The sequence below is a fragment of the Trichomycterus rosablanca genome, chromosome 27, assembly GCF_030014385.1.
Source record: "Trichomycterus rosablanca isolate fTriRos1 chromosome 27, fTriRos1.hap1, whole genome shotgun sequence".
Lineage (NCBI taxonomy): Eukaryota > Metazoa > Chordata > Actinopteri > Siluriformes > Trichomycteridae > Trichomycterus > Trichomycterus rosablanca.
Window position 1 is genome coordinate 13,024,864 of NC_086014.1, and position 144,179 is coordinate 13,169,042.

At 41.7% G+C, this 144,179-nt stretch overlaps 5 protein-coding genes, 1 long non-coding RNA gene and 1 pseudogene across 6 annotated transcripts; 5 read left to right on the forward strand and 2 right to left on the reverse strand.

The window, feature by feature from the left end:
• The first annotated feature begins 5,478 nt into the window (after positions 1–5,478).
• On the forward strand, positions 5,479–74,065 carry LOC134304191 (uncharacterized). Its single transcript, XR_010007777.1, has 3 exons — positions 5,479–5,522; positions 44,004–44,104; positions 73,917–74,065. It is a non-coding gene; the product is annotated as an uncharacterized LOC134304191 (long non-coding RNA).
• Positions 58,497–60,532, reverse strand: LOC134304190 (leucine-rich repeat-containing protein 4C-like). Its single transcript, XM_062989775.1, has one exon. It carries the CDS (start codon positions 60,527–60,529, stop codon positions 58,658–58,660), a length of 1,872 nt encoding a protein of 623 aa, XP_062845845.1. The 5' UTR covers positions 60,530–60,532; the 3' UTR covers positions 58,497–58,657.
• A 4,072-nt stretch (positions 74,066–78,137) lies between the features above and the next one.
• LOC134303880 (inactive serine protease PAMR1-like) lies at positions 78,138–84,506 on the forward strand. Its single transcript, XM_062989335.1, is given in 8 exon segments — positions 78,138–78,145; positions 80,500–80,548; positions 80,550–80,571; positions 80,986–81,084; positions 81,212–81,314; positions 81,384–81,604; positions 83,302–83,493; positions 84,382–84,506. Coding segments are annotated over 8 exon segments (819 nt in total).
• Positions 84,507–84,823: 317 nt separating this feature from the next.
• On the forward strand, positions 84,824–88,078 carry LOC134304353 (inactive serine protease PAMR1-like; annotated as a pseudogene).
• Positions 88,079–90,420: 2,342 nt separating this feature from the next.
• On the forward strand, positions 90,421–101,495 carry slc1a2a (solute carrier family 1 member 2a). Its single transcript, XM_062989336.1, has 12 exons — positions 90,421–90,470; positions 90,953–91,092; positions 92,084–92,236; positions 92,329–92,579; positions 93,062–93,197; positions 93,713–93,839; positions 94,230–94,463; positions 94,584–94,778; positions 95,260–95,394; positions 95,967–96,186; positions 100,736–100,786; positions 101,396–101,495. Exons 1-11 carry the CDS (start codon positions 90,421–90,423, stop codon positions 100,769–100,771), a joined length of 1,677 nt encoding a protein of 558 aa, XP_062845406.1. The 3' UTR covers positions 100,772–100,786; positions 101,396–101,495.
• cd44a (CD44 molecule (Indian blood group) a) lies at positions 101,280–102,540 on the reverse strand. The gene is made up of 4 exons (XM_062989337.1): positions 102,534–102,540; positions 102,191–102,250; positions 102,018–102,096; positions 101,280–101,477 (listed from the first exon to the last, which is right to left on the reverse strand). The coding sequence occupies exons 1-4, from the start codon at positions 102,538–102,540 to the stop codon at positions 101,285–101,287; spliced, it is 339 nt and encodes a 112-aa protein (XP_062845407.1). The 3' UTR covers positions 101,280–101,284.
• Positions 102,541–107,050: 4,510 nt separating this feature from the next.
• On the forward strand, positions 107,051–111,325 carry apip (APAF1 interacting protein). Its single transcript, XM_062989603.1, has 7 exons — positions 107,051–107,190; positions 108,157–108,257; positions 108,343–108,391; positions 108,511–108,628; positions 108,711–108,846; positions 109,532–109,699; positions 110,967–111,325. Exons 1-7 carry the CDS (start codon positions 107,140–107,142, stop codon positions 111,073–111,075), a joined length of 732 nt encoding a protein of 243 aa, XP_062845673.1. The 5' UTR covers positions 107,051–107,139; the 3' UTR covers positions 111,076–111,325.
• The last annotated feature ends 32,854 nt before the right edge of the window (positions 111,326–144,179 follow it).

The following is a 144,179-nucleotide window of genomic DNA, read 5'->3' on the forward strand; positions in this document are numbered from 1 at the left end:
TGTAAATTTATTCTTCCCTCAAAATAACTCAATATACAGCCATTAATGTCTAAACCACCGGCAACAAAAGTGAGTACACCCCTTAGTGAAAGTTCCTGAAGTGTCAATATTTTGTGTGGCCACCATTATTTCCCAGAACTGCCTTAACTCTCCTGGGCATGGAGTTTACCAGAGCTTCACAGGTTGCCACTGGAATGCTTTTCCACTCCTCCATGACGACATCACGGAGCTGGTGGATATTCGAGACTTTGCGCTCCTCCACCTTCCGCTTGAGGATGCCCCAAAGATGTTCTATTGGGTTTAGGTCTGGAGACATGCTTGGCCAGTCCATCACCTTTACCCTCAGCCTCTTCAATAAAGCAGTGGTCGTCTTAGAGGTGTGTTTGGGGTCATTATCATGCTGGAACACTGCCCTGCGACCCAGTTTCCGGAGGGAGGGGATCATGCTCTGCTTCAGTATTTCACAGTACATATTGGAGTTCATGTGTCCCTCAATGAAATGTAACTCCCCAACACCTGCTGCACTCATGCAGCCCCAGACCATGGCATTCCCACCACCATGCTTGACTGTAGGCATGACACACTTATCTTTGTACTCCTCACCTGATTGCCGCCACACATGCTTGAGACCATCTGAACCAAACAAATGAATCTTGGTCTCATCAGACCATAGGACATGGTTCCAGTAATCCATGTCCTTTGTTGACATGTCTTCAGCAAACTGTTTGCGGGCTTTCTTGTGTAGAGACTTCAGAAGAGGCTTCCTTCTGGGGTGACAGCCATGCAGACCAATTTGATGTAGTGTGCGGCGTATGGTCTGAGCACTGACAGGCTGACCCCCCACCTTTTCAATCTCTGCAGCAATGCTGACAGCACTCCTGCGCCTATCTTTCAAAGACAGCAGTTGGATGTGACACTGAGCACGTGCACTCAGCTTCTTTGGACGACCAACTGAGTGTCTGTTCTGAGTGGACCCTGCTCTTTTAAAACGCTGGATGATCTTGGCCACTGTGCTGCAGCTCAGTTTCAGGGTGTTGGCAATCTTCTTGTAGCCTTGGCCATCTTCATGTAGCGCAACAATTCGTCTTTTAAGATCCTCAGAGAGTTCTTTGCCATGAGGTGCCATGTTGGAACTTTCAGTGACCAGTATGAGAGAGTGTGAGAGCTGTACTACTAAATTGAACACACCTGCTCCCTATGCACACCTGAGACCTAGTAACACTAACAAATCACATGACATTTTGGAGGGAAAATGACAAGCAGTGCTCAATTTGGACATTTAGGGGTGTAGTCTCTTAGGGGTGTACTCACTTTTGTTGCCGGTGGTTTAGACATTAATGGCTGTATATTGAGTTATTTTGAGGGAAGAATAAATTTACACTTTTATATAAGCTGCACACAGACTACTTTTCATTGTGTCAAAGTGTCATTTTGTCAGTGTTGTCCCATGAAAAGATATACTTAAATATCTGCAGAAATGTGAGGGGTGTACTCACTTTTGTGATACACTGTATGTCCCTTACATCTGTATGTAAACTGTAGTTGACCTCTTGAATACCCTTGTCATACATTTAACGTAAAAGCTCACTGTTTATAGCCGTTTAAAGGTCAAACAAATTGAGTCTCTCTTCCGTTACTACACGACTACTGAATACAATAAAATCTGAATGAAACCCTCTGACCTTCGATATGTGCTTAAAATCATTAAGAATCTTCGTAATCATAAAACAAATAAATGTAACATTAGATACCAAGGTTTTTAATAGGGTTGCCAGTTGACCATCATGCCTTTTTTGGCTTTGTGCTTGGTAAGCTAACGCCAGATGGACCTGCGTTAGAGCGAAGCAGATGGGATGGCGGGGCTGCCAAAATCTACTCGGCTCCTACACACTCACAGCAGCGCAGGGTTTCATGTTTTCTCCGATTCAACTCGTCAGTTAATTAACGAGCACTTGATGAGCTCAGTTCTGTTACAGGAGGGAAGAGCGCAGAGGTCACGCACGATTTGATGAGGAATCATGGTCAAACACTTTTTCGAGCTTCGGCGTCCACAGAAATGAGATCCAGCTTGGCAACACGTTGCAAAAACAGTTTGCTTTATACCAGTATTTGACGATTACCTGTAGTGGGCAGTGGGATGAGCCGGATGCTCTACTGCACTGCTGTTCATGCAACGTACACGAGCTTACGGTTGTTCAAAATTGCTTTTAGCTGTAGAGCTTTACGTGATTGTTGTGCAGTTCATTCTGCTACTTTTCGGTCGTCCAGCCATGCTTTTAAACGACTGCTGGCTTTTCTCTCAGTTTCATCATCGTCAATCTGAGAGCATGTTGAGAAATCTGAACTGTCCAGGGATGACTGGGAACTTTACACAAGATTTGGAGTGTGTCTGTGGGAACATGTGCCTATTCAGTCAGAAAGAAAATGCCTATCTCTCAAAGATATAATCCCAGAGATGTTCATTGTGGCCACTGGTGTTCCTTTACACATTTTTTATAGACCTAATCTGAATTCTTTCTGAATTTACTCTATATACACAAGTATCTGTTCTGCTTCTTTTTGAGTCTTGGCTCTGAAATAGATCTAAAGATTCAGATCAGCCAGCACACCCACACACACTGATCCTGCAGTCCCTTATGTATTCAAGCCTTAAAATGACTCTACATCTACATTTGGCAGTAATTGTTTAACAGTTCGTCTTCACAATGCTCTTCGTTTCTTTTCATTCCAAAAGTCGTATCTGTCTCTGAGACCTTCGTTTACCAAATCCAGAATCCAGAATGTTCTCCCCTCACTGCCAAGCCAGTTTTTGGTTAGTTTCCGGGGAGGGCCAGCGTAGATTCCGGAGGATCGGAATGGAAATCGGAAGTGTGAGAACGTACTGAGATAGGAGGGGCTGGAGAGAGAGAGAGCAGGCAGTGAGGCAGAAGAGAGTGGGAAGCCTTGGTCTATATAAAGCATCACTAGGGCTGCTGGTTAGAAGCACTCAAGACAGAAAGCGAACAAGAAGAAGCGAGGATTAGACGTTAGAAAATATCTGTCAAAATAAATTGCTGCTGTAAAGTATTTTTGGTGGAAGAATTGGCACAGGACTGGCTTTTTGAATCCATGGTTCTTGGAAGAAGAAGCAGCTCAGGACTGGCATTTTGTCTGAACGGCCCTTAAGCATCCAATGCTAACTGCTCTGTTTCTTAGAATCAGTCCAGGACTTGCATTTGAACCCACTGTTCTTTGAGTACTTAGTCCATGAGTGGAAATTTAAAGTACAGTACAGCATCTGTTTGAAAAAAACAAAACAGTCCAGGTTTTAAACCTCACTTTTTCCGAACTGTACATAACTGGTTTTATTCAATAAGAGTGGCTTTTGGACTTCCTGCCACACATCAAGGATCTTCATTGCTGCATCAATGGCCTTGACGGAGACGACCCAGCTCAACTCTCTCCCTACGTACCTGGCGGCTTTGGTCGTGGAAGAGTTCCCTCAACCTTTGGGAACTCCGAGGGCCTTGGAGTGTGAGCACAGTCACCTCAGCCACCAGCATGAGGCTCGTTTCACCTGCAGCAAGATCGTGGAGGATGCCAACGAGGAGGGGGTTTTGGACGAGGACAGAGCACGACGCAACTTCCAGCAGTCTCTGGAGAGTCTGCGCAGATGCACCCAGGCGCGCCGTCGGCTTACGTATCAGGACTCGACCGGCACAAACGGCAGCGTGGACTCCAGTGATTTAGAGTCAGCGTGAAAAGACTTGATACTGACACTCTGTATCATGTGTATCACTGCCGTGTGGGAAGAGTCAGGGTAGTTGCTTCACAGTGAAGCCGGACTGACCGACCCAGTTTGGATTTGTATATATTTATTGATCAGCATTTTCAGATTGGTATTGTAACTCTTCTGAATGATGTTTGTTAAATGTGTAGCATGTTGCTTAAAGCTCTAAGCATGTGCATGTTCTACACGCTCTACTCTTCATGTGAAGGAGAGTAGCCTGGTATTATGCTACTGAGTTTAGCATTAGCAACACAAACCCTGTCCTGTAATTTCTGAAAGTTTATATATTATCATTATATATATTTTGCATATTTTTGACCTTCAAATAAACGTCCTAAACTCATACTGTTTGTTGTTTCTTTAACTAAATATTTCTAATTTCTATTTCTAGTTTTTGTAATTTGTTTTTTTTTTATTTTTTATTATTATTTATTGGTGCATTTTAAACACGCATTGAATTGAGGTACCCAAATTGATTTTCTTCTACATTTTAATCCGTCCGGCCTTGTCTAATTCTCAGAAGATATGGTGTGAAGCTAGTGAAGGTTAAATAATCTTTTATTCTTTTAATGTTCAGCACAAACACACCTAAAATGTTCCCCATAATTGAAAATTCAGCTGTGCAGTTTGTTGATCCCACTTTGCTCCAGTGGGTTTCTTGGGCTCAACAGGATAAATGACCTTAATCTGGTGAGCAAGTCTGGTCGTACATAAACTCACATTGCAATGTGCAGCCAAGGTGGTGCAATCACACGGAACTGTTGTTTATAGCCATTATCCCAATAACTCACTCGTACCTAAAGGAATTTACAGTAGCCAGGCCATGTTCCATGTCTTTGGTAGGTAGGAAAACAGATCACATGCTTGTGGACATGATAAAAACAAACTCCTCAGTCAGCGACAATAGGTGATCGAACCCAGTTACATGTGTGCCACCTTAATGCCCATGATAAAAAGGAGTTAAAACTTAAATGATAAAAGAAACAAAGAGACAGAAAACATTCATTCATTTATGGCCATAGTCAGTAAAACACTGAAAATTGGAATTTCTGTCAGTTCAGTAAAGGTGGTTCTCATTGTGTGTGACTAGTGTCAGTGTCTAGTGCCTTAGGCAGCTGCACCCCTATAGCTCCCAGAAACTGGTGGCTAAGAAGTAACTTTAGATTAAATATACAATACAGGATTGTAATAAAGTCCCTAAAAATCACAACCTGTCACATAAGGATTTTATATTAAGTAAACCCCCGTTCCCAGGGTTGCTACAGGTGGCTACATGAAATAAGTTTGTTTTTACAAAGACATTGATTCAAACTAAAAACACACCACTTTCTCTAAACGTAAAACAGCTTATTAGGGTGTTGCCCAGTAACATGGGATCTGATGACTTGGGTTTGATACTTTTCACTGAAGTAAATATGTAAAAAAAAAAGCTGTGTACTGCTATAGCACCATATAGCACTAGGATGTGTTCTTGGTTTTGTCTCAGTGTTCCCCTTTGGTGGTGCCTGACCCATCGCATGATAATGACTAGTGTGAATAGTACAAATCAATACATTTGTTTTACTTTTATTAAAATGCACCAACAAGCGCCAAATTCAACAAAACTCTTTCATAGATTCGGTTGTACAGGCGAACAGTGGGAGTCGATTCAGAGTGGGAGCCGATTCTTCTGATACAGAATCGAGTCAATTGATTCAGCTGACCTAATTGGTTTGGAAGTCATGGCGCTTGGTTTGACTGAGTGAACGTCTCAGTAAGTGTTTTACTTTATTTACACAACGCAAAGCAGCGAACGATAAAAGAAAGGTAAACGTTGTGTATACAAACACAAAATAAAACAAATGTAACCGTGTTAACACGGTTAAAGTGAGCAAAGCGAGTAACGCATGCTGGTATAGCTCGCTGTATGGACGTTCCTTCAGTGTACGACACGTTAAAGACCAAAACAAGTTTGTCATCCACCAGAAGATGAAGAATAAACACCATAATTATCAAAACATCTCAATCAAACTCCAGTTTGTTCACCAGTTTATCACCAAATACACCCGGGAAGCCCAACCAGCCAAAGCACCATGACCATGAGTGTTTGTTTGCTTGTAAACACTTATAATATATATATTAATATCATAATATCATAATATAATATTATGATAATCACTTCCTAACGTGTGATTTGTTTTTATAACCCAAAAGTAATAATAGATAATAATAATAATAAACCTACACCTGCACACATTATGTAGGGGTGCTGACAGTTATAAACTAAATATGACCACATTGATTGCTGTGAGTTTAAATACAAAACCAGTTCCAGTAAAGTTGGGACACTGGATAAAACCCAAATACAAGCAGAAACCAGTGATGTGTTATATGTCTTTTACAGATATTTTAGTGTCTTTTAGTGTTATTTTTATATATAGACACACATAAATCTTAATTTGAAGCCAGGAAGACATTCCAAACTGTTGTGACAGGTGTCAGTGCTTTGGGGAACCTGCACATCTGTAAAGGCACATTTACATTTATATAGTATGGAATAACATATGCTGTTATCTATACAACTGTTTTATTTACTTCCCTGCTTGTTTCTAAAGACAATGTCAAGCCTTACATTATAACAGCAATATAAAATCCTACGTCCCAACTTTGGTGGAATTGGGTTTGTAATTATGTACATCCATGCATTTATTACACACTGTTTTAAGAATAATAGAAATTATATAAGTGTTTCATTGTGCTTTGATGAGCAGTGTTTACAAATGTGTGTGGAATGTGTATTTGATTAAACCTGCTTGAACTGTTTTGTATAAACCGTATAGCTTTTCAGTGGTGGTGTTCTCGTTTTGATCCGTTTGATGGATGATGTGAGCGTTGTGGCTGTTCTACTGGCTACTTTGCAGCTTTTGGTCAGCTGTCAGAATGTGTTGGGGTGTGTTTACTGAAAACATGACAGTGTTGACTTGTGTATTTATGAATTATAAAGTTACATCCTATTCTTAAACTGTTGATTAATTTGGAATATGTGGGACTTAGACAAATGAAAACTGATGTGTTTAACTGTATCTATGAAACTTCTTTGTGTTTGTTTGAGAGCATGATCAGAAATGGCTTTCCTGAATCATCAGTGTGTGTTTGTGTGCGTTTGGCTGTGATACAAATGGCACAACCTCACACTTTTGAAAATGCTTACTATACACAAACGTATTGGCCAACGAGCCTGTACCTTGTGATTTATTGAAAACGCATAATAATTTTATTTTGTGCTTATACTTTACCTAGTGTGAACCTCATCATCAGCAATAACAGTATAAGAAGTGATTTGGAAATATAAGGGTGTAACCGTGAGAGTAAAGTGTTGTACCTTCATTCAGAGAGCCATAATTCTAGAGAATATCATTTAGGTTTATAGGATGAAGGATTTTTGGCACACAGCAACAGTGGAACAGTGTTAGGAAATGAACATTTCTGTACCTGCTAATGTTTACTGTATTTTGCTCAGGTTGTTACGTTTAATAGCATTTTATATTCTTTATATTGTTCATTTATTTAATCAGAATATTACATAGATTGTACAGATGGGACACAACGATTCAGCACCAGTAAACACATTTTGTACCCTTGATGAATAAACACATTTTGTAGCTGTTCAACCCGACTGAAGTGAGCCGTGACACTTACTGACAGTCTCACAGCTTTAGCAAGTCATTCATTCACTTCTCAACAGGCATTACAGATTAAAAAGGCCATTACTCTTTTACACCTCTCATCCAACCCAGCAGATGGGTGATATTTACAAATCTGTAGCGCGTTCTGTTGGCGTAGATCGTTCTTCATGATTTTATCTGGTTCCAGATTTGTTTTAGCTTGTGACGCCACGCAGTGATTAACTCTCACCGCCTCTTTTGATCTGTGGAGAAAATGTCAGTTAATTACACTCTTTAGAAATTTGCCAGAAGCTGAGATGATGAGTAAATATTGAACTTCTGATGAAGCAAACAGACACGCTTACTCACGCTCGAATCACAGCCTGTGTTTTTTAAAAACCTGCGACCTGTCCAGCATGAATATAACTGCCAAAGGGTGTAGTGGCTGGGTACAGTCGGCATAGTTAGTGCACCAACAATAATGTTACAGCTTTGATACAGTATTATATGTGTTGAGATGCAGCTTCTGACCTGCACATACTCTCAGGCCTGTAACAGAGAAGAAGTGTTGTGACAGTTATTTAACAGTCATGAAAATATTGCAATTACCTAGTTAACTGTTTCGTCTTGATTTCATGCTCTTATATGTATTATAATTAAACCTGTCACAGGTATTTTTTTTTAACATTTCACATTTATTTATCTGTTTGTAGTTGTCTGAAATAACTGCAGTTTATCATCAGGTTCCACAAGCCTACATGATCATGCAGTAGTAGGGTGACCGTACGTCCTCCTTTTTGGACATAAAAAATCCGTCCGGTTAGGATTTCACCAAAAATGTCCAGGATTCGCACTTCTCTTAAAAATGCCCAAGCGCAAATGAAAATTCACAGACGATTTACAGAAAAGATCCAAGTTTTTGTCTCGGTCTGGATACTCGGGAAGCAGAATGCGTGACCTGCAAAGCTGACACGTGTCGGTGTTAAATAAAGATGCCAGTTCAGCAAAACACAAAACTGCAGCTAAAGGAGAGAGAGTTTGTCATGTATACAGAAGATGTTGTTACTGCTGCAGAGGGAGTTTTTGCATTTCACACCATGAAGCATCACAACAGCTACAGATCAATGAATCTTACTCTGAAACTGTAAACATTTCCATATCCATAGCTCTACTGATGAACTATTTTAATGTGCTGTTATTATTGTTTAGGGCCAAACGCTAAATCGAAAGTAATAAAGATGATCTGACCATAAAGGCATTTGTTAGTTGTCTTGTTAAAAAGTAGCTGTTTATTTATTAAAGTTCAGTAACATAGTTGGATGGTTATTCATGCATTTGTCAAATATTTAAAACCCTTCTTTATACACATTACATGAGATTAGTTTGTCAATCCCCCCTCAAACCAAACTTTCAACCCAGTGCTGGTGTCCGTCTGCCATCCTGCGAAGTGTTCTCTTTTTTGAAAACCAAAATATGGTCACCCTATGCAGTAATTTATATTCCCATTATTATTATTCACAAATCATTGTTCATATTTCAGTTGGTAAGTTTGTATTTCCCCCCCTAAAACTGCAGCCGTTTGCTGAATAACTTTTGTTGCGTGATCTTTGTCTATTTTAGTTTTGTGTATTTAAGTTGTTCATGTTGATTGTTGACTGCTTTATTCAATACTGTGTTTACTTAATACTCAACAGTGTAAACTAACATATATAATACAGAAAAATAAGAGTGGGCAAACATTCAAATCAGTGACTTTGTTGACCTGTGGCGTGGGTCATTTTTAAGCACAGAATCTGCACAGCGCAGCGTTAAGACACCCGGATGATGAAACGGTGTAATTATTCATGCAGGGCAGGGTGTGTTGAAAGCGTGTGTGCTATGATGATAAAAGAGAGCCTGTGCTGTTATAGAAGGGAGCTGTTATTAATGTACTTCACAACAACGTGTTAGCGCTGGCGGTATGTCAGCAGCGCTCGTCTGTTTCCTCGGTGCTGGGCTTGTAATTTTATTTTCAGTTTGATGTACTGATATGACGTTGTGTTTTAATTCCACGTCTCTCAGAGTGGAAAATTTGCATCCCTGATGGATTGCTTAATTTCTTGTCGCTCTAAGGAAGGGTGTTTGTTTTATTTGGCAACGCCGGGTGTCCTTTCTTTGCTCAGGACTTCATTTTCATAATCACACCTGTGGAGTAAAGTCTTTCGCTCCATTAGGGGTCACTGTTGTTTCGTCTGGGTTTGTGTCTGCTTCTACCCAGGCAGCGTTGCTATGACAAAGCCCTTTTCTTTGGCTTTTCACATCAGCCGTGCAGCATTATCTGTGAAGATGAGGGCTCCTCCAGACCTCATCTCTCCCCCGAGTTTGCTTTAACCCGAACCTTATGAAATGGTAACACGGCGATCCATACGCTCCCTGGCTGCACCATGTACTCATAAAAAACAGAGGCGCTCGCTGATAGACTTTGATGACGATGACATCAATCGAGCCCTCTTGACATGCTGCCAGAATATGAACAAAGCTTCAGTCAACATGGCCTTTCTCAGGCTAATCTGGGTGTAACTTTGATGAATGGCTTTGATCGCCGGCTCCAGTCCATTACCGGGCTGAGGCGAGAGGTTAATTTATTCATTATTACGGGTCAGGGTTTTTTTTTCCCTCGTCTACCTCCATCTTTGCTCCCGGCCCCAGAATTATTAGCAGAACTATTTATGCAGACGTCTGGTGATCGATATATATTATGTACGGACAAGTTTATGAGTGAGAGTTAATAAATAAACTGTAGAACAGTGGAATAGATGCACCGTTTAGGAAAAATGGTAAACAGAATACTCTAATGCAGACATGCAGGCTTTCTCAAGCCTTTTTTAGCATTTCCCCCATACTCCACCAATCTATTAATGTCCTAGTACAGTTCCTTTGCATATTGCACCAGCATCTGCACTGGTCAAGGAGAGCTGCAGACTAGCTTCCAATACATGACATCAGGCAGTGGTGGATTCTTAGTGAGCAGCATAATGCTGACATGTGGAATGTAGATCCTCCTCTTCTAGTGTAGGTCCCTCGACCAGCAATGCAGACAAACCCCATCCACCTTCCAGTTAGAATTTCTGCCCCTCCTTGCTCGATACAAGACTTCTCAACAATGCTGCTCAACATTCCGTGATCGCTGTTGTCTGAACCTCTTCCTCATGACATGCTATACATTTTTATTAGGAGACCCTCTGTGTCTATGAAAACGTTCTCTTGTAGAATGTACAAACTGAAACCTGGCTTTATCTTCCCTAAATAAACTTATTTGGGCCCAGAGAACGTGGTGCATTTCTGCATAGAAATGATTTATTGCTTCTTTATTGTGCAATAGAGTTTTAGTGCTGTTCCTGATTCAGCTGCAAACTGTGTTAGGTGCCAACGGTTTTCCGAAGTATTACAGAGTTTGTGCGGCTATATTAGTCACACTTGTTTCTCAACACATTCAACACTGGTTACCTGCTTTGCCTACACACACTGATATATTTTCACAATATTATGTACGGTAATGTTGAGCCTACCTAACCTTAATACCTTCACCTGCTTTTTGTGGACATTAGCTTCAAAACACTCTAACTTGAGTATTTCATATACATATTTGCAACCACTTTATCCTGGTCTGGGTTGTGGTGAGTCCTGTTTTACTGGAGTCGCTGGACCTCGGAGAGGATGCCAATCCGTCACGGTGCCATGAGAGTCAGTGATGTGTTTCATATTTTAATGGTGAGTATAATATAAGCTTGTTCGTTAATAATTTACTGATTGATCATGGACTAATGACGGTCATTTATCAGTTGAAACAGTTATGGAAATTTGCATGTGCAGTAGTAATTATTGACCGTCACATTACAGGTTAGCACATGAATAATTAGTCAGGAGTTTGAGGGGTCAGTCAGGGGTTTCTGGACATTCCCGTACAAATAAACTCTAAAAACTAAATGTTTTTTTATAATGATTTATTAGTGAAGTTGCCTACAAGGACGACACAAGCATTAAGGAATTGCATCTTCTTAAAAACACCCAAGCATACCTAATAGTATTAATTATGCCGCCTTCATGCTATGCATTTGTTTAATTCATTAACTCGAACACCTCCGCTGACCATGCGTACGTATCCTCGGGGTGAAACCAAAATACTGGATAATACCAAGCTCCCTTTCTTCTCCTCACTTCTTTTTCCATTACAATTCACCTCGACTAATCTGTGTCCCCAGCTCATTGGCGAGGAGGTTTCAGAATAAATTGAGTGTGAAGATTGAAAGGAATTATTGTGTACTTGACTACGAGCGCGGCGCTTTCTGATACCGAGAGAACGGCTCGGCGAGAAGGACACGGCTCGCACCATGATTTGTACATTAAAGGTTGACTTAGCAGAGTCAATAATTGCTCTCTACTCCAGAGACTTCTCTGTCTCCGAGCAATCAACTGTCTTTGTTCGATAGAAAATAGAAAAAAACACAGAAGACAATTTCCAAAACAAATAGTCTCCCCAGGGCCCTATTCTTGACCACCATCAAATTTCATAGACTGTCAGGCTTGAGCTGAAGTGTGATGCTCTGTTCTCCTATTCACGGGTCTTAGTGACGACAGAGCCGTCAGATCGACCGGAAAACAGACTTGAAGCGACTTGAGCAAGTTATAGCCGTGTGTCAGTGTAATAGATTTAGAAAACCTAGCTGAGCAATTTATTATGAATTATTATAGACTTCTGGGGGTCACGTCAGCGACTGGACAGTAATGTAACAATCAGCAGTTACATTCCTTAACGTTTACAGCAGTAATGGGCGTTTATTTAACCACACAAATATCTGAGCCTAGTCTAGGACAGTGGTAGCTCAGTGCTTAAGGTACTGGACTAGTAACCAGAAGACTCCAAGTTTAAGAAGCCCCAACACAACCTGTTGGACCCCTGAGCAAGGCCTTTAACATTCAATTGCTGGAATTGGATTCAGTTATAATGCCGCAAGCATAAATGTAAATGATCAAAACTTAGCTGCAACTTTTACATACGTGTTCATTAGTTCGTATCCCACTACAGCTGGGATCCAGGGTTCAAATCCCAGCAGTGTGACGGGCTGGTCGGGTGTTTACATACAGGGAGGGGGTACGGCGACCAGTCCTCTATGTGTTAATGGGAGGGGGAAACCAGACCCACCGTGACCCTGACCAGGATAAAGCTATGGTAAAGCATGAAAATGAAATAGAAGTAATCGCTAGTTCAGTCTTTCATTTATATTCATGAAGCGCTTGTTTCTAAATACGATGGTGCAGTAAGTCAAACTTATTTGTTAGCTGCGAGGCGCGAGTAAAGACTTTGTAAAGAATTCTGATGAGATTTTAATAGCTGCTCGCACTGAGCAACAAATTAAATCTTCATACTTCGGTCTTTTTTCTCTTGCTTATTTGTACAGTGTTTAAAAACGGTTTTCCAATTAACAAGTCCATTTCTATTTTAATACTTCACTCATGTTTTAGAGTGTTTGCATACTGGCACATAACTGGCTTGTGTTTTAAAAACAGGATGAAATTTGACTCAGACGGGATTCAAACTTTTGTAAGACTTTCCACACTGTACAGTACCTCATTTATGTCAGCACTTAAACTCACCGTGTGAAAGGTGTGAAATGAATCTCGTAATTAAATCCATTAGCCTCGAGTTTTTGTTTACTGGTAATGAAATCACGTTCACGTTGTTTTGTACCAAATAACAAAAGCGCCGCCATCGAGTTAAAAATCACAGAGATTCAGCTGCACACTTTGATTTTAAATTGCAGCTTGTATAAAAATATTTTATGTTGTGTAGCTATATTTCATGTATTTACTAATTCTAGGTTAAAACTCAGTCCTGTTACTCATCTACAATCATCTAACATTTAGAAACTCTGTAAAAGTAAAGCAAAGGTGCCTGAGATTAAACAAAACACATTCTGAGTAGTTAAGTGTGTGTGTTACTAGATTCAGTGTTGAACAAAGATGAAATGAAGTTTAATTTTAATTTAGGCAAATGACCTAAATTAAGAACAACATTCTATGACAACAGCATCATCAAGGTTTAGCCGACAGTGCAGGAAGAACGTCACAAAATCAGCACTTAGGATTGATTTATTAAACAGGATTGATTTATTAAACAGGATTGATTCATTAAACAGGATTGATTCATTAAACAGGATTGATTTATTAATAAATACATCAGCGTCACAGAGGGAAAAAAATCCCAAAACAGTGCCGTTTTCTTATCTATCTTTAATTCTTTTAGCATCTATCACATCTCTGTGTTTAATATCAAACAAAACGTGTTTCCCTGGGACGAGTCTGCTGACAAAAAAAATCGTGCCATTGTTCGCGTGAAAGATTAGACTTCACGGGGGAAAAATGATAAGAGATTTTATAATCAAACGTGTCAGAACTAAACAGGAAATTAGACAGCTGGGCTTTTCAGATCTTTATCTTTGTTTTTCCAAAAAATAATAGACCATCACTTGATGGGAGGAGGGGGCATCGAGCTCAACAGAGATCTTCAGTGACGTGCTTCATATACTCGGCTGTTTTACTGATTTTAATTGTCTGCATTTGCAATTGAGTGATTAGTAATGATGTCAATGAACTTCTCTTCATGTTCTTTCTACTAGAATTCTTTGTGGCTGTATATCATGGTGTTTAAATCATATTTAGCACACTGTTAGGGATGCAGAATCAAGACGTGTGTATTGTAGCCTGTCATATGGACTCGGTTGCATTTTTATCAGACAGAAATGTAAACACGGATGGTAGATCATGTCTCTCCGTGTCCCTGCTCATATACGGCGTCTTAATTGCCCAATATTGATCTGAGCAATACGTTATGTAAATGTGACATTCTCGGCTGAAGCCTTATTGTTCGGTTCCTCGCAGAGATCCTCCGTCCCGGCGCGGTGGTTCAACACAAGGGCGCCCGCTGCACTTTTTCATTAGCTTCCTTTATTATGCACCGGGCCGCCGCTCTCAACTCGCTTATTCTGTGCGTAATGAAATCACAAGACCTCTGGTGATTAGTTTCCTCACAGCCTTGGGGAAGAAGCAAAACAGGAAATACATTAATCTATATGCGTAAACACTGATGAAGTAGCTCTCGCTACAACTAGCAAACTGCATTTCACACCGAGGTAATCTGAGCCCTAATCACCGAGGGCTGGGAAAAAATGCTTCGAATTTAGAACCACTGCGGGGTGCCTGCCAAGCTCCATCATGCGAAAAGCATATCTAAGAAACTTTAGCATGCTTCAGTATACAGCTCTGTATCATAATGCATTATAATAACACATATAAACATACACTGATGGGTCTAAACATTAGAACCACCCGCCTAATCTGCTTTAAACAGCTCTGACCCAATGAGACATGGACTTGACTGCCTGTCCACATAACATTGGAAAAAACAGGTTCTTCAAACCAGTCCGACCTTCTTCTGTTGCTCTGATGTCCAGTTCTGATGCCTGCTTGGCCATTGTAGGTGCTTCCAACGGTGGACAGGAGCATGGGCATTTTGACTGGCCTGCGCCAATGCAGCCCCAAACACAGAAGGGTTCGAATCATCTGTAATTTAAACCACAGTAGCTCGTCTGTCAGTTCTCAGAGCTTTCTAATGTCAGTACAGTTTGGTAAAACTGTAGATGTAGTTGCAATCAAAATGATTTAACCCCCAACACAACTTCCATAGCAAGCGGCTTCTCTGAATTTAACACAAAATGCCACTTTTAATGACCGATGTGGTCTCAGAATTATTAAAACCCTTTATGACGAGCGTCTTTAGTACCTAGTAGTGACCCTAGTTGCCAGACACCGGCTTCTGCCAGCATTCCTCATGGGTAATGTCCTCCAGTTCACTAATATTATTGGGTGTGCGTGCGACACCAGCCTTCCCATCAACATTTTTCTGTGATGGCCACTCCAGAATCTTCCAGGACTTCTTCTGAAACCAAGCCTTGGTGGACTTTGAGGTGTGCTTGGGATCATTATCCTTGCTTCAGCTTCCTCACTGAAGACATTATGTTTTCTCCTGATACTTAATTGAATCCATCTTGCCTTCCGTACGCTGCAGGTTTCCACTGCCAGAGGAAGCGAAGCAGCCCCGGCATCACTGAGTCACCGCCATGCTTTACTGTAGGCGGGGTGTTCTTTTCCGAGTATGCTTCAGTCTTCCTCCTCCAGATGTACCGCTGATCCGTAGGCTCGAAAGTTCTGTTTATGGTTTATATGGTGTTTATATAGGTTCGAATGAATTGAAGCTGACTTTTCTTGTGCTTCTAGATCATGGCATGGAGGCATGGAGACCTTCAGCGTTTAGGATGTGCTTTACTGGGCGCTACGATGTTTCACCACTGGTCTGAAAGTAAAAGTACATTAAATCCCTGCGCGTAAATCCTTACCCAAGAAAATACAAGAACAGTACTAACATGTCTTGCGGCCATAAAAATGAAAATGAAATACGTCCATGTTTCTGTCACACTCCTGTTTGATTTTTTAACATAGAAATCACATTGAAATTAAAATCAATAAGTGGCCGCACAGCAAATGAAAAGCTGTCGATCATGTACAGAATCAAGATGCCTGAAGCTTCTGCCACTAAGGAAATTTTCAGTGACATTTATTATGGCGCACGCTCCAACATGTTTATGTTTCTAATATGTGTACGTGTGTTATTATTATTAGAGTGAAATGTTATAATGAAAACCACCGAGCGACGGAAAATTTTATCAAAGGCTCATACCAGGTTTTTCCATCTTCAAATTACTGGCTTTAGCTCACGTCGGGACCGATAATGTCCGTTCTCATTGTGGGGAGATAACGTCATTTCATGCCTAATCAGCTAATGGAGTCCAAATGGATTTTTACCTAAATAGGAAAAATAATCTCTCGTTCTCTCTGTCATACAAACACAGGCTGAAAAATCACTCGCATTAACGTGACGCCGGTACAGACGAGGGTGGATAATAAACAGACATGTGATTTACGGCCACCTTACATTCAACACATTTAACTTTTCTGAGAAATGAACCCGGCCGGAGAGAGATGAAGAGTTCTGAGTGTGCGCTCACCTTAAAATCTCTTTAACACGGTGTGTACACTGCGTTCTTTTCATCTGTCCGTCTTCTAAGCTGTTTTCGGGCATAATGACAAATCGACACTATGGTCAAAAGTATTTGGACACCTGACCATGAGCTTCTGGGACATCCTATTACAAAAACAAATTGTGTTGAAATAGAGTGACCTGTGTGTGATCTTTTCATCCTCTCTAGTGATACGGCTTCTCACAAGACTTTAAGGTATGTCTGTGGGAATTTGTGCCCATTCAGTTAGAAGAGAGTTTGTACGGCTGGGCACTGATGTTGGTCAATAAAGTCTCTGTGCAGGACACTGGAGTTTCTATAAGCTTGTCTTTATAGAGCTTACAGGGGCACAGTCATGCTGGAACAGGAAAGGGCCTTCCCTAAACGTTGGCTGCAGAGTTAGAGCATATGGGACAGTGGTAGCCTAGTTGGTAGCGCCGTCCCCATACTTTTGTCCTTACAGAGTATTTATCAGACGTGTTTCACAGCAGCTTGTTTGAGATGAACAGGATTAGGTAGCGTCCTGTCCCAGCCACAGCTGACCGCTCTTTTAATGTTGATTAATTACTCCTGCTTTAGAATCAGGGTTTAAGGTCCAGCACCATGTGGACGCAGGATTTCAGGCCATGACGTCCTCACAAACACATTTACTCACTCACTTATTCACATCTGGTAAGTGAAATCCAGTGTAGAGCAGCCACTCCAGCTGCTGAAAGGGAACACACGTGAACATAGTGACTGTGGTGGAAAATGATTAATGAAATAACTCAGAGAGACTGGATTATGAGTAGAAAAGAGTTTTATTCTTGTCTGTAGAGAAGGATCGCACTGATAAGTCTCACATGGAAGCTCGGAGAATGTGATAAGAAAGAAGGAAAATAATCACTCTTATATACTCCTGTCTTTGTCCTTTGTCCACCGTTAACAGAGATTTCTTAGCTAAAACATAGGAACTGGTCTAGACCAGCTAGAACTGGGTTTTGGACATCATACAATGCAATTGACGCACTTCGTACAGATCCAGCATCAGTCTATTGTAACAGTATTTTTGGAATACTGGAATATGACTGGGGCGGCACGGTGGCTCGGTGGGTAGCACTGTCGCCTCACAGCAAGAAGGTCCTGGGTTCGATCCCCAGGCGGGGCGGTCCGGGTCCTTTCTGTGTGGAGTTTGCATGTTCTCCGCGTGTCTGCGTGGGTTTCCTCCGGGACCTCCGGTTTCATCCCACAGTCCAAAAACATGCAGTCAGGTTAATTGGAGACACTGAATTGCCCCTATAGGTGTGTGTGTATGTGTGTCTGCCCTGCGATGGACTGGCACCCTGTCCAGGGTGTTACTGTGTGCCTTGTGCCCATTGAAAAGCTGGGATAGGCTCCAGCACCCCCCGCGACCCTAATTGGATAAGCGGTTAAGAAAGTGAGTGAGTAAGTGAGTGGAATATGATCACTGGCAATCATGCATGTAGTAACTGAATATGTATTAATACTTCTAGTGTAAATTAACATTCTTCTCCCTTATGACCCAATGGTGGCGTTAGAAAGGGCGCTGTGGTGGTGTGAGTCCCGCTTCAGGGTCCCTGGGATATCAGAGTTTGGCATTCTCTTCCACTGTTAGTGTGGATTTAGTGAGACACAGTAATCCCTCGGCATTCAACACACAGGCTAGTGGTTCTGTAAAAAGTTCTCCTTTAAATGTGTTGGCTGTTATATGACCGTGCAAGCCTATTACTTAGTTTAATCTCAGCACGGCTTTAAGGTTTTTTATTTTGAAATGAAAAAACGATGAACATAAACGACGTGAGCTGTTTTTTACAGACGGACTGACGGGCGGGGATCTCACGTTAGTTAATACAGTATAACACCATCAGAGCTGCACGTGCACTCACATTTTCCACGTGAGCAGGAATATGAAACGGAGTTAATGAACGAAATAAAAGTCATTTTTGGCATCCAATTGTCGGTGATGAAGCTGCACCCCTCAGATAGCACTAATCATGCCCTTTAGGTGAAGATAACTCTTCCTGAACTTTCCCGCAGTCTGCAGTTTCCCTCATTTGAATTGTAAATAGACGATCTCCGCTGCTCTGGGCGGCTCAAGTTTGAAACGCTCTGTGATATCTGCGTTTTGGACTGCCTGGTTCAAAACAGCTCAGAACAAGAGCATTTAGACTTTGTTTAATGTTGTTTTATGTATAATTTATGGCCAAAAGAATGTGGACGCCTGAGGAATCCAAAAGGTTTTCCCTTATTGCTATGAGAACCTTTACTTATGTGCAGAGCTCTTATAATTTCAACAGAAAATATGCTTTATTTCACCAAACAAATCACAGATTTAACAGGTTTTTAAAGAAAAGATGAAATGAAATAAATGAAATAAATAAATGAAACCTACAATACACAGTACAGCTACCTTAACAGTTGACTGTAAACCTAGAACATTCAGCGACCTGAGTCGTGTTTTTAGCTGCTTTACACTTCGACATCTTGGACATTTTGAGTAAGCGATTGCTAACTGAATTGCCGTAGGATTGGTAGGACGCCTACCTAACTACTAACTTGAGGCACTTGAACGGTATGTAAATGAAAAACATTAAATCACTAAACTTAAACCTTAAATGTGATTTTCATGGTCGTAAATTAGGTAGGGCCTTAGGTATGTGGTTAACCTTCACTAATCTGAGTATGTCTGCTTGTCCTTTTATCTGTCTGTTCATTAATCCATCTGCGTATCTGTCCAAATCGTTTATGAACGTTTGTTTTGTTTATAGTTTTTGCAGGAATTTTTTGGCTTTTTTTGGATAAAAGGTAAATGACTGCATTTGGTGCATTGCTTTAAACGAAGGCTGCATCCCGGACACTCACCGTAGATAAGTGAAAGATTCGCCGATTTATCTAAATGATGGTCGACTTTCATCAGACTATCACAGACAAGTGTTGCCTGCAGACGTGACTCCATGCGGTGATTTATTTTGCTCCAGGCACCATGATGGGATAAAACATACCAGTACAGAGAGAGACGATTAATTCCACACAGTCTCGTGCAGTGCTTTATTATCAATTGTGATTTCTCACAAGTTCAGTAGGAAACGGATCAAACTTGAATTTTTTTTTCCACAGGCGCAAAACAACATCTGCACGATGCCTGATCTGATGCACGTTAGCGGCAGGGTTCTCGCCGCAGGTAAACAGCAGGTTTACTGGGGCAGAGCGATTATCCTGCTGAGTATTAGCGGGTGGCCTTATGTAACTGTAAATAGACTTCTTAATTAAATGCCTATTAAAGTTTATTTTTTGGCAGGCGAGGACGCCTTTTCATGCACGTGATGTGATGCTGCTGGTGGTCTGTTACTGTAGCCCACTAGGTCTGAGAACTGGGTTCAGGTGTCAGCGGTGCCACCGGTTACAACATTAACTCCTAGTGATCTCTGTACATAGACGCATTTCACGTCATCCTACACTCCCGAGAAGAGGGCATGTCTAAATTCTTAGGTACCTTTAAATGCTCCTACTGAGGTGCCTTGATTTTAACGAGGGAGCGTCCAATGCTTCCTCAGCGGTGAAGGCAATCCCAGCATTTAGTTTTCGATACATGGAGGGAGATGGATTTGTTTGAATGTCCTGAGGCTAGCTGTTTTAGCTTAGTAAGCTAAAACTGTGGTGATGTAATCGTGTAAGTAGTGCGTCTAAATAATCTGCCTTATGAGTTCAATGTCCTATTAGAATCCTCTCTGTTTAGGCAGCTGCCCAGGTAGGCAGCAGGGAGGCTCACTAGGTTTTCGGACAGACCCCTACTCTGTGGTTGAGGTGCTGGCAGGAGCAATATGAGCAAAGCAATACATGGAGTGTAATAGATGAACACGTCTGTACATGTTAGGGCTCTCTGTAGACGTCTGCCGCTGGCTGGTAAAAAGAAGTGCCAGATTTACACATCCCGGGAGCAAGTGCTGGATTTTTGGCATGAGATAGAGGGTAACAGTCTTAATTCTAATTAAAAATATGGAGAGAACTTTCCTCAATGAGTAAATGGAAGATTCATGACACTTGACTATCTGCTCATGCACGACAGATGAGAGAGCGGGAGAGAGAGAGAGAGCATTCACCAGTTGAGTGGTATTTATAAACCCACGCCTCTTGTCAGAAATGCCCTCTAGCATCCAGCGTACAGCACTTTCGGATAGCGCGCATCAAAAAACGGCCACCGCCGAGCACGTAGGTTGCTGGTTTCAACATTTTTTCCCCCTGCAACCAGTTCACGCTTCTTTAATAGCACAGATTTGAAGCATAGCAGACAGTAAATTCTGGCAGTAACGGCACAGTAAACGGTAAATCCTTCAACGAAGGCTTTAGTGGTTTTTGGATATAAATGTAAAGCGTGCGCCAGTGCGCGGCCGCACGCGAATCTGCCTCGTCAACACTTTCCACAGGACGTCCATCGAGCCACGCTGACCTTTCAGTAGGATTTATCGAACGTGCGGATCCGTCAACTCATGACACGTGTAATACTTAGTGCAGAATTTGCAGCCGATCTAAAAAACATTAAGCAAGTCGTGTTGCAGTGCCGTGAGGTCGACATTTTCTGAAAGAGGAAGAACCCGGGTTGTAGCCGAGACGCCTCCCAGTCGGCTGGATTTTAGCCACGCATAATTTTTAATAGGCGCCTCATTCAAGCGAAGCGCGTGCCAAAGACTTTTAGCTAATCGTGAAAGCCTGGAGAGGTTGACATTGCATAAGTGGGTGTATCTGTACCCCTGTGTTTATTAAACCCGATAAATTATACATTCGACGTAAATGGATTCAGACGAAGAACGTGTACGAGTAAATTATTAAGGTGCGACTGAACTGTTTGGAATGACGTCTGATCTTTTATAGAGGGCGAGAGGAAGATTAAACCGCGCTCGTTTTAAAAGTGATTAAAATAATGCAGATCAAGACATCAAGACACGTATTAAATAACAGAGTCGAAATTATAGCGCACAGTGGTGTAGAAACGTCACCCTGCTGTTGCTATACAGGTTTTCTCATCAAACACAATGAGACCCTTGTTTTCCAAAAAACACTCATACCAACACCACACACACTACCATAATACACTCATACCAACACCACACACACTACCATAGTACACTCATACCAGCACCACACACACTACCATAATACACTCATACCAACACCACACACACTACCATAATACACTCATACCAGCACCACACACACTACCATAATACACTCATACCAGCACCACACACACTACCATAGTACACTCATACCAGCACCACACACACTACCATAATACACTCATACCAGCACCACACACACTACCATAGTACACTCATACCAGCACCACACACACTACCATAATACACTCATACCAGCACCACACACACTACCATAATACACTCATACCAGCACCACACACACTACCATAGTACACTCATACCAGCACCACACACACTACCATAATACACTCATACCAGCACCACACACACTACCATAGTACACTCATACCAGCACCACACACACTACCATAATACACTCATACCAGCACCACACACACTACCATAATACACTCATACCAGCACCACACACACTACCATAGTACACTCATACCAGCACCACACACACTACCATAATACACTCATACCAGCACCACACACACTACCATAGTACACTCATACCAGCACCACACACACTACCATAATACACTCATACCAGCACCACACACACTACCATAATACACTCATACCAACACCACACACACTACCATAGTACACTCATACCAACACCACACACACTACCATAATACACTCATACCAACACCACACACACTACCATAATACACTCATACCAACACCACACACACTATTATAATACACTCATACCAACACCACACACACTACCATAGTACACTCATACCATCACCACACACACTACCATAATACACTCATACCAACACCACACACACTATTATAATACACTCATACCAACACCACACACACTACCATAGTACACTTATACCAACACCACACACACTACCATAATACACTCATACCATCATTTACACACACTACCATAATACACTCATACCAACACCACACACACTACCATAATACACTCATACCAACACCACACACACTACCATAATACACTCATACCAACACCACACACACTACCATAATACACTTATACCAGCACCACACACACTACCATAATACACTCATACCATCACCACACACACTACCATAATACACTCATACCATCATTTACACACACTACCATAATACACTCATACCAACACCACACACACTACCATAATACACTCATACCAACACCACACACACTACCATAATACACTCATACCAACACCACACACACTACCATAATACACTCATACCAGCACCACACACACTACCATAATACACTCATACCAGCACCACACACACTACCATAATACACTCATACCATCACCACACACACTACCATAATACACTTATACCAGCACCACACACACTACCATAATACACTCATACCAACACCACACACACTACCATAATACACTCATACCAGCACCACACACACTACCATAATACACTCATACCATCACCACACACACTACCATAATACACTCATACCATCACCACACACACTACCATAATACACTCATACCAACACCACACACACTACCATAATACACTCATACCAGCACCACACACACTACCATAATACACTCATACCAGCACCACACACACTACCATAATACACTCATACCATCACCACACACACTACCATAATACACTCATACCAACACCACACACACTACCATAATACACTCATACCAACACCACATACACTCATACCAACAGCACACACACTACCATAATACACTCATACCAGCACCACACACACTACCATAGTACACTCATACCAACACCACACACACTACCATAATACACTCATACCAACACCACACACACTACCATAATACACTCATACCATCACCACACACACTACGATAATACACTCATACCATCACCACACACACTACCATAATACACTCATACCAACACCACACACACTACCATAATACACTCATACCATCACCACACACACTACCATAATACACTCATACCATCACCACACACACTACCATAATACACTCATACCAACACCACACACACTACCATAATACACTCATACCATCACCACACACACTACCATAATACACTCATACCAGCACCACACACACTACCATAATACACTCATACCAGCACCACACACACTACCATAATACACTCATACCAACACCACACACACTACCATAATACACTCATACCAGCACCACACACACTACCATAATACACTCATACCATCACCACACACACTACCATAATACACTCATACCATCACCACACACACTACCATAATACACTCATACCAACACCACACACACTACCATAATACACTCATACCAACACCACACACACTACCATAATACACTCATACCAGCACCACACACACTACCATAATACACTCATACCAACACCACACACACTACCATAATACACTCATACCAGCACCACACACACTACCATAATACACTCATACCATCATTTACACACCCTACCATAATACACTCATACCAGCACCACACACACTACCATAATACACTCATACCAGCACCACACACACTACCATAATACACTCATACCAGCACCACACACACTACCATAATACACTCATACCAACACCACACACACTACCATAATACACTCATACCAACACCACACACACTACCATAATACACTTATACCAGCACCACACACATTAGCATAATACGACCATTATATGGGTGTACCAGCACCACTGCAACCCTGAACAGAATGAATCGTTTGTTAAACCCTAATAAATGTCATAAATTATGTGGACTTGCTTTTGGTTACAGTTCCAACCCAACATTTAGTGGATGCTGTTGTTTTAGTATGCTGCGTTCAAGCGCTTGTTTTTTTTTTGGTATAAAAAGGTTGCATTTTATTCATAAACAGCATAAACGTATTCACTAAGACTATTATCTTATTCAGCACTTTTTTTTACAAGTCTTTAAAAAGGATTATAATGTAATCTTCTTATAAAAAAGGAACGGAATTGCCTCTGAAACGATACGGATCAAGACATTTTATTAGCTAAGGGCGAACCGGATTCTGTAAAATCACCGCCAACGCAGAACCACGGCAGACGCTGAACACTACATTATTTAAAAAAAAAAAAAAAAGTATTTAGTTGGATTAGCTGATATTTTTCATGCCCTCGATGCTTTTATTACCTCTTAAATTAAGCGTTAGGCCGGCCGGCTTTCCGCCACGGCGACAAGATAATCAAATGCATAGCAGGTAATTTGGCGGCCGAATGACCTTTCTCCGGCCCCGATAATTAGAGCGGCGGATAAGGAGAGCCGGAGAGCGCTTCGGAAAGCGAATGGCATTACTATGCATGAGGACGTCCGCCTCGCCGCAACCCGTTTGCTTGGGAGTGACTAATCGGGGCTGTTCTGGCTACTCTCCGTCGCGGCGTGGGCGTACGGGTTCGAGTGGTTCGGATAGTCCCTGATCCACCTGATTTCACCTCTTTCTATTTGTGTAGATTGATTGGGTCACTTTGGAGCCGACTGGCGCTCTGTCCAGGGTATTCTTGCCTTGCGCCCAGCGATTCCTGGTGAACCGGCCCTAGCATGACCCTAACCAGGATAAAACGCTTATTGCATTCTTTAATGTGACTGGGAGGACCAATGTGGCCAGCAAGAAGTCCCGGCACGTACGAAGGACCTCGCCGCTCTCCCTGTAATATCCCGCCGCTCGTGCCAGGACCTCTACCCGACACTCTAGTCACCCGCTAATGCTTTCGAAATTAGATTTTTCCTAAACCACAGATAAAGAGTTTTATTTACTGCATGTGGCGCTTTCTCCACCCCCCAAAACTCATCTAGAGTCCAATCTGAAGGTGCTTCAAGTACAACCGTTAAAAAAAAACAAAAAAAAAAAACACTGGGCCAGTTTTAGTGAGCCTGTTCAGCATCGTTCTGATAGAAGGAACTCTCTAACTTAGATAAATCGTCTTGTACCATCATGTATCTGTTCGGGGCGCATGCTAATCCTTGCAGTGCTGTGTGTGTGTGTGTGTGTGTTGGAGATAAAATCAGATGTCGTATGGGCGGATGATGTATAAGCCTCATTTAAAGAGCGCGTCTGATTTATCAGAGCTGGCATTTTTCTTCCTCGCATCTGTTCCCTTCAGCCGTGACAAAACGCTCGGTTTTTCTGCGCTGTGCCGTTCATCCCGCCTGATAAGAGTTGTAGGTCTCGCGGATACGTCGCACAAGTCCGGAGATGGCGGCGATGAGCGTGACCTGTGGTTGTTAGCGATGGACGGTACTGGTTCCACGGGTCGAGAAGCCATACCCGAGTTCCAGACCTGCGGCGATCGGAAGCTCTAAAAAGTTGCCGTCGCCGCTCAAGTGGAGTTATTCAACCAACCACGGGCTCATTACAGCCGTGCTACAGATCAAATTACTGTCAGAGTCAATTATGCAATTAGGCAGCAGCTGTGTCACCGCTTCGAACGGCGCCCCGTCAGCAATCATCTCTCGTTCCCTTCGTCAGATCGTTCGTCTGCGATCGCGATTCACCTCCGCCGAATATTCATCTCGCGCCCCTCCGTCACGCATCCTGACAGCCCCGCTATTCTCTCTTTATCAACTTAAAGTCACACCCCTAGGTGAAAATCACATCTGACTGAAATTACCCAGAGCCCGACCGCGCCGAGGCTTCAGCCGCTTATTGATGCTGATGCTGCGCCCGGGCGTGTTTGGATTGCAAATGGGCCCGGCTCTTCACGCAATCACTGTCGGAGAATGCCTCCCAGGGCTGAATCTGCAGGAATATGACTGACGCTGTGCTGATTGCACCTCTTTTTTTTTTGCCTTAAAGTGGAAGATTTTGAAACGTCGGTTTGCAGTCGACGTTCCAGGTCAGGTTTTTGTGCAGGCCAGGGACGGATCCTTTACAAAATGATCATCTAAAAAAAATGTCTAACCGTGTGTGTGTGAATTCTGCTTCGTGCCGGGAGCACACACAGTCACGCTGAAACAGGAAAAAGCTTCCTGCCATCCTTCTTTCATTTCTTTATTCCCTCCTGTAACGATTTTTCACCTCTTGTCACCCGAATCGCTCGTCGCTCATCACCCTGTGTTCACACCGGAAGAGCCACCGTCGCCTGTGGGCGTTTGGTTGCCATGGTTTTACTGATGCCAAGCAAATGGCAGTAGTTTCAGAGTGTACAGAAAGAATCTATTTAATCACAAATACAGAATTCTAGAGGGAAAAGGTCTATAAATTTCATCCCAGTTTCACGTCATGTTTCACGATATACAAATATACTGTATATTCATGCCGGTCCATATGTAAAAATGAAGCATTGTGCATTGCACTTTGCATACTTCTCCACTGGACTACCTGTATATACTGTATTATCCTACTTCCTGACCATATTATATACTATAGTGAAGTATTCTATATATAGTCCTGATGTAGAGCACTCTAAATCTTATTCTTGTACAATGATAATAAAAGTATTCGTATTCGTATTTGTATAAAACTTCTGTCTGGTGCCAGCAGTAAAAATCCAGAGAAAATGCTGAAGGTTTAAAGCTTCTAACAATCACACCACATCACAACCATGACTCAAGAGCTTTCAAGTTTTGTGAACATGCCAAGCACTGTGCAACACCCCCCAACACACACACACACACACACACACACACACCCCACGCTTGCACATCCATCCACATGCGTGCAGACCTAAACTTGTGTAGCTGGCAGCTCTTCAAGCACCCACCCACCCACCCATCTCTACCTTTTGGCCCACATCTCTGTTTTCTCTCTCTGGCAACCTGCACCGGCCCCTGCGCGATCTCTATCTGCTCCGTGTCTAATCAATCTCTCAGTATTTCTCTCTATTTCCTGTTCATCACACACAGACCCTCACTTTCTCCGCACACTCGTAATCCTTTAACGTCTGGTGCTGCAAGGGCAACGTGGCTCCCGAAGCCCTAAATCATTACGGGCGCGAGCGTGTGCGCGTGCGCGGGAGAGAGCGAGAGCGCGTCTGCTTTTCTCTCGTCGAAGTTACATCGCGCGCCCTGCGAGCGAGGTGAAAATTATGTTTCTATGGCAACAAGTGCAGATTTTTTTTTGGAGGTGAGAGACGTGGAGGATAGTCGTTCGGGTATTGAATTTGGATGACAATAAAGACAGGTTGGCTCATACATTATGCATGAGCTGCTCTCAAATCATGATCATTTTTTACACATTTTGGGCAGCTCAGTGTTACAGCGGGTAGCGCGGTGCCTCCCCACCTCCAGGGTCAGGGGGATCGGGCTTTTCTTTTCCTACGGTTACTGTATGAGTGGTAGGTTGGAGTTTTGTTGCCTCTAGGCTTTCTGTTTTTTATTTGAAATCCACAAAACAGGCAAACAGGGGAACTGGATACGTCAAACTGCCCTCGGGTGCCAGAAAACTGTGATTGTGTGATGATTCATGATGGATTGATTCTCTGTCTGAGGTGTATTTCCAACTGTCAGCACTGAATTCAGTGCAAGCTTAAAGATTAATGAATGAATGGATATAAAAATATCATTTTCCTCCCAATCTAGTTGTATTAACTGATTACATTTTCACTACCTCTGTTGCTGCTGACCTCCACTCCTGACACGCCCCCTCCAACACTTGTGCACTAGCCGACCGCTTCTTTTTCAGATGCACGTTGCGGGTTCTGGCAACAGATGTCTGGCCTGCCAGGATCTTGACTTATTACATCTTGCATGATTTTTTCAAATCCTATGCTAGCTTAGCTAGCTTTTAAAAAATACTATTATTTATGTATTGAGTTTTGTGGCTTTTTTTTGACTAAACCAGTTGCCACAATTACATGAAAGATTAAATGCTTATTAAGCGGTGGTAAGTCCTACATAGTTTGTACCCATTTGACGTGAGAAGCACCTATTTGGCAACCCGACACTGATGGTTACTATGATGGCATTTGCTTGTTGAAAATAAAAAATTCTTATTTTGCTTCTTTTTTAATGCTGTAACAGTAACGATCACACTAATGTGCACATTAGAACAATTATTCTACGAGCTAACTGTCAGAGTAGGAACATCATAGCGTGTGTGTGCTGTATCCTAAATCACATAGTACATTATTATTATTATACTGTACATACCTGCTATTCACATTCTTATGCTCATTATTACTTTGTATTTATTACTATGTATGAAGATTTAATACCTTACATGTAAAAACTTATAGTCATAAGTATTCTGTCTATCAGATTTGTTTATTATTGTGTGCAGCGTGATCGACCTGCCACCTGTGCATCTCCAGCATGCTGAACAGGCAGCTTAAAAAACTAAATTAGGTGGATTGAAGCTCTTCTGTCCATAAAAAATCTGATTATGGAGATCTCTTATATCTTAAAGAATCAAGAAAATCTAAGAACACCCCTCAACCCCCCAAAAATCTGCCCCACACGTTACAGCCGCTCATTTGGGATTCTAAAACCGTACCGTGGGTTTTCCTGTCCCTGTGCGGCTTGATTAATGCCGCTGCGTCTATAATCACACATTTCGCAGTCACACATATCTCTATCTCTGTACGAGTGTGTGTGTGTGTGTGTGCAGAACAGCAGCCATTAGCCTGCGCACCGGCGCCCCGATTCTTTGATCCAATGCGGGCCGCGCCAGCTACATCAATAACAATGCTGAGCAATGGCAATAACAAAAGCTCTTTTGACACCGGCATTAGTCTTCCAAATCACCCGTCCTGCCCCTCAGCATAAGGGTGTAATGCTTGTGATTTTGCGACAGCACAATTTAACACCCACAGTTCAGGCAAGGCCGCTGCCCACGACACCGAAACATGGCCGCACGACCTCCCCGAGCCATTAACACCCCGAGAAAAGAAGTGAAAAATGAATTTGATTAAAAAAAGGAATTAGGTAATCTAATCCACACCAGGAAAAAAACAGCGACGAGGACGAGCCAGCAGCTAATAATGAACTGATGTGATTGGAATACATTTTTAAAAGCTGCTGCACCATTTATCTTATAGAAGTGCTAAGTGCCTGGATGGCATTTATCCCAGCAAGACTTAAAGTCCAATCATTTCTGCTGTTTATTAAACATGACATTCAAAACTCTTTTTGACCTTTATTTGAAATTCGGACTCTCATTATAAAGACGGGCGTGGATTAAACGGAAACGTAGGCATGTGTTTTTTAAAAATTAATTAATACATTAGTTTTTACGGGGGGGCACAGTGGCTCGGTGGGTAGCACTGTTAGCTCACAGCACAAAAACCCTGAGTCCGATTTCCAGGTGGTGCGGTCAGGGTCCGTTCTGTGTGGAGTTTGCATGTTCTCTTCGTGTCTGTGTGGGTTTCCTCCGGGACAGTTCGACTCCTGTTACACACATGAACGGTTCAGTGAAATTTGGACGTCAGTTAGTGTTTGGCTTACACTGCTAGAATCATGCAGATTTCGAACCGTGTTAAAACCCGTCTTCTGTTGACATTTGTGCTTAAATGTAAAACAATGTGTGTACCGTGTCTCACTGCGGGTTTAAAAGTACAGGAAGCGCTGCGGGCGTGGTTCTATAGACAAGAACACGATCTCATGGTGACCAAAGTTTATTCTGTTTAAATGAAAGGACACTAGATAAATTCATACCAGCACCACTTGTTGGTCCTAAAATTTTTACTGCTTTCCTCTGTCCGTGAACTATTTTAAGTTGTACACTAGACATTTTCATATGCAACATGGCTGCTTTATACATCCTACTACTACAGATGTTCATCCGTTTTCCAGCTGTGTTTGATGAAACATTCTCACATTACAGAAGGTGTCATACTCCATGTGATGGGTTTAGGTTCAATTTTAACCCCGGCCAGTCGCGCGGTCAGGTTCTGTATGAAGTTCACTCCGTGGCTTCATCACGGCGGTAACAGGCTGGAGACAGACAGTTACTGTGATACCCCAGGGTTTGCTTTGCTCATCTCTGCCCACAATTGCTGTCTCTCCTGCCTGTCACCTCGCACCATTCTATTAAACTGTCACGACTCTCCAAATGACTTTCTTTCATCCAAGGAAAAGAGCCTCCTCTCGCCCAGAACGGAGGACGACTCGGAACCGGGGTGAATTCACCTTGCCAAGGGATTAGCGGGATGTGTTAAAAATGACCTGGAGCCCTGTTACTCTGGGTGCTAGCTTTAAAAAATGGATATGCAAATTGGCTGCATTTTGTGTTCCTTTTTTCATGCTTTTCTCGCCGTCTCGCTAACGAGCGCGTGCCAGCATTGTTTCCTCTTTTTATTAGAAGCGCAGAGGCGTCCTCGTGGCTGCAGGCCGGAGTGCAGAAGTCCTTAAACAATAGAGGTGCGCTATCAGAAAGACGCCAGGGTGACGAACGCTGCAGGAATTCCATTCTCTTCCTCGCTGCTTGTCCTTCAAGCCTAGCATAATTAGCCCCTTTCATCTTAGCTGTGGGTGACGCTCTTCACCCGCCTGAAAGCGCTTATTTTGGAACCAACGTTCACATCATGGTCAGCTGTTGAAGAAAACAGGGCACTTCCTGTAGCAGTGCGCTTTTAACATCTAGACACACACTCAGAGCTTTCTGATGGTTGGCACCTGCCAGTCCACGTGCATCCTTCATCCGGTTTCAGTACTATTGTATCCAGGTCAGGGTCACAGTGGATACAGAGCCTAAATTAGAAAACCCCTGAATGTAAGAGAAGAAGGGGCGATGAGGACGATTTGCTTACTCACCGGGGTGCTTTGGCGAGGACCGAACCCTGAACCACGAGCACGAATCAGAATCAACTAAAGAATCAATAAAAATAAACCAACAGGACCCTAGGTTCAATCCTGACCTTTTTAGGGTCTGTGTGAAATTTGGCATGTTCTTATTTACATTTACAGTAACATTTTTTGGCATTTTAGCAGGCGCCTTTATCCAAAACGACTTACAGGACTCAACAGTATACAGTCTGAGCAATTGAGGCTTAGGAACTTGCTTAGGGGCCCAACAGCAGTAACTTGGCTTCGGTGAGGCTTGATCCAGTGACTCTCTGATTCCTAGTTTACTGCCTTTAACCGCTAGGCTTCAGCTGCCTACCTTTAATCTTCCACCATGTACTAACTGCTCTAATCCGTCAGTAGGTTTAAATGATTGCAGTGGGCTTTGTGATGCCCTACAATGGACTGGGAAGGTGTATCCCTACCTAGTGCCCACTGCTTCTGGGATAAACAACTCCGGCTCCACCACAATCCTGACCAGGATGAAGCACAAACCTTCTTCACTTTAAAGTAAATACAAGCACTTTATATACTTCTTATTTTGGGTTGATATGTAAGAGTAAAGTAGAGAAGAGTGGAAACCCAGGTTGCTTCATTCACAGCTAATTCCTCCAGTGAAAATGTTTTAGTGCTCTTGTATTAAAGTCGAACCCGGATTTTACTGGCATCAGGATTCTTGTGTGTTCACGGCAGCAGTGGCTCCCCGTTTGTTATGCAGATGAGGTCCACCAGTGTAGTGTCACGATCCAGCAGGGGTCACTCTGGCACCGGCCGCTCAGGAGCAAATCCGACCCGGCGAGAACAAAGATGTGCAAATTTGAAATCAGCGTGAAATTAATTACAGACGCTCATTGCCTTAGAAGGGCACCGGATTAAAGACCTCTCGGTCTGCCACGCCAAGCCGAGTCCATTTCACCTGCAGCCGCGTCCGCGGGACGGGTGATTTATCACCGCACGCCTGGTTTGCTAACTGATAAAAGGTATAGAATGCCATTTATGGATATTATTGCTGTGCTAAATGTATGGTCTAATCTGAAATAGACCATTGGCTACTCACATAAAACACCTTATTACACAATTCGGCGGGAGAGCGGCGAGACGGTGAGCCATTCCGGCGTGATTTATCACCTTCTCTAAAGTAATAGTATTAATCTAAATGTAACGCTTTAAACAGGTAAAAAATCCTTTTCCCAGCTAAGACACACCAAATTGAACTTTCACAACGAGTTCAGTAATTGCTTTATCCTGGTCAGGCTTGGGGTGGATCCAGAGTCTTTTTTGAAACACAGGCCTCCAGGTAAGAATACATCCTGACCAGAGCTCGAGTCCAGTCCAGTCCAGGAAGTCCACAGAGCACAGGTAAAACAGCCAGGTCAGGATCGAACCTTGATTTCTGGAGCTGTACAGCACAAACGCTACATGCTGAAGTGGAACAAGGGTGTTGCACAGCAACGTGGGTCCTGAGGTCGTAGATTCAGTCCTCGTTTTCGGTCCCACGAGGTCACTTTAATCTCTAAAAAACATGCAGAAGGTAGATTTGCTAAATGACCTTTATGTTTAAGTAAATGTGAGTGAGTCAGTGACAATCTGGGGCATCAGTTCATCACAGGTTGTTACTGATATAGGCTCTTTGACTCTGACCAGGACAAAGAAGCTGCTAAACACACACACACACACACACACACACACGTATATGTACATCATCGGAGGTCCAGTTCCGATACTGCCATGAAAACTGATATATACACACACACACACACACACACACACACACACACGCACGCAGGGTCACAGTGGTGTAGCAGATATTGCTGATACATGTTATTGTGGACTTTGGCATATTGTTCTCCAGGGTTTTCTTCAGAGACTCTCTTGTGTTCTAAAAACATAGCAGCAGGTGGATTGACTGCTGTAAACAGTCCTTTTATCCTCAGCCACACTACGTTTGAGTGAATCAGGGAGTGTTTTATCTAGGGGTTTCAGTAATAGAATCCAGATCCACTGTGTGCTTTAACACTGACCAGAATGAAACACTAACTGAAAACAATGGAGGAACAATGAACACAGCCTTTTAAAACCCTGCTGTAGTGTTGGTGTCTGACAGCTTCAGGATTTGTTCCTGAGCTTTGGTTGTGGTCTGTGTGGAGTTTGGCATGTTTTCCTACATGCACATTTCGTCTCAGTACTTCCTTCATGCAGAAACATGCCTAGACTGATACTGGAGATTGTCTATGTGTGTGTGAGTGATTGAATCAGCAAGTCAGCATGTGTCCCCCTGAGATAAACCGGCTCCCTGTCCGGGGGGCAGCACCACGTTGTGTCTAGCGTTTTCAGGACAGGCCCCGACCCCTCCGCGACCCTCAGATAGGTTGTGTTTGATCTGGAGCTTGGTTCTGAGCTTTAGTTACTGTTTGTACGGACTTTGCTTGCTCTCCTCCGGGGTTCAGGGATTCTTCCTTCCTTCCAGAAGTCCCAGTGGATCAACTGGCTGATCTGTATTTTATGGAATTTAGAAATGAAGCGCAGCCGCGTGTTTGAGAGATACACGAGAAAACAGTTCAAAACTCACGGACAAAGTTTGAACCCAGGAGACTGGTGCTGTGCTGCACCCACTTAAGCAGCTGATCAGAATAAAGCAGTTAATTTAGATGAATAAATAATGAAGTCATAGTTATTTTAATCAATATTTGAATAAAAATGTAAGTACAGGCTTTGACACGAATGTATTTCTGTATTTTGTCTCTGGACGACTGTGACGTGAGTGTATAAATGTATCTTGAGTAACAGACGTGGTAACCGTATCATGACCATATTCATTTAGAAATAACTATAAATATTATTTTCTCGTGAGTGATTCCACTATCCGCTTGCCCCCTTCAGGGATTTCATCTTATTGGCTGGATCTTAATAATAACTCTTCATGTCTGCATTGCAATGATAGTCAGGATGCCCAAGCAGGCGTTTTCTCTGTGAGCTGAAATCACATATAAAAGCTATTTTGAGAGTTTATGGGTTTTTTTGTTGGAATTTTAAAAGCCCGAATTGGAATATCAAAGCGTTTTGTTGCAGTTTTAATAGCCGTGGCTGCGCCGCCTCGGCGGTTTTGTTGAAAATCATTCCGGTTTAAGGGCTGAAGGGTCGTGCGAGTTTAAACCCGAATCTGTTGCTAAAATGTGATTTTTATTGACTGCTTTCCAAGGTGACCTGGATTTTCTGCTGACTAGGATGAAGAAAAATATTTAACAATATTAAAATCCTTCCTGCTTAGAATGAATTTAATTAGAAAATGAAATCAGGTCTTTCCGCTTTCTGTTAACCTTATGATGCTGTGATCCTCTATATAAGCAGAATCTTTTTCTACAGAACTCATGTTAGTCTGCGCTCAGCTCTAGAATTATTGCCACTCTGGGAAAAAAGTGTGAAACGGTTAAACATTTTAATTGACATGAAATAATTAATATACAATATAAAAAAATCCGCTTACAAAACATAACGGATTAAGTGAAAGGATTAAGCACTCTTTAGTGTTTTGTGTTTCCTCTTATTGCCAGCACAGCGGCACTAACTCTTCTCCTGTAAAGCTTGTTGTGATTCCAGAAGATTTGAAAGACTTGTAATTCCTTCTTTCAGCTCAACCTGTCATTTTCTAAATGGGGTTCAGATTAGGAGACTGAAATGGGCGTATTGATCATCTCGGACTTATCGAACCCTTTTTGTGTTGATCCGGATGTATGATTTGGAGCGTTGTCCTGCTGGATGGATCAATCATAACCAAATTTTAGTTTTTGGCACAAACAGACTGAGGATTTCTGAGAAAAAAACAGCTCAGTATTTACAATATTTACATTTTTGGGGTGTAGTTATTCTGTTTTTGCTAAAGCTGTAATAAAGACGACACCTCACCTAATTATTTCTTTTTGGGAACACTGTCACATCATTTAGGCTCGTAGGTGCTTATAAATGATACTTTTGTTATAAGGATAGGATACATACAGGCACACTGCATGACAGCTTTCCTCTCTACCACCGTAGACCTTCCCTCCTGACCGAGGAGAGCCGTGACTAACACACGCCCCCTCCGCCACGTGTGCTGTAGCCGACTGATTCCTTTCACCTGCACGAGACGAGTTCATATGGAGATCCGTATCACGCACGGAGAGTCACACACTGATCTCCATCAGTTGTGAGTAATCCCCTCCGGCACCCTTTGCTGGAACAACAAGCCAAACGTTGTGTGTGTAGCGGCCCAGCCTGCCGATAGCAGAGCTGAGATTTAAACTCACGAGTACTGTAGTTCTTTAAAATGCAGAAAGACAGGCTCATTCCAAACTCTCTCTCTCTCTCTCTGAGTGTCCTATCCCTCTATAAACACAGACAGTAAATCACAGACGTTTGATTGATATCCTGTTTAGTCTGACAGACCTAAGGTGACACGTTCTAGCTCATTTCTCTGTGTACTTTTGTGTTGGGTGCTCTGAGATGGATTACGTGCAGATGTAATTATTTTCAGTGATGTATAGTTTGCGTGTGCTAGCGGTGGTGGCTCGTTATATTACAATCTGAAAATCCATAATCATTAGTCACATTTTCTAATTAGGATTGTGGTTAGATGTCTTATTTAAGCAGAAATATTGAACTTGATTGATTTAGTGGAGCAGAATGGTGGATGTGAATGAATTCTAGAGACCCACAGAGAGGAAGAACCTTTTTATCTGTACTGGTGTGTTAGTGGCATGTTGATACTGTTGGGGTTCAGTTTAATAAGTGGTCCTACGAGTTCTGCAATCTTTGTATGGAGATTTTTTGCATCTCTAATCATCCTCTTCATCATACATACAAAATACACGTCCTGTTTGTTTTAAACTTTTAATTCTTACTTTAATGGTAAAAACAGGCAAATGTAATATTGCTATTAGCTATTTTCTGTTTTACTACCCACTAGGCTACCACTGTCCTATTTTTTTTAAATATATTTTATATTTCATATATTTCTCTAGTTTTTTTCTGTAGTTTTTGTACTGGACTGTCCATCATGAACTTTATGTGTTATTTTAATGTTATTTACTAAAGTAAATGATTATACTGTATATTTGAAGTGGATTTTCTCGACATTTTTGAGCATCCTCTGCTCCTTTGTTCCGTCTCCGCCGCTTTTCATCATCTTTTTGAACTTAGGGATTTTCAAGAAGGCAAAGTACCGTTCCTAATCTTTTTAAAAATAGAATCCGCTCGGAGAAGAAAACACGTGGAGGATAAAAGGAGCGTTTTGAAATTTAATCGACACACTGAAATAGCTGTTGATTTGCTCCAGTCGTTGCTTATTAAAGAACTGAAAGTCGATAAATAGTCATTTATTCACACGCACTGTTTACAGCCCTCAGCGTTCTGAAAGTAATATGTACGTACACATAGAAATCATATTTATTTTACTTTTAATTAGTTTTTTTATTCTGATGAGACTTGTGACATGTCAGGTTCACTTAGTTCCCACCGTTGATGGTGCTCTTTATGACTCCCTTACCTTCACATGTGGAACACGTCGCCCCAGGAACACAGCCCGGCTTACTCGGCTATCTGTCTGGTGTGGATGTTTATACATCAATGGCAGGAGCTTCAGAGGGACACTGGAGTGACCCGCTCAGAGTCCCTGTGAAGAAAAAGCCCCGTTTATCTCCAGAGCGGAATGAGTTCTGAGAAACGGCGTAATCCCAAAAGGCTTTCTGAGGGACCCGGCCTGGACTTGCACCCGCACTTCCATTTGGCTCTTTAAGTGAAATTGAGTTTTAACAATTACAGCCGCTGTTCCAAATGTCAAATCAGAAATGTCTACAGTTCTCAATTTACACACTAAAAAGCACAACATGTAGCCGAAAGTATGTGGACGCCTGACTGTAGGCTTGTTGGACACACCATTCCTGTCGTTCCTAAAATCTTGGTCTTATTTAGTCTTGGTTTTAAAATAAATCACATAATTGTGCATTGGAATTATTTCATGACAATTTGTTTAGTATTATACTGCAGTAGATAAGAAATCAGCTTTTCTCCTCCATCTTTGTGGAGTAACACTACAGACTTCTCACTTATTATTGTGATTATAAATGATCCTGTTAGACCAGAGGTGGGCAGTTAATTTTGTAAGGGGCCACATTAGGAAACTATTATTTAATGTTAATTAAGGAACAGTGGATGCAGGATTTACGTCTGATTTATTTAGTCTGCATTATTTAGCAGGAAATTTTGTCTATATCACCTAGCCATAACAAAACCCTTCCACCCGCAGCCTCCTAAATCAGTCCGGTTGAGTTCAGGCCCCGATTCACTGAGGTGTGTGTGTGTGTGTGTGTGTGTGTAAAACACTTGCTAACAATTCCACTAAAATTTTAAACTGAAGTACTAACAGACTTTCCAACGAGCAAATGACACAATTCCTCCAGTTTCTTGTCTGCTATGATGAATCCATAATTCAGACCGAAGAGCTCAGAATGTAGGGTAGGAAGAGACCGTGAGGAAGAGACCGTGAGGAGGAGATTGTGAGGAAGAGACCGTGAGGAAGAGATTGTGAGGAAGAGATTGTGAGGAAGAGACCGTGAGGAAGAGATTGTGAGGAAGAGACCGTGAGGAAGAGATTGTGAGGAAGAGATTGTGAGGAAGAGACCGTGAGGAAGAGATTGTGAGGAAGAGACCGTGAGGAAGAGATTGTGAGGAAGAGATTGTGAGGAAGAGATTGTGAGGAAGAGATTGTGAGGAAGAGACTGTGAGGAAGAGATTGTGAGGAAGAGATTGTGAGGAAGAGATTGTGAGGAAGAGATTGTGAGGAAGAGATTGTGAGGAAGAGACCGTGAGGAAGAGATTGTGAGGAAGAGATTGTGAGGAAGAGACCGTGAGGAAGAGATTGTGAGGAAGAGATTGTGAGGAAGAGATTGTGAGGAAGAGATTGTGAGGAAGAGACCGTGAGGAAGAGACCGTGAGGAAGAGATTGTGAGGAAGAGATTGTGAGGAAGAGATTGTGAGGAAGAGATTGTGAGGAAGAGACCGTGAGGAAGAGATTGTGAGGAAGAGATTGTGAGGAAGAGACCGTGAGGAAGAGACCGTGAGGAAGAGATTGTGAGGAAGAGATTGTGAGGAAGAGACCGTGAGGAAGAGATTGTGAGGAAGAGACCGTGAGGAAGAGATTGTGAGGAAGAGATTGTGAGGAAGAGATTGTGAGGAAGAGATTGTGAGGAAGAGACCGTGAGGAAGAGATTGTGAGGAAGAGATTGTGAGGAAGAGATTGTGAGGAAGAGATTGTGAGGAAGAGACCGTGAGGAAGAGATTGTGAGGAAGAGATTGTGAGGAAGAGACCGTGAGGAAGAGACCGTGAGGAAGAGATTGTGAGGAAGAGATTGTGAGGAAGAGACCGTGAGGAAGAGATTGTGAGGAAGAGACCGTGAGGAAGAGATTGTGAGGAAGAGATTGTGAGGAAGAGATTGTGAGGAAGAGACCGTGAGGAAGAGATTGTGAGGAAGAGATTGTGAGGAAGAGATTGTGAGGAAGAGATTGTGAGGAAGAGACCGTGAGGAAGAGATTGTGAGGAAGAGATTGTGAGGAAGAGACCGTGAGGAAGAGACCGTGAGGAAGAGATTGTGAGGAAGAGATTGTGAGGAAGAGACCGTGAGGAAGAGATTGTGAGGAAGAGACCGTGAGGAAGAGATTGTGAGGAAGAGACCGTGAGGAAGAGATCGTGAGGAAGAGATTGTGAGGAAGAGATTGTGAGGAAGAGATTGTGAGGAAGAGACCGTGAGGAAGAGATTGTGAGGAAGAGATTGTGAGGAAGAGATTGTGAGGAAGAGATTGTGAGGAAGAGATTGTGAGGAAGAGATTGTGAGGAAGAGACCGTGAGGAAGAGATTGTGAGGAAGAGATTGTGAGGAAGAGATTGTGAGGAAGAGATTGTGAGGAAGAGACCGTGAGGAAGAGATTGTGAGGAAGAGATTGTGAGGAAGAGATTGTGAGGAAGAGATTGTGAGGAAGAGATTGTGAGGAAGAGACCGTGAGGAAGAGATTGTGAGGAAGAGATTGTGAGGAAGAGACCGTGAGGAAGAGACCGTGAGGAAGAGATTGTGAGGAAGAGATTGTGAGGAAGAGACCGTGAGGAAGAGATTGTGAGGAAGAGATTGTGAGGAAGAGATTGTGAGGAAGAGACCGTGAGGAAGAGATTGTGAGGAAGAGATTGTGAGGAAGAGATTGTGAGGAAGAGATTGTGAGGAAGAGACCGTGAGGAAGAGATTGTGAGGAAGAGACCGTGAGGAAGAGATTGTGAGGAAGAGATTGTGAGGAAGAGATTGTGAGGAAGAGACCGTGAGGAAGAGATTGTGAGGAAGAGATTGTGAGGAAGAGATTGTGAGGAAGAGATTGTGAGGAAGAGACCGTGAGGAAGAGATTGTGAGGAAGAGATTGTGAGGAAGAGACCGTGAGGAAGAGATTGTGAGGAAGAGATTGTGAGGAAGAGACCGTGAGGAAGAGACCGTGAGGAAGAGATTGTGAGGAAGAGATTGTGAGGAAGAGACCGTGAGGAAGAGATTGTGAGGAAGAGATTGTGAGGAAGAGATTGTGAGGAAGAGACCGTGAGGAAGAGATTGTGAGGAAGAGATTGTGAGGAAGAGATTGTGAGGAAGAGATTGTGAGGAAGAGATTGTGAGGAAGAGACCGTGAGGAAGAGATTGTGAGGAAGAGATTGTGAGGAAGAGACCGTGAGGAAGAGACCGTGAGGAAGAGACCGTGAGGAAGAGATTGTGAGGAAGAGATTGTGAGGAAGAGATTGTGAGGAAGAGACCGTGAGGAAGAGACTGTGAGGAAGAGATTGTGAGGAAGAGATTGTGAGGAAGAGACCGTGAGGAAGAGACCGTGAGGAAGAGATTGTGAGGAAGAGACTGTGAGGAATAGATTGTGAGGAAGAGACCGTGAGGAAGAGATTGTGAGGAAGAGATTGTGAGGAAGAGATTGTGAGGAAGAGACCGTGAGGAAGAGATTGTGAGGAAGAGACCGTGAGGAAGAGATTGTGAGGAAGAGATTGTGAGGAAGAGATTGTGAGGAAGAGATTGTGAGGAAGAGACCGTGAGGAAGAGATTGTGAGGAAGAGATTGTGAGGAAGAGATTGTGAGGAAGAGACCGTGAGGAAGAGATTGTGAGGAAGAGATTGTGAGGAAGAGACCGTGAGGAAGAGACCGTGAGGAAGAGATTGTGAGGAAGAGATTGTGAGGAAGAGACCGTGAGGAAGAGATTGTGAGGAAGAGACCGTGAGGAAGAGATTGTGAGGAAGAGATTGTGAGGAAGAGATTGTGAGGAAGAGATTGTGAGGAAGAGACCGTGAGGAAGAGATTGTGAGGAAGAGATTGTGAGGAAGAGACCGTGAGGAAGAGACCGTGAGGAAGAGATTGTGAGGAAGAGATTGTGAGGAAGAGACCGTGAGGAAGAGATTGTGAGGAAGAGATTGTGAGGAAGAGATTGTGAGGAAGAGATTGTGAGGAAGAGATTGTGAGGAAGAGATTGTGAGGAAGAGACCGTGAGGAAGAGATTGTGAGGAAGAGATTGTGAGGAAGAGACCGTGAGGAAGAGATTGTGAGGAAGAGATTGTGAGGAAGAGACCGTGAGGAAGAGATTGTGAGGAAGAGACCGACTGTGAGGAAGAGACCGTGAGGAAGAGACCGTGAGGAAGAGATTGTGAGGAAGAGATTGTGAGGAAGAGATTGTGAGGAAGAGACCGACTGTGATTAAGAGACCGTGAGGAAGAGATTGTGAGGAAGAGATTGTGAGGAAGAGATTGTGAGGAAGAGACCGACTGTGATTAAGAGACCGTGAGGAAGAGACCGTGAGGAAGAGATTGTGAGGAAGAGATTGTGAGGAAGAGACCGACTGTGAGGAAGAGACCGTGAGGAAGAGACCGTGAGGAAGAGATTGTGAGGAAGAGACCGACTGTGATTAAGAGACCGTGAGGAAGAGACCGTGAGGAAGAGATTGTGAGGAAGAGATTGTGAGGAAGAGACCGACTGTGAGGAAGAGACCGTGAGGAAGAGACCGTGAGGAAGAGATTGTGAGGAAGAGATTGTGAGGAAGAGACCGACTGTGATTAAGAGACCGTGAGGAAGAGACCGTGAGGAAGAGATTGTGAGGAAGAGACCGACTGTGATTAAGAGACCGTGAGGAAGAGACCGTGAGGAAGAGATTGTGAGGAAGAGATTGTGAGGAAGAGACCGACTGTGAGGAAGAGACCGTGAGGAAGAGACCGTGAGGAAGAGATTGTGAGGAAGAGATTGTGAGGAAGAGACCGACTGTGAGGAAGAGACCGTGAGGAAGAGATTGTGAGGAAGAGATTGTGAGGAAGAGACCGACTGTGAGGAAGAGACCGTGAGGAAGAGACCGTGAGGAAGACTAATGCATTCCAGTGCTAGCTTGACATCCAAAATAAATTCTTTTAAACTTTTAACGTTCAGAAAAATAAAGATATATCACAGGTCCCACCTGCGCTCTGAACGAGTTTCCTGCTCCTGCCGGCCGAGATATATTTCATAATGATGTCAGTTATGTGTTTTATGGTCTCTTTATACCTGTTAGTATTTTGGCTTTTGTGCTGATCTGGGTGTCTCACTGACGCGCAGCTAATTAGTCTTTAAAAAATGAGTGTAGTAAAGAAGCGTTCACACCTGCTCACGTACAGCAGTCATTTATTTATTTAAACACAATGTGCTATTTTAGGTCTGCTTGTTTTGTGAATGGTTTCTAGTTTACACCTTTTTCATAGGCTTAAACATTCCCACATTCCCAGTACTTTTTATTAGTTGCAGCATTATTGGGAGTTCTGAAAGCGTACTGCTGCTAATGGTCGATTGAAGGCCAGTTCACGCTGGACGTAATATTTCTGCAGGATTTTCAAAGCATTAATTACACTCCTATTTATATAACACTACCTGCATTTGACCCGGCACCCTTAAATTGCACTTTTCTCTCCCCTATAAATGCTAGAAAAACAGCATTAGAATTGAAAAACACTTAATACAGAATCCGGGTGGCTTAGTGGTAAATAACAGCCAGAATCCAGGGTCCGTATCCTCAGCTGTACTATCGGCCTGCTTACTAGAACCATGACGACCCTAACCAGGATAACCCGGTGGTAAAACATGAGGATGACATTTACTGCCCCAGACAGCATGAGCACCTGTGCTAATAAATACTAAATGTAAAAATCCCAAATGTAACACTTTATCATCATTAATAACTTATTTATACTTACATTAAAGTGTTGTTTCTTGCATCCAGGTGCTCCACAAGAACCAGAGTGAAATCTCTGCTGACTCCCAAAATGTGTCCACTTTGCTTTTCCTGACCCTCCCCTCCTCTGGAGCTCGAATTTCAGCTTGTATCTTGTTTGTATTTTGGCAGATCATGTCTGGCAGATTTCCCATCACCCATCATGGATATGAGACAGACTGAGCTAATATATATTCCACAGGATCCCTGCACACACTGAGATTGCATCAAAAATTCAAGAAACCTTACAGCAGTTCTGAGCTGATGCTGCTCGCCTGACCCGATCATGCAGAATCTTTCTGTACTCCATCAGAAGGACTTAAACATTTCGTTCAATAAAAGCAGATCAGATTCTTGTCTGGACTACTCGAACTTGACATCGCCAGGGCTTCTCATGGGCGTCCCGTGTTTACCCGGTTCACTGTGAAGCTGCCAGACTCTGCCACATCACGCTAACGTCATGCTCTCCTCACTGGGATCCATTTAAATCACTGATGTTTGCCCACAATGCCAAAAACAGACCGACACCCACCTACATAAAAGCCTGACAAATTGAGTCACAAGCTTCAAAGGTGTCCAAACCCACTTCTTATGACTCACGGAAGACGAGCATCAAGGGTTTTATGCTCTACTGCACATAGATTAGTGAAGATTAGAAGAACCTTGTGTTCTTACAGGGTTTCAGCAGAATTTTGTTCTATCTGGACTATAGTGAGGATGTGCAGTGTGTGTGTGTGTGTGGGTGGGGGGGGGGGGGGGGGGGGGGGGTTGTGCTGGTTCCCCCTTAACATGCATATCATTTTCGTTTCAGAACACATCTCTGCAGTACAGCGTGTCTCAGGGTGGACAAGTAGCACTTCACAATGTGTTGATTCGCTTGTTGTGATCATCAAACTGTCATTCGTTACGTTTGATTTATTTACTGTTGAAGGATTTACTTTCAGCCATAAACACAGTCGGCGTCGGTGCACATAACACGTTTCCAAATCCCCGTTCATTCGCTTTTCAAGCGCGGCGTGTAGCTGCTTTTTGCTTTGTTATTCGGTCCAATCAGTCGCATCTTTTACTTTTACTATTGTTTACTGTTGTGGATGTACTTTTATTTGTGAACATAATCTGGTACACAGCAGCGAGCGTCTGAGGGTAAATGTGCATTTTGGAATCCCTGTTCTGCTCTTTGCAGCGAGCAGAATAAATAAAATCATGCACATGATGCTGCAGAGTTTGCACATTTCTACACATTAAACACAACCTGCTTTAAAACCTGACATTTTTATCTTCTGTTTATTTCAGGCTTCAACACAAGTGCTTGATTTAAAGGGATGAGTTTACACATCAGGTGACGTTCCACTTAGGAGAACACTGGCGACCTCAGAGGCCTGATCTGCACCAAGGTAATTACCATGATTTTAATTGTTTACCCAGTACACCAGTGGTGCATGTCTATAAACATTACAGAAATAACCTAAATAGGGAATCAATTCATCACTTTAAAATTCAAAAAAATTCACCATAAATGTTTAGGTATTATTTTAATATAAGTGGTGCTTTGCTTGAAGTCACTCAAGTGTGGTTTTGGCTGTATGCTTTAGGTAATTGTCATTTTAAAAGGGATGCTCTGGAATAGATTTTCTTCTAGAATTTTCCTTTATTCGTCTGCACACCTCCATCTCTCCCTTTTCATCCATCCGTACTAGTCTTCCTTTCCCTGTCGCTAAGAGGCACCCCAGTGTTGATTATTTGTATTTTCCCAGTAAGCATTGTGGTTGAATTACATCAGTTTATTATGTTTAGGTCAGCAATGCTTTGGGAAACACGTGGGATCAGGAGAATTGTTAAAAAACAGAAATGTTTTTCTTTGCCATTAAGAGTTGCCATGTATCTGTTGGACTTTCTGCTAAAAGTCCTATAAAAGGTTAAGAACCACTTGATTGAGGTTGACATCACAAACATTGTCCGGTGTAAACACTGTACTTCCACTGACCGTAGCTAACGCGTGACTAATGCTCCGAATCTGAGACACAGCGTCTGTCTTCCTACTGAACACTCGTCTGATCAGTGTCTTCATCCGTCTGTCATCATTAGTCTCATTCTGTCTCATTCGTCAGCATTCATGCAGCTCCTTCATTAGTTCAGATTATTTCTCCTGTTTCAGCTGCAGGTTTAAGACCAGGGGATTAGCTTTTAATAACTGGCACACTGTAGTCCACAGAGGAGTCTGTTTTGCCAATGTGGTTCTTAGGCGCTGTAAAGAACTGTGATGCAGCTGCGGCTCTGATTGATTACTACTGGCACACTGACATTTGTTCTCCTTTGTCTTTGCTTTTTATGTTGATGACTGGAATAAAGAACACTACACATGTAGTAAAGTAATGAGAAACGGGCTCTGTTTTTACACGCTTTCGTTCTAAATACAGCCCTTCACAGTAAATTAGGTTGAATTGCAGGGTTCAGGTGTGCTGTAATAAACCCGGAACGTAAAGTCTATCAACACGCCGTCGACTTTCACTTTAATGTAGACGACGCACAGATACTTATCAGCTCAACCACTCTCAGCAGCTCAGGTACTCAAAATGAGGGACTCATGGATGAATACAAAATCTTTTGTTTTAGATTTTAATTAAACAAAAGTAATAATGTTGGGTTTTAAATCTGGTCGAGACTGGGTCATGGTTTTAGGTCATCCTAAATTTTAACTACTGTTCTGTAAAACCAAAAGCTACAGTTCAGGATCTTAGTGGACGGCTTAATGCTGCATATTTTACTGTTGAGAATCTAGAACATGCTTTTATAATCTCTAGATTTTGGACTGTTGAAATGTTTTGGCTCTCCTGCGACCTCTTGATTACACTTCAGCTAGATCAGACCGCTGCGTGTCATGTTCCCACCCAATATAGAAAAGTCGAATCATTTCAGCCCAGAATCGTTTCTGATTCAGAGTCCGGCTGCCTGTTAAATTCCACCTTGACTACAAAGTCCTGCGTTTGACCTTTAAGGCCTTAAATAGTTTAGCTTCAGCATATTCGCTGATCTTTTAAAGCTCATCCTGATCACTTTGTTCAGCCAACCAGGACTTTTGATAATCTCCAGGATCACTCGTAGGTCCTCTGGTGGACGTTGTTTTCACTTTCATTCACTTTAAAAGACTTTTGCGGGCCTCATTACTGCATTACTGAAAGCTTTTACACTCCTGAAAATTTTCACTGTGTTTTAACACGGTCTGAACGATGCCAGCAGCCTGCAGGTTTACTTATGAATGCAGTTTATTACAACTTTTCATTTAGTTTTCATGCTGTGAAAGTAATGAAGGAAATTTGTTTCAAATAAAAATGTTCTAACCTTTCTCAGAGTAAGTCCCTCTAGAGACGATAAATCCTAGCATAAAAATCTGATTCATATCCACGTCTAGCAGTTAAAAGGTCCATTATGTCATTGGTCTTTCAACCTGTTTCAATCAGCTCATTAAAAACCATAAAAAAACGTATTTAATTTGTATCATGGGAAAGACTGCGTACGCTTCTCTAATCCACCCACGAGCTGTTTGCTTGCAGACAGAGATATGAAAGAATCAAAAAATGGGTGGTTTTATAGAATAAACAGAGCGATTACTCAACGACCAACAGAACTGCTCAGTTCTGCAGCAAAGAAAGTCCAAAACTGAGAAGAATGACAGTCGCTGCCAATTTTTCTTTCATTCACCTGTCAGCTCTGCAGAGGAAGTTTATCAAATTCAGCGCTTGCACAAGGTACGTGCAAGGAAATATCAAAACAGAACTCTCAAGATATACAGTATAGACTGTGTGGTCAAAAGTATGTGGACGCCAATCCTAATCCTAATTATTTAGTGCAGGTGTTTGCCGACAATAAATTGTATTAGTTAAATAATAAAAGGCTTTTTCCTGTTCCAGTATGGCTCTGCCACTGTTCAAACCAAGATTCATTAAGACATGGTTTGGAGAACCTCTGGTGCCCCACACAGAGCCCACAATTTAGGCCAAACAGTTTATTTACACTCTGTTAAATACAGACCAGTACATTTTTTAAATTGAGTAAACTTTAAAGATCCGTGTAGCTCAAATATTGCAGTTGTTGTTTTTGTCTTTTCTTGAATGAATCGTGTGTTGTATATTTTTAGCCTGATGAATAACTGCAGGTCTGCAAAGTAAATCTCAGAAAGATTAAGTATTGGTAAAAAAAGCCATTTAGATGAAAGCAGAAAGGCCTTGAAAAACATTCAAGAAAAAAAGAGAATATTACTAGGACACGAGAAAGATTATTATTAAAAACGAGGGCGAATAGGTTTCTTATTTTCCTTCACGATTTCTTTTAGGGTTTTTTTAGGCTGTATTACGTCCAGATTGCACAGTTTGGATGGACTTTAATACAGACAGAAGAAAATCACTTTGTGAAAAACTGGTTGCGTTTACTACCAGCTGTTTCTGGCAATCTCTGCATTAGAAATCTGCTATTCTGTGAAGCGTTCACGTCCACGTCTGTGGCAGTCTGATGGCTTTCTGGTAAACTTGGCGATGTGATTTATTTGACGCAGTAAAAGCTCTCTGATTATCCTCGAGTCTCTGGTTCTGATTTTTGGATGAGAGCTCAGGAGGAGGTGCTTCCTTTTATTTAAATAAAAAATTCATCTCATTATTATCGTCATTGCTTGTCAATCGATTTCTCACCACCGGTGATGATGATAATGATATGGGGATTTGCCCCCCACCCCCTGCCGGATGCCAGGACAACACCGATTCGTCCACCAGCTCAGCGCTATCAGCGATTCATCATAGCGCTCAACATAAATCTAAATGCCGGGAGCAGGTGCCAGCGCGTCGGTGCCGCTGGAGAAATACGCGCCTTGTTGTTTGTACAGAGATTAATGACATGCAGCGTGTGATATCCTCCTCAATCCCAGTGCTCACGTAGCGCACCCACGAACAGAGGTGACAGATTCCCTCGCCGCGGACCTCCATTACTCACCCCCGTATCACATGTCCATCTCCTCCCGCGTGGACTCTCGCCCGGAGAAATGTCAGGCCGACAGCGGCCTCATTGTATCCGTGTCCGACGCGTCCTGAGTGCTGAGGTGGACCTGTCCCAAACGTCTCGGCTTCAAATTGGTTTTCTTTCTCTCTGCCCAAACCCCCCCAGTCCCCCCCCAGTCCCCCCCTCCCCCCAAACTCGTCCCTGTCCTTTTTTTTTTGTTGTGGAATGTCAAGATGTTAGGACTGCAGTCAGTCTTCCTGTCATCAGTATGGATTTATCGTGAAATCATATTTTCACACTAATTTTGTAACACTGACCCCTTTCTTATCACCACTGTTGTTGTTGTTTTTTTTCCCTGGAACATCGAGCTCGCCCGGTACGCCGCGAGCCCTCGATCGGCGTATTTGATGTAGCACGTCGTTCCGGCCCATTATTCGCCGAGCTCTCACACAGACGCATTCTAAAAGGATGATGAATGCATAAATAAGTGACAGCAAACGAAAATCACAATGCGCGCTCAGGTCTTTATATAAACCAATTAAAATTCAAAGGACTGTCATTATGTTTTTGTTTGGCGTGATGAGCTCTGAAAAGAAGCTAAGATGCTGCTTTGTTGAAGGGGTGGCTTTAAAATTAGCAGAGGGTTTTGGCACACAAAATCATGCCTGATGCAGTCGTAAGAAAATACGCTCGATATTTATTTATCAGAATGAACGAATGTTGATTTTTCTTAGTGAAGTTGTTATTATTACACGACCCTCCGGTCAGGAATAGCAATATTGACACTGTAGACTTTTCACTAGGCACCAAATAGCCAGTAATACGTAGAGAGCCACCGAGAACCATCGCTGCTGACTGCTGACCATCGCTGCTGCACCAGTTTGGGGAAGGCCCTTTTCTATTCCAGCATGACTGTGCTCCTGTGTGGTCTATAAAGACTTTCAGATTGAATTGCGGTTGTAATTGTGAGTCAGTCCGTGTCTTGCAACATCAGTACCTGACTGTGTAGTTTCTCTTTGGACTAATCTGGCACAAATTCCCACAGACACACTCCCAAAATAGGGGCTGTTACAGCAACTCTATATTCGTATACATTTAACCAAATTCCATACAATAATATCTGACGCTTGGATGGACGACTTGTTACTAACCACCTCTGGTTGAAACGAAGAACTTTCTAGATTACGGCACCACAGTTTTCACTTACTAACCTTCTAGCTTTGAGGCGACAGTGCCACCCACCGTGCTGCCCAGTGGTAAATAAATTATGCTAGCCCTCTACCACTGGGGTCCAGGGTTCGAATCCCAGCAGCCTGTTCGACCCTGACCAGGATAAACGCTGGTGAAACATGAAAATGAAATGACGTAGACATGCAAAGATTAGAACCTTATATTTGAGGTACCTGAAGTACAACATGTGGTTATGAAACAGTTTTTAAAATATATTACCTTGCATATTACACAGAAACGTGGAGAACAGACCCCTGATTGGGTAAATGTATCTCCTAACACTCAACTTTTTATATCTTTTTAAACATGAATGACTTTTAAAGTCTCTAAATGATTTTTCTGTAGTTCTGATGAGTTTTTATTGTATTAAAAAAGCAATAAAGAAATGTACAGGGGGCAAATTACCCTCGACTATTTGCCGAAAATACGTAGTTTCCATCACAGGCAGAGCTTGTACCCACAGCGCACATATTTCACACTGGCCTTAATTTTGAAACCTTCAGATTGATTACATTATTGGTGCAAATTAGAAACGTTACCTGTTGTACTGCTCATCGTAACATCCTTGTAATGATGCCGGTGAGGTTTTCAGAGGAAAATCTGAACTGGTGAGGCGTGTTCATACCTGACATTTATAAATAAATAAAACACAGAAAAATCTTTAGTAATATGAAGTAAACAGCAGGTGTTTCTGCCCCCACTGATGGCAAACGTTCACCTGTTTCTCTCATCTACAGCAGACAAACAAACTAAAAACCTCCTAATGCAGACAAGATCTGCTGCCAGGACATCACCCAGAGCTTAAAATGCCTTTCCAATGTAAGGAATGACCCCAAAGCGGCCGAATGACCTCGTTTTATCCCTCCGCCCGGGTGCCAGGACGCGTCCCTGAGTGCTAGATACACGGTCCGTTCACGGGAGAATTCACACGCGTAAACTGAACGGTAGCTTGATGCTGTCGTTCACCATCTGACAGGGGAAAAGTAATTAAAATGTGATTAGAGCGGGGAAACAAACAAGCCCACGAAGGTCTGCACAGGACGTACAGCTGGAAAATAGCAGTCGCGCCAATGCAAACACGGGCAGATCGAGAAGCCCGTCGCTAATGCGGCGTCAGTAGAGTAAACACAAAAGCTCCGTTGGCTCGGCGAGTAGGGAAGCGGTGGCGGCCATATGCAGCACCGGGATGCTTAGTTCAAACTGGCTGATCTGGCAGATAATGTAAACAGAGTCGAGGGAGGATGAAGAACACGCCGGAGCGTCATGATCACAATTAATGAGAACTGAAACAGCCACAATAAGTACTGAATAAATATCCAGTTATTATTAAATGAGCAATGAGCTTCAAAATCCAGCAAGGGCATCTCTAAAGGGTATTTAGTGATGATGGACTAAACAGTGTTACATAACCGAGTCCAGTCTCATTAATGCTAATACTGTAGCATGCGTCATCCTCATCCTGACACGACTTTCCCAACTGACTACCAGTATAAATACACGGGTATAAATACACGGGTATAAATATACTGGTATACATTTACGGGACGCCTGGATTTTTTCACAGAAAAAAGAAAAGAGTCGATTCTGAACAGTCCACAACCTTCAGGATCACCAAACTCCCATTTTTGTGGATGGTAAGGGTTCTTTCCCTTTGTCGTCCATTTATGTGGGTGGTTGGGTGGTGAGGGTTCTCTCTCTGTCACCAAACTTTGGGCCGCCCCAGAATCCCAGGGAGAATCCCTGGTCTGACCTCCCACTGTTTGGTCTGGGATGCCCGGTCAGGTCGATGGCATGGCTGGGATTTTAACTCACTATGGCACCAGAGCGCCTTCTAGGCTGCTTCTGTACCCACTTTTCACAGCTCCTTTCCTGCTGCACCCTGGGTAGTTCATGTAAACAGTGGGTGGTGTGTTCTGATGCCTCTTGTTAAGCTAATAATTATAAATCATGCTTTAGGGACCTAAGTTAAGTACTTGAAGTGGTACTTTCTCTACCATCTTATGATGCCAGTGCTGCGAGGCATCAGCAGCTTAATACGACGATGATGTGCTTCAACATTTTACCAATCAAAACAAGCAAACCTGAAAAATGAACATTTTGATTCTTGACAAGACGGCGGCATCAAAACTAAACGAAACGCTCTCATCGTCCTTTTTAGACGACTGGGTGAGGAATGCTAATTGCCTCCAACGCCCCCTTGGAGTAATGGGACTTGTAATTACAGTTTAGCAGCAGACTGACTCCTCATGCTCACTGTTAATTACTCTTTGCCAAAGATGAAGAGACTTAAGATAAGCTTTACAATCACAGCTGCCATTTGCATGGGAGGATGCCAGGACGCGTGAGCGCACGCAACATCGGTTCCCCAAAATGGCTCCCCTATGGGTGGCGGAGCAATCTCCGTGCATGTTTCAGGGTGACCCCTGCCTTCAAAGCGCAAACACCCGGGCAGAGGAACTCGGCGAGGGGTCTGCACAAATTAGCCGTATCAAATCGCACTTGCAAATTGCCTGCTGCTTACTCAAAGGCAGGATAAGCAGGTCTTTGATTTCACTCTGCTGAAAGCCTAGTCAGTTTTTTTAACCTTATTTTTATTTGGTGAAATGACAGAATATGCTGATGAGAAATGAACATGCAGAATCGCTGCGATGGCTTGTTTTCTTATTACAAAACCTTGCAGGAGCAAATAGGGCGAGTAGAAAATATGATTATTGATCTTTAAACCGCACGTCCACTTCTGTTACTTGACGGTGGTAACCAGCGGCACCAGGCTGCACTTGGCGAGCTCTTCCTCCTCCAGAGGAGCTGAAGATGAAGTCATTTGACACATAAATGCTTCGGTCCGGGGTGAGCCGCAAAGTAGCTGGCTGTAATTCATCCAGTCAATCTGTAATGCATAACCAATTAAACACTGCCATCTAATAAAGGGGGCGGGGACTGGGGGTGTATGGGTGGAAGGCCAGGACTGTACTGAAGTAGAAATAGTATTACTTAAAAACATTCCTGATAAAGTCACCGTACTTAGTCTAAAGTTAATATACTTTTAGTTTTGTATAGTTTTATATAGTTTATATATACTTATATAGTTTTACAATTTTTATGTAGTTATATAGGTTTATAGTTTATATATAGTTAGAGTTTGTATATAGTTTTATAGTTTATTTATAGTTTTATAGTTTATATATAGTTTTATAGTTTATATATAGCTTTATAGTTAGTATATAGTTTTATAGTTTATATATAGTTTTATAGTTTATATATAGCTTTATAGTTAGTATATAGTTTTATAGTTTATATATAGTTTTATAGTTTATATATAGCTTTATAGTTAGTATATAGTTTTATAGTTTATATATAGTTTTATAGTTTATATATAGCTTTATAGTTAGTATATAGTTTTATAGTTTATATATAGTTTTATAGTTTATATATAGCTTTATAGTTAGTATATAGTTTTATAGTTTATATATAGTTTTATAGTTTATATATAGCTTTATAGTTAGTATATAGTTTTATAGTTTATATATAGTTTTATAGTTTATACTGTATATGGTTATATAGTTTTATAGTTTATATATAGCTTTATAGTTAGTATTTATCAATATACATTATATATAGCTTTATAGTTAGTATTTATCTGACGATGTGTCCAAGCCGCACCGTCAAGGTGTTTCATAGAACTAATCAATATACATTATATATAGCTTTATAGTTAGTATTTATCAATATACTTATTGAATGAGGAAGATGTGCAGGTTTGAGCCCGTATATGTGAAAAGGGAACGACCATCCCTAAACCGAGGGCGGGGTCTGAGAGTACAGCTATACCCCAATCACATGTGAAAGACACACATGAGCATTGTAATGAATGATCATTGTGATTTGCATGTGGACCTGATCACCGGTTCTATTGTTATATGAATTGACTGCATATAAGGTCGGTGTATTCAACACCAGCTCACAAGTCACTTGGATGAGTGATGAAACGTATTTCCACACCAGACTTTGTGTCCAGATAAACTGATTCAACTTTGTGGCACTGTAGAGTTTAAATCTCTCTTTTTACTATATTTTACCATCAGATTGTCAGCAGATTGATTTTCTTCAGAAATACGATGCAGTTACAGAGAAAGATCAAAGCAGTTCAGTTAAATGAGTCTGTAGAGGCTTACAAAGCTGCTGTGCATTCTCTAAGGCTTTACTAATACAATAAGCACATACAGCACAGCCCCTTCTGTACCAGTCTGTACCCACAGGAACGTACTAAATTAGCACCAGCAAGGACATCTCTAAAGGATATTTAGCGACGATGGACTAAACGATGTTACATAACCGAGTCCAGTCTCATTAATGCTAACGCTGTAGCATGCGTCATCCTCGTCCTGACACGACTTTCCCAACTGACCAGCAGTATAAATACACGGGTATAAATATACGGGACTCCCGGGTTTATTTTAATACCTCCTGAACCTTTTATTCATAGACGGTCAGATGGGAACATTGGAAAGAAAAGAGTCGATTCTGAGTGTTTACTGATGCTGTGAGCAGAAAATAAGGACGCCTGTATCGGCTTAGTGTTGTTATTGGCTGATAGTCGTATTACTCACAACCCCTTCTGTACTGGGGTCGTGGTCATGTTTCTGACATTGGGTGAATGTGCAGTTGGGGGGGCGGGGATGCTGGCATGATCACTGTTACAATGCATTCCGGGACTTGTAGTATCAACGGTGTGCATCACATGACTTATTTTCCCTTACAGTTTTATATTTGAGTTGAACGTTTTCGGAGCTGATGTAACCATTAAAAAATACTATATAAGACTTTAAAAGATGTATGTTTCACTTAAAAAGTGTAGATATGTACAATTTATTGGGGAGTTTAGAAAGCCAAGGTTAAAAAATAACACCATTTACTCAAATTCAGTACATTAAAAAAGCCACACATAAGCAAACCATGGGTAATTCGGCCTAATTGAACTCTTTCACAGGCAGCTGTTTCACTAACGAAAGACGTTGCCGCATGTATATGCGATGGGCGTCTGTGCCAGCTCGTGCCAAGCACTGATTAGATTCATTATTAGCAGTCAGCGCCAGTGCTGCGGTAGGCAGACGAGCGCACGGGCCAGGCCTGCGCCCCCCCCCCCCCCCCACCCCATACATGGTGTGGCTAATGGCATTGTCCAGGCAAAATTAATTAACTGATGTACTTCCGTCTGTCAAAGACTCCACACAATTAATCAGACAGGGAATGAGACAATGCAGCGCGCCTATAAATTCTCTTCACAAGTGTCTCGTCTCAACCAGACTTCGGCTTAAGGCCTATGGATTAGATGTCAAGCAGCTCATAATTCAACAGACGGCACCGTAAAATCGAGTCCGTCTTAAGCCGAGACGTGTCCGCTCATGTCTAGAGGTCACTCGTCTCTGGGCCGACTCCGACGCATGCAGCGCGGTGTCCGAAATGAACGATGAGCCATGAGTGGTCCATTTTTCCTCCATCTAGCTGAAATATACCTTTCTGAAGACATGAAAGATAAACTGATGCACGGAATTGATCATCTTGGTCTGGAGCTTGTACTAAGTCCTCATTATTTCCCGTGTATTAAATCTAACACCATTCTTTGCTCAGATGCAATAGCAGTTCCTTGTAAAATCTGTCGGCTTTAAAAAGAACCGATGCTTCGTGATGATTTGAAAGCTCTTCTGGTGGTTCGATTTTCCTGAGGTGCCATCTCTTGAGACACGCAGGATAAATTGAGGCCCAGATGAACCATCAGTGAACAGATGCTGAATGACTTGTACCCCTGGGATTAACTGCTCCCTGGTATTAGCTCTGATTCACAAAAAGAATCACGAGTCATTTGCTATTTGATTCCTGAAACATATGATTATCAGAAAGGTTTTAAGCATTTTACAGCCTGATCATTGTGAGCTATTAATTAATTTAATTGAAGCTCTTCTCACGCTCAGAACAATAGCAGTGATGTGATAGAACGGTGTGGGTTATGACTAAACTAAATGTTTTAACATTAATAAATCCTGTTCTAATACAGCAACTAAATTCTAATACAGGAACATCACTTACTGGTATAAAATACAGTTAAATGTAAAGAGAGGCATCAGGAGCAGGAAACACAAACAGCTTTTATCATCGAAATGAATCAGATCGATTTAATATGGAAAAGAATCAGAGACGCTTTAAAAACACAGTTTTATTTACAAGTACAGCATGTACTGTATGAACTACAATCTCTGGTATTAATAAATGATTCTCACTGCGTTACCCTCAAATGAGCATGGCATCATCAACCACTCAGCGTTTGTTTTGTGATGTTGGACCTTGAGATGCTTTAACAGTTCATTTAGAAATGCTCTTCTGTACATTGTGTCACTCCAAAAGAAACAAAAATATCAGGATTTATCACTTCAGTTCATCGTAGAAATCTAAAATGAGTTACAAACAAAGCACAACAAGAATACTGAACCGAAAAGATCCTTCTGATACCACAGAGTCATGTTTTCATGTACGGTTCTGTTTTACTGCGCCGGATTTGTAAAGCAGTGGCTTATTATTATTTTATCTGTAATTCCACATTTATAAATGATCCCTGTTTACACTCGATCTCAGTATCATGATTTTATCTGAATTGGGGAAACAGCAAACAACACATTCCAAGCAAAATGTAAAATTCAGTATCTGAAAATGTACAACTGAGAATAAAAGAAGAGAACGAGCACAGGAGAACTTATAGACTTTGTTGCATATTAACCAGAGATGCATTTAAACGACAGATGTGTAGACGTCTGAATAAAAATCAGGTTCTATTCAGATTTAAAGGAACAGCAATCAGTAGATGAACCCCGATTCCAGAATAGTTAGGATAATGCAAGTGAAGCACATGCACTCTGAGTCTATCACAGTAGCTTGATGGTTTCACATGCTTCTTTTTGAACAGATTAACAATCCTACCATGAGGTCTGACCTATCTTTACTTACCCAATCGTGAGACCCTCACCTGTTACCTGAGCGCAACATCATCTTCAATTTGTTTATATTTACAAACTACAACCAGGTTATTCAGCCCAAAGCCTTTCTTTGCATTTTTGTCATTTTAATAAAGATTCAAGAGAATTAACAAATCACAGATGCTGGTGTTTATTGCATTAAAACAAAAACGTCCAAACTTTTCTGGAAATGGGGTTTGTAGCAGTGCACATACAGCACACATGAAGAAAGCTGTTTTGAACTTATACAGCCGTACAGACTCACAGATGATTGATATTTAGAACTGATTAAAGTCTTGGCTTGAAGTTTTTTTGTATACTTTAGAACATTGTGATTCTAATTTATCGCTCTTTGACGACTTGATGAATCAGATACTACAGACTGCAGGGAGCTTAGCAGGAGTTGAGAATTTTATTCGGTGTGTAATTTGGTCGCTGATTGCTCGGACCGTGTCGAGTTAGTGTCCTCAATGAGTGTGATTAGTGGGCGGACTGTGGCTGATTTACTGGGAATAAATGCACCAGATAAATATCACATTTTATCTACACCGGTTTTAACAAGTCTTAGAATTTAATGATTAATTAGAAGCTTAATGCTATAGATAATAATAGCTAAATAGTTGTAAATAATGACTAATTTAGTTTGCAGTATTTTATACGGTGTTTTCTTCATCAAGCAGCTAAAGTTTGGTGTGTTTAATTAATAGATCAAAAAGAAAATAAAATCCTAAAAAAATGTCATGTGGTGATCACTCTATCACACAGCGTCCTCAGTGCCACATGAATGCCATGTAATGTCCTAAATGCCACGGTGTTTTTAACCAAACGCTCCGTCTGGACGAGGAAGAAACCCGGCGTGTGAGGATGAAAGTGAAAATCGTGTTCATTAAACGCTAATTGATAGTTTTAAACGATGCCTAATTGCATCGCACCCACACGCCACCAAACACGGACCACACCGAAATCCATTTACTTGGGCGCAGTACGACAGCGCTCGTAATATAATATACTCGTAAATCATTACAAGCGCTGGGCAGCAACCCAATCACATAGCTGCGAGCGAATAGCTTTCCATGCTACTGTAAACGGGCCGCGCGCAGGATTACAGAGGGGACCGAGCTCTCGCTAGCAGACAATGACACCGCGCTTTGTCATGGCACCGAGTAAATGTGTGAATGATGAGATGTTAATTTCCTTTAAATGAGCGCTTCTCGTTTGCTTCGAGTGTTTCTACGGAAGAGTGTCAATGCTAATGATTTAGCACCTGCTGTATGATAGAAGCGTTTACTCTGGAGAACAGAAATTAGTACAAAAGCGTAAAGCTAAAGGGCAGGTATTAATCTGCTGCACTGTTCACATGGAACCACATGCAACATAATAATGTGTTATGTGATTGTGTTGACTTTGTACACACCACCAGGGTTCGAATCCTTAGTGGTACTGCTGGCTGGTCAGGACAGACGATGATGGGCTGTGTCTGAGGGGGATAGCGACCTGTCCGGAGGGTGTGTTACGGCATCGTGTGGCCTTTGTACAGACCAGCAGGGTTCGAATCCCCAATCACAAACAACATAATTAATATCTCAAAAACACAGGTCCCTATATTTAACACGGGTTTATATCTCAAATCATTCTGTTTCTTTGGCCTGTTCACATGAGTAGCACATTTATTTCTGCAGTTATTCTTTGTAAATCATTTGCAAGTTGCCCATTAATAACACACAATCTCTGCTTATTGAAATTAGTACTTTATTTTCTGAATCTGAGACTGAAGGCGCACTGATCACTGATCTGATACTGACGGGGAGATATCAGATTGAAACAGATTATATGAGGTGATTGGAAACCGGTCTAATGCTGACACATTGTGTTAAAGCTTGCTATGAGGATGGTATTAATAGAGCAATAATCTGTCCTTTTGTATTGGCACCGTTTAAAAACCACATACCCTTTTTTGCTGATGCATTTTAATAATAACAAATAATCGTTTATTCATTTCAGGCAGGGTAAAACTCAGCTCTGGATGATGGGGTTAATCTGGCTTGATGTTTACATCATTTTTCAAAGCTTTAGAAACTGTAGAATTTATAACCCACGTGTGAGATTATTTTATACCTTTATTTTATTTCTAGTTCGTTACAGCCACATGTTTTAAGTAAGAAAGAATGAAGATAAATCCATGTCTGCACCGCACAATGAACCCAGCTGAAGGAGGATTGAAGGCTTTTCTTTCTTTCTTTTTTTTGCTGCACCACAATACAGAATCGTTTTTTTTAGGGAATTGTAACTATTGATTTCCTCTTTGAGTTTTCTGCATCCACCAGAAACATTTATAACATCTACTAACAGCACGGTATTTACAGTCTCCAGTCCTCGGCGGCCACCCATTTTACAAAAATGTAAACCCACGTAGCAGTGAAATGTTGCAGCATGCCCACATATACAACAAATACGTCTTCATGAATGTCGCACTCGTGGCTGTTCACAGTCGGCTGAGAAAACAAGTCAGCAATTTTCAATGAACCGTTCAGTCAGTGAGATTCATGGAAACAAAGTGTGGGAGGAAAAAGGTTATTCACTTATTTTTTTAATTCAGCCACTACACGTATCTTCAAATAAATAATATCTGCTTGTAAACACACTTGAAATAATACATACATCCCGGTTCTCTGTGACACGCCTCCGTGAGCATCTTGTTAAAACGTCTAACTGTTAGTACAGAAGAATTTAAATTTGTGTCTCTTGCACGTTGTCTTTCGAGCTGGCCTGGATTAGTAAAGGTTCATGCACGGAGCTGTGCATTGAGACGTGGTTGTAGGCGCTTTTGAAAGCGTTGTAGTGGTTGTAGTGCTCGTGCTCCAGCGAAGGGAGGGTGAGGTGGCTCTCCATCGCTGGAACCCCCGTCAGCTCGTCGTCCACGGTGATGATCTCGATCGTGCGGGTCGGCCCGTTGTGATCCTGCTGGTGATGCTGCTTTCTCATCTTGTAGAAGATGATCAGCATGACGGCGGCCATGAGCGTGATGGCCACGAAGCAGCCAATGATGATCTTGGTGGTCTTCATGACCTCCTCCAGGCCGTTGAGAGTGCCCTCGTCGTCTATATCCGTCACAGGAACGGTGTAGGCTTTCTCGGTCGAAAGGGGGGTTCCTTTCGTGGTAGAAGACGCCACCCAGCCGAAGGAAGGCTGCTCTGGGGCTCGACTCATCCCATCAATCGGGGACTCGATAGTCTCAACAGTGACTGTGGTAAAGTAGGTGACACCGCTGTTGTCCATGGAGCTCACGTTGAGCACGGCAGAGGCCGAAATATTGCCCAGCATGTTGCTGACCATGCAAGTGTAGTTTCCGGTATCCTGAATCATAACGCTAGTAAAATTTAACGTTCCATCGTTTTGTACAGAGACACGTGCCAGCGATGCCCCGTGTGTCATGACGGAGCCATTTGGTGTTAGCCAACTGACCGAGGTCAGCGAATTTGTCCGACATTTGAGCTCCACTGCTATTCCCTCGGTCACATTAAGATCCCCAGGCGGCTCGACAATAACAGGAGCATAACACTGAAAGTAGGTCTGGTCCAGTTCGCCGATATAGCGCCCCTTGAGGCTCGGAGGAGAGTTACAGCGGGCGCAGCAGCTGGTGTTGGTCGGGACAGACTCTCTAAGCCACCAGCTTAACCACAGTATGTCACAGTTGCAATTCCAGGGGTTATGGTGCAGGTGTACTCGCTGCAAATGCCGCAGAGGGGTAAAAAGATCATGGGGCACGTAGGTGAGGTTGTTATGAGCCAGGTTAAGATCACTTAACGATTGCAAATCATCGAAAGAGTTTCTCTCGATCGTCTGGATCTGGGAATGCATCATCCACAGCTTCTGAAGGTAGACCAGACCCTTGAAAGAACCGGGCTGGATCATAGTCAGCTGGTTCCCTGACATCTCGAGCTCGTCCAGCCGAACCAGGGGCTTAATATTTGGGACCTCCTTGAGGTTACACATTCCCATGTTTAAGTAGCGCAAGTTGCTCAAGCCCTCAAACGCTTCATCTGAAATGTAACTGAGACGCTTGAGTTCCCCTAAGTCCAGCCTTCTCAAGGAGGGTAAACGATTGAAGGCGTAAGACGGTATGCTTTCAATCGGGTTATTCCTAAGCCACAGTTCTTTAAGTTTAGAGAGATATTCGAAAGCTCCATTTGGGATGGTCGTAAGCCGATTGTCAAACAGCTCCAAGGTGTTGAGACTCGTCAGCCCATTGAAGGCGCCGATCTCTATGTTGCGGATGTGATTTTTGCTAAGCTGTAAGATTTCCAAATGGTGCAGATGCTTAAAGCTGTCCACTTTGATGACCTGTATGAGATTGTCCTGAAGGTTCAGGTAGCGTGTGTTGGTGGAGATGCCATCAGGCACCTCCCTCAGTCCTCGGCGCGTGCAGATGACCTTGCTGAACTGGTTGCTGCAGGAACATACAGAGGGGCATGACTGGGCCCGTACCAGTCCTGCCACTGCAAGCAACTGCAGAGCCAACAGCAAGAGGAAAAAAGGGTCGAACCAAACCCCTTTCCATCTAGGACCTCTCATCATCTGGTGCTGATGGTAAGAGGTCATCTTGTTCAACGTTCATAATTTATCATCTGCTGGTTCCATCTTCCTGAATGAAGCACCCTGAAAAAGAGGAGCATAGACATGTTAGTAGATATGTTAGCTCAAATATTATTATTGTTATGAATCATCGTTTGTTGTGGTTATGAAATATTTACACTGTTCTGGATCATGGAATAACGTTTGTGGTTTAGACTGTGGATTAGATATTGTAATTGTCCACTTTTGTATGTGTTGGGTTAATTAGCTAGATTGCTCTCCGTTACACTGTACAGTAAACTGAGGTGGAAGTGTGTGTTTTAGTCTGTGAACTTCATATTAGTAGTGGTATACTTACTAATATACATACTTACTAATCAGTATCTAAATCAGCAAGGATCTAAATCAGCAAGAATCTAAATCAGTATCTAAATGAGCAAGGATCTGAATCAGTATCTAAATCATCAAGGATCTAAATCAGTATCTAAATCAGCAAGGATCTAAATCAGTATCTAAATCAGCAAGGATCTAAATCAGTATCTAAATCAGCAAGGATCTAAATCAGTATCTAAATCAGTATCTAAATCAGTATCTAAATCAGCAAGGATCTAAATCAGTATCTAAATCAGCAAGGATCTGAATCAGTATCTAAATCATCAAGGATCTAAATCAGTATCTAAATCAGCAAGGATCTAAATCAGTATCTAAATCAGCAAGGATCTAAATCAGTATCTAAATCAGCAAGGATCTAAATCAGTATCTAAATCAGTATCTAAATCAGTATCTAAATCAGCAAGGATCTAAATCAGTATCTAAATCAGCAAGGATCTAAATCAGTATCTAAATCAGCAAGGATCTAAATCAGTATCTAAATCAGCAAGGATCTAAATCAGTATCTAAATCAGCAAGGATCTAAATCAGTATCTAAATCAGCAAGGATCTAAATCAGTATCTAAATCAGCAAGGATCTAAATCAGTATCTAAATCAGCAAGGATCTAAATCAGTATCTAAATCAGTATCTAAATCAGCAAGGATCTAAATCAGTATCTAAATCAGCAAGGATCTAAATCAGTATCTAAATCAGCAAGGATCTAAATCAGTATCTAAATCAGCTAGGATCTAAATCAGTATCTAAATCAGCAAGGATCTAAATCAGTATCTAAATCAGTATCTAAATCAGTATCTAAATCAGCAAGTAATCAGTAAACGAATGTAGACTAATGACTAAATAAAGAGATAATAAAATTACCTGGTGTTGATTGATTTGACAGTCCAGTAGTGGCTCCTAAAGCAGCTTTACAGGCAGCTTACACATGATGGGCCATGATGTCCTATCAACACGGACACAAAGGCGGTCAATTAATTTTGGGTCATTTTTTTTTACACTTTAATAGCATGAGAGGAAATGTAAACATTGTATACAGCATACACTATGATCATACATTGATTGATGTCCCCAGGTTTTGGGACTGTGTGAAAGCCTTGTTAGTAAAAATACTGGTTCATTTTTAGACCGCTGGGACGAGTGCCAACGCTGCAGCCCACATCTTTGCAGGTGAGGATAAAAAAGTGGATTAGTGAGCACTGGGTGCAGCCTCACTGCTCCATCCTGTAAATCTTAAACAGGAGCTGAAAGATGTGAAGCCTGGAATACATCAGTTCTGAGTGCTAGACTCACAGATGTGTCTGATGAGCAGTTTTAAGCGCTTCGACTCTGCGTGCTGCAAGAAACATGCAGTGACAAATCATTCATAAACTGTGAGGACGCTCTGCACGCTGTACGAACCACGCCGAGACTCATTATTCCTTCATTAACTGCAATGAAATCATAAAGTCAAACACTGGAACAGGCCTTCCCCAACCTGTAGCCACAACGCTGCATGCATAGATTTTATACACATAGTTGCAGTAGGTGAGGGTCCAGGGTTCAAGAGAGTAAAGCTCAACACAACCAGAACCCCTCAGGACAAAGCTAATGTACAGTATTAAAACAACAGCCAAGGAATTTCATTAGTGGAGGAACTTATGAGCAGTAATAATGAAGAGAGGTTTCGTGTTTTTGTCTTGTTCTTTTATTACATGAAATCATGTTAAGCTTTTTTAACAATAAGCGTTTTAGACTCTCTGAAAAGCTGATTCTCACAATTTCTCAGCACCTCGAGCTGTAACACAAGTTTAAAAGTGAAACAGGAGGAAAATACAGAAGGCGGAGTGGATTTGACGGTTATTTATCGGTGCACTGCATCATTCAAGCTATGTGAATGAGTCCTCACATTCACCCGTGAACCCCCTTTCTCCTAGTACCAACACTCCCACACTGCATTCGACTGCCTGACCTCCAACAGCCTGGCAATCGCTTCTCTAGGTCAAACTCAACAAAGCGCTAATTTGCTCTCTCAACCGTTTACATCGTTATCTCTCTCTGACAACATAAAAACCAGCCAGTATGTTCTTATCCAGTAATATTGTATTGATGCATAAATTCAACTCGACGAGTCAGTACGGCAATAAAAGTCGGAGCGCGTGAAGCATAGAGCCAGCATTCAGCAATCACTGTGGCTTGTAATTAAATAAAAAAAACTTAAACAAACACTGTTTTCTCTCACACTCACAAACACAACTGTCCTGACTCCTGTAGACACAGCTATCAATACGAGAAACTACAAATGTAACAAGAAATCAAAAACAGAAAGCAAAAGCAGTCAGTGTGTGTAAGCAGCACGCCGCTCGTCCCCTGCATACAGATGGCATTACAGAGCCAATCCTCTCAGAGAGCATTTACAGCTCGAACGCCCTGCCATGCTTCAGCCTCACACGCAGCCAAGTAAACCCTTCAGGACAATGAATGCAGGGACGTTGCTTTCTTCATCAGTTGGCGCGCTCCATATCTATGCCAACCGTGTTAGCGACACACTATTTGTTGTCATTATCACACTTACTAATGGGTCATGTGTTTGGATCTCCTGTGGAGAGGACGACCTGGGGCTCGACGCTCCGCATGCTAAATCAGCCGAAACCCACTGAGCTCTGTGTTTAAAAGAGATCGTCTCCTATCTGTCAGATTCAAAAGGCGACAGATACCTTTGGACAGACAAATGGGGTCTGTCCGAAAATCTAGTAAAAATACAGTATGGCAGTGTCAGCTCACCAGTGACAAATTCAGTGGCTAACATTAAAACCACCTCCTTGTTTCTACACTCACTGTCTATTTTATCAGCTCCACTTACCATATAGAAGCACTTTGTAGTTCTACAATTACTGACTGTAGTCCATCTATTTCTCTGCATGCTTTGTTATCCTGCTTTCACCCTGTTCTTCAATGGTCAGGACCCCCACAGGACCACCACAGAGCAGGTATTATTTGGGTGGGGGATGATTCTCAGCACTGCAGTGACACTGACATGGTGGTGGTGTGTTAGTGTGTGTTGTGCTGGTATGTGTGGATCAGACACAGCAGCGCTGCTGGAGTTTTTAAACACCTCACTGTCACTGCTGGACTGAGAATAGTCCACCAACCAAAAATATCCAGCCAACAGCGCCTCGTGGGCAGCGTCCTGTGACCACCGATGAAGGTCTAGAAGATGACCGACTCAAACAGCAGCAATAGATGAGCGATCGTCTCTGACTTTACATCTACAAGGTGGACCACCTAGGTAGGAGTGTCTAATAGAGTGGACAGTGAGTGGACACGGTGTTTAAAAACTCCAGCAGCGCTGCTGTGTCTGATCCACTCATACCAGCACAACACACACTAACACACCACCACCATGTCAGTGTCACTGCAGTGCTGAGAATGAGCCACCACCTAAATAATACCTGCTCTGTGGTGGTCCTGTGGGGGTCCTGACCATTTAAGAACAGCATGTAAGGGGGCTAACAAAGCATGCAGAGAAATAGATAGACTACAGTCAGTAATTGTAGAACTACAAAGTGTTTCTATATGGTAAGTTGAGCTGATAAAATGGACAGTTAGCATAGAAACAAGGAGGTGGTTTTAATGTTATGGCTGATCGGTGTATGTAGTATACTGTATGAAAATAAGGTGTCTGATAAAGGAAACAGAGAAATGAAGAAAGAATGAAATGAAAGAGCACATGAGGTCAAAACTCACCTGATTTACCTCTGTTTACTCCTCTGGTAGTTTTCTTCCTGATTCATCCATCAAAAATCAACCTCTAAATGAGAGAAAACATAAACATTGCTATTAATGAGAGAATATCTAGCATTATAAATAGCTATGTAGTTTATGTGGAGTCCAGAACTTGGACCATGCCCTTCTTGCCACTATAACAGCTTAACTTTAAATTTGCCATGTCACATTTTTATGTGTTACAGGCATCACTAAAAATCTTGACTTGGTACTGTTTTCTATCTGATTATCACACATATCACACACATATCCAGATGTTTCTTGATATTAAGCACTGTATTAAACAATACTTTACTACCTTCTCCTGTCACAACCAAGAATTTACAGGGAAAAAAAACGCTGAACTTGGTTTTATTTAAAAATGTCACCTTGGTGATCAAATCTCATTTGTGCTTTTGATTTTATGTTGAGCCTTAAATGTAAAGGTCCTCCCCGGGGTGATCCACGGTGCACGGTGCGGTCGACTTTCCATGGAGCCGTCGATGTTCCAATGATTAGGTTCAAACACGGGAGTCATTTTGGGCTCAAATGCCACGTAGATTCTTATTACACTGAGGTCACCGTTTGTAAAGAGACGAGATGCGGGGGAAGTGCTGCCTCAGCTCGGCTCTTCATCACCGCCGGTGTCCAACATGCCAGAAAACATGAATTAGAATGTGAGGCCCGCCGGCCGAGCCGTCACGCTGGTGCTGAGCGTTTACCCGCGTGCGCGAGCGACTCGGCCTGCCCATCATCTTGCTTCTAAAGCATTCTGCTTGGTTTCCCTCGCCACCACGTCCGATCTATTTATTCCACGGTCGATATTCTTTTGCACCTACGTGTTGCTGCGGGTTGCCGCTATTTTGCGGCATTCAAAACAAATAGGTCTGAGGGGTCATTAGGCTTAATGAGTGTGTAACACAGAGGGTGCGGTGAGGAGATGAAATGGGTCAGAGCGTGTGCTAACCATTACTTTGTTTGCCTGAGACGACAATAGACGTGGCCGAAGCCTCTGAGCTATAATCTTACTGTGTCTGTACAGTCTCCTCACTCATTAGTATTGCGTTGCTATAAAAGCCGGGCAACTGAATTGCTCAGCTGCTCTCAGTGTGGCTCTTTGAATAAATATAACACACACTTACACATGGTATATCATCCAGCACTGGATTTATGCTCTGCCCCTGAAAGCACTTTCACACCTACCGGCATACACTGCTGCACCCATAACAAACATGAGAACAAAAGCCAAGTGGGAACGCCTCAACACTTACAGTGGGGTCAAAAAGTATTTAGTCAGCCACTGATTGTGCAAGTTCTCCTACTTAGAAAGATGAGAGAGGTCTGTAATTTTCATCATAGCTACACTTCAACTATGAGAGACAAAATGAGAAAAAAAAATCCAGGAAATCACATTGTAGGATTTTTAAAGAATTTATTAGTAAATTATGGTGGAAAATAAGTATTTGGTCAATAACAAACAAGCAAGATTTCTGGCTCTCACAGACCTGTAACTTATTCTTTAAGAAGCTCTTCTGTCCTCCACTCGTTACCTGTATTAATGGCACCTGTTTGACCTCGTTATCTGTATAAAAGACACCTGTCCACAGCCTCAAACAGTCAGACTCCAAACTCAACCATGGCCAAGACCAAAGAGCTGTCGAAGGACACCAGGAAGAAAATTGTAGACCTGCACCAGGCTGGGAAGAGTGAATCTACAATAGGCAAGCAGGTTGGTGTGAATAAATCAACTGTGGGAACAATTGTAAGAAAATGGAAGACATACAAGACCATTGATAATCTCCCTTGGGGTCAAGATCTCATCCCGTGGGGTCAAAATGATCATGAGAACGGAGAGCAAAAATCCCAGAACTACACGGAGGGACCTGATGAATGACCTGCAGAGAGCTGGGACCAAAGTAACAAAGGCTACCATCAGTAACACACTACGCCGAGAGGGATTCAAATCCTGCAGTGCCAGGCGTGTCCCCCTGCTTAAGCCAGTACATGTCCAGGCCCGTCTGATGTTTGCCAGAGAGCATATGGATGATCCAGAAGAGGATTGGGAGAATATCATGTGGTCAGATGAAACCAAAATGGAACTTTTTGGTAAAAACTCAACTCGTCGTGTTTGGAGGAAGAAGAAAAACCCAAGAACACCATACCTACTGTGAAGCATGGGGGTGGAAACATCATGCTTTGGGATGACTGATCCGTGTTAAGGGAAGAATGAACCATGTATCGTGAGATTTTAAGCCAAAACCTCCTTCCATCAGTGAGAGCATTGAAGATGGAACGTGGCTGGGTCTTCCAGCATGACAATGATCCCAAACACACCGCTCGGGCAACGAAGGAGTGGCTCCGTAAAAAGCATTTCCAGGTCCTGGAGTGGTCTAGCCAGTCTCCAGACCTCAACCCCATAGAAAATTTGTGGAGTCCGTGTTGCCCAGCGACAGCCCCAAAACATCACTGCTCTAGAGGAGATCTGCATGGAGGAATGGGCCAAAATACCAGCTACAGTGTGTGCAAACCTGGTGAAGACTTACAGGAAACGTTTGACCTGTCATTGCCAACAAAGGTTATGTTACAAAGTATTGAGTTGAACTTTTGTTATTGACCAAATACTTATTTTCCACCATAATTTACAAATAAATTCTTTAAAAATCCTACAATGTAATTTCCTGGATTTTTTTTTCTCATTTTGTCTCTCATAGTTGAAGTGTAGCTATGATGAAAATTACAGACCTCTCTCATCTTTCAAAGTAGGAGAACCTGCACAATCAGTGGCTGACTAAATACTTTTTGGCCCCACTGTATATGGCAAAAAAACCTTCTTTTTTCTAACATCCTCCATCTGAAACGAGCCCCTGTTCTACAGAAAGACAGATTCCCCCCTGACCACAGTCCGGACCAGCACGCACTCCAAACACCCACCGGTGTTAAAGCTTCTAAACACTATTTAGTTTTGAAACCCTCCTGTTTGAGATTGCAGGCCAACTGACCTGAAGCGTGAAAAATCCACCTGCCTGCAGTTTCACTGCAATCCCAGCGAGAACAAAGACCTCACCGGGGTGAAGGGGGAAGGGGGGGGGGGTTAACAGTGGCTTTAAAATTAATGAACAACACAGACGGGTACTGGAAATGACCACAACACAAAAGCCGAATAACAAAAAAAGAACTGTCTGTACGTATTAACGTTTCTATCGCTTATTCGCTACTCTTCCTCTTAAAGAAACAGCCCAGATGCTTTGTCTACACAAACTCAGACGCTTGACTTGTTAGCAAGCCAAGCTGAAAAAATTTAATGGTGGCTCCCGAAAAAGCCAATAAAAAGTTCAGAGGAGGCGTCTACAGGTGGGTCCTCTCTCCTCCCCTCTCTCCTTCAATCCCTACCCAGATCGGCTGCTCTGACACGCCTGTGGTCCATGGAAGATCTGAACGTCTGACCCATATGTAGACTAGAGGGAGGTTAGCCATGAGAGTATGCTGTCAAATCAAGGTGGGCAGTTGTAGCCTAGTGGTTAGGGTACTGGACTAGTAAACAGAAGGTCACTGGATTAAACCCCACCACTGCCAGGTTGCTGCTGTTTGGGCCCTTGAGCAAGACCCTTAACCCTCAATTGCTCAGACTGTATGCTGTCACAGTAATGTAAGTCGCTTTGGATAAAAGCGTCCGCTAAGTGCCGTAAATGTAAATGGAGAGTCAGGTTCAAGTCTTAGGATCACCACCGAGTCAAGTCGTCGAGTGTTTAAAAAACACAACTGGTTCCATTAAGAATATAATAACTTCAGTGTATTTTAGTGTATATGTAACGACACTCCCAGTTACCAGATGTTAAGTACAGTGTCTGTAATGAGTGTTTACAGTCACAAACCAAAGAACAAGAAGACATGTTACGGGTCCACACCAAACAGCTTCCTAACACCAGTGTATCATTGCTGGAGATACGACACGACACATTAGATGAGTGTTTTTCTGAACATTTATTACACTCAGTGATGCCGGCAGCAGCAGAACAGCCAACGTCCGTTCCTTGTTAAATGAGTCGTTCGCCTAAAAAGCTTCTCTGAGGGCACAAGGCGAAAATCAGGAGCTTTTTTAACAGACGAACTTTCAACTCTGGGTGCCTGTATGACGGTATGTCTGCACAATGGCCTGGACCAAACCCCCCCCCCCCCCACCCCGGGGTGCACCATATGCCCCTCAGACAAGGTTTTTCAGAGCATCCACGCATGGCAGCAGACATCTGCTGTGGAAATGAAACCACAGCTGCCTGTTCAGAGTCATTTACTGGCATTTAAAAGAAACCCTGTTACCCCCAAAGTCACACATTCATTAATAAAAATGTATGGGGGCAGGGGGTCGTTTTTTCAGTCAGATTATCACTCAGAATTAAGGCGTCTCAGTAAGAGCATTTTAAGGTATATAAGAATTTAGACACGCCCTCTTCTTGGGAGTGTAGGATGACATAAAATGCGTCTATGTACAGAGATCACAGAGACAAAAATAGGGGTTGGGGGCTGGAACTCAGTCATTTAGATTTTTTTATTATATTTAATGTTGTTTGGTTTATGTTTCTTAAGAGAAATTACACTGCAGCGAAACGTGGATGAAGTAAACCTCAGATCTCCATTTTTAGGTGGATCAGAAATTGGCACCCATGAGCGCGTTTGATCTGGGTACAAAAGCTTTCACACATGCTCAAACGTAACAAACTTGTAGTTCCAGCTAATTATGGTAGAAAGGAAAAACCTAAATGACAAGCCTTGCTGCTTCTTAAAAGACTCGGGAGAGCGTAGCGAGTTCCTAATTCTGTGATTGGACCTGATCATCACATCTGAGCTTCACTGATGTACCGTCCTGCTGTGTCCCTCTGTTAAAACAACCCGACAATTATCAGTTATTAGCGAGACACGTTTGCCTAAGAGGGATCCTTTCATGTGCGGAGCTTGTTTTATGTTCAGCCTGATATTTTTGGAAAGCTTTCTCATTCAGCGGCACAAACAGAACAGAACCCTGCAACAACTGCTAATCACCATCACACCTTTTATCACTGTGTGGAAGCCATTTCCTTCTGTTTGTTTACTTACTGTCCAGCTACGCTAATGTGACTCTGCATTGTGATCTGGCTTTGTATTAGACGCCAAGCTTTTTCTATACGATGATCATGAAAACAAATGATCCTTATCACAACAGACGGTGATTTATACAAACATCACCATCAGTGCAGTACAAAATGATGGAGGACAAATAAACTGGTCAATAAGGACAGGCTGAGAAACGAATCTGCGGCTGGATAGAAGCATGCTGGCATGTACAGATATATAAACACAAGCAAACTTTACAACAGGCTGATTTACTTATTATTTGGGGGTTGCAGATCATCAGAGCCTTGGAGCGGCGTTTTGTGCTTCGCTCACTGTGAACCTGGGCGCAATAACTGAACCCCTTTGCTCAGCTTTAGTAAAACGTCATCAAAATGCACTCAGACCATCCACATGGATCTACGTTTAGCTGCATTTTCCTCACTGTGTGCATAAATGTATGCAGTGGAAGCTAAGTGGCACCGCCACACTCCATAGAAAACAAAACCTTTTGTCACCTTGCTGAAATCATAAGAATAATATCATAACCCTAGTCGTGGGGGGTCCCGGAAATGTTTTGTGATCTGTGATGTTACATGACTAATCTAACATTAATTCTGATACTTAATAAAATGACAGACAGCGGCCCTGCTGTTTTTGTTCTAGCTGTGAAGTGGCCAAGAAGTGGATGCTGGAGCTGATTCTACAGTAATATAAGCACATTTTAATCTCGAGAGGACTGTAGGTGTTTTATCTTGATTACCATTTTATCAGCATGAAGTGCTTGTTTAAGAATCTTAAAGTACTGATTAATATGGAAAGTACATAATTAATGATAAACATAATTAATAGAATTAATTAGAAGTGTGTGTGTTGGGGGGGTATGACTAGAAGGCCGAGCACAGCTGGATCTCATCTCTGACTGTTATCTCCACCCGATCATGTTAGATATTTCCCAAAATCCTTCTGTACCTGTGGATATGAATTAATAGAATCCGTTCACCGCTTCGCCGACCTTTATGCACCCGCGAAGGCGTTTCATAACCGCACTCCTCGTGATTAAACTTTTCTAATGTCTTTTCGCGGCGTGGGATGAACTCCCCACCCGACCGCATTAGGCGAAGCTTCGATCTGAACCCGAACGCAGCCGAAGATTCATTAACTGATTTATTTTCATGGAAACGGCAGGGATTAGCGAGGTTAATGGGCGCCGTATCAGCAGAACTCTCTCAGTCCGGGACACGCCCTCCTCGCCGTGGGGAGAGCGAGCGGCGTCTGGCACCGTTTCCCCCTTAGCTGACACATTTAACACATTAGTGTTTATCCTCTCTGTAAAACTCCAGTCCTCAGACTGCACATTAAGCCCTTTTCCTCCGAGGGTGGTGATGAGGAAACACCATCAATCAAAGATGCACCTCAGGGGTCGGTACTGCGCACCCAGGACTCCAGGCTAAATTCAGGTCATCACCCGGAGGAAAAGAGCAACGGTGTCTTTCAGATTAGGCTCATTTTACCTAAAACCTCATTCCAGAAAATGGAGTAGAAAGTGAAATGCTTAGTCAGGCAGATTTAGTGATTTAGTGTTTCGTAAATGCTCATTAATTCCTGATTTGATTCCCTATTTCAACCTATTTCAAAAATGGTTAAGACCAGGAACAAACACAAACCATCTAAAACCGGTGATGCTATTATGTGTATAAAAGCAGCATTACAGAAAGGCTCAGTCATTTAGCAGCAATAATGAGTCGAAATTTGCCGCTAAGCCAAAAGCTGTGAGAGTAAATAGCTTAACCATTTCAGAGAAACATTCTCAAAATACATTGCAAGGAATTCAAGTATTTTATCACTTGTAGTCCATAACTTTATTAAAAAATTCAAGAATCCAAAGAAACCTCAATGGTAAAGGACGATACTGCCCACATCACCACAATAAAAATCAACACGCTGCCGCTCAGGTGGCGCAGCGGTAAAAAGAAACGCGCTGCAACCAGGGCTGGATTCTGAGAAACGTGGTATCGAATCCAGCCTTGCTTTACCGGTTCGAAGCTGAGTGGCTATATGAGCAACGATTGGCCGGTTGCTCATGTGGGGGGTGGGACAAAGAACCGGATGTGGGTCTCTCTCTGTCAGAATGCGATTGCGTTCTCTGCCGGCTGATTGGAGGCGCTTACACAGAGATGGGAGAGGGTGCCCTTAGGGTGTGTCTCTCCGCATGCAACGCTGGGTGGCGCCAAACTCGTCAATGTGTGGGTGGCAAAGATGCATCTGGCTGCTGCTCGTGTTTCGGAGGGGATACGGGTTAGCTTCAATCACCTCCGTCAGGGCAGGGTTCGGCATAGACAGAGAGGAAGCACGATGCTAATTGAACAATTGGATGCGCTAAAAGGGGAGAAAAAAAAAAAAAAAAAAAAAAACACGGTAGACTACAGTTTGCGACGTGTTTGAATAGATGCAAAGTGAAACGTGGTGCAGTCTGACAGGTCCTAGGTGCTAGTGTGACCCGCCTATTCCAATCATTCTACTATACTTAAAACCAAGCTTGGATATGTCTAAAAACTTTGTTTTGGAATCTACCACATTTCTTCTAATGCACTTCGGACATAGTTTGGATCCTAGTGTACCGACTGTAGGTGCAGTGGATCAAAATAAACTGAACCTGGCATAAACAAACCTTAAAACTGATGTGAAACGAATCTGTGATTAGTTTTTAATTCTACTGAACTTCTATTTAACGTAGAAAGTAAAGATCTGCAATACTTTTACTGACCAACCTTCAGCCTTTAACCTGAACACTGTACTTACATTGAACAATAGTTGTGAGTGACATGTTGGCATGGGATACTTTAATACAACTTCAGGGTTCTTGGTTCAATCCTAAAATGAGTGTGAAGCCAGTAGGGGGATTGGCCAATCTAAATTGACAGTTGTTGCTTGACTGATCAGGTTAAAGTGGTTAGTGAAAAATTATGAATAAATGAACAAACCACAGGTCTGCTATAAATGAGACTTCCACATTACACTGTACCCAGTCAAACAAGCTTTTTAGTGCAGTGGGCTTAAAGACAGTTGTGTCAGAAAGAAGCCTGTGCTCGATTTTTTAGGGATTGATTTTGAAGCAGAGTATTTTTCCCTAAAGGTGGCTGCATCTAACATGTAAAGCTCACTCGGCTGTGGGCAGTGTACTACGTTCGAGCAGTGTGTTTTCTGGTGGATCTAAGAGAAAGCATGCACATTTTCTATCAGCATGAGGTGACAGTTATCTTCCTGACCATTTAAAAATACCAGATGAGGAATTTTACCTTTTAGCATGACAATGACCCAAAGGAAACCTCAACATCAACCAAATAAGGGCTTCACCAGATGAAATCAAAGTTTTGGAATGGCCCAGCTAGAGCCCAGACCTGAATCTGATTAGAAATCTGTAGGGTAGAGAAGACGTCCTCGCAATCTGACAAATTTGGGGCACTTTTGTCAAGTCAAGAAGTGTCATACTGATCGAGTCCTATCCAAAAAGATTAAACGCTTTCATAAAATCAAAAGGTGCTTCAATAAAGTATTAGTTCAGAGGTGTGAATATTTATGCAACCAAATTATTGTTCGTTTGTTTTTATTTTTCTTTCTCCATAAAATATTTCAGTTGGTTCGTTTACTGAATTGGACAGATTGTCGGTCACATTAAAGGTGGAAAAAGTTCTGAAATGATTCACTTGGATTCACCTGCCATCGTGACTAAGTCTGTAGACGTTTTTAAAAGTATGACAACAATTAATACAGGTTAAATATTGCAGCACAACAACATGTAAACGAGCTGGAAATTACCACCCACACCTCAATCTGTTCCTACACTTTCATACTGGAGAGTAATTTAAAGCACTGAACCTCCGGGGCCATGTAGTGAGCACCAACCCCATCTGACTCAGTAATATTATCTTCTAAATGTGATTAAGCATTTAATTTTTGGACGATTTATTAGGTCTCATCAGAGTTTGGGGGGGGGGGGGGGGGGGGGGGGGGTTTGCTTTATTTATTTAAGCTGGATAAAATGATTATGGAGCAGAAAGCGTCGAACTAAACCCAGCAGCTGTCGAGCATGTGCAGTCAGCTCCGTTATTACTGACTATTCACACTTCATATCTGATACCACGCTCTATTCTGCTGTGATTTATTCAAATACGTCTTTTTTTCTTTTATATTTTTCACAGACGTTGGTGCTGCTGAAGATGTGAAACGTTTGCAGCTTTTATCTGATGAGAATCTGCTTTCGCTCGTCATGGTTTGTGGATTCTGAAATACATTTGTCTGCATGTAGTCTGAAAAGATCATACATGTCAAAGCTCGTCATATGATGAATAAATAAGACTAAAAAGTATGTGGACACCCAACCATAATCTCCATTTCTGCTTCATTTCTGAAAACAAACAGATCAGAGTTAAATGCTGGAGTGCCACCAGGTTCTATTCTGGGTTCTCTGTGATTTACTAAATTTATAACTGCTATTTGTTTGACCATGTTTTTTGTTCTGTGTAATTGTATTTAAAAAAATCTTTCCGCTAAAGAATCAAACTGGTGAAAATGATTGGCTAATTTATTCACTGATGATCTGTAACCATGCCAACCTTGCAATGTGTTTAGTGCCTTTTCTGGAAACGCTGGCAGGTTCACTGGCCAAACTAATGATGAATGAAACAAAAACGTAATGAGCCGAGAGTCTGGGCTTTCCAACAATGTGTTAATCAAGTCTATTTTCCAATCTGATATAGAGGAAATGCAGTGTCCAAATGCAGTAAGGAATGTAAACAAACAAGCTGATCCAGCACAAAAAGATAAAAAAATGGAAAGAAAACCCTTTAATTGGTGTATTTATTGGATTTATTGGACTAAAAGTATGTGGACACCCGACCATGAGCTCCATTTCTGGAAACAAACAGGTTAGAGTTAAATGCAGGAGTGCCACCAGGTTCTGTTCTGGGTTCTCTGGGTTCTCTAAATGTACAACAGATTTTAGAAGGGTTTTGGGAGTGATAGTAGAACACATGGGTAATATGTAAGAATTTTGATAGCTTACTAGTAGTTAAAAATAGTGATAGTGAAAAAGCATTTAGCAGACGCTTTTATCCAAAGCGACTTACAGTACTGTGACAATGTACAGTCGAAGCAATTCAGGGTTAAGGGCCTTGCTCAAGGGCTCAACAGAGCAACCTGGCAGTGGTGGGGCTTGAACCAGCAACCTTCTGGTTACTAGTCCAGTACCTTAACCGCTAGGCTACAACTGCCCTAATAAATACAACTACTGCTAATAATAATAATTTTTGGATAAATTTCCTTGGCTGGTTTACTGATTCGTAAGAAGATCACACATAGATAAAAGACAGAGGAGTAGAGCAGTGCCAAAGTGTTTTGTGCCAATCCTACTGTTGGCGAACCACAGTGCCAGCTGTACAGTTTGGTGGAGGAGGTGGAGGGAAGCTGTGTAGCTCCTAGACATTAAATCTGTCTGAAAATCTAGTGAGCTGCTTTACTGTCTAAGCAGGAGCATTTGAAGGAATCTAAGAATTTAGACATGCCTTCTTCTCATGAGTGTAGGATGACGTCTGTGTACAGAGATCACTAGGTTCTCAGACAGTTCTCAGACAGACCCCTCGTCTCTTTCATTTCATTAAAGTAAGTGCCAGACATTATTTTCCAGTTCCGAGAATGCACCGCAGCTTCCGGACCATGAAAGCGCAGATCTTTGGACCATCTGCGAGAGACGGCATTTATAATCAGGGCCTCGATTCGCCAATTAAAATAGAAAGAACAGAGTCACTTAAAAGCAATTATCTCAGACGACCGCCTACGCGTGACGTTCCCTCACACCAGCCATGAAACAAAGAGTCACAGCAAGTGTCTTCCAGATACTAAACCATAAAAGGTAGATCTGATATCTACATGATCCACTTGTACCTACAGAACATCTCACGTTCAACACGTGCTTAATGTCGGATGAACGTGCAGCAGCAGTTCCTCTCCTTAAAGCTTCTTCAGTTAAGACAGCAGCTCCCTGTCAAACACAGGAAGCAACAACCCACCCCTTATGAATCATAATCTTCCTCTACGGCCCGGTGAGTCAGTAACACGACACACTCTTCACCTAGCCGAGCTCCAGCACGCTCTCGTCTTTCCGGGGTTGGACGTCGAAGACACATGGCGCAGCCCTGCGTGTGAGCTGCCACCCTGCGCTACGCTTTTCACAATTACCGCCCAAAAAAACGTCGGAGATGGGCTAGCATAATCACACATCTAAGCCAGCATGCTGGTACATGAGTAACAAACAATCCGAATACAGGTCGGATTCTGGATGCTTTTAGTCTCTTTTCTTATTACATGAGGTAAAATGTCGAGGTTTTAAAAAAGAAACAGACACGGGCGCCTCTTTTTCCTCCTGCGTCGTTGCAAAAGCCTGCAAATGTGAACGGAATATGAATGACCCAACGCCATATTCCAGCAAAAGTAACGCTAAGTGGAGCAACAGAGGGGGGCTGTGTGTGTGTGTGTGTGTGTGTGTGTGTGTATGTGTGTGTGTGTGTGTGTGTGTGTGGAGGGATTGAAATTCGACCAGCTCATCCTGGCACTGCCAATACTAAGTAGGCTTCAGCTAATAACAGAACAGAGAGGGTAAATGATGAGAAGATCTGTAGGTGGACAAATCTGTAAGCATGTAGATAAACAGACAGTATCAGGGGAAGGATGATTGATTATTCGATGAGTTGAAGTGGTAGGGAACGGCAAACAAACCCCAGAAGCCTTCAGGTAGGTTGATGTAGGTTGTTGATTTATCATTATGTACATCACGTACTCGCCCAGTTAAGTGTACCCCAAGGGTTCTTTGGGTAGCTAACAATATTAGGTAGTATTATTATAGTTCTAAATGGAACTCATTCCAAGGAGGCTGGAGGGTTGAATATAGATTTTTGATAACCCAAAAAGACAAAATGAAAAAGCTTTTTAGTCTGCTAATGAGTAGGTGTGTAGGTACACAGACACTTGGAACACATTAGGTTAATTAAGGGATACAGGTTAGTATTGTTTTTTGTGAGTTTTTTTATGGGGGGGTGATGATAGTGTATTAAAACAACACTGAGTTGCTTTATAGTGCCTTGGATTGATTTAATACTTCTACTTGGAAAACTGAAAGACTTTTTTGACCTCTTGATAAATAAGTGCTTCTCAATTTCATTGGTTCTTGGTAGTGTCAATAAAGTTTTAGGTAAAAAGACTGCAAGGATCTAAATCAAATCTTTATTGACCTTGATCTGTAGGAACGCTAGATAAAACCTAACAAAAACAGAAAGAGATAAAGTCTAGGTGGACAGAAAATTGGGACAAAATAAGGTTAGAGTTTCAAGGTTGCCAAGTGTGATCCCTCCTGGTTTATAGCGCTTGATGTACATTAGAACCTGTAAAGGGTTCCTACACAGCCATATGTGATGCTAGAACCTGGTTTCCTTCTGAGGTCCTTATTGTCACATCAATAAGTAGTGGCTTTGAGACAGAAACAGCAAATAATCACAAACACATACAGGTGAAGCAACAATAAGGTCAACTGGAACTTTCTACACAGGTATTATAGATTCTCTTTATAGATTCTTTATAGATTCCCTATTCTAAAAAGATGGAGATCCAAAGGGGAACCAGCAGCATGGAACCAGTGGATGTGGATGTCAAATGGTTCTATGTAGCATTAATTAGGTTCTGAGTGAAAGCCTTGTAGGGACCTGTAAGGGTGCTGGATAAAAGCTTTTCCCTCGCAGTGTGGATGGACCAACTCTTAGGGAAGGCTTGATAGTTCTAGGTAGCATTAAGAAGGAAATCTGACTGAAATACTTTGATGGTAAGAATCTGTACAAAAATTCTGAAGATATTCCAAGAGGGACAAACAGGCGAACTGGGTTTTAGATAGAAAATAGGTGGGCAGAAGATATGAAAAGATGATTTGGATGATTAATGGCTGTTATTTATTCACATTTTCATTATATAAGTTAGATAGATAGATAGATAGATAGATAGATAGATAGATAGATAGATAGATAGATAGATAGATAGATAGATAGATAGATAGACAGACAGACAGGACAATCAGCTGTAGAATTACAATAAACGCGCTAATGCGTAAATCTGAATGAACCTTCATCTACTTACACATTTCTCTCTTTTTTCAACATGTACTGTGTGTGATGGATGGCAGAACAGACGGATGATCCTGCAGCCTCACCAGCCTCAAGTTATGGTGAAATCCATGCAGGTTTATGTGGCATCAATAAGCAAAGTAACTGCCCATAATTACGCATCCAAAGAAGAAAAAAATAACCTATCACCTTCTTGGCGCAAACGTAGCGAGGTTATCCACGCAGTATATCCAGCACATCCACATCGACACGACTAGCATGTACGTGTGAGATCAACAACAGGCTCGGTGTCGGGTTATTCCGATGTACAGAATAAGATCCGGTGATTATCAGACAGGTCCCGGTGTATTTGCAATGGAGATAACGCACCAGTGCCATTCATCTATCCATTCATCCATGGCTGAACACACAGTCTAACATGCTGAGCTGGCTGATACGCGAATGCCTCACATCAGCTCCAAAATGCAAATGATTCCACCCTCCTCCAAAACTGCATATTTATTCTATTTCTCTGTAATATTTGTAGCAAATCAATGCATCAACGTACGATTCCAATAAAACGCGCAGACGCGCAACTTCAAGTTCCTCCTAAATATCATTCATTCCTCCATCATCAGAGAAAACACAGCGCACATAATCTTCCACCTCCTGACAGAGAAGCAGGGTCCGGGATCGGGAGCATTTTCTTTATAAAAATACCCTAAAATAGAATTAAAGATGCAATCAGTTGAATCCACACCGCAACGCTACAGACGCGCATTAAGATCTGCAGCAGCGCCTCCGACGCGCGTCGCCGGGTTGCCAAATTGCAGCGCTGTTTCACCCCAAAACGCTATTAATCCCTCCCTGTTCACCAAAGAGCGTTAGAGTCAATGTCCATTTTAGAGTCAATGTCCAGGCCACACTGGACCTTCGGTGTCCTCAAATGGTTAATTTACTTCCTTTCTGAATTATTTACAAGTGCACATATTTAATGTAATAAAAACATTTAAGTGTACATTCCAATGTCAATCAAATATATCAACATATATCATATCAGGAATTCAGAAACACTGAGTGCAAGGCAGGAATGCACACTGGACCGGGTCCCAATTCATCCCAGAGCATCACACAAGTCAATAAAGCAATTTAGCACGTTCACCCTCCACTTTACACTTCCGTGAGGTTAAAGGAAACCGGAGTACCCGAAGGAAACCTAACAAACAGTCGGAGATGTGGATTAAACCCAGAATCCAAGGACATACTTTGCTGAGAAACGTTTCCTTAGTTTAGTCATATTTGTTTCTTTATTTAATTAGAACTATTAGAAACACCTAAGGCACTCAGGTGGCGCAGCGGTATATTACTCTAGCCAACCACCACTGAGATGCCTGCTGGGCATCTACACAGACATGTCTAACTGTGTTATGAGGGGTCTGTGTGGGGAGGGTTATAGTGGATAATATCATATAATAATATATCATAAAATACTATAATAAATGTTATAATGCAGTTAAGTTAAATGAAATGAAAGAAATCTATTATGTTTCCTATTTAAACACATCATCTAAAATAACTGCAGTAATTAAGTACAAGATTTGCTGACTAACAATCTCAATACGACTATAAAACGTAAACAGTAAGAGTGTGTGAATATCAGGATTAAATATCAGGACTAAAACAAACTTTTTCAGTCTTTACAACATTCACCAAGTAAATGTGCAGCCATAATGGGTGAAATTTAATGTAAAAATAATAGATGTTTATTGTTGCTTAATGTACCTAAAACACAGGCGTCAAACAGCTCACTGGATTGGTTTAATTATATTCTGTCTACTTGCAGTATTTTTACATATAGCCGGCCGGCTGAGCGTCTACACACATGATTGGCTATGTCTGAAACGTCTGATGGGGGAACTGTGGGCTTAGTTGACTAAACCCAAGTGACTTTTAAATACCTTGATACAGTGTTTGTTCTGTATTACCGTTTATTTTTAACTGGTTAGTTTGTTGGGGGTGAAAACTCGAGTTTGTGTGTGTGTGATATTACTGATATTACATGTTTAGGAATTATGTGCAGTATGTTGTATGTTGTTCTATTCTATTGCAAAGTGAAAATAGGAGGTAAAAGCATACATGAGTCTGTTAGGAATGTAGATCATAAAATGAATTGAACACTCTACTTGGACATACCCAATCATGTCTGTGTGGATACCTGACCGGATGATAGCACAACTAAAATTCGAACCCTGGATCTCAGCAGTACTGGGCTAGCGGATTTTATGTAAGATTTTTTTTATAAAAACAATTTCAATACTTATCATGTTAAGTCAATTAAAATGTACAAACACTAAACAAGCTTCGGTTCGTGTTACTGCTACATTCGATGCATTTAAACATTTGTTTTGCTTTTATGTAATAGCATTTAAATCTGTGTTAGCATCAAACCATGTGACATAGTCATGCTTTTGCTTGCTATAAATCTAATGAAAGGGCCTTGTAGGATCTTGGGTTTAACCCTGTAGAGCCAAAATTATGTGGACACCTTTCCCAATGATTGAGTTTAGCCGTGCAAGCACGACTGTACCCCTGTGCACAAAGCCAGGTCCATAAAGAAATGGTTTAAAGGGTTCTGATCCAGGGAACTCTACTGGCCTGCACAGAGCCGCAACAATATCAATCAGTGTGACCCCCCCCTGCATCATTCACCAGGGTAATACTAGCAGTCGATTATTAGTTTAGTTAAGTATATTATTGATCCCTAAAGGGAAATTGCAGCATTAAAGCACATCACAAACATCACACAAAACTCGACAAAGTAGTGCAAAGGAAATCAAATAAAATTAGAATATACAGAACACAAGACAAAGAACAAAACACTAAAGGAATAAGCCTAAAAGGTGCAGTTTATAAACATTAAGGTGAGCTGTGCACGTTTGTATTTGTATGGGATTTGGGGTTTTCTGAAATGTCTGTGGGGATAATAAATCCAAACTGGATATTGTGAGTGCTTTGTTTTTTTCTCCGAACTGAATGCACCGTCTCCCTGTCACTTTTTCACTTTGACTTTCTTGCTGTTCCTAACATTTCTGACTGCAAATTTCCTTTTTTTATTCTGTACGTGCAGGCTGCAGCGTGTTCGACAACTGTAAGAGGTGCTATAACGGCGCATGGATGGCGAAGGTACTGCGCTGAGTGCAGGGCTGGTCTGGAGGAGACCGTCTCAGTAGGTGTTTTTTTCTGTTACCACCAAACCCTTCTGAAATGTTTCATTTAATATCATCTCACTGCAGTGGTGGAGGAAATAAAGAAAATAAACGTGTAGAAATGTTCCCCTGTTGATATTTTTTCAGTTATACGCTGGTCTCAAGGTCAGGTGACTCTAGAGGGTTATCCGATCAATGCCAAATGTGATTGGAAACTGCACGTTCGCACAGGGTTAGCAATGGAACTCAGGTAATATCTAATGCTATAATAATAATATTCTATCATCTATAATAATAATAATAATCTTTTACCCTTTAGGTTCACGATGCTTAGTCTGGAGTTTAATCACAAGTGTTAGTGCTACGACTACATCGAGGTCAGAGATGGTGGCAGCATTAACTCGCCCGTGATTGGTCGATACTGTGGAGACGAAATCCCACCACCAATCAGGAGCCCGGGAAGCTCTCTGCATATCCGCTTTGTATCAGATGGCTATAATAATTAGGACGGCTTTTCCACCATCTTTCAGGAACTCTCAGGTTCAGTGTGCTAACACAGGTATTCATGTTTAAATAAAAAACCCAAGAAAATGCACATTTTTATTTTATTACCAGCCAAAACCAGCCATGTTTGTTTGTTTGTTGGTTTTTTAACAATATTTGCTAACTTTGTCGTTCATATGGAGGTGTTTCATTATTCTGGCTTTGTTATTTCCCCTGTCGGGACTGAGCTGTGCGTGTTTTTGTATTTGCCTTATTTTACCCCGTCTGCCTGTGATTTCACTCCCATAATGGAATGTTTGGTGTAGAGGAACAAAACCATAATCACAATATTTATGGCAGGGGGGCATGTCCCACTCAATATTTAGATATTCTCTTAATCCCCCCCCCCCCCCCCCCATATAGTCATGTAATCATTATGAATAAACATGTTTCACTTATTAGATTTGTGTAATTTTACACGTTTAGAATAGCAGGAACCCTCCAGACTTTCAGTAAGCATTCACCCTACAGCTCATATGCTACAGCTGTTCATGCATGGCCAAGAACTGATAGCGTATTGGCTGTTTACCAGATCAATAATGTAGCCCCAGCCAAAATTGGGTTTCTGCATGCTCGTATAATTAGATGTGAGTGGGTGGCACCTTGCTCTGTAATACTGGATGAGCCACAAGTGGAGTTTGGTGATGGAGTTTGCTGAACATATTCTACAGAAATCTAATGCTTAGATGATTTTAAAAGGTCCACGATGAATGTGAAGCTGCTGGAACATGTGGGACGTTGTCCACCATGAGTTTTTAAAGCCTCAAAAAGACGGTATAGATTTTGAAGCATGGGATTTCTTATTGTACAGCAGGTTCCAAGCCCAGGGGGCGGCACGGTGGCTCGGTGGGTAGCACTGTCACATCACAGCAAGACGTTCCTGGTTGATTCGATTCCCAGATGGAGCGGTCAGGGTCCACAGTCCAAAGACATGCAGTCAGGTTAACTGGAGATACTCATGTCCCCCCATCCAGGTATAAGTTTGTGTGTGTGTGTGTCTTGTGATGGACTAGTGACCTGTCTGTGGTGTTTTCTGCCTTTCGCCAGTGAATTGGACCCACTGCGACCCGGAATAGGATAAAGCGGTGGAAAAACAGACAGTACATGAATGAATAAAAAAAGGCTCTCAGCCTGAGCCCAGGGTAAAAGAATGAAAAATGTAAAAACTACAAAGGAAATCGAACACAGAAAAGAAACAGGATCAGAAGTGACTACAATTATAAAAGGCTACCACGACATTTAATGAAACTTTAGTTAACTGTTAGCTATATTACCTTTATATGTTCAGTATAAAACTAAAGCAGTGGATGGGCAGTAAACACGTCTTGGCTGACGGACTTTTTTTTTCTGAACCATTCCTTTAAAATGTATTTATCAGTATTTATCAGCGTACTGTACTGTCTGTCTGTACCAGTTTAAATCTCTGTGCTTACAGCTTGCAGATCCGATCCTTGTATGAACGGCGGAACGTGTTCACACGACGCACCTCAGGCTTTCCGCTGTGCTTGCCAGGCCGGCTACACGGGCCCACGCTGCGAGAGCAGTGAGTCTTATAATCGCTGATTTGCTGGAAAACACGAGACCTTACATGGTAATCGTGAGCGTGCGAACGGGCTAATGTTACAAAACGTTCTTCGTGGGAGCTCGGCTCTGTTTGGCGTGTAATTCTGGCACCGGTGCTTTTTTTCTGGCAGAACGAATTGAACCTGGATGTGTAGCCTCAGAGAGGCCCGTTCTTGGGGATGGTTTTGTGCAGTACAATGACAGAAACGTCGCCACTGCGGTTCGGTACATCTGCCATAAACCTTACAGTCTCAAAGGAGCCTCGTGGAGGACGTGTCTGTCCAACGGCACCTGGAGTGGCGTGGCTCCTACGTGCATCAGGGGTATGATGGACATGATCTGAACGTACATAATAATAATAATAATAATGTTTGATTTATATTGCGCTTTTGACAATCTCAAGGTTGCTTTACGACAGAGGTACAGTAGATAATAATTATTACTCCCTGGAGGAGGAGAAACAAGATAGAAAAGCTATATGACAGCAGAAGGACAGAAATACTCATTAAAACTGCATGTCTTTAAGAGAGACTTTAAAGAATAAATTCGAACAGTCTCGAAGAGATTGGGGCAAGGAGTTCCAAAAGAGGAGTCTACTGTAAGGAACAGTGAGAAACCAGCCATCAGAGCTTTTCATTCAGAAAGTTGCTGCTTCCACTAGATTTTGGGAAAGAATTGCTTTTATTTATTACATTTATTTCATGATTATGTTCAGTTAATCTCCGAGCTGTTGGATGTGCTAAAGATCGGGGCTCTGTGAAGGTCACTCATGATCTACCACAGCAGATTCCAAACTTTTTTTTCCAAGACCCTTTGACATGGAGTATGATATTATTCGTACTCCTACAGCAAGGATGACAAAAGGTGAACAGCTGAATGTGAATCGTAGTCGCTGTCTGTTGACCTTCGTGCTTTTGTGATAGGCAAATTAAATACGTGTCTATTCTCCAAGACCCAACGTAGACTATAGGTAGTTAAAATAGATCTAACTGGCATACTATTGATTTTTCAGTCCCAATTTTCTCAATTAAATGAAACAGGACCTTCCTCAAGGCTTACTGAGACCCCCTAGGAAGCCTTGGCCCCCTAGTTGAGGACCATTGATCTACATAATTTCACATCAGTCATGTTTTTAGTCACATTATTAGTTTGTACTAGTTTATCTGTTTATGTTACTTCTCTGTTTAAATTTTTTTTTGGAAATTATGCAGAGGCTGAACTGATCAGTAAAGTTCCTCGCTGCCACCGCTACATCACTGTTTCTCCTCAACCGTCACAGACTCAGAGGGTTCAGATGAAAGTGTGGATTTCCATTGCTATAATCCTTATATTCTAAGCGGAAACTCCAAAAGAACATGCCGACCAGACGGTTCTTGGAGTGGCTGGCAGCCAGCCACAGTGTGTCAGAGGTATGGTTCTGCTGATAAGCCCAGTTACCATTGTGATGCATGACACTGTTACAGTTTAGTATTACTGGATCAGTCAGTTCAGTGTGGTGTTGTGTTGCAGCTTGTCGTGAACCGAAGATTTCAAAACTTGTGCGTCAAGGTGTTGAAATCTCAGCTTACTTCCAGGTACGCGTGTTTATTCCAGGCTTGGAGGATGTGGAATGAAAGGAACAGTTCGGATTTTGGGTGTGACCTTTGTCCAGCACATCTGTAGCATTTGGGTTATTACTACTGACCAAAAATGTGGAGTGGACGCCGTGTCTCCTGTTCACCAGGTTGGGGCAGCACACACACACATGATATCTGTAGTACAAAGTCTCTTCTCTATGGTGTTTTATTGCCTAAATGGTGGCAAGAGCACCACAAAGCATGCCAATACACACAAATGACTTGGTTAGTATAAACACTAATACTGAGGCTCCCGGCAGGCTGGGTGACACAGGAGGACACAGGTTAAAACGGTTCTTTTTAGCCATTGAGGTGGAATCTAAGGCCACAGTGGGCACAGGTTTACTGATACAGGGTTAAAGTTTGGAAAAACACTGTTATTTATTAAATCCTTAATTTTGCTGTGACATTCAGGTGGTTCTTTGGGATGTAATGTTGGTGGGAATGCTTTTGGCAGCCTCCTATTCCCAATTGAGCACTGATTGAATGCCACATCTAATCTGAGTTTTGTTGCTGACCATGTGCATCCATTTATCGACACAATTGATCAGCGTCTGATAGCTACTTCCAGCATTATAATAAGCTATAAGCAACTACTACTGGTAGTAACATTTCAGTACTGAAATCTTTTTCTTCACAGTGTGTGGTAAGATCTCAAGCAAACCTCAGGCTCTGTCGCAGACCCACTGGCCGAGGCATGCCGCCGTGTACCACCGCCTCACCCCGAGGACCACGAGACGAGGGGACGCGTTCTCTGAAGTCGACATGGAGGACTGGCAGGAGGAGGACGTGGATAAACAAACGTGGCAGCTGGTGTGTAGCGGCGCTCCGGTGAGCCAGCATGCCGTTCTGATGCCAGCGCACTGTGTAGCCGAGCCAGGACACTCGCAGCCTGTCTCTACGACTGATCTAACAGTGGTGATGGGTAAACACGACCTTACCGAGCCTAGACTTAGCAAGAGGATTCAGCGTGTTCGGGTATGAGCTCTCACAGTAATGCACCAATCTGTTCTCCCTCCAGTGTCTGAATAATGTCAGCCAGCGGAGCCTGACTGCTTCACATACAGTAAAAGGCTTTAAAGTCTGAGTACGTCATTTTGTCTTTCATCACAGGTCCTCAGATCCTGATTCATCCCAGCTATGATCCTAACATGTTAGACTCAGACCTGGCTGTACTAAAGCTCGTGGAGAAGGTGAGGATCAGCCGCTTTGTTTCTCCAGTGTGTCTGTCTCGTACACAGGGAGGAGAGGTGACCGCTGAACAGGCCCACGTTGCAGGCTGGTCCGTACCAGGACAGAACGACCCGGCCGAAGAATCCGATCCTGAAGTGGGTCAGACCCCCGTGGCGTGGTGTGAAAGGCAGTACGCCGAGCGAGGGCTTCCCAATATTAGCTCCGGTACAGTCTGTCCTGCCGGAGTAGGAGGAATCGTTCTACTACCTTCTCACCCCCTGATGGGTTCGAATCTCTCTGATGTTGTATGGGAGCTGTTGGGTCTGGTACTAAAAATACTAAAAACACGCAGGTTTTAGCTTGTACTCAGGAACAGCCTTTTCTGAACCCTATCAATTAATAATGCATAATCTTCATCCAAAATAAACTGTGCAGAACAGCTCAGTTCTCATGTATTTTGGCATAACAAACCCCAAACACATTTCATTTTGCAATGGAATATTGTTGATTAATTTCAATAGAAACCACACCCAACAGCCAGCACAGGACAGAGCACGATACGTTCCTGGAAACTATTATTTATCAGGACCACAATAACAAAGAAAGCTCAACAACATTTGAACTTTCAAAGTCTGACAATGGTCCAATTCCACACAGCCATAATGCAATCTTTTGTTCCATCCTTCTTTTCTTTTTGGTTTACCTCTGGATCCTTGTACCTGAAATGGAAAATACAGCGTATTGTATGTGGTGCAGGGAAAATCACTGGCTTTTGCTTCCTCCTCTCACAAATCTGTAGTCATCCAGAGTGAGGAAAATGGTTGAGACATCCTGAATTGGAGTTTTTTGGTACCACAACGCTGTTTTAGTCTTAGCAAATGTTTGAACACCTGTAGTAAATTTCCAAACTGAAATATAAAATTTTTTGCAATTTCTAGTATGATTTATTTATTTTATTTAAATTGTTGGGGGAAAAAAACACATTATTTTAATATGCAATCAGGTGATTTGCTTAAAATTTGGCTCTAGTGGTTACTGTGTAAAATACACAAAAAATTGGAAAGGTGTTATATAATACAGCACACAATAAACTTTTCAGTGTAGTCATGAACACAGCGCTTTACCTGCCGTGTATCTCACCTCTGTGTGAGCGTGCTGGATTAGCAGCCTTAGTTCAGATTAGTTAATTATAGAAACTCGTCTGGAGGCAGGTGCACATGCACGAGGAGTTGTGATTGTATGTTTCCTAACACACCTTCCCACACACACACACACACACACACACACACACACACACACACACACACACTATGGTGCTGCTGTACAGAAATGTTGCAAAGTTTTGCTCCAAGAAACCCAAAACTGCATGGTAATGCTTCACAGCAATGTTGTATGCTGTCACATAACAGAAATGTTGCATGGTGCTGCTGTACAGAACTGTTGCATGGTGATGCTGTACAGAACTGTTGCATGGTGATGCTGTACAGAACTGTTGCATGGTGATGCTGTACAGAACTGTTGCATGGTGATGCTGTACAGAACTGTTGCATAGTTTTTGTCTACAGAAATAATGCAGGGTTTTGTATATGCTTTGCTTTGTGCTGTTTTCATTATAAATGTTTGTTTTTCAATATAGGAATTTTTCTCTGCAGCTTTTACATTACAATTAATGTTAAATAATAAGTCAGTTTATAGCATTAGTGTAACAACAGGGCTTTGATGGGACAAAATCTGAATAATATGTATTGTATATACAGTTGTAAGTAAAATCCAAAAGACTGAATTTTTATAACGTGAACGTTCCCTTTTTGTCTTTTTGCATTGACATTATGTTCAGATCCAGTCTTTTGGATTGTACTCACTACTTACAATTAATCTAGGACCTTGACTCCTCCTTCTAAGCTTTGGGAACTTAATGAGAAGCAGCTTGGCCATGTTTCCTCTATCTATGGTTGAATCAGATGGTTCGGCTGATTGTGAATGTTGATTCAAATCTTCATTCTTTTGCAAAAGAGGTACTTCTTGATGTCTTTTTAGATTTCGGATGACCTGGATTGGATTGGATGTCTTCATGGGGAAACTGTGATCTGATTATCCTTTCTTCTGTAATATTGCTGCAGTAATCAGCTACTACTGAGACTCTTCACTTCGTCCACGGCAGAACAGAAGGTAACGTGGGGATGAACATTGCACGGGTGTCCCTGTAGAACTTAAAATGTAAATCATAGATAGACAAAACTGAGTTAGTCGACTTGACAGGTAGGTCATTTTATAAGTTTATGATGTTAATAGGATTAAGTGAAGAGAATTGCACTTTACTGTTCAGAAAACTTTAATGCATAGGAATAAAGAAATTAATAATATGCTGGTGGTCTATAAACAAAGACCAAAGTATACATGCAAGGAAAATGTATGTAATGGCATTCTTTATGATTTTATATTGTGTAATGCCGTTTAACTTTACATGTAGCTTTGCATTGAAATAGTGAAAAGGTTTTGCTATTTTCTTTGTCCACATGATCAGCAACAAACTTTAGACAAGTTTTAGGATGCCAGTTAGGGAGCAGGAACTTCTTTCTTGCACAGTAGCCTTTAGGTCCATTTTTTATGCTTCTTGGGTTACAGCTGATCATCCATATGCATTTTGTACCATTATTATCAATAACAGGGAATTAGGAGCTTTCCACAAAGCTAAGTGACATTATAGAGCGTACATTATATACATTATTCAATGATGCATCCTAGTTGCTGTAGGTTTATTATTAAACCAGAAGATTTAGGAAGTAAATCTAATAAGCTTTATATTTATTTAAGTTTATATAAGCTTTATATTTATTTATATAAGTTCTCATTGAAATCCCCAGCATACGTGGCCCAAAAGATTGATGCACTGTTGCAGCCCAGCTTAAAAACAGTAAGATATTTAGTTTGAAATAATGCAAAAACGAACTAATCAACCCTCTGATGTTTACACTGACAGCATTTAGGAGACACAGAATCCGACAGTGGCATCCTGGCACAGATGGGGCTTGAACCAGGCACCTTTCGATTATTAACCGCCTGGCTCTATTAGACTTTTAACCTGATCTTTGTGCCTGTGCACGTACAGACTGCATCTGCATCAGTAAGAACACGATGCTACAGCTAAACCCCTGTACTCAATGACACCTTGACTCTCCCGGCGGTCGATACTGTTGTGCAACACAATTATTGGCGGCTAAAATTAACCTCCTAAAAGGCTTACCTCTCATTAGGGCCGGAGCATTGTGTTTCAGACAGCCTGTGCTTTTCTAAATCCTGTTCAGCCTGCGTGCTTCTGCGCTTCTGCTGCACCAAACATTCACCAAACTTTTGGTGCAGTTTTAACATCCATTCTGAACATTAACCTCTATGTTAGCATCCTAGATCACCGACCGTCAAGGAATCTGGAGAAAGAAGTAAAACCCCTCATGACTATGCTTGATCTTTATGTCCTAAGATAGCACTACATGACAGACCATCACGCTACTGATAAATACAGCCACGTGGGCTCAGGAGTACTTTGGAAAACCGTTGTTACTTAACACAGTCCCCCGCTGCATCGAAAAAGTGAAACCTGATTACACAAAGAGAAAGAGAGAGTTCTCTGAGCCCAAACTCATCTCAGGTAACGTGTGCCGTGATCAGATGAGTTCACATGCACATATAGGAACATCCAGACTGTTAACAGTGAAAGGTGAATTGGCGTCAGTGCCAACTGCATGGGCACTTTGTTTATGGTGGTAAATATACCTCTGTCCCAACTTTTTTTTTTTATTGTGTTCCAGACATTAAATCTAAATTGATTTATATTTGCAAAAATTCTAATCCACTGCTCAGTGGAAAGATGGGAAATCAGTTTTTGTACTTTTGTTGGGTAAATAAAGGTTTAAGAGAATTAGCAAATCACAGATTCTGGTTTTTATTGCACTTTACAAAATGTCCCAACTTAACTAGATTTTTATTTTTCGATTATAATAAAAAACAAGCACGTTTTGTTCAAACTTACAAGAACGGAACATTAAGCCTGTAAGCCTCCGTTATTATTGTTTTTGCTCTAAACCCAACACTGTGCCTTTTTTTCAATTTTTTGTCCTCTTTTGGGATAAACGTGTTTTATTGTGATCACTGCAGAAATTTTTATCTTCTTACATCTTACATTTCTTTAACCAAGGTCTACAGGATCCATGCTGTTGTTCGGGACTCGCCGTTGTGCCACTGTCTTGTGCTTTACTTTTTAAAAAAAGACTTTTTCACAGCCTGGACTGTAAATTGTGAATGATGTGTTTTATATATTTAAAAAGGTTATAAAAAGTACATGTTTATGTCTTATTTATTCATCACATAACATCACATCACAACAGCTCCAAACAGCTCATCATCTGTTACAAATCAGACAGGCCAGATAATCAGAAGAAAGCTTTCGCTAGCTAGCCCGTGGATATGATCCCGCTCTGGCCCTCTCCGTGTGCTCGTTTACAGAACACGCCGAGGTTGCATAACCGAGCGAGCTTACCAAGACGTGACTGATTGATTGATTGAGTACTTTATTAATCCCCGAAGGGAAATTGTGGTGTCGCAGCAGCAATAACAATTATGACAAAAAACATCACACAGTGACATTACAATGAGGTAAATAAAGAATCAAAAAATTAGTACAAATGTAAATACAAGTAAGATATAAAATCTAAAAATATACATATATGAAGAAAATAAAATATAATAATATAAAAAAGCACGCAAAAGAGTCGAGGCAGCTTTGAACAGGCGTGACCTGAAAGGAAAGGTTACACACTTTATACAGAGAGAGTTGTACGTAACCATAATCATATCAATCAAGAGCAACAGAATTTTGGTTTCATCTTCAAACATATACAGAAATATAGGAGGAAGAATGTGAATGAATAACACATTCCAGACATTTAAAAGATCACACATTGGCATCATATTTATTAGTATCTGTTCTCCCTGGCAGTGCCAACAGCATGGAGAAGCAAGTTGAGGTTCGAATGAATGATTGTCACCTAGACGCCACAGTTCCCTCACCGGAACCAGCATGTGGAGGATTCTGTAACAAGATCATGAAGAACCTGCTGCTGACACTTACAATTCTTGGTGAGTTTGACTTGATTAAAGCTGCTTTTGTGAGGAAAAAACTAAAAATTAAGTTTTTTGGTATAATGCAGGATGTTTGTTATAATGCAGGATGTATCTCATTCTTTTTAGTTTTGGATCTAAAGTCACATGCAGTAATACAAATCTTGTATATTGTATATAATCTTGGATATTCCTCTATTTTATATCATTTTTAATAATATTTAAGATACTAAATGGTTTCAGATCCTAATCATAAAAAGAACATGCAGAAACACAAAACAGAAAAAAAGATTGTATTTATTAGTTTTGAGTTCAAATCTCAGCGGTTTGCAAACATCAAGTCTATCAATTTAAGCATTTTTTATTTCTATTACCTATAAAAGGCTTTTATAAATAAACATGCCAAGCTAGACATTCCATTGACGCTATTACTCACATGTACCAGTGGAGCAATATTTTGTATTTTGTATATTTTATGGCCTTAAGCACTGACGCAGAACCTAAATTGCTGGTGCCTTATATGAGTAAAAGCACCGTTGTTCCTGAAACCCCTTGTGAGGACCAGAACTCCCATTATTTTCGTGCTATTGTTTACTAGGTTAGAGTAATGTGGGTTTTTAATCCTCAAACGGGGCGCCAGTAATGTTAAAGATCAATCATTTTTATATTCAGTCCTTATGAGGAATAGCACCCACGTTACCGGTGCCCCGTGTGAGGAATAGAACCACATTACTGCCACCTCGGCATGATTAATGTCTTCAGGAAGCACATGAGATGCATGTAGGTTGGTGGAGGCAGCTCTGGGCTAGGTCCTCTACCTTAGGGTTTTAAAAAAAATGGGTCGCAGAGAAAAATAATAATTAATTAAATAAGCTAATTTTTAACTGAAACTTGTACTTAAGCTCCCCCTTGTGGAAGCTTTATGTTACATCTTGTAAACCACAGTTGGACCAGAGAGAGAGTAAGATGAATTGTTTGTGTTTGAACTCTGGTGTTTTCTTTGGTGCAGGTGTAATCGCTGGCACGGTAGCCGGCATTCTTCTACGTTACGCCTCTCCGCTTCCCCCTGACGTGATCATGATCATCTCTTTTCCCGGTGACATTCTCATGAGAATGCTGAAAATGGTGATTTTGCCTTTGATCATTTCCAGTTTAATCACAGGTACTTGGTACATGGCAGCACCCACACTTGAGCACACACAGAGCAGCGATCTTGATCACGAACACATTTTCTAATCGAGCACTCGTCCACAGGTCTGGCGGGCTTGGACGCCAAATCCAGCGGGCGGCTGGGCACCAGGGCCATGGTGTATTACATGTCTACTACCGTCATTGCGGCAATACTGGGGGTCATCCTGGTGCTCGCCATCCACCCAGGTAACCCCAAACTCAAAGCCAACCTGGGAGAGGGCAAGAAGAATGATGAAGTGTCCAGCTTAGATGCTTTCTTTGACCTGATCAGGAATCTGTTTCCAGAGAATCTGGTGCAGGCTTGTTTCCAGCAGGTGGGTGTGAACACGTACTAAATAAATTAATAATAGAAACTGATTGTGTCTTGGCTGCTTTGCATTAATTTTTTGAGATGTTGGTGCATCTACTAAAATCATTCATCACCTAAAGTCTGTGTCATCGTAAAACACATCCTGGAGTCTTGACAGTTTATATTACATAATTTCCCAGTACCATGTCCGTTATTAGTAGCTGTTACAGTATTGTGGTGAGCGGGCGCCTGCCTGCTTACGTCACTGACCGTGGAAATGGTGAATGAATGAATGAATGAATGAAAATGATTTTTCATAAACAGGTTGTGATTTCTTTGATATTATGAATGCTAAGGCAGTATTTATTTTACTACTTTAACTGATAGTTAAACAGTCTGCCGAAGCTCATCTGACTATTGACATTACCTAGCAACTGTGGTCAAAGAAGCGATACAGATACAGTTAATTTAGCTTTTTTATGCTTTTTATTCTCTCCGTCTTTTCAGATCCAAACAGTTACGAGTAAGATCGAGGTCGCTCCCCCTCCTCATCCCAACAGGTTTGGCCGGAATTCAACCAAAGGGGCAGCAAAATACGTCATCAAGAAATCTCTTCAGTTCAAGAGTGGCATGAATGTGTTAGGTACGCTTACTGTTCCTCTGATGCAGTTATCTACAGTCGAGTGGCACAGTGCGGCAGATGAACGGTGGTGGGTGCTGCACAGGTCCGAGGTCCTCCAGTCTTGGTTTTGATCTTCACATTTGCTCAGTCTTTGTGAGTTTCTGCATGGGTTAACGACTCGTAGTGTAAGTGAACGTACGTGTTAGTGAGTGGTGCTCTGCGACAGACTGGAGTCCTGTGAATGATCTCTCGCCCAGTGTTCCCAGGTAGGCTCTGGACTCACCACAACCCTGATTAAAGTGAAGGGGTTGCTGAAGATAACTGAATCAATGAACATACAGTATCTGAGTTACAAACTTTAATTCCAGAAAAGTTGGGACAGTAGGCGCACTGATTTGAAAGTCTTCAGATGATGGCAGCAGTGGATTGTATGATCTGCATGGCTCTGTTTATGGAGATAACAGTACATTTGTATTTGAGATGTGTGAGTAATTATAGTTTATGGTTTAATTAAACACTTTGCATGTTTTTTTTAGGGCTTATTGGTTTCTTTGTGGCATTTGGACTCTGCATGGGAAAGATGGGTGAGAAAGCCAGACTGATGATGGATTTCTTCAACGTCCTCAACGAAATCGTCATGAAGATCGTCGGCACAATTATGTGGTCGGTATTAAATTGCTGCTTTTTATAAAGTTTATAAATCAAGAATTTTCATTTAGTACTGTGATGCACTACATGGTTAAATATATGTGGACACCTGACAATGAGCTTGTCTGTTCCAGTATGCTGGGCATCCACTTTTCTGGGAAGGTTTTTAAGATTATAAGGGGTCTGTTGGAATTTGTGGGCATTGGGTTCTTTTTAGAGCTCACTAGCCATACTGTTGCTACAAAATTTGAAGCATATCATTTATTTTATCAAATTAATGTATATATACCTGTTAGCAATGCTTGTCACTGAAACAACTGAAGACTGTCTACATACTTTTGGCCATATGTTATGATTACTAAATACATTGAGATTTTCTCCTCAACCCTTTCTCTGTGCTGTTAGGTACTCGCCTGTGGGTATTGCATGTCTGATCTGCGGCAAGATCATCTCCATTAACGATCTGGAGGTGGTGGCCAAGCAGTTGGGAATGTACATGGTGACCGTGGTCGTGGGCCTCATCATCCACGGTGGAATCTTCCTCCCACTCATATATTTCATCATCGTTCGGAAAAACCCGTTCACTTTCTTTATGGGGATGTTTCAGGCTTGGGTCACTGCGTTAGGAACAGCGTCAAGGTACAACATATTCCTTCAGCCTTCAGTTTATTCAAAGCTCCTCAAGTTTATATGATTGTGATAATACAACCGATACGTCTGTTTGTTTTGTTTGTTTTTGTTTTTTTGTTTGTGCTTTAGTGCTGGTACGCTGCCCGTGACTTTCCGTTGTTTGGAGGAGAACCTGGGCATCGATAAACGAGTCACAAGATTCGTGCTGCCGGTCGGGGCGACGATAAATATGGACGGCACGGCGCTCTATGAGGCAGTCGCGGCCATCTTTATTGCACAGATGAACGGAATAAAGCTGGATCTGGGTCAGATTGCTACAGTCAGGTAGATAAACTTTAGCTGCAGACATTCAATTCAGGTGGATGCTGGATGCTGGATTTGAGTGGGCCAAACCAAAAAAATACCATTTGTCCATTTAAATAATACAGACTGGCTAGCTTTGGTTCTCACTGTTGCTAAATAAAATAAATTAAATGAGAAAATGACCTGATGTTGAACAGCTGGCCGTTGTTTCCAGTAGTTTCTTGGAGCTAAAGATCCAAAACAGCCTTACAGGGGGATACAAAGCAAGCACAAACAAGACAATGGCATATTTTGGTATGACATAAAAAATATTAAACATTAAATATTAAAACACTGGTTTATGGCACTTGGGTGGCACAGTGCTGTAACACACCAGCCAACTACAGCTGAGACTTACATACAGTTTAAGCAATTTAATTAAATATTGTTAATTAATCTTTCTACATACTGAGTCAAAGCCACCAACACTGATGTAAAACAAACATTCTGTTTTCTGCCAAAGCCTGACAGCCACTCTGGCCAGCGTGGGAGCAGCCAGTATCCCCAGCGCTGGCCTCGTCACAATGCTGCTCATCCTCACCGCTGTGGGTCTGCCCACTCAAGATATCAGCTTACTGGTGGCTGTGGACTGGCTACTGTGAGTACCATGCTACAATTATTAGTAGATATCATATTGATATTGTTGAAGGGGAAACATTTGACATTTTTAAAGAAAACCATACTACTAAAGGGGCTCAAAAGGGTGCATGTGATGGTCGAGGGGCACCGCAGCACCAGCCGGCGGGAACAGTCCATGATAGCTCATGATAGTCTGAGTTCTTTGTCAGTTTGTTTGTTCCCAAACCTGTGCATGCAACGATATGTTTGTGTAGTAAAAAAAGGATTTTAGTGATTATTTATTTACAAATTCTCGCTGCTGGTTTAGAATAGAATAGAATGGAATAGAATAGAAACTTTATTTGTCATTGTACATAGTACAAGGAAATATATAAACAACAGCAACAAGAAAAATGACACATGACAATAAACATGCAATTGTCAATTATAGCAGCAAAAAAACTATAGTGCAAATGAGCAAAAATGAGGTGCAAATATGTGTGAGTTCAGAGGAGGTGATGGAGATCACAGCTCTGAGGAAGAAACTGTTCCTAAGCCTGCTAGTCCGAATTCAAAGCCTGCGGCGCTGTGTGTGTCTGTACAACCCGACAGGGACCGCTTCCGAACTTCAGTCAACGTCATCGGAGACTCGTACGGCGCGGGCATCGTGTACTACCTTACCAAAGACGAGCTCGACATGTACGACGCCCAGCAGCAGAGGTCAGACGACTTCGAGATGACCAAGACGCAATCGTTCTATGAGAATAACACTAACCACGGTGTATACGCGTCGTACAACTCCTGTCCACAAGTGCTCATAGATGACTGCAAGGTACCCAACACTCTCACTGATATAGAAACCTGCATGTAGACATTCTGTGTATTTAACAAACTGTTACTGTGTGTGTTTTTATTATTTGCTTTCTTTTTTATTTAGGAAATGATTCAGATTCTGTACTTTCTTTGAATATAAAAAATGTGTGTAAAAAAGTGAGATTTTTTAAAATCAATACCATTTTAGGGAGGCTGTTTCAGTTCTAGAAAAAGACGGAGCAAGAGACAGAGATCGTTTTTCTTTCAGGCAGAAAAGCCAAGCTGGTTTTGGTCTTCGAGGGTTCTTTAAAAAATGTTCATACTTTTTTTAAACTCTATTTATTAAGAATTTAAATAAATACTATAAAATAAATAAATAAATTTATATCAAAGCAGTGATGCTGTGATCCATATTTGGTTATTTAAATCATGTTTTTTAGGGATTATGATCTGCACCTAATACACTTTTTGGCCAGTGATATGAGGAGACCCCTTCTGATTGAGTCCAGGCCATGTTTACATACACTCGTAATATATGTGCATTTCAGTATTAAAAGCTGCCCAACTGTCCAACAAAGGTAGACTACAGCCAGACAGAGGTTTGTTTCTGACCAGAAACAGTGGCTTTTTCTTATGGAGCCTTCAAGCAATATAAAGCTCGCTTGACTGTGGACAATGTCAGTGGTGTTCCTTTTTTCTAACTAGCATTTAAAGCCCAAAATGATTTAATCATTCAGTCACAGAACAGAAGTTTATTTAAACTCTCGACCTGAAGCATATTTACAGAATCCACCCTGAATGGCTTCTCTGCTCTGAATCTGCTTGTGTATTGTATTACATTAGAAACACGTTTACACTGTGCCTTTCTCCAACAGTTAGTTGTCCATCGTAATTGCTTTCAGATCACCTTGGCCCCAAACGGCACCCCTGCTGACTTTTCCCTTGTCGAGGAGGAACCTTGGAAACAAGAGTAACAGCGCAAAGATCCAACTTTGCCTTATTCAGAGTTTTGCATGATTACTCTGATGGGTGGAAACGATTATACAGATTAAATACCGACTCTAGTGGAGACCTTGATAGTCTAGATATTTAACCAGTGCTTAATTCAGTGGTTAAGTATCTAGCGTCATGAAATGTGTGAATTAAAAGCAATGGGTGCTCGTAAAAGATAAATGGATCTTTGTATGGTCTTTGTACAAGGAATGGAAGCTCTAAGTGACATGACAGGACTATAAAAGCAGAGCTTGTAATCCCTAACTGCTTGCATTTATATAAAATACCTTTATAAAGGGTCCATAAAGCTTATCTACTCACAGCCGAGACCTTGTGCTATTACTCCTAGTTGCTCTCAGCTGGGTCTTTATGCAGGGTCAATAACCCCTACTCGATTACAGTTGGGCTCTTGCACAAGGTGCCGTTCATACGCACACTCAGTGGCAGTTTGGGCAACCGCAGCGTCAGTGGTGCAATAACTTGACCAGCCTTGATCTAGTTGTAGTTCATTGCTAGTGACCGGTTATGAGAAGTGCAGCTCGGCCCGTTGACTGGGCTTACGTGGATTAAGCCTGGGTGGCCGACAGCTTCTTAACCCCCCGAAAGCTTAGAGGCTCCAAAACGGTGCCATGTTTCACCTCCAAAGCTTCTTTAAACCAGCGGCCGATGAAAATGCCACGCAAGCAATGAAGTGTCGGTGTTGAGGGCTGGTAATTGGTTTTAATACAATGTGGGGGTGGGGGGTGGCTCTAACACGTGCTGGGTGAATGTGAGCAAAAAGGGATTTTGACGTTATATATATATATATTTAAATTGGGATGTGAAGGTGTGAATGTGAGGTCTGCAAATGATTTCTGTACGGACGCTGTGGTTTTAGATTATTTTGCTTAAGGTTTGATCAACCTTGCCTTGAATACATCAACTGAGTGCAAAATAATATAATTATATAATAGCTACCATAAATGTTCACTCCCACACCTTTTTTGGCCAGCCATTGGCTAATAGTTCCAAAATGAGTTAAACAGGTAAGAGTTTAATTCATAAAATGAAATTTTGTGGAATTAAATTGAATGGATTTTAATGCACTGTGAATGAAGGTTGTGTTGTGATTATTTATTATCTCTTGTCTTTTGGATATCCTTAATATTTTTTATTATATTAAAGTGCCTCTCTGCACTTCTGTGTATATGATGAAGAAGATAATATAAAGTTAATACATTGCATTAGAGAACACGTATTAATGTTTATTATTGTAATTAATATTAGTATGTAAGTGTTTATCCAGAATAAGGAGTAAATACAGCAATTATTGGCAAAATTAGCATTTAATTAGCGCTTGATTAGTGCTCTCTTGTTTTGATCTTGTTTCCTGTTATGTACCACTTTATTTTGCTTTTGAAGGAATGTGTTCTGCTAAATAATCAACAAAGCAATTGTAATGATTTAATTGTAAGTATTTGTAATTGTAATAATGTGTTTTATATCAAACAGATTCTGAATCTTACGACCCTAAATATTCAGTGTTGCTGGTGTTGGTTTTCAGTAACGTTATTGGAGAGCAGTATTAAACCTAATAACTGTACAGCTGAAGTCAAACGTTTACATACGCTCAGTAGGGGACGTATTTCCTGCCGCTCTGAAGCACATCCCAAATGAAACCTCTTTGTCCAATGAAAACGTCTTCCTTGCACAGCCGCATCAAGTCTGTGATGATGTGAAGCTCGAACATTATAGAACATTTGAAACACCCAAATTAATCAACTAGTGTGCTGTATGTCAAATTAGTAAAAATAATTTTAATGCTTCCACATTTGTGTCTACAGTTTGGGGAAGGCCTTTGTAAATATACATCCATTAAAAAGTGTATGTAAACATTTGACCTTACTGTGTATACTAACTTAAAATCAGTAATACCATGTTTATTAATATTACATGTAGTAATAGTATTATGTATTATTGTGTTAGTCAGCTGTTTGATTGTGGATTTCTACAATGCATGATCATGAATGTATATAAAAACTTTTCTCTTCTTTATTTCTTTGATAGGTAGGGGACACACTGCAGAATTAATACATTTAATGATAAAAAATGTACTTCTGTTTGTGTTGCCAGACGTTTTCTGGCAACACACTTTCTGACGTTTTTGCCAGAAGTTAAAATCTGTTTGTATTAAAGAGAAGGTTTGAGCTCAGGAATATAACATGAATATGTATCGCAGTGTGTAAATGTGTATTTTATTAGATATGTACATATTCAGGCAGGGCCTGATAAAACACCCCAGCTTTATAACTATCAACACTTCTATTCTGATATTTGTGAATGTGTTCAGACTTTTGTTTGGGGGTTTTTGAGCTTGTAATGACAAATGTACTTTTCGAATTTGCCCTTTCACTCCTGGTTTTTGTATGGGTTCTGATGATGAGTTGTAAATAAACGTGACACGGCTCTATTTTCTGGCTCTTTGGCATTAGTCCATGGGTTATTTAGCCTGGGGTGTGCATTGGTAAATTGGTGTATGAGTTTTGTGTGTGTGTATGGGTGGGTAGGTCTTTTTGAGAATCCTGTTCATGCCAGTCCTGGGTAATAAAAGACAGAACTGGTGCAAAGGTTTTGGTCCCCTTAAGGAAAAGACATTTGAACCAGTGATCAGGCCTACCTGTTAATCACTGCAATACAAAAGTGTTTGTTTGAATTAGTTTTCTATCTCGTTTGGGGGGTTTAAAGGGTCATCTGAGGGAGTAGGACCACACACCCCCATCCTGCTCACTTAGATTATTTATTACCTGCTGTTACACCTGCGGCAAATACATTGTAGTCAAGTTATTTAGCCACACCCATTTTAATAAGTACATAAAACCTTCTAACATTGTGGCAGTTTGGGGAAGGCCTGTGCCCCATCACTTGGGATTCGTTTTTAATATTCTCAAAAATGAAATGTAATGGGACTCCCTTCAGCCCCCTGGTTGAGAACCATTGGTGTATATTACATTGAGGACATACAAATGTGTACAATAAAAACAGCAACACTACACAACATACACACTACGTCTCGCTTGTGAAATAAAAACAGCATTTAATTATACTTGATCTGGGCTTGATCGGGCAGGCATCACATCTCACAGTACACAGTACTTACAGACAGGTATTTACAAACGCTTTAGATAATTATATAATCACGGCATTATAGCATCATTCACAGAAATCTGATATGAAGCAAATCATTCTGCATTCGAGACAAGTGGGAACGCCGAATCTTCAGGCTCCGAACTTCTTCACTTATTCATGCAGACAACTGTTTAAAAATGGGTTAGGGTTTATTATTAACTATTAATGGAGCTAAAAGCGTCACGGTGGTGCAGCAAGAGTGCGTTCTGCATAGCAACATTGGGACCTGAAGTTTTTCATGTTTGTAAGGGTTGTGTGGCCTCTAGATAGTTCAGTTTCCTCCCTTCTAAATAGTGTCTAGGTTTAAGAAATGGATTGGTTCCCTGTCCAGTGTGTGTTCCTAACTTGTGTCCAGTGTTTATTGCTATTTTATTATTTATGCATTTTCTCCCCTTTTTCTTCCAATTTAGAGTAGACAATTTGTCTTCTGCTGCTGGGGACCCTGATCACATCTGAGGAGGGTATATCTGCCTGACACACACTTCCTCTTTTTCTTATTCACGTGCACCAGTCTCACGCATGGAGAGTCATGCACTAATCCAAATTACTTGACGATCCAACCCAACAACTTAGCCGTCTTAGAATGTTTTGAACAAATAGGAACTTAAAAGATACCCTGTATGCTAATACACCTACATGATTCTGTACCAGCGACAATGAGGTACATCACCATCTGACCTACCCTCCCTCTCTCACGGACAATCGTGTCTGTTAAGACTCAATTTTTGGCAGTCAAATGCTTTAAACCTGTGCATTCTTGCCCCAGTGTTTGTGCCCGGCGTTCCCAGGACAAGCTCTGGAGCACGTGGTTAGCATATTTCGTTGTAACAGAGTCTTTTGTAAATTGTGAAATGTAAAATGATCAGTGTTATTAAAAAGTGCAGTAATACTAACAGGCCTGGATTGGCACAAATAAAAAAAACTCAAGCTTTTAGATTTTCATCCATCGTCCTACTGTGCTACATCAGATATTCCTTTTCCTTTTCTTCCAGGCTAATGATAGTGAAGTCCTTTTCGGTCTGTTTTTCGGAGCTCATGAGTGTCATTAATTGCTGCTCTTTGTCTGACAGGGGCAGAGTTGCTGTTTTGCCGTATTCCTCAGTAGATACGACGGGTTCGATGTTCAGGCTTCGTCTGCTGGGCCCGTACCACCTAAACAAAGAAAATAAACCGTAGTAAACATTTCCAGATACATCCTGCAGCTCTTTATTGTCTATTACTCATTCAGAAAATCATGCTGCAAGGTAAATACAATTCTACAGTCAAATCTATTTATTATTTTGTTTTTAAACTGATGACTGGTTAAACTTTGCTGATCCAGAGAAGAATATTATCTTTACTAAGCAACCAAAGGTCAGTTGAGTAATACAGCTATGGTAAAAAAAACAAGCTGTAGTGAAAGCTAACCACACACATAGAAACATCTCTAACCAGATTGCAAGACTGGAGCTGTTGTGTGTGTGTAAACATTAAATAATTATCATATTACTGCTAATTGTACATAAATAACACCAAACTCTACATAATAGCTACTGTACACTTAAATAACAGCCACTGTACATAAGGTTTTAAAGTGTTTCCCACCCTACACTCTCCTTGTGATTTCTTTATATTTTTTACATTCTTTAGGCTTTTTCTGTACATGTAATACCAGGAAAGTATCTGGTCACACTAATTCCATTCCAGACATACTTGTCTTTAGTGGCGATCGCAGCCAGAACGCACAGAATGGCTCCAACCGTCAAGCAGAACGCAAAAATAATCAGCCAGTCTAGACAGGAAGAGCGCAGCATGTTAACGTAGTATTTAATGAAGAAGAAAATGATTAAGAGTGTAAAATCTAGAACATGGTTATATAAACTCACCAGGCGTTCCTTTTTCAGCTTGTGCAGATATTGTGGGTTCAGGATCGAGGCCGGATGCTCCTACGGGGGCGATTAGTCGGGGTCGGAAAGACGCTGCATAGAAAGATTTATTATATACGACGCTTAATAAACTTTTAAAAAACAGTTCTGGACAATGTCGACCACCCTCTTTGAATCTCGGCTGTCGGCCAACCAGGCAACTATACGGACAATAATTGGGTTGTCATTAAACTGCTGCAAATACGACCTGGCTGATCGATGGCATCTGCACAGAGGCGTGACTCTCCGTGCGTGATATGGATCTCCTGCTGGTGAAAAGAAGTGGTTGGCTACTGTGTTGGACGGTGCATGTGCTAGTTACGGCCCTCCTCGGTCAGGAGTGGAGGTCTGAAGCAATAGAGGTGAAATGCAATGGGGTAAGCTGATCTGACTAAACTAACTGGTAACCACTAGGGAACATTTTTGTACCTTTAGTTTGTATTTATATGCGTGAAATGTCCGTGTGTCTGTTTTTTGCCTCTGAGGTTGTCAGATTTTTGTTCATAGAGCTGTCTGGGCTTAAGCGCCCTTAATCATTTACTAACACAAAATTAAAATCTATCTCTATTTTACCTTTAGTTGTTGTTTCTGGGTTGGAAATGACCGTTGGGTTTTCTTTTTCTAATTCCTGGACTCTGTCTTCCACAGATTCAAGTATCTCCTCCACAATCATGGTTGGCTTAGCGCTAAATCCCTTCGACGTTGTATCTTCAGGATTCATCCCGGATCCGTCTATCACTTCTGGTAAGAGAGACACATCTGTAGAGCTGTGGATATCCACCTGAGGATTACGGGCTGTGGTGCTCAGAATAGGATTCTTATTTTGCACTTCATTGGGATTTTCCGGAAGCATCCTCGAATCGCTGTTGTCTAAATCAGGAATGATTTCTGTAGTGGTGAGAGGAATTGGAGTGAGTGTTTCAGGAAGGTCTCCGGAGCCCTCGCTGTTCTCCTCAGGGGACGGTGTGGTGGTTTGACTCTGGATGACAGTGGATGCATCGCTGACGTTCTGTGGAGGCGCTTCAGGGTTTTTATCAGCTTCCACGCGGCCTTTGTGGGGCATCGTGGGCAGACTGGGCTCCTGATGGGGTGAGGATGGAGTTGACTGGTAACTATGCGTTAAGTTGTCATTTTTATTAGATGATGTTCCTTTAACACCAATTATAAAACCATCAGCTGCTGCTTCCTCCAGAAATTCCTCATCTAGTTCAAGGTTTGAGAATAAACCTGAGTGAGAAGAATGTTATATGTAAAAAATGAAAAAATATCACCAAAGTATTTGATATTATAGATTTAATCACTTCAGATTAGTTTCAGAATTCAGAATTCAGATTAAAATGACATGTACATCTGTAACTCTCTAGTAAATCTATGTTTGAGTTCCCTTACATTTAAAACAATAATAACAATGTTTAGCTTTGCTGAGTAATAAAAGTATTATAAACAATATTTAAGATTACTACTGACCTTGACCCTGAATGCTCTGAAGTAACAGCAGTCCAGATGTGAACAGAACAATCAGTGACCTCATAATTAACTCCGCTGCCTCAGTACACACGCACTGTGAGAGGCTGAAACACGTTTCAGCTCTTTTATAAACTTAAGTGGTGTTTCTGATGACACACTGCCAGACAGGATGGGTGGTGCTAGCGCTGACACACCCGAACTCGCGGGCCGCTTTCTTTCTCTCTCACCTGTACGAACGCTGTAATTAACCCCGCTCAGAGTCTGTGCCACACTCTTACTCACACTCAGGTGGATCAAACCCAGCTTTACAGACGTCAGAGTTTCAGCTTACGCCGGGTTTAGGTGAAATCTTCTCAACACGGGCGATTACAGCGGGAAAATAAATGTTAAGTGGAGACCGCGTGAGATTTACCTGCTAACGTAAACGCTTAGCTCCGAAACCACCGTGGTGGGATGTGAGGGACACAAATCCTGCATTACTGTAATTACATTACTTATGATTTATTTATTGTCATTGTCAAGAGTTACTGTGGGTCTGGGAACAAGACGTGACTAAACAGTGTCTATTAACTGTATGGTAACACACACACTCACTTATTCGCCCACTCACATGTTCACTTAATCACTCACACACACTCTCTTTCATTCACTCACTCACATGTTCACTCACTCACACACACACACACACACTCACTTATTCGCCCACTCACATGTTCACTTAATCACTCACACACACACTCACTTTTTCGCTCACTCACACACTCACTTACACACACACTCACTCACTCACTCACACAAACACACACTCACTCACTTTTGTTGTCCTTTCAGCTCCCAGAAACATGCCAGTAGGTGGTTTGGCTACTCTAAATTCTGTCTATGTGAGTGAGTGAGTTTGGTGCCCAATCCCTGAATGAATGAATGAATGAATGAATGAGCAGTTATTTTGTTTATTACAACTTTATTAAAAAAAAAAAAAAAAAACTTTAAAAACAGAAAGCATTTACAATATAAGTATGTGCCCCCCTTTTCAAACTCTTATTTCTGAGGTACAAAGCCGATCAGGCAGTTTCCAGTAATATTTATTATTTTATTAAAACCAAATATGGCAAATCAAATAAAAGTGGAATCTGAATTGTGGTCGAATGTTTGCTATGTACCTCCTTGTGGACGTAACCCACATCCCACCCCACACTATCAAGACCTCCATCACCTTTCCAGTTCCACCTGAACGCCTGTTTGTTATGGTTTATTCCAAGGAACTAGTCCTAACAATGACGTGCAGCATGATGAATATGTGTGTGTGAGTGTGTGTGTGACAGTGATTGATAACAGAGGAAATGCTAATCAAATTTAAGTCGAGTTAACACAGATCTCGGGCGGCTGGGAAAGCCGCGGAAGGCGGCCTGGAGGTGTGATGAGTCAGTGTCTTGATGAAAGTGTAGCTGACTCAGGTGGGCAAGATTTTTCCTCACCCATTTATGTCAACACACATTAACTTTAAAGATGAGACCGGCTTTTTTTTACTCCCAGGACCCAACACATTAAAAAAACCAGTATGGAATGAATGTAATCTGGCTTTTATGACTGCAAAATGCACGTAGGTGTCAGAGTAAGGAAAAAAATTTGGCTTAATAAAATCAGCCCAGCAAGTCTCGACTCATATTTCCGTGGAATGGTTGTCGTATTTTAGATTAGTTCTGCTGAAGTTTTATCAGTGAGATAAAACAAAAAAACCATGATATGCTTACTCACGCAGCACTGAATTATTATAATAGATGGTTTATTCCTTACCGAGCGTAGAGGAACAGGACTCACCTTGCCTGCTGACTTAACACAAATAAAAAAGTGAGATTATATTTCTGTGGTTTGCACCTTGTTGCTGCTTGACTGTCGACACACATCATTACCTTTTTTTTCCAGTTTTACTCAGGCAGTGTTTGTGGCCCTGCTGATCCACACCATCATCAACATCATCATAATCATTTGCTTTAATCCTTTAAAGCCTTAAAAACATATAATTTTACACAATGAACGAATCAAATTTTGCATCGTGTTGCCCTTCACAGTGGGAACTTTAGTGCCAAATGAGTTCAATTAAGCCCATTTAACAAAAGACGCCCACCTAACAATAAAAAATGTATAAGAATCTAGATTATTTACTTACTACCAGTGAAACACAGCAAGCGAAATGATAATAAATAAATTACTCAGAGGTCAGAAGTTTACATACACTTGCTAAACTTTCTTTCTACTCTTCACTTTCCGTCAATGAAAGGTTCTCTTTAAATAAATAAAACAGTAAAAAGAAATTACAATTTTAAGTTAATATTTAATATTTACTTTAAATGTCAACAAAAGGTTTTCTTTAAAAAATGTAAAAAAAAAAAAAAAATGTAAGTTACTATTTAATATTTCAGTTAATTGTTGAAATGTTTGCTTTAATTTAAGTTAATAATTAATATTTAAGTTAATAATTAATAGTTAATAATTAATATTTAATTAATTAATATTTAAGTTAATAATTAATAGTTAATAATTAATATTTAATTTAATGTTAATAAGTGCATCAGAAATATGAATAATGCACACCTAACCTCTGTATATACAGTGAATTAAAAAGTAATCAGTCCCATTGACTTTGTGCACTTTTTATTTGTGCTGTTCTATTTTGAAGGAAAATAATTGCCATTTTCAATTGCCCCCCCCCCCCCCCCCCCCACCACCTCTCCCCATCCCCACTCCAAGCACAAAGCAAGTAAATGTTATTTTTCTTTAACCTGTATCATTCTGTTTGAATCAATCACAAAAACACCGTTTTGCTGTTCAGTGGAAAATGTTTTTTCTGTTACTTATTTCTGATGGACCACTCAAGGACATTTAGAGACTCTACTCTCCTTGCATGGACTCATCAATCTCTCTACCCCAGCTGCCACCACCATGTTTCACAGTTTGAATGATATATTGGACAGGTGATAAACAGTTCCTATTTTTCACCAGACATCATGCTCACTATTCTGCCTCAGTATTTATATTTTGTCTCAACAGACAACAGAAAACATTTTTCCCTTTTTTTGTTGTTAAACTGAGTTTTTAAAAAGTCCAGTTAGCAAACTTCAGGCAGACATGGTGACAGTCATGTGCTGTTTATGAACTGCTGCAGAGATGGCTGTCCATCCAACAGAATTACTCAATTCTGCACAGAGTAACCATTGAGTTCTTTGAGTTTGCGCCCAGTTTTTTAGCCTGGCGCCGGACCCATCGCGACCCTGAATTGTACCCCGCGCCAAACCTCAGAATCTCGAGCTTGCGTGTAATTTCAGTCAGGCAAGAGTTTAGACTACTAGCGCTCATGGGTCCTTTTAGCATCGGATGTTCGTCAGATGAACTAGTATTCCACCTATATAAGTTTATTTAAATGAAGTATTAATAATCTATTAATCATGGCATCTGATACAGTAAACGGAGATTTTAACAACACAGCTGATGCGTCGGTAGGTTAAGTAATATACTCTATACTCTATATGTTTATCAGTTAGCTTGGTAGCTAAAGTTCCATCAAACGAGACAGCTGTTACTCAGTAATAATATTTATAAACAAACTTTCTCCAGCTACTAAACCAAGTTTAATTCATGATTTATATATAAAATCATGTTCAATAAATTCCCAGTGTTCCGTACACTTTAAATGCTTATTACAATTGTTTATTATAATGTATCTTATGCTGTTTAATAAAACTAATAAATACAGATAATGTCAAAACTGTACATACATCTGTAAGAACCATGTAGACTTGTGCAAAAGTGTTAACGCTTCTGTGTGTGTGTGTGTGTATATATATATATATATATATATATATAGTTAGTTATTAATAAATGAATACATCTACAGGGAGCAAAATTAAGCACGATTTCTTTTTATACACCTCATTTAAATATTGGTTAAAAAAAAATAACTGACATGCAAATTTTCCCCAATAAATGAAATTTAAACTATAAACTATTGTAATAAACTATTACTATGTTACTACTATATTTAATTTTCTTCAGTGTAGAACTATTTCTGTTTGACTGCTCACTTAAATTGAAGGAGTTTATCATTAATGCACATTGAATTGTTGAAAGGTGTAAAGTTGGGCACAGTTATATAAGATAAAGAGAGAAATTAACTTAAACAAGTAATGCACATTGTTATATTATCATGAATATACTTTATACAGGTAAATATAAGTAATATCTTACATATTGCACCTTTGTATTGCTCTTAGAGGAGAAGTATTTAAAAATAATAGTAATAGAAACTGTTATTTAACTGATGTAATAGAAAACTGTTATTTAGAGTTTACAGTCTGATGAATGGTCATTGGTGATCAGGTCTGGTTATTATTGTAAGCCCTGTTAGGTTAATTCTATTAAACCTTTATTTAACTGATCTTTTTTCAAACTGTGTATTTTTTCAGGATAAAGAGCATCCCCGGCTCCTCATCCCTGAACTCTGCAAACTCTTCTATCAGCTTGGATGGGTGACGGGAACAGGAGGCGGAATAAGCCTTCGACGCGGGTTGGTTTACTAGTTACTAGTTGGTTTGTAATACATTTAAGTACTTTAAACACAATATTTTAAACAATATACATGCTGCCCACAGAGACCACATCTATATCGCTCCCTCAGGAGTTCAGAAGGAAAGAATACAGGTACGTCATTTCTCTTTTCCAAGTCATCACTTATCTTGCTCTAAATCATTGCTACACTATTTAGCCAAAAGTATACGGACACTCCTGAGATTATACATTTTATTTTTTATTTCCCACAGCCAGACGACATGTTCGTGTGTGACGTAGAGGAGCGAGATATCAGCTGTCCTCCTGCATGTAAGAAGCTGAAGAAGAGCCAGTGCACGCCACTGTTCATGAACGCCTACACCATGAGAGGTGAGAGTTTACAGTCAGTGCAGTAACTCAGATTGCTTTGCTTGATCTCTTTCAAACTTCTTCTTATCCATATTGTGTTCAGGAGCCCAGGCGGTCATTCATACACACTCGAAGGCGGCTGTCATGGCCACTTTGCTGTTTCCTGGCAGAGAGTTCCGCATCACACACCAAGAAATGATCAAGGGGATTCGCAAAGGAAACTCTGGCACGAATTACAGGTTGGTGTACATTTTAGTACTGGGGCTCCTAAACTCTTCTAAACTCCTAAACACACACATGTGCCCAAGTTGCCTTCGTTTGTGTTATATAGATACATAAACATGAAGAAATTGGAAAATAAGTAATGCTTATAATAATAGTAATGCTAACTTAAGATATATCAGTGTAAGAACAGATTATAAGCTTGGGTAAATCTATGTAAAAAAGCATCTGCATTCGACATCAGTTAAGAATGGGTACTTCATCTGCACCACATCTCTGTCTCACATCTCTATTATTATTATTATTTTATCTTTAGTCCTTTAAGTGTCTCAATTAATCATGCTGATAAAATGATCATTTTTTTTGAGAGTAGCAACTTATTTTCTCTGTATTGCATCACTGCAGTCTCCCCCCCACCCCCTGACTTAGATTTTTTTTTTTTTGCAGTGATATTGTGAAAGATGGTAAAAAGTAGTTTTCTTTTTGAATATAGCTACACCCTGGTCTACTGTCACCAACCAGCAGCAGGATAATTCAGTATATGCGTTCTATTGTCAGATAAAGTCCCTGTGGTGTATCCAATCTAAACTTTTCAGATGTGATGCAACAAAAAGCAATTCTGAGTTTCGTTTTGCGCTCGTCCCTCAAAGTGGACTCGGTGTGTCACAGTCCGTCCTTCATGCTTCGATTTTGTGTTTGAAGGTACGACGAGACCCTGGTAGTGCCCATCATTGAGAACACACCAGAGGAAAAGGATCTGAAGGAGCGGATGGCTCAGGCGATGGAGGAGTACCCGGATTCCTGCGCTGTGCTGGTCAGACGACATGGAGTCTACGTGTGGGGGGAGAGCTGGGAGAAGGCCAAGACCATGTGAGAATGTGTTATATATGAAACATACACCATTCATTCATTCATTCATTCATCCTATTATCCTGTTCAGGGTCGCGGTGGGTGCAATTCCCACAGACACGTTCCAAATCTTGTGGAAAGCATTCCCAATTGAGTGAACTATTATAGCTGCAAAGTGGGGAGGAGGGAAACTCTATATTAATGCCCATGTATATGATTTGGATCATGCAGATTTGATTAGTATGAACATTCACCAAAATTAGATGAGGCTGAATTCACGAACCCCAAAAAAGCTGCTGAGGTTCAGTTCTAATCAGGCGTCGAGAGGTTTTTAAAACTAGGAGGCTCTAAAAAGCAAAAAGCCTTTTGAATGGAACAGGTCTGGGAGTAGGAAAGCAGCGATCGGTGCTGACTCAGAGGAACGTGAACGTGCCAAAAAGCACCGGGGTAATCCTTCCAGCAGGCTTCAATGAGCAGATAAATGAACAGTCTACCTTTTTTCAATGCAGTTGAAATTAAGGACACAAACACAGCGTCAGAATGATGAACACGCAGCATCGTTTTTCAGGTGTAAGTGCAGAACATTTATACATCAAGGATACAGATGCTGTGCTGAGGTGGATGGATGCTTTTGAAATCTTCATTGATTCTAAATCCTTCTTAGTTCCACTAAGCTATGGCTAAAAAAACCCCTCTGTGTCTCAATTCAGACCAGCCTGTAAGTGGGTGGGTTTCATTTATGTGTAATTATTTCTTTTTTATCAACTGCGTTTGCACGCCATAGAGATGGCTCTAAATACAGAGCTTATAATGGCGATAAAACACAACACAACACAACAAAAAATCAACTGCGTTTATACTGGTCAGGGTCGTGGCGGGTCCAGTTTTCCCAGGGAACACTTGGCCTTTTTTGCACCACGGACCGAAGGGGGCGGGAGGATTTAAAATAAAATTATACAAGAGCATAATAAAAACCCAAGGTGCATAACAATACTATTCGCCAATGATGGAAAATCAGTGGAAACCCTGAGCTTTTCTTTTTTGCTCATTTTAGCTGCCGTGTGGGCTTAATTTTTTGGTAGCACCCGGAGGAAACCCACACAGACACGGGGAGAACATGCAAACTCCACATAGAAAGGACCCAAACCGCTCCACCTTGGAATTGAACCCAGGACCTTCACGCTGTGAGGCGACAGTGCTACCCACCGTGCCGCCCCAGTATTTAGTATAAAAGAGAAGAGAATGTAAACAGCACACACACGCTGTAACACTTTGTGTTATTTTGCAGGTGTGAATGTTATGACTACCTGTTTGACGTGGCTGTTCAGATGAAGCAGTTTGGTTTGGACCCTGCGGCGCTGCCCACTGAAGCATCGCCTGATGTGACTCAGTACTGACGTCAGGACGGTGAGCCACAGACGTCTGTCGTCAACCAAAAAGAGTCGTGCTGCTTCAGATACGAAGATGTGGTTACACAGATTAAGTGTAAACATCCAGAAACCATTAACCAGAACCAACAAACCAATAATCTATGTTTTCTGTCTGTAATTGTATTAAAGGGGCGACACAGTGGCTCGGTGAATAGCGCTGTCGCCTCACAGCAAGTGGGTTTCCAAGAATAAAACGGTATATATTCTACACAGAAAACCTTTTATTTTATTGCTTTGTTACATTTCTTAGTAGCTAAATTCCTAAAATAGGTCACAAATGGGACTGCTATTCATGCTGACTCGTTAGCTGGCTGCTTATTTCGGGTACGTATTTTCCAGGGATTCATTACAGAACCTGGGGAACCTGAAGTGGCCCAGTTTGTTTCTACTCAAGGCTCGCTTGACAATAATAACGTACCACGTACACCGATGCTTGTTTAATGTAAGATCAGGATTAAAGCCAGATATGAATATTTCATCTACCAGGCGTCAGTGTGGATCCAAACCTGATCTACTGCACATAGCAAATACCTGCTCTAAGTCACCATTCATATCAACGTTATTCAGCTTTAATACATCTCTTTCTATTAAAGATTCTGTTGAACCCTTGATAGATGATGATGTGGCGCCGCAGTAAGCAAAAAGTTCTTTTAGTGATAGATTCAGCCACAAGGCACTCAGCAATGCAGTCAGCCTTTATCCCGTCGCCTTGAGCCTCCTCCGCCGCCGCTCCCCCATCCATTTGAATGAGCATTATTCCCGGGGGTGCCATAACTCGCGGGCTGCCCACGCCGGCTGGAGGCTGCTAAGCTCAGCTGATTTAAGCGCTTTCTGACTGCTCTCGTCGGCTACCCTCCTGAGTGTAGTCCTACCTGCTGAGCACCAGCTAGACAAATTACACCCGATTCCCACCGGAGTGGTTTATTCTAGTCTGGTTAATTCTAGAAAAGTGAATCTATGGCTGATGTGTAAATACCTTATCCGAGTTGGCACGTTGGCATTTAAAGATCAATAAAAAAGTGCACTGCCATCATTTTTCCCATTTGCCTTATTCCCGACCCGAGTACTTCAACATCACATCACATACCTGCCGATACCAGTCTGAGACACGTGCAGATCACCGGTGTGAATAAACAAATGTCTGGACTACATCAACAGCATAAACAGATGACCTTACTGTGGCACCGGCGTAAATACATATGCGCTATGCCACCCACATGGACATATGTTCATACCGCGCCACTAGCATGAACAGCTGCATTTACTGTGTATACATATACAGGTGTCTGTATTACATTATAATCATAAACAGGGTCCAATTTACCAGCTAATCCATTAGTTCAGTACATTTCTTTCAACGTGTTTGTGCGTTTAATGACTAAAAAGCTAGGCTAATGATGCATAGACTGTAGGACTACATGGAACGACTGATGCACAGAGACTGAATGAAATGACTGTGATGCACAGAGACTGTATGGAATGACTAATGCACAGAGACTGAATGGAATGACTAATGCACAGAGACTGTATGGAATGACTAATGCACTGAGACTGTATGGAATGACTGATGCACAGAGACTGTATGGAATGACTGGGATGCACAGAGACTGAATGGAATGACTGATGCACAGAGACTGTATGGAATGACTGTAATGCACAGAGACTGAATGAAATGACTGATGCACAGAGACTGAATGGAATGACTGTGATGCACAGAGACCGAATGGAATGACTGTAATGCACAGAGACTGATGGAATGACTGTAATGCACAGAGACTGTATGGAATGACTAATGCACAGAGACTGAATGGAATGACTGTAATGCACAGAGACTGTATGGAATGATTAATGCACAGAGACTGAATGGAATGACTAATGCACAGAGACTGTATGGAATGACTAATGCACAGAGACTGTATGGAATGACTGTGATGCACAGAGACTGAATGGAATGACTGTAATGCACAGAGACTGTATGGAATGACTGTAATGCACAGAGACTGAATGGAATGACTGATGCACAGAGACTGTATGGAATGACTGTAATGCACAGAGACTGAATGAAATGACTGATGCACAGAGACTGAATGGAATGACTGTGATGCACAGAGACCGAATGGATTGACTGTAATGCACAGAGACTGATGGAATGACTGTAATGCACAGAGACTGTATGGAATGACTGTGATGCACAGAGACTGTATGGAATGACTGTGCTGCACAGAGACTGCATGGAATGACTGTGATGCACTGAGACTGTATGGAATGACTGTGATGCACTGAGACTGTATGGAATGACTGTGCTGCACAGAGACTGCATGGAATGACTGTGATGCACTGAGACTGTATGGAATGACTGTGATGCACAGAGACTGTATGGAATGACTGTGCTGCACAGAGACTGCATGGAATGACTGTGATGCACTGAGACTGTATGGAATGACTGTGATGCACTGAGACTGTATGGAATGACTGTGATGCACTGAGACTGTATGGAATGACTGTGATGCACAGAGACTGTATGGAATGACTGTGATGCACTGAGACTGTATGGAATGACTGTGATGCACTGAGACTGTATGGAATGACTGTGATGCACAGGTGTGCCACCTGAGTGCCCAATTAAGTGAACTCACTGACAAACTGAGCAAAGTTTACATGATGTTAAATAATCAGTAAACTTTGTATTTTTTTAGCTGAACTTAAACATGAAAGCTGATGAACTGAGCTGATGTTGAGTTGAATTGTGAGGCTCTCTTCCGCACCATAACGAATTCACGTTCCAGGTAGACGTTACATGAAGATGAACAGATCCGATGTCCAAATGACTGTAATTACAGCCTTTCAGTTTGGCTAATTACTCTCGCTAATTCATGTGCGACTTCTCACTAGTGGAAGTTGCTGTGTTAATGTGTGACTCAGCGTGGGGGTTCTGAGAACACTGAGAGGTACTGCCTGCCGCTCTGAGTAGGCCACGTTTAAAATCAAGCTTCCGGTGCTCCGATATTTCGGGCTCGAGGTCACATGTTTATCCTGCGTTAGTGGTGACGAGTCCTTGACATTTAACATGGTCGAACATAAATATTTTACACCTACACATACTGTAAATATGCGCATAAACGAGAAGGACATAAGGACATTTGGGAACATGCAGGGTTGCTATTTTTACCAGTTTTTGCTAGTGTATATATACAGTATATACAGTGTATCACAAAAGTGAGTACACCCCTCACATTTCTGCAGATATTTAAGTATATCTTTTCATGGGACAACACTGACAAAATGACACTTTGACACAATGAAAAGTAGTCTGTGTGCAGCTTATATAACAGTGTAAATTTATTCTTCCCTCAAAATAACTCAATATACAGCCATTAATGTCTAAACCACCGGCAACAAAAGTGAGTACACCCCTTAGTGAAAGTTCCTGAAGTGTCAATATTTTGTGTGGCCACCATTATTTCCCAGAACTGCCTTAACTCTCCTGGGCATGGAGTTTACCAGAGCTTCACAGGTTGCCACTGGAATGCTTTTCCACTCCTCCATGACGACATCACGGAGCTGGCGGATATTCGAGACTTTGCGCTCCTCCACCTTCCGCTTGAGGATGCCCCAAAGATGTTCTATTGGGTTTAGGTCTGGAGACATGCTTGGCCAGTCCATCACCTTTACCCTCAGCTTCTTCAATAAAGCAGTGGTCGTCTTAGAGGTGTGTTTGGGGTCATTATCATGCTGGAACACTGCCCTGCGACCCAGTTTCCGGAGGGAGGGGATCATGCTCTGCTTCAGTATTTCACAGTACATATTGGAGTTCATGTGTCCCTCAATGAAATGTAACTCCCCAACACCTGCTGCACTCATGCAGCCCCAGACCATGGCATTCCCACCACCATGCTTGACTGTAGGCATGACACACTTATCTTTGTACTTCTCACTTGATTGCCGCCACACATGCTTGAGACCATCTGAACCAAACAAATTAATCTTGGTCTCATCAGACCATAGGACATGGTTCCAGTAATCCATGTCCTTTGTTGACATGTCTTCAGCAAACTGTTTGCGGGCTTTCTTGTGTAGAGACTTCAGAAGAGGCTTCATTCTGGGGTGACAGCCATGCAGACCAATTTGATGTAGTGTGCGGCGTATGGTCTGAGCACTGACAGGCTGACCCCCCACCTTTTCAATCTCTGCAGCAATGCTGACAGCACTCCTGCGCCTATCTTTCAAAGACAGCAGTTGGATGTGACGCTGAGCACGTGCACTCAGCTTCTTTGGACGACCAATGCGAGGTCTGTTCTGAGTGGACCCTGCTCTTTTAAAACGCTGGATGATCTTGGCCACTGTGCTGCAGCTCAGTTTCAGGGTGTTGGCAATCTTCTTGTAGCCTTGGCCATCTTCATGTAGCGCAACAATTCGTCTTTTAAGATCCTCAGAGAGTTCTTTGCCATGAGGTGCCATGTTGGAACTTTCAGTGACCAGTACGAGAGAGTGTGAGAGCTGTACTACTAAATTGAACACAACTGCTCCCTATGCACACCTGAGACCTAGTAACACTAACAAATCACATGACATTTTGGAGGGAAAATGACAAGCAGTGCTCAATTTGGACATTTAGGGGTGTAGTCTCTTAGGGGTGTACTCACTTTTGTTGCCGGTGGTTTAGACATTAATGGCTGTATATTGAGTTATTTTGAGGGAAGAATAAATTTACACTGTTATATAAGCTGCACACAGACTACTTTTCATTGTGTCAAAGTGTCATTTTGTCAGTGTTGTCCCATGAAAAGATATACTTAAATATCTGCAGAAATGTGAGGGGTGTACTCACTTTTGTGATACACTGTATATAAAATGAACTGGAACATCATTGACTGGCCATATTTGACTAAACGGGCACAGATTCCCACAGACCAGTCCAAAGATGGCCAAGGATGGAGCCGGACCCACCATGACCCTGACCAGTATGAAGTCAATAAAAATAATAAAACAACAATAACAGAAACATTGTTTGCTGCTTTAGTTGTTGTGTATGCTGGATCAACTACAGCACAGGACGCTTGGCTCCAGTCAGTGAGGAGTTTAGCAGGTTCTTCCCCATGTACCCTTGTTTATTCCCATCTCATTTACATTTTGACATTTAGCAGACGCCGACTTACAGTACTGTGACAGTATACAGTCTAAGCAATTTGAGGGTTAAGAGCCTTGCTCAAGGGCCCAACAGCAGCAACTTGGCAGTGGTGGGGCTTAAACCGATGACCTTCCGATTACTAGTCAAGTACCTTAACCGCTAGGCTACAACGTTTCTTTCTCTATCTTCCTCCCGGCTGTGAGGGAGTAAATAAATAAAGCGGTAAATGAGAGTTAATGAATAAACGGTCCCTGTGTTCCTGCAGTTTAAACATAGCCAAGGTTATTTTTCTATCTTTTACTCTGCATCCTGAATTGAAAAGCAGAAGTAATTCAGCCTGTCCGCCTCCCAAACTCTCTCCCGCCGTCACGCGCCTGCTGGGGAAAATTGCAGTGCTGAAAGGATCTCAGAGGAACGCGGCTAATGGTCTGAACGCGTTCGACAGGGGGTTAGAGACCACCGTACCCGCTCATCAGACCGCCGGAGACGTACGCATTATCACATGCACTCTGTCTGAAAGCCTAAAATCCAAACCAGACGCTCCAGGATCCGAGGCGGGACTGCTGACCCGAGGCCACGCCCGGATCCACGGGTCTGTCCTACTCTGGAAAAGTAAGCAGGTGCAGAACCTCGTCCGAATGGATTTCTGGAACGTCAGTGGGCGTAACAGATGGAAGGGTTTTGCATGCAGATCATCTCCTTGCCTGTTCCATATGCTAACACCAGTTGTGTTTGGATGAAAACAGCTTCTGCAGGACATGGGTAATAATCACTGGAGAGCCGAGCGGGAAATTACGAGCTGAAACGTTTCCAATTTCTGCATGCAGGACGTCTAGAAGGACGGCAATCAATGAATGATTAATAATGGCTTCGTAATTGATTCCTAATTAGACTGATTAATAGCTGTAATTAAAGGAAAACTCCAGCGTTGTTCAACCTAATCTCTAAAGGATCAGAAATTAGGAACATTTTAACACTTTTTGGGACTTTTAGTTTTTTGTTTGGGGTGTAAAACGTGTTTAAAAACTCCCAGCAAGCATCTCTGCTTTATCCTGTCATGAAACAACTGTGATGCACAGAGACTTTATGGATTGACTGTGATGCACAGAGACCATGACACCATATGGACTGACTGTGATGCACAAAGACTGTATGAAATGACTGTGATGAACACTCACTCCCACATACGAGCAATTAAGAGCAGCCAATCCACCGTCTGCATGTTTTTTTTTGGAAACCCATGGTACCACTCAAGAAAGACGGGGTGCAAAGCAAAAATACAGCTTGGACGGGACCAATCCATCTCAGTGTAGCACACAATCACTCTCTCTTTCTCACTTACTCTCTCTCTCTCACTTACTCTCTCTCTCTCTCTCTTTTACTTACTTATTGATTTAAGCCCAAAGGCAATTTGAAGCCGCCAGCATGTTTTTTTTTTTTGCAGTACTTCTGAAAGTTCACGTTAAAAGTAAAAAAAATTAAATGAAATAAAATAGTACCCAAAGATGAAAATCGACCACAGATCCACAGGACTCAAGTCACCATGTGGCTCGTACTCTGCTTCACCCTGGATGGGGTCATGGTGGGTCAGACGGCACCCAAAAACACTACAAACTCTATAAAGGTATAAGGTATGGCATGGACAGACCTAGGGGCAACATAGAACGCGGCGATCTATTACACTAGCCCAGGGTTTTTCAAGCGACCCACATTTTGTCCAGGATTTTTACCGTGACCCAGGCAGCACATCAAAACACACCAAATTCATCAAAACAAACACAAAACAAAATATACTGAATTAATGAAAACGGTGGCAATCTGGTCCCACTGTGGTGTACAAGGTGTAACGTAAAGCCTCCACAAGGGGCGTTCGTGTACAAGTTGGCCAAATGGGATATTGGCTTGTTACCAATGCCACCTGCTGACTAGCTGATGCAACTGTATGGGTGCAGGAAAGAATACTTGAAGTTAGTGTGTTCCTCCTCAGTGTGGTATGAATGTATGAAGGAATGTACCATAATCAATACACCAGGGGAGAGGGGGGGCTTGGAATTTGGACATGTCCATTTTTAACACATAATAAACTCATAATAATTAAACTATTGACAAATAAATTTGTCTAAAGGTTCTCCATTAGGCAATTGGCTTTTTTAATAAAATATACACACAACCTGCAGGATATATTAATGAATTCGTAGATTTTTACATCAGCCTTCATAAATATTGATTATTATTTAAATTGTTGCCTGGCATCATAATATCTTTTGCACTCACCATATGTACCAGTCAGAGGTTGAACAGTGAGTGTACAGTTCAGTTGTGTTTCATAGCAGTCCTGGAATTTAATTCATTTCTGCAACTGGTTTTTTTCGGGGGAGTTACACATTCTCACAAATGTTATTTTATTTTATTATTTAGTGAATTTTTGGTTTCCTGAGAATTTGCTGGAATAAAAATACACATACAGTGTGAACTCCTAAATTCTCATTAGTAAGTGAGATTGACTGTAACTTCAGTGACTTCTCTGTGCCCATAAACATAGTTACACTTCATTCATTGCCCTGATTCACAGTCTAGTGAGCTTTATACAGATCGCAGTAAGCAAATCATAGATTTATCTGAAGTCAATGATGTTTTGAATCCATTTCTAATCAACTTTATGCCCCATGATAATCTGTACTAACAATTATCTGTAAGAACAAAACACATAACGAGCTACGTGAAACTCTTTGCCAGCGTTAAAAAAGAAAAGCCAAACTGTCAGCTTATGGAGAAAGGTAATTTGTCAAAAGGAACCATGACAAACAGGTCTGCCATGCAGCTGCGGGGACACAGGTTACATTGTCCACGGTGAAGCGAGCGTTACATTGATATGCAAGAAAGAAGCCCCATGCTTTTTCGTCTCAAACTCCCAACCCCATCCATCAACGGAAATGAACCCTATAGAACCCCTACTGAACACCATTGGCTTGGAAATCGGTGTGCAAGAATCACCTGATCCGAAACCAACACCTTGAAGCTCAACTTGAGTTAAACTGATCACATGGACAAACAAAAAGTAGGAACGTGTTTATTCTGCAACTAAAAGGCTAAAAGTATTGGGACACATGACCATGAGCTCATCAGACATACTATTTTAAAAACAATAAAATCAAGCATTAAAATTAAGGCTCCTCACAAGACTTTGAAGTTTGTCTGTGGGAATTTGTACCCATTCAGTCAAAAGAGCATTTGTAAGGCTGGGGGGAGGGGAGGGGTTGGACATGTCTATTTTATTTTAAACATAATACACAGAATTATGCTTACAGCCTATGATTTTAACATCAGTGTTCATAAATATTGGTTGGTACTGAAATGGCTGGGCACTGATGTCAGTCAAGAACGCCTCATTTGATGGGCCAGTTCATTCCAGAGCTGTTCATTCCCAGTACAGGATGAACCCTGTGTGTGGTAATTATACTTACATTATATGTAGATGTAAAGGACATGTTTAAATATAGATAGAGGTGTTTTTTAATCATAATACAGATTATGATTTGCAGTCTTAAACCTTAAAATCAACCTTTAAAAAAAAGTCTGAAATTTGATTTCCACAAGAGGCCGTGATGAGTCAGTACAGCTACAAAAACAAATGTGACTCTGAACGCTCTCTTACTTTCATTATTTTTTGAAAAACTAATTAATTTTGTCTCTGACTGAACTGTTTGGGGTTTCTGGTATGAGACACAACAGTAATCTGTAGGGGGTAAGGGGGGTAATCGTGGCTCTCTTCTGGCTACGCTCCGTCAATACAGAGTGGTGGAAAATCTGTGTATTCTCTCGAGACATCAATCATCCCTGGGCTTGAGCAGAGGCTTTTCTTGTTTTTAACACATGCTCATTTGCTGATTGATTTTCGCTCCATCGGTTCAAAGCCTCAAATCAACCAGCTCTGTCCACACAATTACAAGTGTCACATCCTGTGTGCCTAATGTAAAACAGAATCGGTGGAGCTATCGAGGTGGGTGACTTAGTCCGGATTAAAACATTAACATGGAATCCACTGCATTTGTTTGGTCCTGAGTCATAAAAGTAGCAAACCTTCCAAAATCCTTCTGATCTATCAGATTATTTTACATCAATTAGTAAATAAATCTGATCTGATTTTCTAGCAGAATTTATTCTATACAAACCATTGTACTTTATTTAAGGACAGCAAAGCATTGTGGTTCCTGAGGAACTGTATGAACTGACATTGTGAAGAGTTTTCTCCTCATGAGTTTCCTTTGGGTACCAAGTACATGCCAAAGATGAACTTTGGGTACTTACAATACCCCTCACACCATATACATGGGCAGTTGTAGCCTAGCGGTTAAGGACTAGGAATCAAAAGGCCACTGATTTAAGCCCTACCACTGCCAGGTTGTCACTGTTGGACCCTTGAGCAAGGCCCTTAACTGTCAAATGCTTAGACAATAAATATGTATTAGACAATATTTAATGTATTTATTATCTTTATTATTATCATTATTATTGTGCATTTCTTTTTATTATTTTCTTTTTTACCTTTAGTTTTTGTGGCTGTTATGAGAGAACAACTCGACTGGGAGTTGGGTGTGGCGTTTACTACACAGGTTTCTTATTTGAACAGAAATATACTTTCCGTTAAGAAGCTGTTTTGTCAGGTTTGTAGTAAGGTAGAAGTGTAAGGTATAATTGTACATACAACACAATGTTCCTTCAGGTCTTCAGTCCCCCCTCCAGGTATCCGCTCAGTGGTTCAGTCCAGCTCAGGTGTGATTGTTTGGGAGAACGTCATTAGTTCAAACCAACATCGCGGTAAATTGAAGCGGCTGGATTAGTTAGGAATAATAAAACTCTCGGAATAACAGCTGGAATACAGCTACAAACATGATGTTTTTAATGAGTTTTGGTGTAATTAATACACTCATGAGCTCTCCATGAGGTTTAAACGTTTAAACAAGTTTATATATATATAAATTATAAATAAATAAATAAATATATATATATACATATTTATATGTACACACATACATTATATATATTTATTTATATATATATATTTATTATATACAGTACAGGCCAAAAGTTTGGACACACCTTCTCATTCCTGTGGTTTTTCTTAATTTTTTTTAAAATTTTCTACATTGTAGATTAATACTAAAGACATCCAAACTATGAAGGAACACATATGGAATTATGTAGTAAACAAAAAAGTGTTAAACAAACCAGAATATGTTTTATATTTTAGATTCTTTAAAGTAGCCATCTTTTGCTTTAATGACAGATTTGCACACTCTTTGAAATGTTCTCAACCAGCTTTATTAGGTTTCCACCTGGAATGGTTTTCAGTGAATGTTTGTGCCTTGTCTAGAGTGAATTTTTGGAATTTGTTGCTTTTTTAATGTGTTTGAGACCATCAGTTGGGTTGTGCAGAGGTAGAGTTGGTAAAATATAAAACATATTCTGGTTTGTTTAACACTTTTTGGTTCACTACATAATTCTTCATAGTTTGGATGTCTTCAGTATTAATCTACAATGTAGAAAATAAAAATAATCAAGAAAAAACATTGAAGAGAAGGTGTGTCCAAACTTTTGGCTGGTGTGTCCAAACTTTTGGCCTGTACTGTATATACAGTGTATCACAAAAGTGAGTACACCCCTCACATTTCTGCAGATATTTAAGTATATCTTTTCATGGGACAACACTGGCAAAATGACACTTTGACACAATGAAAAGTAGTCTGTGTGCAGCTTATATAACAGTGTAAATTTATTCTTCCCTCAAAATAACTCAATATACAGCCATTAATGTCTAAACCACCGGCAACAAAAGTGAGTACACCCCTAAGAGACTACACCCCTAAATGTCCAAATTGAGCACTGCTTGTCATTTTCCCTCCAAAATGTCATGTGATTTGTTAGTGTTACTAGGTCTCAGGTGTGCATAGGGAGCAGGTGTGTTCAATTTAGTAGTACAGCTCTCACACTCTCTCATACTGGTCACTGAAAGTTCCAACATGGCACCTCATGGCAAACAACTCTCTGAGGATCTTAAAAGACGAATTGTTGCGCTACATGAAGATGGCCAAGGCTACAAGAAGATTGCCAACACCCTGAAACTGAGCTGCAGCACAGTGGCCAAGATCATCCAGCGTTTTAAAAGAGCAGAGTCCACTCAGAACAGACCTCGCGTTGGTCGTCCAAAGAAGCTGAGTGCATGTGCTCAGCGTCACATCCAACTGCTGTCTTTGAAAGATAGGCGCAGGAGTGCTGTCAGCATTGCTGCAGAGATTGAAAAGGTGGGGGGTCAGCCTGTCAGTGCTCAGACCATACGCCGCACACTACATCAAATTGGTCTGCATGGCTGTCACCCCAGAAGGAAGCCTCTTCTGAAGTCTCTACACAAGAAAGCCTGCAAACAGTTTGCTGAAGACATGTCAACAAAGGACATGGATTACTGGAACCATGTCCTATGGTCTGATGAGACCAAGATTAATTTGTTTGGTTCAGATGGTCTCAAGCATGTGTGGCGGCAATCAGGTGAGGAGTACAAAGATAAGTGTGTCATGCCTACAGTCAAGCATGGTGGTGGGAATGCCATGGTCTGGGGCTGCATGAGTGCAGCAGGTGTTGGGGAGTTACATTTCATTGAGGGACACATGAACTCCAATATGTACTGTGAAATACTGAAGCAGAGCATGATCCCCTCCCTCCGGAAACTGGGTCGCAGGGCAGTGTTCCAGCATGATAATGACCCCAAACACACCTCTAAGACGACCACTGCTTTATTGAAGAGGCTGAGGGTAAAGGTGATGGACTGGCCAAGCATGTCTCCAGACCTAAACCCAATAGAACATCTTTGGGGCATCCTCAAGCGGAAGGTGGAGGAGCGCAAAGTCTCGAATATCCGCCAGCTCCGTGATGTCGTCATGGAGGAGTGGAAAAGCATTCCAGTGGCAACCTGTGAAGCTCTGGTAAACTCCATGCCCAGAAGAGTTAAGGCAGTTCTGGGAAATAATGGTGGCCACACAAAATATTGACACTTCAGGAACTTTCACTAAGGGGTGTACTCACTTTTGTTGCTGGTGGTTTAGACATTAATGGCTGTATATTGAGTTATTTTGAGGGAAGAATAAATTTACACTGTTATATAAGCTGCACACAGACTACTTTTCATTGTGTCAAAGTGTCATTTTGTCAGTGTTGTCCCATGAAAAGATATACTTAAATATCTGCAGAAATGTGAGGGGTGTACTCACTTTTGTGATACACTGTATATATAATGTATGTGTGTGTGTGATGTGCAGGTCCTGGTCTGGTTCAGTTGTGAGTTCAGGTCTGTCTGGTTTAGTAGTGTTGATGTGCTGGTGTGTTTTCCTCTGTTAAAAGACATGTAAAGTATTTTTTTTTCAAAAAACATGTTTTTTGTACATGCTAGATGTAGAAGGAACATTACGGTTTGGTTGAAGCACATTATTGTAATGAGCGTTTTGTATGTGCAACCATGATAAACTGATTTGCCTTCATGTTACATACTGTAGTGAATAATGAATGAACTGGCTTCTGTATAATGACAAATAATTTTTCTTATTGTTATATAAGACTGTTTTATGTTTGAAACCTGTCTAATGGGGTGTGTACTGTGGAGAAAAATAAGCGTTTTTCAGTTTGGCGGCACACAACAACAAATCATGTCATGTAATTAAAAAAAGTGGAAAAAGAAGAAACAGTCTTGCAAAAGAAATTTCATCTTGTTTGTGTTCATATGTACAGGCTTGTAAACAACAAAAATAAAAAAAATTAATTGGCTTGACCTTGTGGAGACATTTGGCTTGTGCTTTTAGGGGGGGGAATACACATTATGGTCAAAAAGTATGTGGACACCACATCATGAGCTTGGCATGACCTTATACAGGCAGTGTTGATTACCTACTGTCATTAGTTGACGCTTAACCTGAAAATAAATTATAACTGAAAAATATTATAACAAATATTTGTGGGGAAAAGCTCAATCCTGATCCGCACTGATCTGAGAGTGGAGTGTTTTTGTTTCACCTCCAGTTTACTGACCACTCAAAACCTAATCAGTCAACAGAAGTCGTTTTGATCATCAGGATTGAGATTTAAGGGCTATTTTGGAAGATTGTGAAGGTTTGCTGCCACAGAGCTGCAATTTTGTCCGTCAAAAGCCGAGAGCACTCTTAGTAAATCTCCATTCAGCGCGCCGTAGGCAATCGGCGCCAAGTCGTCTCTAGATGCTGCGTTTCTCTCTCTAGATTTCTTTATCTTTATCTGTCCTCTCTGTATGTTTCTATCATCGACTCCTCCTGTGTCCCTTCTCTTTGTATTTCTCTGAAATTGCTGTCTATTGGAGGGCAGTTTCCTTTCAGACCAGGTTTTGAACAGAGCAGGAACTCGGAGTCTGTATGGAATGACAATGAGGCCTCGCTCAGCTCCGGCTCTAATATTAACTTATTGAAAGCCTCCTCTGGAATTGTCTTGCCATGCTTTCTACAGCTTGTCATTGCTGCTATTGTTCGTTTGACGGTGCAGCTCTTATTAAAGGCCATCTGAAAAGGTTATTGCATCAGGGGGTAAAAAAATAAATGAAGTGTTGAAGTTTAAATTTCACATTTTGTACTGGGGAGCATTAGGCTTTGTTTATAACCTTTTAAGTTCATGTAAATTTCGTCCATTGTTAACATCACGTCAATGCAAAATAGCGTTAAACACGTCCACATGTGCAGATTTTATACACAGAGTCCGTTCTCTGTCTGACCAGTGGATCTGTACTAATGGGTAATAGAATCCCAGTTTATGATTAGAATGAATACGTATCTCCTGAGAGGTGATGCATCTAATGGCAGGGTTATAAAAATTCAAAATTCAAATTGAGAACTCGGGTAGTTTAGAAACCCAGCGCTGGTGTGCCACCCACTGTGCCACCTGGGCTCCCCTGAATACTCTCTCTTTAAATAAGTAATTGTATTACTTTCTGCGTTGCTGCTACTATAATTGCAAAACATTTTGCATATTTTAAGCCTAAATATGAATGATCTTAATCAGCTTTTATTTTCAATCTTCAGATTAACTAAAGGTTAATCATATGTTGTTTTTGTTTTAAAGGGACGTCCCTCATCTTTTTGAAGAAACTCATCCTTCGAAAGGGGATTCACAGAAAACCTGACAACCACGGAGGTGTGAACTGCACACAGGTAGGATCCATTAATAATGGATTAAATTAATTAAGCAGCATAAACTTTCAGTATGACCACAGTACCCCCTTGTCGCTAGAAACCTCAGTAAGGCTTGTTTTGTTGCAATTCAACAACCTGTGGATGCAGGAAAAAATCAAACCATTAAAACAATTGTAGTAAATTTTCGAGGTACTTAAAAATGTAGAAATGAATAGACAGATAGATGGTCGCCCAACAATCCAGCAAAAAAAAAGAGAAACCAAATGAAAAGTGTGACTCAGAGCTTAAAAAAAAAGATGATGGCAGAAACCACAGGGGGTCAGAAATTGAAAAACATTTTCCAGTATGTAGCAAAAGGCACCCGGGCTCCTCCGATACACCAGTCCTATTTTCCCCCAGATGCAGAAATAAAGCGGGATCGTAATAAAGCCCACGTTGCATAACATCACACAAATAACTCCCGCCGTTCTCCTCTCGCCGCGCTCCCTCGCTGCCTGGCGCTCCCAATTTGTTGTTCATGATGTACTGCGAGTTTAGCTTTTCATTTCTTAACGAGGATGCAGGTGCCTTTAGCGCAATTCAATTTCACGTCACTGATGAAACGAATCCCCGAACAACAAGCAGGCAAACAGATTAAACAGAATATTACTTCAGTTCAAGGTTTTTTTTTTATTAATGTAATGCAATACAATCTATTAAGGGGTGTCAGTCTCGGCACTGTACACAGCGAGGAAAAGAGAAAATCAGATTCTGCTCCACTAGGACTTTGGGATAAACAGTGCCTGCATGCTTTACAAAACCAGAAAGGAGGGAAAAGCAAACAGCGGGCGAGCAAGTGCCAGACTTCAAGGCACCGGGTGCCTTTATCAGGCTGCTGTGTAGAAAATATCATATTTGACCTCCATGTAAAATTCAATCACATTTATTTTAATGGTCTTATAATCAGTCATTGATCTTCAGAGTGGCTCCCGTCAGGAACTCTACAGGAAAATGTTGTTTTTCTTCTGAACCTTCTGTACAGAGCCATATCAGAGCTGAAGTAGGAGTCTGTAATGAATGAGATGAAAGAAGTTTGACATTGCAGGTAGTGACAGTGTTTGCCAAGTATAGACGCTGCCTGAGGGGCTGTGCCTGGTGGAGCCAGGGAGTTCGCTCCGAATCACCGTCCGGGGTGACGTCAGCGTGTGAACCCAGCAGGGGCTGTTCACCTGAGAGAGAGAGTTCTGTAAAACATGTCAGAAAGTAATATGGATGAGATAGAGGAGGACTTCTAGATAATGTCATAAAGGAAAGATGGACAGATTACTGGATTTGTTATTTGATCATATTGTAAAAAGATGGATGGATGAACGGGGTTTGGATTATTTTACAGGACGTTTTGATAGCAACATGAATACTGGTGAATTGTTGAGATATGGTACATGGATGGATGGATGGATGAATGAATGAATAGAGAAATGTATGGATGTGGAATCAAATGCTTTAGAGATAATGCCCATAAAAAGATGGATGGATGGATGGATTGCTGGAGAACATCATATAGATAAAAGTGATGCTAAATACTTTTTAAGTAAGAGACGTGTGGCTAGATCATGGATGGATGTAGTGATGGATTTATAAGTGGATAAGTGAGTGATGTATGGAACTGAGCTTGTGTGGTGTAATGGTAGGAGCTCTGCTGCTGAAATTCCAGGGGTGCATGGAATTATGTGAATTTTGTTGGTGGACACATTCAGGTCCCAAGTCTGAATAAATAGGAGGGTTGAGTCAGGAAGGAAATCTGGTGTATAAACTGTGTCAATTTAAATATGTAAACAAATGATCCCCTGTGGCGACACCAAACAGGAGCAGCCAAAAAGAATCGTTCATTTACTTGGTTGGATGGATGAATGGATGGATGGATGGTCAGATGGGTGGATGGAGGTCAATTGGGTGGATGGATGGTCAGATGGGTGGATGGATGAATGGATGGATAGTGGGATGGATGGATGGTTGGATGGATGAATGGATGGATGGTCGACTGGATGGATGGTCGGCTGGATGGTCGGATGGATGGATGATTAGATAATTGGATGGATGATTGGATGGATGGTTGGATTAATGGATTGCTTTTTTAAACATTATAGATAGTCAAAAAACAAAATAAGATAAATGAACAGACTGCCCACTGTGTAGTTAAGTTGCTTTTACTTGGACATTCTTGGCATCCATCAGAAAAACACACAGATGTGAGTGTGTTCGTGAAAACAGTTATGTTACTAAAGGTACTGCATTTATTTATGTTGTATTTGGCACAGTATAATGTGGATTGGAACACAACCGAGATGTTTTAAAGCTACCGGCAGTTCTGTATTCTTTAGTTATGCATTAATAGGCATAAATATGCATAAATGCTAATGGCCAGGATGAGTTTCTCCCGTTCTGTCTTTTCCGCTTTCTTTAATTGGATAACACATGACGTTGACGTGTCTTCCATATAAAAGCTTAAACCTGCTGAAGTTTGATCTGATGAGCATCATTTCTCTACATGGCTAATTTATTTGATGCTCACGCTCTGTCAACACGTCACTTACAGTGTATCACAAAAGTGAGTACACCCCTCACATTTCTGCAGATATTTAAGTATATCTTTTCATGGGACAACACTGACAAAATGACACTTTGACACAATGAAAAGTAGTCTGTGTGCAGCTTATATAACAGTGTAAATTTATTCTTCCCTCAAAATAACTCAATATACAGCCATTAATGTCTAAACCACCGGCAACAAAAGTGAGTACACCCCTTAGTGAAAGTTCCTGATGTGTCAATATTTTGTGTGGCCACCATTATTTCCCAGAACTGCCTTAACTCTCCTGGGCATGGGGTTTACCAGAGCTTCACAGGTTGCCACTGGAATGCTTTTCCACTCCTCCATGACGACATCATGGAGCTGGCGGATATTCGAGACTTTGCGCTCCTCCACCTTCCGTTTGAGGATGCCCCAAAGATGTTCTATTGGGTTTAGGTCTGGAGACATGCTTGGCCAGTCCATCACCTTTACCCTCAGCCTCTTCAATAAAGCAGTGGTCGTCTTAGAGGTGTGTTTGGGGTCATTATCATGCTGGAACACTGCCCTGCGACCCAGTTTCCGGAGGGAGGGGTCATGCTCTGCTTCAGTATTTCACAGTACATATTGGAGTTCATGTGTCCCTCAATGAAATGTAACTCCCCAACACCTGCTGCACTCATGCAGCCCCAGACCATGGCATTCCCACCACCATGCTTGACTGTAGGCATGACACACTTATCTTTGTACTCCTCACCTGATTGCCGCCACACATGCTTGAGACCATCTGAACCAAACAAATTAATCTTGGTCTCATCAGACCATAGGACATGGTTCCAGTAATCCATGTCCTTTGTTGACATGTCTTCAGCAAACTGTTTGCAGGCTTTCTTGTGTAGAGACTTCAGAAGAGGCTTCCTTCTGGGGTGACAGCCATGCAGACCAATTTGATGTAGTGTGCGGCGTATGGTCCGAGCACTGACAGGCTGACCCCCCACCTTTTCAATCTCTGCAGCAATGCTGACAGCACTCCTGCGCCTATCTTTCAAAGACAGCAGTTGGATGTGACGCTGAGCACGTGCACTCAGCTTCTTTGGACGACCAACGCGAGGTCTGTTCTGAGTGGACCCTGCTCTTTTAAAACGCTGGATGATCTTGGCCACTGTGCTGCAGCTCAGTTTCAGGGTGTTGGCAATCTTCTTGTAGCCTTGGCCATCTTCATGTAGCGCAACAATTCGTCTTTTAAGATCCTCAGAGAGTTCTTTGCCATGAGGTGCCATGTTGGAACTTTCAGTGACCAGTATGAGAGAGTGTGAGAGCTGTACTACTAAATTGAACACACCTGCTCCCTATGCACACCTGAGACCTAGTAACACTAACGAGTCACATGACATTTTGGAGGGAAAATGACAAGCAGTGCTCAATTTGGACATTTAGCGGTGTAGTCTCTTAGGGGTGTACTCACTTTTGTTGCCGGTGGTTTAGACATTAATGGCTGTATATTGAGTTATTTTGAGGGAAGAATACATTTACACTGTTATATAAGCTGCACACAGACTACTTTTCATTGTGTCAAAGTGTCATTTTGTCAGTGTTGTCCCATGAAAAGATATACTTAAATATCTGCAGAAATGTGAGGGGTGTACTCACTTTTGTGATACACTGTACATGTACATTAATTACAGCAGTATGATTTTAGTGTACATTTTTTCACGTTTATGAAGTATTAGGTTTTCTTTCTTCTTCTGGTCTGAGTACCAGGGTCGTGTCGTTGCTGTATCTGTATTGTCGCTGAGCTTTGTTGGTTTGGCAAGATCGGAAAATGTATAGCTGTGTGATGTCCTGCACTGGCTGGCACTCTGCCCAGCGTACGAGGTTTTAGAATTACATTGGTACCTTGAAACTCAACGTCAGTTGGTTCTCGGAGTGGTGTTAAGTTTAAAATGCGTTGAGTTTTAAGGTACCACTGTACTTATTATTAATATTTTGCTATTCTCTGGTCTGTGTATAACTGATTGCTGAATATATGGCTTGATTTTCCTTAGTTTCCTTCGTTTCCACTGGCTCGACCCGGGGTAACCACGTTTAGGTTTTGTTTTTTCGTTTCTGAAATTGGCAGGTATGGGGGAAACGAGCAGTTGGTGCATGTGAGTGACCGGGTGTGTGTGTGTGTGATGTTTTGTTTTAGTGCTTGTTGAAGATGAATGGTTGGAAGGATGAATTGCTCTTCAGATATTAATGAGACATATGAGATAAGGACGAGACAGGTGAACGGATCAGCGTCGATGGTGTGGGATTCATCAATCATTACACTGCCTCATCCTAAAATACCCACATTTTTTCGTGTAGGCAGCGTGTGGCAGGAACAGCGGTGGGAAAATCGATCCGCGTTGCCGACAAAGCATCGACAGAGCTGCCTCTGATGCTCTACGGCTTTTCTGTGTCTCGGCCAGTGTCCACTGAGAGACGAACAATGGATTGGCCTAGATGCTGCACTCGGCCGAGTTCGTCTTACGTGTGCCGCTAAATCAGACTAAATAGAAAGGCCCGGGGAAGTCATTACCCTTCTATTGTTTGAAAGGTCATAACTAAATGTCTACATGGGCCCTCCTACAGGGTGCGCTTCCATTCAGCTCTATATATTAACCAGTCCACAGAACAGCCCTTGCTCGGGCATTGATGTACTCTGACTGTGATTAGCCTTTGACCGTGTAGCTGCATATTAGCTTAAAAGCCACCGCAAGCTTTTATATCGCGAGGCACTTGAAATTCTCGGCGTATTGGAAATCAAATAAACACCGATTTCTAAAGAGCATCAGGGTCTTTCATTTATTTAGTTGTAGAGGTGGGTAGGAACATGCTACATTCATTCTCTTAGATACACCCAGTGTTTCCGTATGTATGTTTCCGACAGGCACGCCGTTTTTTTCCCACCTCTCCTTGTGTAACCAGTATTTACCTGTCCTGGCATGACTGTAACCAAAGTGTGTAAAACGTGATGATAAAATCCTAATAAAATAATCATACATATACTGTATGTACATATATACATATATATACAGAATCACAACCGTGACTTTGTCCTCAGCTCGAGCGACGATCAGCTCCCCGCCTTCACTAAACCCCAAACGAGACCACAAACAAAAATAAACACGTCTCCCCAAGATGAATTACAGGTTCAGGCCATTTCTCCCAGCAAGCCTCCCAGGACAGCTGTTGCTGACAGAATAAAGGAGCGTTTCTGAAGCTGATTGTTTGGTGTTATTTCTGTTTCTTGGGTTTTTTTTCCCTTAATCACCATGGGGGTCGTGTTTCTACTTCAGCCTGCATAAATTGCACATGCAGTTTGTAAAAAAATACCCACTTATCTCATTATCTGTGCTGCTTGTTATTCCTCTCTGAAAGTGTACCCATGATCTGTTCATGGCATTTTACCAGGGGAGGAAAAATAAATGTGTGCGCCAACTATTTTATTGTTTTATTTGTGGATCATTGTGCCACCATCTGCCAAAATTCTTAACTTGAAAAAAGGGGATGGTAAAAACAGGAAGAGAACCAGATCAGAACGGCTCTGTGGTTAGCTTTATCTGCAGGAACAGATTGTAAAATGGTTTTTGATTGTTCTGTAATAGGAAATATTTCCTCACCTGACCAACCGGAGTCTCCGTGCAGCACGGTCGGTTTAAGCACCAATAAGAGGTTGGATTACGTTCTGTGCTCCAGAATATTGGTAGTGATAGACTCTCCATAAAACTGAGTGGAGAAGAGCAGCGCCTGTGTAAGCAGATTAATAACCGCAGCTCTTCTGTATTCAGCCCACGACGTGTGTGTGAAACACCATGTAATTACAAACAGCTGATTAGCCGTCCACATGGCAGCCTTCTTCTTCTAATGATGGATGCAATAACACACAAACGCAGATCGATCCAGATGTTTTTCTGCATTCTGATCACTTGTTGTTTATTGTTTACAGTCTGACATCATGCAGTTCTGTCGATATGTTAGGACTCCCCCCGGTCACATTGCGTATTCTGTTCAGAATTTCTGCACTGGGATTTTCGATTTGCAGAAATAGGTTTGTTTGTGTAGAGCGCTGGTTTTAAAATTGTGCTAACTAGTAACACTGGTGGTACTTTAAACATGCCCAGTACAATCTACAGTACAGACTGCAGTACAGACTACAATACAGACTGCAGTACAGACTGCAGTACAGAGTACAGTACAGACTACAGTACAGACTGCAGTACAGACTACAATACAGACTGCAGTACAGACGACAGTACAGACTGCAGTACAGACGACAGTACAGACTACAGTACAGACAGACTGCAGTACAGACTTCTGTACAGACTGCAGTACAGACGACAGTAGACTACAATACAGACTGTAGCACAGACTACAATACAGACTGCAGTACAGACTGCAATACAGACTGCAGTACAGACGACAGTACAGACTGCAGTACAGACGGCAGTACAGACTGCAGTACAGACTACAATACAGACTGCAGTACAGACGACAGTACAGACTGCAGTACAGACTACAATACAGACTGCAGTACAGACTACAGTACAGACTGCAGTACAGACGACAGTACAGACTGCAGTACAGACGACAGTACAGACTGCAGTACAGACGACAGTACAGACTACAATACAGACTGCAGTACAGACTGCAATACAGACTGCAGTACAGACTACTGTACAGACTACAATACAGACTGCAGTACAGACTGAAGTACAGACTACAATACAGACTGCAGTACAGACTACTGTACAGACTACAGTACAGACTGCAGTACAGACTGAAGTACAGACTACAATACAGACTGCAGTACAGACGACAGTACAATCTACAGTACAGACTGCAGTACAGACTGAAGTACAGACAGTTTTCAGTAAAACGCTATCCTGTCACATGGTATTTCAGGACCATGATGCCACGCTAGATCATAGCGTGCTCACGTGCTGTGTGCTGCTGACCTTTTCCTCGCTCTCCCCTTTAGCCTCAGGCAAAAGAAAAAAAGAGCTGCAGGGGTCAGACATCCAAATCCACATCTCGGCCAGGGAGCCGCGGCCCGGCTCGCTCGGCATTTCACACCAGCCATTGAAGTGAAGCGGATGCACTCCTGGGTTCTGGAGCTTTGTTGGAATCACTGGTCCATGATGGGGGGGAGAGAAGGGGGGCTAGTTTGTTCTTAGTTACACCTGTGGGACTGAAGCAGTGCAATACAAACACAACAACATACCCTGAACACACTTCCTCTAATGCTGGGTTCAGTTTTTACCTTCAGCTTCACTGCACACCATGACAATTCAGGCGTATGTTACTGTTAAACTAATAGTGTCTAGATCTGGGGATCCAGGGTTCAAATGTCAGTGCTGCTGTCGACCGGTCGAATGTCTGATTGGACATAATTTGCTAATGTCTAGGGTGGGGGGGGGGGGGGGTTGAAACAGCCTATTGGGAGCCCATTGGGAGGCGCACTTGTCAGTGCTCAAGCCCAGATAAAAATAGGAGGTTTGTGTCAGGAAGGGCCGTTTAAACTGTGCCAGGTCGGTACGAGGACCAGATCCGCTGTGGCGACCTTTAATAATACACGGGCCTCTAATAATAAATAAATAAGTGTGTATGGATACTTTAACAGTTATATAGTGCACTGTGTCATTCATTTACAGTGTAATGAAGGTAAGACAGTACCTTACCAATTTTGTCTGCTGCAGGCACTGCCAATTGTGCCCGCTAGGGGGCGCCCAGTCGACCAGTAGCAGAACTGAGATTCGAACTGAGAGTTCAAAATCCCAACATGGTGTCATGGTAGTGTATGTGTGAAGGTACTACTGGCGCCATGCTGCCTTCAAGGCTGCATATTTTCTTCTAAATGACGATGTGATTTCATTGAGACGACGCCAGGCCTCGTTCTGCACCCCCTACAACAGCGTCGCTTTATAGTTCATGATTTATCCTCCCTGTCTGCAGCGTTTTGTTCATCCTACAGTAGAACCGCTTCAGCAGCGCTCCGTCTGTCCGACATCGACGGACGCCACGACTGAAACGGATGACCTGTGAAGAAAAGTAGAAAATCACTTCCATCATGTTTCAGTGCGTGTGTGTGGAGTTCAGCACGTGTGAGAGTCAGTAGATTCATGTTTCCTGCCCCAGTGTTGACGGCTTCATTTGAGTGGAACGATCTGTTACTGCCGCTCTCTCTCCGCTCTCCGCTGTCCACTGTCCACTTACATTTAAAATACTCCATTGTACGCTGTCGTATGTTGTTGTACGTCCTCCGAAAGCATTTTTGAAAGCTTTTCAGCTTTTTTATGAAATCACCGTTGCTCCTAATGAAACCTAATATATTTAACAGAATTACCTTATGGTCAGGAATCTGCTCTGTACATGTACAAATGTTTTGATTATACAAAACAGAACAGTTCTGACGCTCTGTTTGATTTTATAAACCATTAGCAGTCATTTGCTGACGTTATTAAACTCTAAATTTAATTAGCCGGGCCGCAGCGGTAAATATTTACGTTGGCTTTACTTTATTATTCAGTAAATGTTCTTGTCGGGCCAAATGACACGTCGTTCCTCTCTGACCGTGTTTTATGAGGAATTTCTATAATGGCATTTTGACAAACAAACCCAAATGGAGAATGATGTCAGGTTTTCCAGGCGTGTTCCAGTTTTTGGGCGTACTGACAGACGTTGTTGTTTTGTCCAGTTAAAGTAAAAGCATTTTGACAGGCCAAATGGTGACATAAATATTCATGTTAACCTAAAGTAACACGCACAATTTTCTTTATTATCCTAATAGAGGCATTCGTCTGGATGGATTTCATAGCAATGCTAGAGAAAATAACACCACTATTGCATTAGTGCTTCTAAATGTTGCTCGATTGCGCTCCTATTTATTTATTTATTTGTTTTTGAGGCTAAGAAGCTAGATGCATTTCAGGCTGCCGTCCAAAAGCATCACAGTCAGGTCACATTGAGCCCTTTTTGACCAACATGAAACAGCGTCTGTTCCAGTTCATGTACCAAATAAATCAAAAATAAGCCGCTGGACCTGATAATTAGTGGCTTTTTCAGCACGAACCGTGAACCGAGAATCGTGACGACATCCGTGGGCGTGTCGGGTTGTAGAAAAAAGAGAACATTGTTCTATCACCAATAGCTGACTCATGTTTGATTTTAGATAAAAACAAACATCTGTAACAGCAGCACAAATGATCGGAGCTGATCTCTGCACAATGCCAACGTATTTGTTACTACTGCATTATGCAGCGCCCTCTGTTGATGATGCATCTTCAGTTTCAATAAAAACTGGTTTAAAATGAAATAAACTTGCACACGAACGCCCTCTTGTGGAGGCTTTATGTTACATCTTGTATAGAGAGAGTAAGATGCAATGTGTGGCCTGGGTCGCTTAAAAAACATGAACAAAATGTGGGTCGCTTAAAAAAAATGGAAAAACCCTGACTTACAGGAAGCTGACGAGCACAGGAGAGCAGATCAGATTCTCAAGGTTCAGACAGTAGAGATGTTCATCTTCCACACAGCGTGTCGCACCGTTACCCGCTAGAACATTTTATATTTGTTTATTTGAAGTGATTGGTGTGAAAATCGATGTCACCACATCAGCAGAACTCTGACTGTTCTCAGAAGGCAGATCTATTCACATCACAGCCATGCTCGGTTGAATGATGATGTAGATCTTCAGTCGTATCTCGGTCCCGAACAGCGAGGGGATCGTTCTCATTCTTGAGCTCATTTTGTCTGGATCTTATTTTAGTCTGGATCAGCAGTGCATGTTTCATGTGTTTTCTTGTTATTCCTTAACAGCGCCACACGCCAACGCCATCCAAGCATAACGTAATTATACTTTCATTATAGGAATGCTGTGGTGTTTCTAGGAATCCAAACAGACTATAATGTGCATGTTTGTTCAAGTGTAAACGCACAGATTTAACAGGACTGAATCAGATTTTTATTTCTATACTCACACTCATGATTCTTTATAAAAAAAATGTCAAGGGAAGGAAAAATATATAAAAAAAAAACATACAGCAGTGATTTTCAAGGACGTTTCGACCTGCACTCATAAAAAAACAGGGTTTTTTTCAAATATGTTGTATATTTATATGCTGATGTGCACTATATAGTTAATATGCATCACAGTGCAATATACAGTGTATCACGAAAGTGAGTACGCCCCTCACATTTCTGCAGATATTTAAGTATATCTTTTCATGGGACAACACTGACAAAATGACACTTTGACACAATGAAAAGTAGTCTGTGTGCAGCTTATATAACAGTGTAAATTTATTCTTCCCTCAAAATAACTCAATATACAGCCATTAATGTCTAAACCACCGGCAACAAAAGTGAGTACACCCCTTAGTGAAAGTTCCTGAAGTGTCAATATTTTGTGTGGCCACCATTATTTCCCAGAACTGCCTTAACTCTCCTGGGCATGGAGTTTACCAGAGCTTCACAGGTTGCCACTGGAATGCTTTTCCACTCCTCCATGACGACATCACGGAGCTGGCGGATATTCGAGACTTTGCGCTCCTCCACCTTCCGCTTGAGGATGCCCCAAAGATGTTCTATTGGGTTTAGGTCTGGAGACATGCTTGGCCAGTCCATCACCTTTACCCTCAGCCTCTTCAATAAAGCAGTGGTCGTCTTAGAGGTGTGTTTGGGGTCATTATCATGCTGGAACACTGCCCTGTGACCCAGTTTCCGGAGGGAGGGGATCATGCTCTGCTTCAGTATTTCACAGTACATATTGGAGTTAATGTGTCCCTCAATGAAATGTAACTCCCCAACACCTGCTGCACTCATGCAGCCCCAGACCATGGCATTCCCACCACCATGCTTGACTGTAGGCATGACACACTTATCTTTGTACTCCTCACCTGATTGCCGCCACACATGCTTGAGACCATCTGAACCAAACAAATTAATCTTGGTCTCATCAGACCATAGGACATGGTTCCAGTAATCCATGTCCTTTGTTGACATGTCTTCAGCAAACTGTTTGCGGGCTTTCTTGTGTAGAGACTTCAGAAGAGGCTTTCTTCTGGGGTGACAGCCATGCAGACCAATTTGATGTAGTGTGCGGCGTATGGTCTGAGCACTGACAGGCTGACCCCCCACCTTTTCAATCTCTGCAGCAATGCTGACAGCACTCCTGCGCCTATCTTTCAAAGACAGCAGTTGGATGTGACGCTGAGCACGTGCACTCAGTTTCTTTGGACGACCAACGCGAGGTCTGTTCTGAGTGGACCCTGCTCTTTTAAAACGCTGGAGGATCTTGGCCACTGTGCTGCAGCTCAGTTTCAGGGTGTTGGCAATCTTCTTGTAGCCTTGGCCATCTTCATGTAGCGCAACAATTCGTCTTTTAAGATCCTCAGAGAGTTCTTTGCCATGAGGTGCCATGTTGGAACTTTCAGTGACCAGTATGAGAGAGTGTGAGAGCTGTACTACTAAATTGAACACACCTGCTCCCTATGCACACCTGAGACCTAGTAACACTAACAAATCATGATATTTTGCAGGGAAAATGACAAGCAGTGCTCAATTTGGACATTTAGGGGTGTAGTCTCTTAGGGGTGTACTCACTTTTGTTGCCGGTGGTTTAGACATTAATGGCTGTATATTGAGTTATTTTGAGGGAAGAATAAATTTACACTGTTATATAAGCTGCACACAGACTACTTTTCATTGTGTTAAAGTGTCATTTTGTCAGTGTTGTCCCATGAAAAGATATACTTAAATATCTGCAGAAATGTGAGGGGTGTACTCACTTTTGTGATACACTGTATATATATGTGCACTATTTTGAGAGTATGCATCACACTGTGCACTATATAGTTAGTATGCATCACACTATATGCACTATATAGTTAGTATGCATCACACTACTTATATGCACTGTATAGTTAGTATGCATCACACTGTGCACTGTATAGTTAGTATGCATCACACTATTTATATGCACTATATAGTTAGTATGCATCACACTATTTATATGCACTATATAGTTAGTATGCATCACACTGTGCATTATATAGTTAGTATGCATCACACTATTTATATGCACTATATAGTTAGTATGCATCTCACTATTTATATGCACTATATAGTTAGTATGCATCACACTGTGCACTATGTAGTGAGTATGCATTAAATAGGGAGTATGCATCACTCTGTGCACCATATATAGAATATGAAGCATGTATTGTGCTATAGAGAGATCATGCAGTGTGCACACTAGTGTATAAATATAGGAAAATAATCCCACTGTTATAAAATCTTAATCAATGTGCTTGACGTCATCAAAATGCCTCCACCAGGGGAATGTCACTCTCATTAATCATTCAGAAAAAAGCATGTCACTTATAGACATACATCAAAGCACTAGTAAGATCTCATTACAGTCCCCGCCGGCCCTTTCTTTTAATTACCAATTAATGAGAGAAATGCAACGTCAGATCTGCTCAGCATCAAATTACAGCGAGGAATGCGGCACGTGGGATCGTCCCCAATCGAACTATACCTGTACGTCGTAGCCCAACACAGACGACCTCGGCTCTCTGTCCCGCCCTGTCCGGCTCTTTGAGTGGATCAGCCAGCAGACAAGCACCCTATTAGCCCCGCACCCACTCCGCCAGGCTGGCAGGAATTCATTATAGTCACTCTCACACTGAAGCATTACTATCCTTAAATGACCAAACGTCACTCAGGGGACTCGTTTTAAAAACAATAATAAAAAAGATGCATTCATGTGGTGCCTTTCCAAAAAACCAAGGACTTAAGTGAGGTAAAAAGTGTTCCACAGAGACGTCACAGACCTGAACATGGGGGATAAAAGCTAGATAGGTGGAATTACTTAAATGAATAAATTAAAATTGAGCGCTGAAAGACTTGGTGTTTAACCCCTTACGTTATTTTATTGTTTTTTACTTTCATTTGTGTAAATATTTTGACGGGAATTAAAGAGGCTTGTTAACAAAGGCTTGTCAAACGAAAAAGTGTTTTGAATTTTTTTATGCATTTAGTGTAGCCAGTTAGTCTTCCACTGCTGTGGACCCCGATATTGTCCGAGGAGGGTATATTTGCTCCCACACGACCCCTTTTTATTCACTCGTACTTTGGTGCATTCACTTATGAGGCCAGTCTCTCACATGGAGAGTCATGCACTGATCTCCACGTTCCTCTACGTGCCTTAAACTACTAACCAGGGTCCTTACACAGCGTCGACAACCCAACCCCCTGTCTTTTTTAGTCCGGTCTTTTCTCATCCAGTAGACTAGTGCACAGCAAAATCAGATATATCTAAACTGCGACAACTGCTGAAGAAGAAACTGCTGCATTCCTGGAATCAGACCTCTTGATATGCACACCCACCCCAGGACCATCAGTGTGATTGAGATTCTTTTGCTCCCTGTAAAATCCATTACTGTTCATTTCACCTTACAAGAAGTCTTTTGATTTGTGAGTTGTATCACTGGCTGGTCTGGAGAGCAAAGGCTGAAGGGGCAGCAAATCTAATTCCGCCGCCACTGCTGCGCCTGCTAGAAATTCTTCTCAGTTCCCTCAGAACGAGACCCTGATATTCATCTGAATTGTGCCGCGCCGTGAGCCGAGACTCGCCGGATTGTAATAGGATTGTCGGCCGGGAGATTTGTCTTTGTGATGCCGCTGAGATGCCGCTGTACTGTACTTCACTTGCAGAATGAGGAACTTGTCTGAATCCGACCGGCCGTGTCCCCCCGCTGATGCTGAAATGAGTGAGACTGGCGGTTTAGTACAATATCTGTCTTTTTAGATAGACTGAGAGCACCGTGTCCTCTGACCTGTCTAATGTACCAGTTCGCTGATGATATTGACCCATGTTGAGGTTCAACAAGTCTGTCTGCTGTTTGCTGGAATCATGATGATAAAGCTTCAAGATTATCTTTAAAAGCATAAACAACATTTATGACTGAACCAACACTAGAGTCTTTATTAACTGTTTGGAACGGCAGTAGATATTTGAAGCGGGTGAACGCTCTCTGTGTTTTATAACTACGCTTCTCGATCTAGTTTCCTCTTAGACCCCCCTGTGTCCAAAACCAATTTCTGGGACCCCCTCGACACGGATTACGAATGATTCATATTCAGTTGTTGATGTGATTCACCACCAGTTCACCAGAAATAAACTTGGTAACAGGCCGCAGTAGATTGTCAATATGCATGTTGGAGTTAATTTTATTAGTATAATTATTAAGGTAAATATGCTGTACTGACAGCTGGTGTAAACCATGTTGTTTTTACTATTTTTTGTGTTGCAAAACCCTTGTAAGAGTAAAAGTAGGAGATCATTCGAAGTCACGCATTATCATGCAGAATGTCATGTATGTATTGATCTTCGATACTCGCTGTGGGCTCATGTCTGTGAATGAATTACATCCTTGATCTTACTTCTGACATCACACTTTGTCTCTTCTTCTGTTGCTTAAATTACCAAGCTCATGTCTAGACCCAGCATTTTATTACCAATATTTATGTTTTGTGCTATTTTCAGTACAATAACAAAGAGCTTTAGGGGCCCTAGAGGGGATTTCATGGCACATTTTGTGGTCCATGGGTCAGCGATTGGAAAACCTTGCTAATGTGACTCACAGGTAATGAGACATCTAGGCAACTAAGCATCCATCCATCTATCCATCCCAGCTTAGTGCTGGAGCATCACAGCATTAAGCAAAATGAGGTCAAATAACATTACCATGCAGCTCTGAGTTTATTTCTCCAGAACGGTGCTTCCTGCAGAATGTAAAAATAATTAAGCAAACACCCTGCCGAGAGCCAAAAAAAAAAAACCCTTCTGAAAAGCTTTTTATTTTGCATATATGAGTTCATTCTTTCCCAGCAACCTCTAGGAGGTCTGGAGCTTTTTTTTTCTTCATTCGTGTGAAAAATCCCACACCTCCGGGTCGTCCATTATCCACACGTGAGTCCTGTGTGGCGCTGAATGAAATTCCATTTTCTCCATTCCCTTTGTATTGTGCGCTGATTTTTCCGTCTCGGCTCCTGATTCAAAGCCGCAGTCGATCACGGCTTCTGCCACGCCGCCGCCGGGGACCTACGAGCGGCCTTAAGGAAAATGAGTGTTTGAACGGGGGCCCGGGCGGGAGAATAGCTCATAGGCACGTGTGGGAGGACCGAAGCTTTAAGATCGTTAAATTAAAAGCGTGCGAATTCACTGCTGATTTAATTAAAGTGAAATGGAGCTGGATGGGTGCTGGAGTATGAAGTATGTTCCGTGCGTGGGTTTGAATTATGAATCGTGCGTCCTGCGTACACATTTGGTCGTTACATAACGCTGTTAAATCTCTGTGTGTGGAAGAAATGCATTTTTATTTCAATCAGATAGACAGAGCTACCTGCGTAGTGTAAGTACCATTTGCTAATGAGAGGTCATTTATACGTCTCTTTGGTGCTTTTTTTTAATAATACAGTATTATAATATTAAAAATCTAATAACTAGGTCAGTCTAGTTGTGCACCACTTTGTTTTTATTTTCATTATGCAGATTTAATCTGGACTACACCAGAAATCATAATGCACGGTGTAGATAATTAAAACCATTGTTTTATTATGACGTTTTATCTAGGGAGAGATTTATTTTATACACATTTTGCTGTCAGGGAATGTGAATGCATCGCTGCATGCAGTATACACTCACTGACCACTTTATTGCAAACACCAAAAGGGTGCAAACGCTCTTTAAAATTTAGTCCTGCAATTGTTGTTGTTTTGTTCGTATACCCAACTATGCCCCATCCCAAGTTTGCTCTCTCTTAGATTCAGATCTAGTGACTGGGGAGGCCATTGAATTCCCCATAATTTTTTTTGCTATTTTATTTACGCATTTTCTCCCTTTTTCCAATTTGTGTTCCCATGCTGGAGACCTCGATCGCGTCTGAGGAGGGTACATTTGCCTGACACACGCTCCCTCCGACCCCCTCTTATTCGCCCATACTTGTGGATTTCCATAATGGTTAACCAGGCTCTGATCTCCACGTTCCTCCACTTCTGTACAGGCGCCTCAGGCTACTAACCGGGGTCCTTACACAGCGTCAAAGACCCCACTTCCTTTTTAGTCCGGTCTTCTCCCACCATCCGTTGATCTTTGCACTTTTGTGGAGGGCAGATCGAATACGTGTCTATTGTCAAAGACTCAACGTAAACTATAGGTAGATCTATATGACAGGAAGTCTTCTATATGCCAATAGTCTATGCTTTAAATGTAACAGGACCCCCGTCTAGGCTTGCTCTAACCGCTGTTTGAGGACCAATGCCCTACAGTATTTTGGTTCAGTTCAGACTTCACTTACTGACTCCTTAAACCAAATCTAAGCTGGCAAGATGATGGACCATCTTTATGTTAACATTAATCCTGACTAAATCCTGAAGTTAAGCTGAGCCACAAATCCTGCTTCGTGTTTTACCCCAAAGGTAGTGGAGCTTTAAATTATAACCTACACGTGGGCTTGATTAATGAACCCAATGTTTTTGCTCATTATGTTAAACCTGTAGGTGGATAACATGAGAAAAGATGAATTGATCAGTGCTGAAAAGTGTGAATTTTAATCTCATCACTGTTGATTCATGAGCCAGACTTTTTAAAATAAAAAAAAACATGCAGTTACACAGATTACTGCAATGCAAACATGCCCAGCTGATTAATTAAAATGTTCTGGTGTTCAATAAGTGAATCCGAGCTTCACGCAAGAGTGAGATTTATTCATTATTTCACTGTTTGAGATTCGATTGCTCGGTTTGTTAGAGTTTATGTGTGTACGTTTTGTGCTGGGTCTTTTGTGGAAAATTCGTCTAGAGATGCAGCAATTCTGGAGATCGAGGGTCCCGGTCCCTCAGGAAAGTCTCAGACGTTGTGGTGTTGAATCAGGAAGCTTTATTACATGTAATAAAGCATAAAACAAGCAAAGCTATTAGTTCTCCGCAGGATGGGTGTTTATATCGTTTTATCGCTATGCTAGAAGCTATTGTTTTTCTCAATTCTGGTTAAAACTGGATTGGTTTCCTGTCGGGGCCTTGCTTAGAATGAATACTTGGAATGAAAGACACGTTTTAATGGTTCTACTGCTAGATCATTGTTCCTGCTCACATGCGAACCTGCTAAAAACCTAGTGATCTCTCTACATAGACAAAATGTACATCATCCTACTTCTCTGAGAAGAAGGCATGTCTAAATTCTTAGATACCTCAAAATGCTCCTACTGAGGTGCCTTAATTCCAAGTGATAATGACATGTTTCCATCCTCGTGGTAACAGTTGGGGGAAGGCCCTTTTCCTAGCTTTGCTTGGGTGTTGCTGTTAAACTCCAGTCTCTGATCCTCTGATATGGTGTTTAACTGCATAAAAATTTTCCTCCCGTTCGATTTTATCAAGGAAAACTCGGACATCCATCCAGCCCAAACAAACCAATGAAACGATGGCACCTTCTTCAGATCGATCACTTCCCCGAGGTTTTTCTGATATCATGTAATTACGGCTGAATCATTCGACGCGTTCGCTCACGGAAGGAGACGCGCATCATGAATATTCCTGCCCTCACGAGCCTGTTCTGTGTATTTGGAATCCACGAGCGCATGTTTATTAAGCGTGTGAGCTAAATTGAGTATTGATAGAGAAAATAAAAAGGTTGCATTCATAATGCTGAGCTTAGGGCCCCGAAGCCTCCAGCTGAACCCATTTGCGGCTCTAAACACTCAGCTGGTAATGGGAAATGGGCGAGATGGAACAAACATATTGCATATTGCTCATGAGCCTGCATTGTGCAGAAATCGTTTCAGCCAGGCAATTCGGCGCGAGCAAAAGATTTGTTATTCATTCTCGCGACAAAGATGGTTTTACGGAGAGAGAGAATCTCGCTCGGGGTGAATCTGTGCCGCAGCGTAACTGAGCTCACTCGAAAAAAAATGCAAAATTTTGGCTGCGGTCGTGTGTTGTAACGAAGCAGAAATATTTTATTACTGTAATCATGCAAATGCTTATTTGTGCTCAATACATTTAAACAACATGAGCACGGGGGGGGGGGGGTGATTCTTAACCGTTTTGTCCAGTTGCTTCATTTTTGAGGCTCAAACATGCCCAACGTGACCGAGAGAGGTGTCGCAGT

What these genes read in the sequence shown, in the direction of transcription:
- LOC134304190 (XM_062989775.1), bottom strand. Translation starts at nt 60,529, where the DNA reads ATGACCTCTTACCATCAGCACCAGATGATGAGAGGTCCTAGATGGAAA.
- slc1a2a (XM_062989336.1), top strand. Translation starts at nt 90,421, where the DNA reads ATGATCCCGCTCTGGCCCTCTCCGTGTGCTCGTTTACAGAACACGCCG. An exon ending in GCTGACACTTACAATTCTTG is followed by an intron (nt 91,093 to 92,083) that starts GTGAGTTTGACT and finishes TCTTTGGTGCAG; the next exon opens with GTGTAATCGCTGGCACGGTA. An exon ending in TGCAGGCTTGTTTCCAGCAG is followed by an intron (nt 92,580 to 93,061) that starts GTGGGTGTGAAC and finishes CCGTCTTTTCAG; the next exon opens with ATCCAAACAGTTACGAGTAA.
- cd44a (XM_062989337.1), bottom strand. An exon ending in AGCTGAAAAAGGAACGCCTG is followed by an intron (nt 102,097 to 102,190) that starts GTGAGTTTATAT and finishes CTTCCTGTCTAG; the next exon opens with ACTGGCTGATTATTTTTGCG. An exon ending in GCGATCGCCACTAAAGACAA is followed by an intron (nt 101,478 to 102,017) that starts GTATGTCTGGAA and finishes TTCTTTGTTTAG; the next exon opens with GTGGTACGGGCCCAGCAGAC.
- apip (XM_062989603.1), top strand. Translation starts at nt 107,140, where the DNA reads ATGGCATCTGATACAGTAAACGGAGATTTTAACAACACAGCTGATGCG. An exon ending in TTCAGAAGGAAAGAATACAG is followed by an intron (nt 108,392 to 108,510) that starts GTACGTCATTTC and finishes TATTTCCCACAG; the next exon opens with CCAGACGACATGTTCGTGTG. An exon ending in TGGGAGAAGGCCAAGACCAT is followed by an intron (nt 109,700 to 110,966) that starts GTGAGAATGTGT and finishes GTTATTTTGCAG; the next exon opens with GTGTGAATGTTATGACTACC.